Source organism: Notamacropus eugenii, chromosome 3 (assembly GCF_028372415.1).
Source record: "Notamacropus eugenii isolate mMacEug1 chromosome 3, mMacEug1.pri_v2, whole genome shotgun sequence".
Taxonomy (NCBI): Eukaryota; Metazoa; Chordata; class Mammalia; order Diprotodontia; family Macropodidae; genus Notamacropus; species Notamacropus eugenii.
This window is the reverse complement of record NC_092874.1, coordinates 249705846-249820043: the sequence shown is the minus strand read 5'-3', so window position 1 is coordinate 249820043 and position 114198 is coordinate 249705846. Positions and strand designations below refer to the sequence as shown.

The following is a 114198-nucleotide window of genomic DNA, read 5'->3' as shown; positions in this document are numbered from 1 at the left end:
ACCACAAAAATTAAACAGACTTACATTCTACTGGTACTAAAATGGGCTCTGGTAGTACGCAAAGACCTGGTGTATACTAGGTGTAATGACAATTGGAAGAGGTGGCATGAACTCCATGAACTTTTACATTCTGTGCCCTCAGAGGAACACCAAGATTTCTGAAAAACTAACATACAGAAATCAATTTTATCAAAAAAAACCCCAAAAACTCCACAGAGCAAAACATTACTTCAGTGACACACTCGATAGTGTCCGATTTTATACTCAATGATGTAAGAGATATATGAACATTTTAGCATTCAAATAAAATTATATGAAAAAATGGAAATGCAAAGATTGCTAGTGTCAAAAATAGAATTTATGAAGTAAACTAAAGAAATTTGGCTTATATTTAACCTGGAGAACCTCATTTCCTAGAAGTATTAAAAATAGGTACTAAATAGAGGTACTAAAAATACTAAAAAATAAATTCTTATCTTTCTAGCATGTATTAGTAATCTTGCCTAGATGAAGTTAATTATCACTAGGTGAAAATTGTCCCAATTACCAGTCTGTAATACTTAGCTTCCTCACTCAGTCAATAAACATGTATTAAATTCCTACTATATCCCATGCTCAATCCACTAAAGTACCTTATCTTACATAGAGTATTTAACAAATTTAAGGGCTAGCTAAAATGCAGCATATTTTTTAAAATGAATATTTATTGCTGGTAAATATGCATAATAATAAAAGGAATTTAGACTAGCATCACCTAGCTTTGTTTGCACTCAGTCAGGGACTTGGGGTGGAGGGGAGGGAGGTTGGGAAGAGTAGTGGGTTAGAGTCCCTCCAAATTGGATTCAGTAATCAGGGATTGTGAATAACAAGGAATTTTCTAACTTCAAGTCAGATAATTTCCTGAGACCAAGGATACAGAGTCAGCACTGAATCAAGAGTCGAAAGAATAGCCTTAAACTTATAAAGCCTGGGATATTGTTGGCTTTTGTTAGTTGCCTGACTGGATGTGAACACTCGTAGCCATGACCATGCACTAATATGGTTTTAGCCTGTCCTTGTCAAGGAAAGATTTTCTAGCCACTGTTACCTAGTAGACAGGAGGAGAGCAGTAGATAGAGTCCTGAAAACAGAAACCAAGAAGATTGCAAGAGGGAGCAGCTTAGCAACCACATAACCAGAAGAGATGCCCACGCTCCAATAAACAGCAGAGATAGTGATGCCCAGTAAAGAGCGGAAGCAGAATGTTTAGTAGAAGCAGAGACAGAGCTGGCAGCTCTGAAGTGTTAGAGGTATGAACTCCACCAGCCATGTATAGCCCCTGGCTATCTATCTCCCTATATGTGTGTCTTCCATGCATGTTTCCTTCCCACTTTTTTCATGACTCTTTTCTCTCTATTTGTGGGTCCAATTTGGATGTATTCTAGTCACATCTTTTCTGTGTGTATATCCTGGCTGGACAGTAAAATGGAAATTCATCAGTAGAGGTTTATATGTTACAAATGGGTGCTAACACACACTTGTATAGTCCCTGGGGTAGTTTTTCTGGGGTTAGTAGGAACAGGGGAGGTGGGGTCAGATGTTTTACTTTAGAGTTTCTCTTACTTCTTGTTGGGCATGCTCACAGAACAGTATCTCCACAAATTAATCATGTTTTGCAAATGTAGAGGCAAATAAAAATTAAGCTCAATTCTTTATTTCACAGTGACTTCAATTAATTCCAATTTTAATGTTAATCTTTTGAAGAGCTAGGGATAAAATCATCTATTCAACTTTTCTATCTTCTGTTTCTTTCCTCCCTTTTCCTTGCCCTCCTCCAACCAGTTCCCTTTGATGTACTCTGTTTCTCCACTTAAATACCTATGGGCATATCTTACTGCTGTTACCAGTTTGATCCACATGGTGGATTCTTTACTAACTGACCTATTTCAAGCTTTGTTCAAAAGTTTTATTTACATAAGGGAAGGGAAAAGCATCTTTCATCTTAAAATTTCTTAAGAAGGACAACAATAGAAACTAGTGCTATGAACTAAATGACAAATGTGCTCAATTAAAGAAACTGTCTTCCTTAGAAAGGAAAAATGAGTAGGAAAAAGCTCTAGTTGGCAGCACCCTGGCACAACTCTCACACTCAGAAAACACTCAGAAAATTCCTATTAGTTGACCCCTGGAGGAACTGATTCATTAGTAGTTATGATTACCTTAACAAATTTAAACAAACTTTTTCTTCAAAGCCAATTCCCAGAAATAACATATCAATTTATTCTTCAGTGAAGTTTGTTCACTAAAAATTATCAGCAATTTTTTTACGAGTCACTAGTTTAATAAATGTGCATTCATAATTTTCTGTTGTGTATCTAATGTTTGTTATTAACCTTTTGCTATAAAATATTCAGGTTTTAAATCTGCACAGTAAGGACTTGTTTCACTTGTTTACAGATGACTGTCTGGACGATCTTAATAGCCATTCTTCTATGTTTTAACTCATGTCTAGTGTATGACACAGTAGGTTTGATTCTAAATCCACATTATCATGCTCAATGTATAAAGTAAGCAATCTAAAAGGTGCTGTAATTTTTTTTCTTGCTATCAAGGCACCATTTAGCATTCTTAGCATAAGCAAGTAATGCCCAGGAATGACATCTTTCCCAATACAACCTAACAACTACCGGTGATCTGGGTTTCTGCAGGATTGTGCTAATACACTCTAATTTCTAACAACTAATTTTTGTCCCTCAAATAATGCATCTTTCGTTGGAGTTTCATAGCAAAAATGGGAAGCAGTGTGATCCAATGGAATCAGAGGAGGCAAGTCCAAACCCTATAGATAGGCGGTGACCTAGTGCAAATCACTTAACCTAGGTTGTGGCTTATCTTTAAATTAAGGGAGTTGGACTAGAGAGCGCCTTCCAGTTGTCAATCAGGATTTTATTATCAAAACAAGACGTAGGCAATTTAGATAACTTTCTAGTTATATTACACGAATCTTTCACTTTAAAAAATTACTGCTCATGAATCCTAATTGGAATACAGTAGAATCCTCTTGTCATACTCTCTTCCTTCGCGTAACAAATGAAAAAAAAATGAAGAAAAAAGGTGAGATATTCCAGGTTACCTAGGATGATTAGGCTAGCTGATCAAATTGCTTATAACTTCAACATTCTTACTCAGGAACTGTCTTCTCCCTTTTTGTTTCCAAAGTGCTTTAGCACTGGGAGAGTCTGGGAGAGTCATTTATTAAATGCTTATTGACTGCATGGGTGCTAAATAGCACAAAGAAAACAGTAGGTTAACTGTAGACAGAAAAAAAGTTTGCTTTCTTCCCATTTTAGGTACAACACGTTGAAGATCACAGTATTATCCTTTTTGAAGTTTACAGGAAATTTAGAATAATGACCTCCCTCTAATTCTAATATGGACTTCACAGTTGTGTCCTGAGGATTAATTTTCTACAAAATGCTTTAGATAAATGCCAGGTTTAACAGGGATCACCTTTTCTAAAAATCCTGTTCAAGGTTTTGGCAGCTAGTCATTTTTTGTTTTCCTGACATGTTTTGCTTAGTTCTGATTTTTGTTATTTAGGATCACCCTTACACATTTTTACATTTGTCTTCAATCCATGTTGACTAAGCTATTTAAAACAAGAAAAATTTGTCATGTCACTATGGGACAAATCCCCAGACCTTTTGCTCTTAAGAGTGAAAAATTTTAAGACATGAAATACCTAACAATTATTAAACTATTAACATAGAGATCCTAGAAATGAAAAGTACCCTAGCCACTCAAGAGAACATATTTAGAACTTAAAAAGTCAAAGGAACTAGATAGTTCCATGAGCAAAACTAATAACCTACTTCAGCTCTCTAGGATTATTTCTCATAAGTATTTAGCCTTAATTGTAGCAGCCTTTCAGCAGACTATTTCATAATACTAAAAACTCTATTGATTTGACTGGGAATATCTTCTAATCCTCCATATCTATATGGTGTGTTGAGGCTTTCAAAGGCTTTTCACAAGCATCATCTCATTGCAATGTCACTATAACCTAGTCAGGCAATCAAGAAAGTTGTTATTCTTATTTCCTGATGAGGAGAGTGGGGGTCAGATGAACAAAAAGCCTATAGATACATATTTGGCTGGTAAACGGGTCAGGACTGAAACAGAAGCTAGATTTTCTCACTTCTAATCCAGAGTTCTTTTCATTTTGCCACTCAGACCCCCTTAAGCATATGCCTATATATCACAATTTTAGTTGAAAACTGGAATTACTGACCATTCCAAAAAATAACTCAGAATCCACCTGAATTTTGTTTTGTCTATGCAATTCAAGATGACAAAATATTTACTCTCCACTTTCCTTTTTGCTGTGTTTGATGCAGTCTTGGTCAGAGCCTACTAAACAACTTTAATAACACTTTTATATGAAAAAAGACAGCACATTTAGTCAAAATGTGTTTTAACCAAAAAAGTTCATATTTTTTAAAGTGTCATTAATTTTACAAAAGTTCAATTTGCAAAGGGATAAAAATCAAATTAAGTGGTAAATGGCGTAGGAAATTCTCCACCCACCCAACCCCTCCCTACCACCCTTTTCTCCAAAAAAAGCTAACATTCAGGCAGGAAGAACAAGAAGGGCATCATGATGTTCTAGTAATTTCCTGGATAACAGGAAATGAAAGACTGGAGATGTTGAGCTTTGGATCAGTTTGTTTTTTCTCTGAATAGGCTTATTCATTATTAACTGATAAAAGATAACACACATGGAATATTAAAAGCTAAAATATCATAGTTCCACTGTGATGATTTTCAACATCTATTCAACTAGAATAGAAAGTTTACTCAGCTTCCCCAACTTCCTGAAATAATCTATCTTCTTGCTCATTTCAGTACTATGTTAAAAACTTTTTCTTTTATACACTGTGAACTTCAGGTTCAACAATATGCCTTGAAGGGCCAGATAATAATCTTCTTCATATTCAATATCACTGCCTGTTCTGGACCTGGTGATGAAGAAATTTTTATGTTATGATGGGGTAGATTTCTTTCTCACTCCCACAATTCATTCAAAAGACTGTTTCAAGCATACAAAAGCTAAAATATACTGAAGTCCAGCTTGGACCCTTTTTCTCCCCATACTAACAAGAAACTTCCCCTTAAGTGTGATTTAATTGAAAACACTAAATCAACTTCAGGTTTATTTCATAATATGTACAGTAGTTAACAAATTACAATACAGTGAATCAGTTATGTTACTTCCACATAACTTTAAAAAGTCATGCAGTACATAGTGTGGTATAAACAAACAACCTTTGTCATATACAAAAAAAAAATGCATTATTATGAGAAATGTGATTACTATCTTTGTGATTTTACATATATTTTAAGGTTTTCCCCCAGGAGTCCTTCATAAAAATTTAAAGAGTTTACTAATCAGTTAATGCATTATTAGGAAAGAATAAACATTATTAGTAAAGTAAGATTACTAGCAATTAATTTTAAAATTACATGAGGAACAGGATTAAATGTATTTTCATGAAATAAATCTTTAGTTAAGAAAATAGTTTTGAAAAAAGAGCTCATACGGAAGGTATGCATTAATTCTGTCAAATTAGTTTGTACAAATCAAAAGTCAAATTTATTATGTTGAATAATGAAAATATGCCTATCCTCTTAATACTCATAAATAAGTGCTCATATATGTAGTATTTATATGCACAAGTGAAGAGATGTTAACATGTAAAAATATACTGTTCCTCCACTTACAGGAAAAACACAGATGTGGACATCAAATTGAATTTTAAAATGTCCAATTCAAATCTACATTCAATCAGCACAAATACTTAAGCAGAGTATTTTTTGTAAACAGTTGAGAAACAAATTCTTTTTTTGTCTGTTTGGTTTTTTTTAGTCAAATAATCTCTACTGGGAAACAAGCTACTTTTCAACTTGGCCGCAGGCTTCAATTTTAATTCCATCAAATTCAAAAACCACCAAGACTTCTAGGTAAACAAAGTGAATGCTTTTAAAAGTGCATAATTTCCAACTCATCCACTTTAAATATTATGCAATTCCAGTTCATCAGCAAGAAAAGAAAATGCACTTGGCTATAAAAATATTAAGGAATGTTATTGAAAAGAAAAGGCTATTTGGTAGAAGTAACTACAAAAATAATTAGTTTAAATCTTTGTAAAGCTTTAATGCAAGAACATCACAGTACACTTTCTTTCCAAAAACCTTAAAGCATAATCAACTCCAAATTATAAATATCCACCTTTCAAGTACTTGAAAAAGAATCGCAGCAAAGTGTCTCTTAAAAAATTAAGTAAAGAAGACTGATCATGCAGGTGTTAATCTGCTGACATTCTGTGACATCCCTAACTGCCTCGTGTTGTCATCTCTGGTTCCATTGGTAGTAATTAAAGGCAAGGAGCTATTCTGAAATGCAGGTGTAGAACAACTAATCACACCAACATTTTCATCTTCCCCAGTGTCTGAATCTGGTGTTGTGACTTCACTGTTATGGAGTCCCAAAATTTCAGAGACTGCTTGAGGCAATTCCTAGGAAGAAAAAAAAAAGTAAAGAAAGTTAATAGTTGTGGAGAACAAGAAAATCGTTAACAGTATTTTTTGGTAATGATTAAAAAAGCATATTTTGTTCAAAGCTACTTTAGCAGGCTGTTTTATTTATGTATGAAAATTAGCGTTTAGATCCTTGAAGAAACAAAAGTGTGACAAAGTAAGAATTCTCATAAGATATACTCTAGGCAAAAATACAACACAGAATAATGATTTGGTCTGAATTCAACCTGCTGAGCATTAATTTTGCTTTTTAAGGAAAAAAAAGTAATTTTACTTTGTAAAATGGATTAAAAGTCCAATTAGTAAAACTCAAATGAAGAACCAAAATACTATTCATTTAATTATTTCCAATCATTACCCCTATTTCTCACTACTGCAAACTTAACAGAATGTCCTATTCTGCATTTACTAATTCAATTGGATAATTTGTCAAGGCTTAGTTAAATTTTGTCACCTCTCAGATCCTCTTAAATGTTTTTTAGTAATGTTTGCTACATTGTCTTAGTATGTGCTATACTTCTTAACTGGCAAAGGTTTTCAATTAAGAGATAATCCATAATAGTAGCCAAAAAGCTAGCCAGTGCTTTCCTTGGCAGTCCTAAAACTATCATTTATTTATTTTGTCTCAAGTAAGGAATAACTCTTCTCGCTGCACATCTCAAATTCTTTCATTTCTTAAAATTACTATGGCATACCTTGCATTTGGTCATCTGTATACAAATTGCTTCTGCCTTGCATAGTACATCTTCCACATCAATTTTCATGGACAACTCATTGATATGCTAAAAATGCATTCAAAAAATAAAATTACAATAATAAAATTACAAAAATTAGACATATCATAATAAGCTACCCTAAAAATGTTATCAGTTCTACTACAACGGCGGTAAAATTCTTACTACCCAAAGTATTCAATTTATACAAATATTTTTTCACCAAAATGCTTAAACTTGTTTATCCTAAAGAATAGCATTTAAGTTACGGAATAAGTTCAGTAACTTAACGCATAACCTATAAGAAAAGGAAGCTGCTCTCTCATTTAGATAAATTTTGTGTTTTTTGTTAGACATAATTTTCGCTTTGATTATCCAAGAAAAAAATGATTAGTACATATTTGTTGCATTCTCTCACCTGAGTCTAGAACTTCAGCAATGATTCAAATGCAGGTTAAATTCTTAAAAATAAAATATTTTTGAAATGAAAAAAAGCATATAGGTAAACACTAAAAAGTAATTACTTCTTATCACTATTCTGCTTTGTAAACAAATATTCCATGGAGCCCAAAACTTCACATGGGTCACTTTCACTTGCATTCCTTATATCAATCATTATTAAAGTACCTCCTTTGTCCAAGGCAATCCTTTAGGCTCTAGGAATTTCATTCAAAAACCACAATGATCAAGTAGTTTATAATGCTCTACATTTCACTGGAGGAATACAACATGCACAGAGAAGTACATACAAAAAAAAAAAAACCCAAAAAAACTGCGGAGCCAGAGGGCAATAATAAATAAGAAAAGATTTCATGAAGGAGCTGACAGCTAAAGGTAAGCCTCAGAGAATTCTGAGAGGTGAAGCTGCAGAAGAATCAGAGTCTGGGGAAGACTTAGGTTGAGTTTATTTGAAAAGCACAAAGGGCAAAGGAGTATGTCAGAATGTTAATTCAATGGTCCAGTTTGGTGGGGTGTACAGCACAGGTGAAGGGGAACAGCATGAAACCTTTTAGACACAGACAAGGTATCTTTGATTTTGCTTGACTATGCATATTTGTCACAAAGGTCTTTTTTTTTCTTTTCGATGGGAGTAAGAGTGGGAAAGAAAATAAATGCTTGGTTAATTGGAAAAAAGAGAACAGCATGAAATGAGGCTTAAGATAGATTCTAAAGAATTTTACTATCAGGCTGCAGAAATTCTATACAGGGTGCTCCAAAAATCTCAGCGCATTTTAAGCTATTAAAGTTTAAGCTGAAATGTTCTATATCATCCTCAAGCCAAATAAAGAAGTACAAAAGGTTTCTGAGCAGGTGAGTAACATGGTTAGAGATATTCTTTAGAAGCAAAGTATCAGCTGCTACCCCTCCTGTGAATGACTGAGAAAGAATGAAAGCACAGGTCATGGTAACTGGGGCTGCTGAACTAGGAAGCTGGAACGCTGGAGAAGACATCAATGCGAATATTAAAATCCCACAAAAATAAATGTAAGGATTGAGAGATTCCTTGAAAAAGGAGGATGAGAAACTAGCAACAATGCTAAAGGGGATGGGCAGCACAGTATCTTCTTGTAAAGCTTGAAAGCCCCACTACTCCAAGGGCTCCACCACAGCTTCCCTGCTCTGCTGACTTCTCTGCTCTACTACAGGGGTGCAGGGTGTCACCTCTATAGGTGCAAGAAGCCGCTCCAAGATCACCTATCTCTAAATGATTTTCAAGTTCCTTTATACAACTCTAAAATTCAGTCATTGTGAGAAGTCAGCCATAGGACAAAGCTGAAAACTCCTTGTAGTGAAGGATTCTTGAGACCCTACCACCACTACACACCTGGCAGTCATCTATAGCTCTGAGGAAGGAAGGAAGGATTGAAGATTTTGTGAGTTTTGCAGTCAGGTCCCTATTGCTAATGAACTCTGGGTAAAGATATATGTAAACAGTTACATGCAAGTGCAAATGAAAGGTCTTCCTTTCTTTGTAGCACCAGAAGCAAAGGCATTCAAGTCAGGCTCTTCCATCAGGTGATAGAGGAGATGGAAAAAAATTCTTGTCTACTGTTTCTGCTGGGGAAACCAATGAGACTATCTCTGATGATGAGATCACAACTGTCAGCTCCATTCATGTTTTGTATAAGACATATTTGGGGAAATGAATGTGGTCTAAATTTGAACCAGTGGGTATATGATATTACTATAATTCGAAACCATTCAAGAAATTTATTTATACTCCACTGCAAAAATGTTCCGTAAGTCAATGCCACCAAAATGAAACAAAGAAAAGTCTACTAAATACTAAAAGTCAAGAACGTGTTGTTCTTAGGAAACTATCACATACCTTAAGTATTTCATTAAAACCATAATGCTTTTCCATGATTTGCTGCTTTTCAGATTCTAGAATAGCACAGCAAAGAAGGAGATGGAAATTCTGACAAGGTAATTCAGTCCACATTACCTATAAAAATAACAGAAATTATTAAATTATTCCTAAAATTTCTAAGATACATTTCTAAAGTTTTGATTCCTGGAGAGACAATGCTATTCTATCTACAAAACTGACATTCTTTAAAAATTTCAAAAGACCTCTGGGGATGGCCAAACCAAAGCTTTAAGGGTTCTTTTACAAGACTTCTTTTGACTCCTCAAATTCTTGATTTTAATTATTTCTCCTATACACGACAGGCTAAGTCTTAGAAATGTAAATTTAATTATCATAGTTTTATAATGCTGCAGAGAAATTTAAAAATCCACCCCATGCAACTAAACAAGAGGCAGCATGTTGGGTGAACAGTGCTGACTCTGAGGTCAAGGACAAACAATGACTGTGAGATCCTGGGCACTTCATGAAACCTCTTAGTACCCCAGGCAGCTCTCTAAGAGCATAAATTACAAAAGAAGTTAATAATCCACACCAAAGTATATTATATTCAGAGGGAGAGGTGATAAAAGGTGAAACACACCTTAATTGGTATGTTTGAATGGCACCTCCACTGGAATATGGACAAACAATTCTTAAGTCCAGTTCAGTAGTCTAACCTTTAAAAAGCTATTTTCTAGAGTGATACAATGACTATGTATTTTAATTAAATATGACTATTTCTTTTAATCAAACATATAACTATTAGAGCTAGGTGGATTGATAGAATGTAGTAGTAGAGTGCTGGGCCTGGAATCAGGAAAGCCTGAGTTCAAATCTGGCTTTAGACACTTACTGTGTGACCCTGGGAAATTCACAACTTCCATTTGCCTCAGTTTCCTCAACTGTAAAATGAGGATAATAATAGCACCCAGGGTTGTTGTGAGGATTAAATGAGATAATAATCATAAAGCATCCAGCACAGTGCCTGACACTCTATAAATGCTAGATAGTATTATTAAAATTATTCACATCACTGCTATTCCTCCCTGCTAAGCCTAGCCCCTCAACTTATACTCTGGCCTCCAGGCTCTCCCACCTTTTTGGGGGGCACAGCTCTGTAATTATTCCTTCTCTCTCACCTTTAAATTCACTCTTTCTACTGTACTTTGTCCCCCACAAACATGCTCAAGCCTTCCCAACCGTTTAAAAGAAAAACTAACAAAAAATTTTTTAACCCTGCCATCTGCTCAAGCTATCAGGTCCCTCCTACCTTCACTAGTTTTACACTGAGTCGAGAAACATTCAAAGTAAATTCCATTTTAAAGTTTAATTATAATGCAATTAACCTCAAAAATATCACTTAAATTATTCTAGTTAGCTAAGGCAGATTTAGTACCTATTACTAATATGTGGTGCTTCCTTTGAATTAATAAGCCTTAATCTTTTTTTAATGAAGTAAAACTGATAAATCATGAAAAACAACTGATAAACATGAAAAATAATACCAGTTACAAAATATATCAAATCTATTTCTGAAGTTCATTCTAGAATACAAAACAATCTGAAAACTGCATAAAGCAATAAAAATCTTCTCAATCTCACCATGGCCCTCCTCTCCTAGTAAGGCACAAGGACCACTAGGAAAGAGTACTTATGAAGAGTATCTGGTACAAATAATTGGCATCATCACGATGGTATAGGGTTATTAAGTAGATAGGCTTACTATTCTCACAATGGACTTATTAATTTTCCCACTTTTTGTTGAAGATATCCTCTATGCTTCTTTTTGGTTTGCTTCTATACTTAAAGATAACTTGACATTATGCCATTTGTTCAGTGTAAAAAGATGAATGCAAAAAACTTTAATCCTCTGGATTTTAAAATCTTCCTTTAAAATATATATCAATCCAGTATACTTTAAAATATATTTTAATCCAGACATCACTGGGTATCTCCTGCGCACAGCTGAACAAGCAGCCACCTTGACTTAGAGTGTCACTGCTATCCCATGAGCTCATCTGTTTAAGAGCCTCCAAGGACTCTGGAACACAAAGTACTCGGGTCTATGCCAAGATTTGTTAAACTTCTTGGGATGAAGCCCTCCCAAGGCACTTGTTCATAGCTTGAGCAGCTCCTGATCAGAAGAGATGGTTCCAGGGTATGCCTGACACTACCTTCCCCTCCCTCCAGTCTCTGATGGATTTTGGATGTACACCCAGGGACTCCAAAACATCTTGGATGACTCTGAGCCTCATACTTCCATGGGCAGATTAGTGATGTAGAAGGAAAGACTGCAAATGTAAAACCTTAACATTCAAAAACACCAGAAAATTCCAGTTGCACTCTACAAAACAAAGTTTGTTTCTCTGGATAATAGAACTGAAGGGTCAGTAAGTAAAATACAGTTTGTTACCTCCCATAATCGAAGAATATCTAGAAAGCTAAATTCCCTTTTGAATCTAATTAGAAGCCAACGGAAACAAAAATAGAGGTATCCTGAGTCTTGAGATTCTAAAAAGAAAGGAAAAAACAGTTATTTTAAAAACAAAAAGCATGCAGTTGTGGCATATATGACACTATAACACATTACAGTGCTCTCTATGAAACTTTTGACATATTTAGTCTAGGCCATTAAAAGAGTAGTGTACTTAAACATGTATTAGTAGTTATCAAACAATGAAAACTCATAGGCTAAATTAGAAAAGGGAAAAAATCAGTTTAGGGTTAGAATTCGATTCAGAGAATCGATTCGATCCATGTACATACATATGAATGTACCTGTGTGTGAATGCAAACATATGTATACACACACATATATAAACACATTTCATTCAGTGAATCACTATTTTTTTCCAGACTACAATTATAAAAAGATGATTCCATTCCAATCAATCATTTTCCAAAGACATCTGTAAAACTGTTAGAGCCTTTTTTTCTTAAGAGCTCCTTAAATTTTTTTTTTTTGTTAACAACCTACTAAAATTAGGAAATAGTTTTGACTCACATAACATACCTAAGTAACTGCAAAATCCACTATCCAGCAAGCGAAGTAAGGTACTTAGCTGAATTAACTGTGTCTTCATGCCTTGCATCTGTTCTTCAAAATTCTGATGCTTTAAAAGGAAAGAATTATTATGACTCCATGGAGGACATAAATACTTTATACCATCCAGATAATCACATATTACAAAAGTGCCATTTATAAATTCAAACATGGGCTTATCATTGTTCTGTTGATATGTGGAATAAATATTTAATTCTAAAATAAAGCCTAATAGATGAAAAAAATTTGGTTTGTCTTGGCAAGGCAAATTTTTTTTTATTCTCTTCCAGAATAAAATTCAGAGACATCATCTCTGAAGTGAATAATTCATACACTTTCCATCTAGAACAAGAAATTTAGTGGTAAAATGTCATGTAACTAAACATAGAAACATTAAGGCAAACAAATAGTTGCCAAATTATTTCCCTTCATTCTATATTTCAAATTATAAAATGAAATCAACACCTAACTAGGTACTTCTCATTAAATTAATGCAAATGATCAGTTGCTTAGGTGCATTCCTTAGATTTTAACAATTCCTTAGATCCTTTGAAAAATACTGTAATAAGCTTTCATGATAAAAAACCGATGTACATAATAGTAGAATTAAGTTTCACCATATGTTAGCATTTAGAAAAGGAACAGGTTTAGAAAAGAAACAAGCCCAGTGGGATCATTTAGAATAAGATAAGCCCATTCTCCAAAACACAAATGGTCAAAGGATATGAACAGTTAGTTTTCAAAAGAAGAAATGCAAGTTAGCAACATCATATGAAAAAAGGCTCCAAATCACTAATAATACAAGAAACACAAATTAAAACACCTCTGAGATTATATCTCACATACACATCACAGTGGTAAAAATGACGAAAGATGACAATGTCAGTTGTTGGAAGGACTATGGGAAGACAAGCACACTGCTGCTCTGCAGAGTTATGCACTAGTTCAGACATTCCAGAAAGAAATTGGGACAAAAGGAAAGGTTTCAAAGAAACCTGGGGAAATTGGAATGAACTGATACTGAGTGAAGTAAAACAGGACCCTGGAGAGCAATTTGTACCATAAATATCAATACAATGCCAAATCAAGATGCCAGAGGGACCAATGATGAAACATGAGACAGACTCAAGGTACAGAATTTGAGGTACAGAAGGTACAGAAAACAGGTTTGTTTCCTAAGACATACATTTTTGGACACAGGCAATATGAGGTTTGGGTTTGTTTTTGTTTTTTAAACTATGCTACAAGGACTTTCCTTTTTTGTTTTTCCAATAGGAAAATTAGGGGGAGGAGAGAGGAAGCAAAGGGCAGGGTAGTGATAGGGTTGTAGGAAGGAAGGAAGAGAGAGGAAGAGAGAAGGAGAGAAGGGGAGAGAGAGGGAGGGGAGGGAAGGGGAGGGGAGGGGAGGGGAGGGAAGGGAAGGGAAGGGAAGGGAAGGGAAGGGAAGGGAAGGGAAGGGAAGGGAAGGGAAGGGAAGGGAAGGGAAGGGAAGGGAAGGGAAGGGAAGGGAAGGCAAAGGAAGGCAAAGGAAGGCAAGGGAAGGGAAGGCAAGGGAAGGCAAGGGAAGGCAAGGGAAGGGAAGGGAAGGGAAGGGAAGGGAAGGGAAGGGAAGGGAAAGAGTCATTGAAGCATTTTTAAAATGCATACAAGGAAGGCCAAAAAGAATCAGAGAAGCAGAAAAGCTTTGAAAGTTACATGGGAAATTTTATTACAAGTGCTCATTTTATTCAGTATTGATAAATGAATTTTAAAAAATTTTAAAGCAAACAATACCAGCCTTCAAATAACTTAAAAGTATATTATTTCTTGCCCAGGAGAAACAAAAGTTAAATGTACCCAAGTCTAATAGTAAAATAGCATTTTAAAAGTTTAATAAATTGTGGGTTATGTTTACTTGGGAAGTGGAGACCAGATAAATCAACAGACAGAAGAGCTGGATGACAGAAGGAAAAGAAGCAGAGAAACAGGAAAAATGGAAAGGAAACAAACTATAAAGAATAGCAGTAAGGTGAAAAATGTGGGAAATGTTGCTTGCTCTAGGCTGCAGGTAAATATTTCTCCCCTCAAAATGAATTTTTTAAAAATAGTTCAGTAAGCTATTTTCATGTACCACCCAACCCATAACATATGGAACATGATGAGATGTGAGGTCTGTCAAAAAGAGCAAAAAAAGGAGCAAGGATCTATTTGCACAAAAATTATAGGAGCTCTTTTTATGATGGCAAAGAACTGGAAATTGAGATGATGTCCACCAAGTGGGGAATGGCTGAACAAGTTGTGATATGTGACTGTGATGGAATACCCTTGTACTGTAAGTAATGACAAGCAAGATGGTTCCTGAAAAACCTGGGAAGACTTATATGAACATATGTGAAGTGAGCACAACCAGGAGATCTCTGTACCTAGTAACAGCAATACTGTAGAATGATTAACTGTGAATGACTTAGCTATTCTCAGCAATACAATGATCCATGAAATTCCAAAGGATTCAAGATGAAAAATGCTATCCACCTCCAAAGAAAGAACTGACAGAGCCTTGAATCCAGATCAAAGCACACTATTTTTCACTTTCTGCATTTTTTGTGGAGTTTTTTTTTCTTTTGGGTCTATGTCTTCTTTTACAATATGACTAACATGGTAGTATGTTTTACATGACTGAACATGTATGAATTATAATAAATTACTTACTGTCTTAGGGAGAGGAGGAAGGGAAGGGAGGGTAAAAATTCTGAACTCCAAAGTTTTAAAAATGAATATTAAAAATTGTCTGCACATATAACTGGGGGGAAAATTAAGTATTATTAAAACATGAAAAGAAAATTTGAGACTGTTTTGAGAGAACGGTTGAAACCTCCCTAGGAGTACTTCTATTTCATCAAATACAGTCACAAGAAGAAAAGCATGAAAGCAAAAATACATGCAATTTTTGTGGGATCTAAACAAACCTACCTGTATCCCTGCTTCTCACTTGTTACTTTTCTTCATATCATGCCTTCCTCTTCAAACATCTCCCCTAGCATCCTCCTCTTCCTCTTTAGTCAGGTCATTAGACTTTCAATTCTGTCATCATCTATTTTTGGTTCTCTTGTTACTTATCTGCATTAAGCTCTCATCTTTTCCCTCAGAAGCCACTATTGTAGATGACTTTCTATTTCCTTGTTAATATTCTGACTATATTACTCTGGGTACTTTAGACTGTTTCAAAAAGTTTTAGTTGAAGACAGGCATAATGTCCTATATATACTAATAATTATACATTTCTGAGAAAATATCAATGAATTACAAAGAAAGGGGTGTGATTAAACAAGTAAAATGCGAGAGGAAAAAATTAGAAAGGTTGAAGAATTTTTATAATGACAAAGCCCAAGGTCATACCCTATTCAGGAGTAGCAAGACTATTGCTCAGTGTGTGATTAAGCCTTGTCTTAAATAGATAAAAAGATATAGATCAACTATACTACATGAGAAAAATTAATTTGATCAATATGCTAAAAAGGCCCTAAATTCTGATCTTTCTGCTACCTACATTGCTAAAGATACTCTTTTTTCTGTTAAAGAAAATAATGTCAACATTCTCAAGTCTTGAGGGACCACTAAAGGAGAAAAAAAAAACCGACTGAAAGAAATTTATATAAATATTTCCTCAAGCAATCTAAAACCACAAATTAAAGAGAACTACAGAAGGAAAATTTTATCGTTAAAGTTACATTTTGTAGGTCCAAAAGTAAAGGAAATCTATTTCTTACCATTTGATCCATGTAAGATACAAAGCACCAAAAAGCATCCACTTCATTCTCCATCACATACAAAAGAGGAGAAAGCAAGTCACTCATTCCTTGGACATATCCTGCAAGAAAAAAAGGGGAAGAAGAAAGTAATATATCACAAACTTAAGTTAATATGTTCCCAAATTTTAATGCTGGTAAATATGAATATACTTTAACAATGACAAAATTTCAAAACCCTTGCATGCTCTTACAGACACATATGAGTGCCATGCATTGTTTCAATGAAAGTTGATTAAACACCTACTATGTAAGAGGCAGAGAAAGAGCAAAGCATAGTGAATAAAAGGCTGAACCTGGAATCAGGAAAAGCTGGGTTCAAGGACTATGTCTAACATACACTAAATGTATGACCATGAGCAAGTTCTTAAAACTCTCCCTGTTTCAGGCAACTCTATTAGACTCTGTTATAGATGACTCACTCATCTGTAGTGTGAGAAGGCATTTACACACCAGGCAATCTCAGCAATGACTAAACGACAAACACAGACCAAAAAAACTGAGAAAGCTGCTTGAAATTCCGTTAAATCAGGTACAGTCATTTAAAATGTTATCCCAAATACAACTAATTCAATACTCTTCTCAAACAGCTAAATTTAAAGGTAGCTTCGGTCAACATTTCAGAAAACCACATGGATACACATTTTATCACCTACAACCTTCTTAGGTAACCAAAAAAGGTAGTATCTTAGTAAATTTCTAAAATATTATGCTTTTCTACTCTATGAAGTCAACAGTATTACAAGAAAATCCTCCAAAATTATCAAAAGAGGAGCCAGAAGCAACTTAAAGAACCAATTATCTCCCTCTCATGATTTGGCAAAATGTTATTGCTGTAGCACTTCCATGTATGCACTCACATTATCAAGGAGCACTATAAAAACTATTTCTCTACAATGATGACATTTTTAAAAAGGAGTAACATACTGAAAAATGTTTATGAAAAATATAATAATAGCTTTCGATATTATCTCATTCCTCTAAGAGACTGTATGATCCTTAGAAAGAGACCATCTTATCTAAATACTCTAGATTCTAGCTTAGTTCTCAGCCCACAGGAAATGACTGTCTGTTGTACTATAGTTTTATACCACATGTTTTGTTATTTATCTTTGTTGTTAAGTCATTTCAATGTCTGTCTCTTCATGACATGGGGTTTTCCTGGCAAAGACATTGGAGTGCTTTGCCATTTCCTTTTCCAGGTCATTTTATTGATGAGAAAACTGATGCAAAAAGGGGCAACCTGCCCACGATCACTGCTTGTGATCATCTTCTGAGTCCATATTTGAACTCAGGGAGATGAGTCTTTCTGACTCCAGGCCAGATGCATTATCTATCGTGCCACCTAGCTGGGCACCACAGTCCTCCCCACCCATGCTAATTTTAAAATATCTGCATTTTCAAGGAAGGAAAGGAATACAAAGACCTGAGGACGTAGGGAAGTCCCAATAAGGATGCTCCTTCTATCATTTCATATCTATACCTATTCAATAATTTAGTCTCAAAAGAGTTGCCTAGAACATGGAAAAGTTAAATGACTAGTCCAGAACTAGCCAGTCTGTGACAAAAGAATGAATGAATCAAGATCTTGATGAAGCCAAGGCTAGCACTCTATCAACTGTACCATGTTGCCCCTCTCCAACGCATTCTTCACAGAGCTGCCAAAATAATATTCTTAAAAACACAGATCTGATATTCAATAAACTCCAGCAGTTCCTTATTACCTACAGTCATATGCAAAGTCCTATTTGTCATTTAAAATCCTTTTCATCTTGGCTCTAACCTAAACCTCTTGGGCTTATTATAAATTGTTCCCTTTTATCAACTCTGTGGTCCAGTTACCTGTTGTTGTCCCTCAAACAACATCTGATACCTTCATTACCCTATCCTTCACCCTTAGAAAGCACTCTTTCCTAGTTTACTTCAAGGCTGTGTTCAAATATTACCTCCTATAAGAAATCTTATTTTATCTCCTACAATGATTATATTCATGCTCCATGAAGTTGCCTTCTACTCTATATTTACTTACATATGTGCATGTTACATCCCTAGATCAAAAATATGTTTCTTGAAGACAGGGACTTTCACTTTTGTCTTTCTTTTGTCCCTCATGGTGCTCTGTGTTTACAAAGTGGTTAATAAATGCTTGCTAACTGATTGGAATATCAAGCAGAGTTAGGTTACTACACAGGTCCATACAATGGGTTAAATTTACCTAAAAGCCATAAAATAATTTATTGGTAAATCAGGAACCCCCGAATAAGGAAACTCCCTCCACCAATAAAAGGTCATACCTTCTGTGCAATTTATAGTCCTAGATTCTAGTCTAGAGTACAAAGAGTTTGAGTCACTAGTTCGTGGTCACACTAGAACATTTTAAACATATTCACATACACACACACACACACACACACACACACACACACTCACTCACTTACATTCTTAGGAAAAGGGCAGAAATTAGCCTTATTTATTGGGTAAAGAAATAACAGGTATTCCATTCCATTAATAATTTACCCAATTATTTTTGGAACTTCTAAAGTAATCATATAATTGTACTCACTAATCTTTTTCAAAAAGCAACTGCTTTTTATTACACAAATTACCTTTCTGAAAAGCTAATTTTCACTGAATGTAAGAGGAACAGCAAAATAGCAGATCTAAAAGTTAATGCATACAAAATTACATACTCCTTTTTAGAAATCTATTTTCTATTTTTCTTCCCTCAAGAAATTAGTCTTCAACCTTCTTTATCTTTCCTCTTAATAATCCAGGAAGTATAAGCAACAATATTTCTAATCCAATTTCTCTATTACTGGATCAATTTACATGTCTTTTCTCCAAATTCTTATTCTACTTCACCTTCTTCTCCTCCTGCTATGGAGGCTACTCACAATCCTGTCACAATTGCCATATTTGCTATGAATTCCACACTACAGGCTGCACGGAGCTGGAGGAGTGCACAACACACAGGCTGTACCAGCACGGACCCCGCCAAAGCTGAGCAGGAAACCCCAGGCTTCCTGTGGATTCTCAAACATATCAGCCCAGGACAGGAGTCCAGTGGAAGTGAGCGAGAGAAAACCGCAGAACCCTAGGTAACTGCAGCAGCCACTCCTCAGACTATAAGCCCACAGATCAAATGTCTGTAACTTACCTACTTGAACTTCCAGGAGCAAAGATGGCAGAGTGATCGGTAAATACTATCCCCTTCCCTTTGTTGACCTTGAAAAACCCAGGGAATACTTCCCCAGAAAAAATCCTAGAATAGTGGGATCAACCAAAGGGTTAAACAGTCTCTTAGCCCAAGACACTAGGAAAATCGCAAAAGGAGGTCCCTGTTGCTGTGGCTGAAGGGCACCAGTACAAAACTGAAGCTGGCCCAAAAAGGCCCACCTCAGTGAACTGGCAGGAGATCTTGAGCCCCAGAGAGTTAGAGGCCACAATCACCAATACCAGGACCCTAGGAGTGCCTGAGCACAGCCAGGGGAATTGGGAAGACACTAGTGCAGATGGGTTTCAACAACCGCTGAGCTTGCCTATGCTCTAGCTCAGGGGACTAGGCCTCCTGTAGACAGACCAACCCTCCCCCGACACTTAACACAGCTATCTCTAGGGTAACTCCAGGGAAACTCAGAAAGATTTCACCTGGCCTCTGCTTTCTCACATCAGCCAGCTCAGCACCAGGTAAGCTGCAGCATTTTAGCTTCTAGCTGAAAGAACCAGAGGCTACAACACACAAAGCCTCACGTTTTAGGCACAAGAACTGTGGGACAGAGCCCCTTGTGCCCCAGATGCAGAGATCTGTTTTGAAAGTCAGCAAAAGAGTAATTAACATGAGTAAGAAGAAAACGCCACAGACTCTTTCTATGGGGACAAGGACCAAAACAAGGACCAAAAAGGTCAGCACTGAGATTGTACTCCCATCTGAAACTTCAGAAGGGAATATGAACTGGACTCCAGCCCAAAGAGCATTCTTGGAAGATTTCAAGAAGGATTTTAAAAGCCAAATTAGAGAAGCAGAAGAAAAACTGGCCAATGATTTTTAAAATATGAAAAAAGAAATCATGGAAGAATTTAAAAGGAAAATTGGACTAATGGAAAAGGAAGTACAAAAACTAACTGGAGAAAGTAACTCCTTAAAAGGAACAATTGGGCAAATGGAAAAGGAAATGCAAAAGTTACCTGAAGAAAACAATCTATTAAAAATTAGAATTGGCAAGTAGAAGCTAATGACTCTATAAGACATCAAGAATCGGTCAAACAGAATCTAAAGAACGAAAAAACACAAGAAAATGTAAAATATTTCATTGCAAAAACAATCGGCCTGGAAAACAGATTCAGGAGAAAAAAAAAATCTAAGAATTATTGGTCTAGGGGAGAGGAGCCAAGATGGCGGAGTAGTAAGATACACATATGCTAGCTCTGAACCGACAGCCCATAAAATACCTGTAAAGAAGAACTCCCAACAAATTCTGGAGCAGCAGAAGCCACACAACAACGGAGCAGAGGAGATTCCTGTTCCAGAGAGACCTGAAAACCTGACGCAAAAAGTCCGTCAAGCACCAGACCTGGAGCAGAGCCCAGCCCTGCCTTGGCCATGCAGCACCAAGAGGAGCAGATCCCAGCAGGCTTCAGGGATGGAATCTCCAGTGGCCGGGAAGGTCCTTCCAGGCATGGGCACTAAAGATTAGTGAGAGAGTCTTTTTGGCTGGCCGAGAGGGGAGTGGGGTGTCTCCATAACTCAGGCCCCCTCAGGAGGCAGTGGGGGAGGCCACAGCGGACAGGAGCTCCCAAAGCAGGCAGGAGCTCTCAGATCCATTGTTTAAGGTCTCTGCATAAACCCCCTGAGGGAACTGAGCCCGTGAGGCGGCCCTGCCCCAACCTGAGCACCTGAACTTAATCTCACACTGAATAGCAGCCCCACCCCCACCCAAACCCCTGAGGCTGGGAAGCAGCATTTGAATCTCAGACCCTAAGAGCTGGCTGCAAGGATCTGGAGGCAAAGTGGGTGTGGAGACCTCACTCAGAAATCAAATCACTGGCTGGGAAAATGCCCAGAAAAGGGAAAAAAAATAAGACTATAGAAGGTTACTTTCTTGGTGAACAGATATTTCCTCCCTTCCTTTCTGATGAGGAAGAACAATGCTTACCATCAGGGAAAGACACAGAAATCAAGGCTTCTGTACCCCAGCCCACCCAATGGGCTCAGGCCATGGAAGAGCTCAAAAAGCATTTTGAAAATCAAGTTAGAGAGGTGGAGGAAAAACTGGGAAGAGAAATGAGAGAGATGAAAGAAAAGCATGAAAAGCAGGTCAACAGCTTGCTAAAGGAGACCCAAAAAAATGCTGAAGAAAATAACACCTTGAAAACTAGCCTAACTCAATTGGCAAAAGAGGTTCAAAAAGCCAATGAGGAGAAGAATGCTTTCAAAAGCAGAATTAGCCAAATGGAAAAGGAGATTCAAAAGCTCACTGAAGAAAATAGTTCTTTCAAAACTAGAATGGCACATATGGAGGCTAAGGACTTTGTGAGAAACCATGATATCACAGAACAAAGAGAGAAGAATGGAAAAATGGAAGATAATGTGAAATATCTCATTGGAAAAACAACTGACCTGGAAAATAGATTCAGGAGAGACCATTTAAAAATTTTGGGACTACCTGAAAGCCATGATCAAAAGAAGAGCCTAAACATCATCTTCCATGAAATTATCAAGGAAAACTGCCCTGAGATTCTAGAACCAGAGGGCAAAATAAATATTCAAGGAATCCACAGAACACCGCCTGAAAGAGATCCAAAAAGAGAAACTCCTAGGAACGTTGTGGCCAAATTCCAGAATTCCCAGGTCAAGGAGAAAATATTGCAAGCAGCTAGAAAGAAACAATTCAAGTATTGTGGAAATACAATTAGGATAACACAAGATCTAGCAGCCGCTACATTAAGGGATCGAAGGGCATGGAATAGGATATTCCAGAAGTCAAAGGAACTAGGACTAAAACCAAGAATCACCTACCCAGCAAAACTGAGTATAATACTTCAGGGTAAAAATTGGTCTTTCAATGAAATAAGAGGATTTTCAAATATTCTTGATGAAAAGACCAGAGCTGAAAAGAAAATTTGACTTTCAAACACAAGAATGAAGAGAAGCATGAAAAGGTGAACAGCAAAGAGAAGTCATAAGGGACTTACTAAAGTTGAACTGTTTACATTCCTACATGGAAAGACAATATTTGTAACTCTTGAAACTTTTCAGTACCTGGGTACTGGGTGGGATTACACACACACACATGCACACGCACACGCACACACGCATAGAGACAGAATGCATAGAGTGAATTGAAGAGGATGGGATCATATCTTAAAAAAATGAAATCAAGCAATGACAGAGAAATATATTGGGAGGAGAAAGGGAGAAATGGAATGGGGCAAATTATCTCTCACAAAAGAGGCAAGCAAAAGACTTATTAGTGGAGGGATAAAGAGAGGAGGTGAGAGAAAAACAAGAAGCTTACTCTCATCACATTCCACTAAAGGAAGGAATAAAATGCACACTCATTTTCGTATGAAAACCTATCTTATAATACAGGAAAGCGGGGGATAAGGGGATAGCAGGGTGGGGGGGATGATGGAAGGGAGGGCAATGGGAGGAGGGAGCAATTTGAAGTCAACACTCTTGGGGAGGGACAGGATCAAAAGAGAGAATAGAAGCAATGGGGGGCAGGATAGGATGGAGGGAAATATAGCTAGTCTTACACAACACGACTATTATGGAAGTCATTTGCAAAACTACACAGATATGACCTATATTGAATTGCTTGCCTTCCAAAGGGAATGGGTGGGGAGGGAGGGAGGAAGAGAAGTTGGAACTCAAAGTTTTAGGAACAACTGTCGAGTACTGTTCTTGCTACTAGGAAATAAGAAATACAGGTAAAGGGGTATAGAAAGTTATCTGGCCCTACACGACAAAAGAGAAGATGGGGACAAGGGAAGGGAGGGATGATAGAAGAGAGGGCAGATTGGTGATAGGGACAATTAGAATGCTTGGTACTTTGGGGTGCGGGGAGGGGACAAATGGGGAGACAATTTGGAACCCAAAATTTTGTGAAAATGACTGTTAAAAGTTAAATAAATTAAAATAGAGAGAGAGAGAGAGAGAGAGAGAGAGAGAGAGAGAGAGAGAGAGAGAGAGAGAGAGAGAGAGAAAAGAATTATTGGTCTAGCAGAAAGCCATGAAGAAAAAAAGGAACCTGGACAATATCTTCAAAGAAATCATCTAGGCAAACTGTCCAGAGGTCCTAGATTCAGAGGGCAAAATGTTCATTGAAAAAATCTACCGCTCACCTCCCCATAGGGATCCCAAACTGAAAACACCAAGGAATATCGTTGCCAAATTCCAGAAATATCAAGTGAAGGAGAACGTACTGCAGGCAGCCAGAAAGAAACAATTCAAATATTGAGGAGCTACAGTCAAGATCACACAGGTCCTTGCAGCTTCTCCATTAAAAGACTGGAGGGATTGGAATATGATATTATGTAAGGCAAAGGAGCTGGGGCTACAACCAAGGATCAATTACCCAGCAAAACTGAGCATAGTATTTCAGGCAAGGAGATGGACATTAAATGAAATGAGATTTCCAGACCTTCCTGATGAAAAGGCCAAAGCAACAGAAAATTCGATCTTCAAACACAAGTCTCAAAAGGGACATAAAAAAGGTAAATGGAAAAAAAAACTTGTTATTCAAAATGAGCAAACTGTTTACAACCCTACAAGGGAAGATGATACTTGTTAATCTTGAGAATTGTATATCTATTATGATATTTAAAAGGGATATACACAGATAGAGGGAGTGGATATAAATTAAATGATGTGATGATAAAAATGAGATTTAAGTGTGTGAAGGGACTGGAACAAGAGATGTGAAAAGGAAGAGGCAGAAAAAGGTAAATTATATCATGGGAAGAGGCACAAAAAGGTATTATAGTAGAGGGAAAGAGGGCAGGAAGAGGAGCATTGTTTGAGATTTACTCTCATCTGATTTGGTTCAAGGAGGAACAACAAACTGAGCTAAGTACAGAAATCTAACTAGCTCTATAGGCAGTAGGAGGGGAAAGGGGAAAGAAAAGGGAGGGGAGGCAAAAAAGGGAGGGAAGATGTAGTAAGGAAAAGGGGGAGTAAAAGAGAGGCGGGCTGAAAGAAGTGAGGGAAGACTGAGGGAGGCAGTGGTCAAAAATTAAAACCTTACTGTGAAGGAGAAGGGAGAACTAAAAGCATAAACGGGGGAAAGAGGATGAAGGGAAACACACAGATAGTAATCATATCTATGAATGTGAATGGGATGAATTCTCCCATATTTCTTCAAGGTCACAGAAATGGAAGAGCTAGATCAAACCTAGGTGTTCAAGCTCCATATCCAGTATTTCTCTGTTTATACTTCATAGCCCACCTCCATGGTCAACAGTTACCTTATTGCAGTTGAACTGTTAATTTTCACTTACCTTTTAACTTAGGACCTGGAACTATTGAGAAAATCAAGTTACTAAAATGAGATGGAGAGTTGAATGTCGCTATTACCATTTCATGACTTATGCTTTGTTGTATTTTGTCTTTACCTATAAAGAAGAAATAGACAGCTAAACTATACTAGTGGGAGACCTCAACCTCCCCCTCTCTGAACTTGATAAATCTAACCTCAAAATAAACAAGAAAGAAGTTAAGGAGGTGAATAAGATAGATATGATAGGTCTCTGGAGAAAACTTAATGAGAATAGAAAGGAATATACCTTTTCCTCAGCAGTAGATGGTACATATACAAAAATTGACCATGTACTAGGGAATTCCACACTAGAACAGCATAACTGGGAGGCATTTTACACAAATTTGTCAACACAAAATAAAGTCACTAGTTCTCAAAACAGACAAAACCCTAGTCTTAGAATTTTTGTTTCCATCAAGTAATGCCTCCATCTTCCTTTGTAATTTCCTTTTTTTAAACTTTGAATTCCCTTGAGTTCCTGAAATCAAACTTAAATATTATTAAAAAGACTTGGTAATCAGGAACTTTTACTAATAAGAAAAAAAATTCATTCTGGGTCAGTACACTATTAGCACCTTCTTTTATATTACTGTTTGATTTTTGCATTTTTATTAATATTAAATTCTTAGAAGAGTGAAGTTACAGTCTGAATTGGGTTATTAAGTAAATTCTGGACCTTGGCCAAGTCATATCCTCCATAAACTTTAGGTTTGTCAACAACTGTAAAAGAAGGAGTTTGACAAGAAGGTCCAAGGTCCCTTATAAGTTCTATTCTCATTGTTCAAGAAATTATTTCTCACTTTGAGAGTTACAAAGATTTCAAGTTTATCATTCACTCCAATCCTTTGTGTTTGGGATAGGTAAAGACAAAATACAACAGCATAAGGTATGAAATGGTAATAGCGACATTCAACCCTCCATCTCATTTTAGTAACTTGATTTTCTCAATAGTTCCAGGTCCTAAGTTAAAAGGTAAGTGAAAATTAACAGTTCAACTGCAATAAGGTAACTGTTGACCATGGAGGTGGGCTATGAAATATAAACAGAGAAATACTGGATATGGAGCTTGAACACCTAGGGTTTGATCTAGCTCTTCCATTTCTGTGACCTTGAGCAAGTTACTTAACTCTTCTAAGCTTCAGTTTCCCCATTTCTGAAATGAGGAGAATGGACTAGGTGATTTCTAAGATCCTACATTATAACCCTATTAATGAGGGTGCCTAAGGATATATATCTTAATTGCCTTGGGACCAGAAATGAAGTGTCAAGCGATTGAGCATTCTCTGCTTCATAGTACCATTAGTTATGCTTCAGGGACAACTAAATCCAGATCCCTAAACACTCAGAATGGTTCTAGTTGATCTTAGGGTTTGTCTCAAATTATGAAAAGTTTGAAAGAAAAGTGACAGAAGATTAGCACTATGTTTAACCATGTAAAGAGTTTATTTCCAAATCTGAAGGACAGGGCTATTATTATTACTGTTATTGACAATATCATTGACAATATCATCAATATAATAGCTTTATAATTCTACTGAGAATTGTTAGAACAAAGAATATGACTGATTATTCCTGTATGCTCCCAGATTTCTTATATTTTACTGGCCAGGAGAATAAAACATAATACTGACAATAACAGTGATTTTAGCAATAGGTTGTATTACTTCTGACCTACAATATTACTGATACCTGAACCAGATTTTTGAATATACATGGTTTGATTTGCATGAGAGATGACAACATGAAACAAAGATAAGATGAAAAGGGAAAATCATGGCATTACAGAACAGGAAGACCTATCTAAATCTGTCTAGCTGACAGAAATTACTCTTTTACCACTGAATGATTTACTTGTATACTGAGGAGTATACCTTATATAACTTACTTATATACCTATTTATTTAATCAATATTGATTAAGTTAACTTCACTTACACAAGCAAAGAAAAGCTCCTCTAATCATGATCAGCTTAGCAAATGTAAGCTAATCCATGTATGCAAAGTTAACAAACTTTCCTAATCAAAATGACCACAATAATTGGGAATGGCGCAAGATGAAGGATAAGGATTAAAGTCTAAACTGACTGATTGTCCCCAAGGTCCTTCTCCCACTCAGTCTCTATGAATCTGCTCATCAACAACAATCAGATATAAGGCAGAGACCCAGAGACCTGGGGCCTGGATGTAGGTACACATCACACTGTATGTGCCTGAGCTTGTGCCTGTGGGAATGGGGAGTCCCATACTTACACAACTGGGAGTACTGCCTGATTTGTAGCACTTATGCTCCTTCTTGGTAATTTATCCACATTCACCTCAAGTCACCCTAAGGATGAATTCATTTATAAATTCCTGGAAGGAAGTTATGTTTAACTTCTGACTGCAGACCTCTAAAAATAAAGTACTCATTGGCTCCCACGGTAGTGTATTTCTGGACAACTCATAAGTATCAGAAATTTTCCTTAATTTGCAGGAAGCCCATTTCTCTGTAACTTTAATCAACTGCTCCAACTTTTGTTCTCTGGGGGAATAGAAGAACAATTCAAATCCCTTTTCCAAGTGACAACTATTTAGATACTAAAAAGCAGCTACAATCCTTGCATATCCAATCCAATCAACCCAAGGCAAACTGAAAGAACGTTATTTTTTTCTGATAATGCCACTAGTGTCACCTCAAGTGTTTATCTGGTCTTCATATTAACTTGATATTTATATTACTCTGACAACTGAGGTGCTGGCTGAACAGAGAAACCTAGTATTTTTTAGAAGAGAAAACAATGATAGAGCAAAAAGCAGTAGTATAATCAAAGTGGTGTGTGTATTCGTCTTTCTTTGTCAAAGAAGACTATGCCATCAGAGAAATGATGACATGACTTGCACTTGACTTTGGTCTGAGTGAGGGAGGGCTGTGCAGGTCACCAGCCTCACTTCTCCTCCAGAGCCATCTGAATCCAGTGACCAGATATTCATCAGGATGACTGGAGATGACCCAGGATAAGGCATTTGGGGTTAAGTGACTTGCCCAAGGTCACACAGCTAGTGAGTGTCAAGTCTCTGAGGTGAGATTTGAAGTCAGGTCCTCCTGACTCCTACACTGGTGCTCTATCCACTACACCACCTAGCTGCCCAACCAAAGTGGTACAGCATTATCAAATGTGTGAATGGAGAATTTGGGAGGCAAATCACACCTTGGTTGCTTGGTCCCTGGGTTCTTGGTTGGAAGGGAAACTATCTTTTTAGTAGTAGATAAGTGTCCAAAGCTTGGAAGAAAGATTCATTCTACTAGCTCCCATGTTTTCAAGCCCCTGACTGTATCACTATCAGAAATCCAGTAACAGGCATTTATTAAGTACTTAATAAGTACAATGCACTGTGTATTTTACTCTAGAGATTATAAAAAGTTACTTCTTTCTAGTAAGTACCCACATGATGTCACTGATCCTCTTCAAGAACAAAGGACCAACAAGATCCCCCATGATAATAGGGTGATCCAACATATAAGCAGATTAAGTATGTTCATGATTACTTGATAAGGTAAAGAACACTAACAACTAGGAAAACAGAAAAAGTTTTACCATAAAAGTGGCACATGAATGGATTCTTAAAGGAAACCAGAGTTTAGAACATATAAATGTGGAGAGGACTGCTGAGGAACCTTACATTTGGTCTAATGCCTTCAGTTCACAGATGAGGAAACAGAAAGCATAACTAATCCTGCCCACATTACATGGTTAGATAGTTAACAAAATTGGATCCAGAACAATTCTCTGAGTTTTTCGGTACATCATGCTGCTAACTCAATGTCAAATTTGGACTTAGAGGAATAACAAAAAGTGAAAAGAAAGATCAAAGCTCCTTGTAGCAAGACCTTTTCACGTTTGTCTTTGCCTGGCACCTTAGGTAACTATCTTGCTTAACAGCAAACACTTATGAAATGTTGGATTAAATTAGAAAAGTCAGATGCCTGGTTCAACAGGACATGGTAGCAGTGAGCTGTTATGTTAATCCTAACGTTGGATAGTAACATCTTTGTACAGTGAAACATAGGTTAGATGGAACCTAAGTTAGATGGAACCCTGGTACAAGAGTTACCCTTGGCTACCTGGGTCTTCCATAAAGCTGAGGATTCATGTCTTTTAAGCTTATTTTCTACCTTAAACATTTTCAACAAACAGCTTTATAAAATGTCTTGCACACTGCCCTGCCTTCCTTAAACAATATACGTGGAACATAATTTAACTTTTTCTTGGTTATGATCACTAAAAAATATCAATTTTGTACTATTTGGTAATTTAGTAACACCCCTGAATCTCTATCAAAGTACAGACAGCTCTCACTTTATATAAAGTGAACCATAAAGTGACTGCTATGATGCAATGCAATGCAAATTTGCCCAAAAACTGTTACGAGAAGGGAGGCAGGGAGGAGAACAACACATTGCTTAAGAAGGGGCCCATAATAGGGGCCAGGAGGAACACACATGGGGGCCTGGCTGGAACTGAAAGGAAAGATGTGCAAAGGGGCAGACCCATGGGGGCAGACACAGACAAGAGAGAACAGGTGACACACTGGTGCCAGGGGCAGACATTCAGTACCTGAGCTCAAATGAACAGAAGACAGACACAGGGGGCCAGACAGAGCAGGGAAAGATCTCCTCTCTCTGTATAGGAGGTCCCAAACCTCCTCCCCACCCTCCCCCATCCAGATCCTGCAGCAGCAGCAGCCATGGTCTCACTTGAAGGGTTTTCATTTGAAGGGTTTGGGGGGGGGGGAGGTACAGAGCACCCAGCCAAGGAGCAGGAGTGAAGAGAGAGAGCACAATACTGTAAAGTTAATATAGCTGTTTTTTTGGAATGCAGATTTCCTTCAGAATTCTTTACATAAAATTGAGTTTGTATAATGCAAATTCATATAAAATGAGGAGTGTCTATATTCTATTTAGGAAGGGGCTGTGTGACCCTGAAATAAATGGTTAAGACTGCTATGCTGCCTTTCTGAGACCACTTGTGTCTTCACTTGAAGTCAGTTGTCACTTCTTGCTGCTTTCAGTATGCCCACTCTCTTCCCTACTGTCTACCAAGTTCAAACTACATAACCAGGCAGTTAAACTGGCCCTCCAGCATCACCATACCTTTGTGGCCTCATTTTAAATTACTCTCCTCCTTGTGATATCTGTTCCAGAAAAGCCCTGTACATGCCTCATGCTTCCATTCCTTTGCTTTCTTACAATCTTGTGAATACCTGCAACTGTCCATGGAAGCTATGATAAAACTTATATATAAAATTATTTTCAAGTAAATTAGATCTAAATAACGCCCCCGCAAAGAGAATCATTTCACTAGACCATATTTTTCCTACTGTAAAACATTACCATAAAAATGTTTCAACTGCAAATGCAGTTATTAAGGTTTCCTAAGAAAAAGATTTAGAGACTCCTCAGTTGTGAAAGATATCTTTAAAAGTTATTACAGATTAAAAAAATTTCTGAAGAGTTAGTTGTAAACTTGAAGCTTTCATGTAGGACCACTGATATACTTTTAATGCACACTGTGAAGAAAGTAGTACAATTAATCTTGCTTTTCTGATGAGTTTTAGTGTATTTTATTTTATACCTGATGTCCTTTAGAAGTATGTCATGGGCTGTAGGGGCAAGAATAAATGTATAAATTCCTTTTAATTAAAGAAAGATTAAGGTTGATTAAATTAGCATTCAATAACACTTCAGATTCTACAGTAGTGCTGACTGATACACATATTAATAAGCACGAATGTAGGCTCTGAAGTATTTCATCAAAATTATTTTCATAGAAAATTAGCATGTGGAATAAAAAGTTGGGGGAGGTGGGGAGCCGACTCTCAACATGCCTAATGTACTCCCTCTTAAAATGAGCAGAATTTTGAAAGGCACATCTCGTAACAAAAGGAAGAGAAGACAAGAGTTTTGGGGATCACAAAGCCCTTTCCAGGTACTCTGTCACTCACAACAAGCCTGGGAGGTCAGCACAGCAGATATGAAGACACTGAAGCTCAGTAAGATTAACGAACTTGCCCAAGATCACCCAAATAGAATCAGAGCAGGAGTTGAACCTTGGGCCTCATGACTCAAAAGTTTAGAATTTTATCCAGTAAAATCCTAATTTTTATATTAGTGGAGTGAAATTAAGAAACATCTTAATTTGGGCATCATAATGCAATGTGTTGTTACAAGGAAACTTTCCAGATAGCTAAAATAGTAAAAATGTGTTTCTATTTAATGTTTGGATGGAAATCTTCCTGGTACATTATTTCCCTGCCTCCTTAAACAGAGGGAACCTACATCACAAAAAGACCCAGAGTCAAGTTTCAAAAAATATGAAACGTAACTTAGGTTCCTACTAAAAACCACAAATGAGCAAAAGATTCAATTGACAACAGTTCTCCTTTTGTCCTTCAAGCAACATTCACTTGCCACAAAAATGGTCACGATGGTTCCAGAGAAGTGTATACAGTCATAGGTCTGATCAGAAAGTAAAACAAGCCAAGGTAAACCTCATCTGCTTGTCACTGAGGCTTCAATATTCTAGGTACATGAGTGAATGTGCTTGTAAAATTGGACAAAGTACAAAAAAATGTGACTAGAATGATTTTTAAACTATAACCTGCATTTCTCACTTATCAGTTGGCAGATTTAAACTCACTTCCCCTAAGAAGCCTGCCCTAACTCTACTCCATTTTCTTCTCGCCTTTATTCTTCATCTCTTGACATTTGCAGTCATTATATTAATCACATAGCATTTAGTGTCATAAAGTAACTCCGAAAAGGCAGTTCACCTGCATGTTTACCTCCCTAACTAAATTCTATACTCTTCAACAGCAGAGACCTTGGTTTCTATTTCTTCAGTGGCTTCCATCCCAAATCCGCACAGCAGGTGCTATGGTGCTATACCCACAGCAGGAGATAAGGGTCTGCACCAGGTCAGTTCAAAAGCCAAACTAAGAGAGTTAGGAGCAACAGTCGCACACACTCCTTGCTATGGATTACCCAGAGGATTCTCAGGACTATCAACATTTCTTAATCTCCCAGCTTTCACCAACACCACCACAGCTGCAGAACTCTCTCTCTTCCCTCCCTACACCACCCCTCCCCAAACCACACCTTAGTCTCAAAGCTTTGGAAAACAAAAAAAGGAACTCTTCTCATACAAAGTTTGAGGGACCTTTTTCTCAGGGGTACATGGCACATAAACAAAAACTGACCATGTTCTAGGCATAAAAACCTCACAATCCAGTGCAGAAAGGCAGAGATAATCAATGTATCCTTCTCAGATCATAATGCAATAAAAATTATATGTATAACAGGCCATGGAAAGATAAACCAAAAATTAATTGGAAACTAAGTAATCTAATCCTAAAGAAGGAGTGGGTTAAACAACAAATCACAGAAACAATCAACAACTTCATTCAAGAGAATGACAATAATGAGAAAACCTACCAAATCTTATGGGATATTGCAAAAGCAGTTCTTAGGGGAAGTTTTATATCTTTGAATGCCTACATGAATAAAATAGAGAAAAGGGGGATCAATGACTTGGGTATGCAGCTGAAAAAGCTAGAAAAAGAACAAATTGAAAATCCCCACATAAATACCAAATTAGAAATTCTGAAAACCAAAGGAGAGATTAATAAAATTGGAATTAAGAAAACTATTGAACAAATAACGTTCATAAAACAATGGTTTTATGAAAAAACTAGTAAAATTGATAAACCTTTGATCAATTTGATTAAAAAAAAGAAAAAAGAAAATCAAATTACCACATCAAAAATCAAAGGGGTGAACTCACCTCCAATGAGGAGGAAATTAAAACAATAATTAGAAATTACTTTGTCCAACTTTATGCCCACAAATTCAACAACCTAAATGAGATGGATGATCATTTTAAAAAATATAAATTGCCCAGATTAACAGAAGAGGAAGTTGAATACTTAAACAACCCCATCTCAGAAAAAGAAATTGAACAAACCATCAAAGAACTCCCTAGGAAAAAATCTCCAGAGACAGATGGATTTACAAGTGAATTCTATCAAACGTTTAAAGAACAGTTAATTCCGATACTATATAGACTATTTTTGAAAATTGGGGAAGAAGGAGTCCTCCCAAATTTTTTTTTATGATACCAATATGGTTTTGATACCTAAACCAAGAAAAGGCAAAACAGAGAAAGAAAATTATAGACCAATCTCTCTAATGAATATAGATGTAAAAATTTTAAATAAGATTTTAGCATAACAAATACAACATCTTATCACGAGAATAATACATTATGATCAAGTAAGATTCATACCAGGAATGCAGGGCTGGTTCAATATTAGGAAAACTATTAGCATTATCGATCCTATCAATAACAAAACTAACAGAAACCACATGATTATCTCAAATAGATGCACAAAAAGCTTTTGACAAAATACAACACCCATTCCTATTAAAAACACTGGAGAACATAGGTATAAAGAGAACTTTTCATAAAGTAATAAGCAGCATCTTATTCTAAATAAATCTAAATCTAAAATCTCTAGCAAGCATTATATGCAATGGAGATAAGCTAGATGCATTTCCAATAAGATCAGGGGTGAAGCAAGGATGTCCATTATCACCACTATTATTCAATATGGTACTGGAAATGTTAGCTGTAGAAATTAGACAAGATAAAGAAATTGAAGGAACTAGAACAGGCAAAGAAGAAACTAAGTAATCACTCTTTGCAGATGATATGATGATATACTTAGAGAATCCCAGACATTCAAGTAAAAAACTACTTGAAATAATAAACAACTTTGGCAAAGCTGCAGGTTACAAAATAAACCCACAAAAATCTTCTGTATTCCTATATATTTAAGTAACAAAGTCCAATAGCAAGAGATAGAAAGAGAAATTCCATTTAATAGGGCAGACACTATAAAATACTTGGGAGTTTACCTGCCAAAACAAACCCCGGGATTACATGAACACCATTATAAGACACTTTTCATACAAATAAAATCAGACCTAAGTAAGTGGAAAACATCAGCTGCTCATGGGTAGGCCAAGCCAATATAATAAAAATGACAATTCTACCTATATTAATTTACTTACTTAGTGCCATACTAATTAAACTATCAGATAATTATTTTCTAGAGCTGGATAAAATAATACCAAAATTTATCTGTTAGAACAAAAAGTCCAGACTATCAAAGGGACTAATGAAAAGAAATGCTAGGGAAGGTAGCCTGGCGTTACCAGATCTCAAACTGTATTATAAAGCAGTAGTTATCAAAACTACTTGGTACTGGCTAAGAAAGAGAAGGGTAAGACAAGTGGAATAGGCTAGGTACTCAAGACACAGTAGGCAAAGAATATAGCAATCTACTGTTTAATAAAACCAAGGACCCCAGCTTCTGGGATAAGAACTCACTGTTTGACAAAAACTGCTAGGAAAACTGGATAACAGTGTGGCAGAAACTAGGCATAAACCAATGCCTGACACCGTACACAAGAATAAAGTCCAAATGGGTACACGATCTAGGTATAAAGAGTAATACTATAGACAAATTGGAGGAGCAAGGAATAGTGTATTTATCAGATTTATGGAGAAGGGAAGAATTTTTCACTAAAGAAGAGATAGAAAGCATTATGAAGTGCAATGGTTAATTTTGATTACATTAAACTGAAAAGTTTTTGCACAACCAAACCTAATGCAACCAAAATTCTGAGGGATGTAGTATATTGGGAAAGAATTTTTACAGCTAATGTCAGGGATAAAGGCCTCATTTCTAGAATACATAGAGAACTGAGTCAAATGTACAAGAATACAAGACATTCCCCAATTGATAAATGGTCAAAGGATATGGACAGACAATTTTCAGAGGAAAAAATTAAAGATATCTATAATCTTATGAAAAAATGCTATAAATCACTTTTGATTAGAGAGATGCAAATCAAAACAACTCTGAGGTACCACATCACACCTATCAGATTGGAAAACATGACAGAACAGGAAAATGATAAATGCTAGAGAGGATGTGGGAGAGTTGGAACACTAATTCATTGTTGGTGGAGCTGTGAGCTCATCCAATCATTCTGGAGAGCAATTTGGAACTATGCCCAAAGGGCTACAAAAATGTGCATACTCTTTGACCCAGCAATATCGCTTCTAGGACTGTATCCCCAAGAGATCATAAAAATGGGAAAGGATCCCACATGTACAAAAATATTTATAGCAGCACTCTTTGTGGTGGCCAAGAACTGGAAATCAAGGGGATGCCCATCAATTGGGGAATGGCTGAATAAATTATGGTATGTGAATGTAATGGAATACTATTGAGCTATAAGAAATGATGAACAAGAAGACTTCAGAGAGGCCTGGAAAGACTTATATATGATCTGATACTGAGTGAAAGGAGCAGAACCAGGAGAACTTTGTGCACAGCAACGACTTTTTCTGGTAGAGTTGGAACTTCATAGCAATGCAAGGACTTAAAAAAAAACAAAAATTCCCAATAGTCTTCTAAGGCAAAATGCCCTCCACACCCAGAGAAAGAACTATGGAAGTCAATTGCAGAATGTAGATCATTTTTTTGTGCGTGTATTATGTTTTGGTTTGTTATATGATTTCTCCCATTTATTTTAGTTCTTCTACACAGCATGACTATAGTGAAAATGTGTTTAATAGGAATGTATGTGTAGATCCTATATAGAATTGTATGCCATCTCAGGGAGGGAGGGGAGAGGTGTAGAGTAGGTAGGGGGAAAAAAATCAAAGTTATATGGTAGTGACTGTAGAATACTAAAAATAAATAGAATTAATTAAAAAAAAAGATATATGTGGTAAAGGAAACTTTTACCATGAACAAGGCAGTCTCTTAGACATTCACTATACAAAGAAGGGTACTTTTCTTATTTAGCCAATTTTTAAGTCTGAATAAAGGACATTTTGCTATTATCAAGAAAAAAACAAAAAAGTTTGAAGGCACTAATAACAGCAGCTCAACAAATTATGAACTAAACAACAGACTTCGTTAATCTTAAGTACAAGAAATGATTCATTATCTCAAAAGTTATATCTCAACAGGTTATAATCTTTTTAATCAGCAAATAAGTGTATTAACATACCCACCAAGAACCATCTCAATGAACAATGCTTCTACACTAACATCTTTAATGCTTGAGTCATTTTTCAGTAATATCTGACTCTTCATGACCCTATTTGAGGTTTTCTTGGCAAACATACTGGAGTGGTTAGACATTTCTTTCTCCAACTCACTTTACATATGAGGAAACTGAGGCAAAGAGGGTTAAGTGACTTGCCCATGGGGTCACACAATGAGTGTCTGAGACTGGATCTGAATTGCCAAAGATGAGTTTTCCTGACTCCAGACTCAGGATTCTATTTGCCACCAACTTTAATGCAAACATATCCAAATACAAGTATATATAGCTCATAGTGCTTTCATTTATAAAAATGCTCTCCTTAACAGCAATTCTGCACAAATACTATTATTCCTATTTTAGAGAAAAGGAAACTAAGGATCAGAGAGGCCAGATGATTTGACCAAGACCAAACAGCTAAGCATCACGGCCAGGACTTGAGATCAAGTCCTTTGACCTGAAGCTCAATAACCTGTACATTAACCATGATGCTGTGAAACTCTAATGTAATATTAGTCTTCATATGTATTATTCCTATGGAACTATCTCCTTGAACATCACAAACAATCTGTATTCAAGTCACATTACTCCCTCATTGTCAAAGCTATAATTTAATAGCCAACTATAGTTACTTCACAATAACATACCAACCCCCAGCAGCTGTTACATGAGGTAGCCACTTCTGGTCCCCATTCTGGTATAAGAGTCTTTAGAAAACTTTAAGCTCTGTCCTGACAGGTGCCACTCACTTAGAATGCATGGTAGGCCACATGCCTATTCTAGGAATAACTGCCACAAGGTCTCTCTAGTTTTTCCAATCCCACTTGAGTACTACATAGGGAAATGTCAACAGTGCCTTAGTTTAGGTCTCATTAAGCAGGGATGGAAAAATATAATAGCTCTCGGAGACCATATTTCTTCAAAGATCTATTTTACTGAAGAAGAAAATGCTTTTTATATCAAACATTAGGAAAGGGATGGGACCTATGATTTCACTGACATAGCAAACTCCCCACTGAGGAAGTTCCAGCTATCAATGCGTACTTTATCTTCAACTTCTAGTCTCAGAAAATTTCCTAAAGTACTGAGATGTTAAGTGGCTCAAGGTCATACAGTCTATATATGTTACAGGCAAGACTTAAACCCAGGTCTTCCTGGCTTCAAGGCCATTTTCAATCCATTACACCACAGTGCCTCTCCATCAACTGTTAAGTTACTCAGACCACTAAAGACATAAGATATAAAAATGAAGCTGAGAATATTTGAATTTGAATTACTAGGCCAATTTAAAATATTTTCTAGGAGGCTAGGCCCAACCCGTACCATTTTATTAAAGTATATTGGAAGGAATAGTGAATCTATAGTAGTCAGGAGATACAGTTAGGGATGCTTTGCTTCAACCAAATAAATCATAACTTTAAGGAAGGAGAGGTCTGTGTAGTTACAGCCTACCTCTTAAAAGGAGGAAACAATCTGCCGAATGTAAGATTATGGCTTGCTTGAGTTATTTTGAGGGGATTTCACTGGCCTTTCTACCTAAAAGGGCTATGTACTACTTGGAAGAAATTTTCCAGAAAGGGGTTTGAGAAAGCAAAGATTATAAACTGAGGGGTCTGACAGAGCATTTTAATTGATCATTCCCTTCAAGAAGTGAGAATATGGGGAGGACTACCTAGGACAAGTAGGAATGGAAAAAAAGAGAATAGGAAGCAACTTAATCAACTAGGCCTTGGGGTCAAATGGTCTAGGGAAATTATGGGGACGTTTGGGATATCTAATATATAGGGTTTAACACCCTGAGGCCTGAATCTGATTCATCATCTTTCCCATTTCATAGATGAATCTCCCTAATGACTTCTCTCAGCTAAAAACCTTGCCATTTAGCTTACTTTAAAGTTTTTAAAAATTAAGGCTATTCAACATGAGCTCCCTTTTTCCCCATTCTCTTTATCTCAACAGCCCTTAACATCACCTACTCTCTCTTGCTTTCCCCACATCTCTGACAAAAAAAATGGCCTCTCTCTCTGACAAGGCCAATCCTTCTACATGTGTGCTTAATCCCAACCCACTCCCCCTTCTCCACCCCTCCTCTTTCAAATCAGCAATCTCTTCCTTTCAACTGGTTTTTTTCCTCACTGCTTTCAATCATGTCCAAATTTTCCCCATTATTAAAAGAAAAAATCCACCTCTTTCCCATTTACTGAGAGTACTCCCCAAACGCTCTGGGTCCCTTTTTTCTTCTCCCTCCATACTGTCATCAGTTTCCAAGGATTTAAGCACATCTCTACATATATGATTTCCAGTTCTATAAACCCAGCCCTGGGGCAGCTAGGTGGTGCAGTGGATAGAGCACCAGTGCAGGAGTTCAAATTCAGACCTGAGTTCAAATCTCACCTCAGACACTTGACACTCACTAGCTGTGTGACCTTAGGCAAGTCACTTAACCCCAAATGCCTTATCCTGGGTCATCTCCAGTCATCCTGATGAATATCTGGTTACTGGATTCAGATGGCTCTGGAGGAGAAGTGAGGCTGGTGACCTGCACAGCCCTCCCTCACTCAAAACAAAGTCTAGTGCAAGTCACGTCATTATTTCTCTGATGGCATGGTCTTCTTTGGCAACGAAGGACAAACACACAAATCCAGCCCTATTCTCTCCCTCAAGATTCAGTCCTGGAGCAACAATTTTTTATTGTACTTTTCAAACCTAATATCCCAGAGATATCTTAAATTCAACATGTCTAGAATTTAACTCATTTTCTTCTCTCTAAAACCCTCCTCTCTCCCAAACTTCTCTATTTCTATTGAAAGCAATATCATACTTCCAGTGACTCTCTGATTTGTAATCCTAGCATCATCTCCAACTCTGCAGTTTCCCTCACCCTACATATTTAGCTGACAAATTTTACCAATTCTAATTTCACACCTTCTCTTGCATCTAAAGCCTTCTCTCCACTCACACAGGTTGCCCACCTTAGCTTACATCTTCTAACCACCTCTTGAATTATTACAAGAGCTTCCAAGTCAGTTTCCCTGCCTCAAGTCACTCACCACTCCAATCAACCTAAACAATGCAACCAAAGTAACTTTAAGTGTAAATCTGACCATGTGATTTCCCTCCTCAACCAACTCCAGTGGCTTCCTACTGCCTTTAGGATAAAAAGATAAACTCCTCTGGTTAGCTTTAAAAGCACTTTACAATCTAGCACCAACCTACCTTTGCAAACTGGTTAAATATTATATATCCCTATCCAGCACTCCATAATGCAGCTAAACTGGCCTTCTTCCTGTTCCTCACTCACCACACCCTACTTTCCATCTCTATGCTTTGTAACTGAGTGTCTCTCATGCTTGGAATTCACTCTCTTTACCTCACAGAGGCTGTCTTTTCCTTTAATATATCACTTTAAAATGTCACCATATTCTGCATGGTGGCCATAAACTGATAGCACTTCCCTCACAACCTACTTTGCACTTAACTATTTTATATATTTGTATTTGCTAACTTTACATTTATGCTGCATATATTTTTATGTTTTGGTTATCTTCCCTGTGAGAGTATGACACTGACAGTAGGAACTGTTCATTTTTTGCACTTGTATCCTTAGGACTTAGCAGAATACCTAGCACAGACAAGATATTTAATAAATACGTGTTGACTGACTGATTATATGGCAAGCTGGGCAGATTTCAGCTTGCCCTCTTTTTTTTTTTCTCCAGCTTGCCCTCTTTAAGACCTTGAGAGTCAAACTATCAGAAAGAGATTTTTGAATGGAAGAGAAAAGATTTAAAAGTCCTCACAAAAGAAATTCTAAATTAGCTGAGGCACAGAAACGCGTACTATTTGACAAATTATGATTGAGGATGCCTGAAATGGGGATGAAAGATTCTAGAGAAATGTAAATACAGTTGTTACCTAACCTGACAAATAACCTTGCCATTTTCTGGGAAACAACATATATCAGAATACAGGAAGACAGGACTAAATGTTATAAATCAAAATCATCCAGGCTCTAAAAATATCAGGTATATAAAGGATTAGTAACAATAACAGGCACTAGCGATCAGCAAGAACTTTAAAGATGCAAAAAATCTTTTTAGAAGGGAATTTAAGAGCACTTACCCAAATCAAAATCATACATACAATAGGTCATCAAAATGTCATGAAGTAAAATCAATCCTGGATTATCTTTGCCTTCATAAAACTTGTTTGTTCGGTCTGTTCTCTTAACGTCTTTTTCTGAAAAGAAAAAAAAAGTCACAGTAATGTAAATGCTTCTCAGAACCAATTATATTAAGTTCAAATCTTAAAAACTGCAACATTTTTCCTTATTATTGATTTTGCATTGTTTCCAAGTTTTAAAATATAGAATAATGAAATCATCAAATGTCATTTTAAATGCTTTGAAGTAGCTTTACACAAAGTAAAATACAAAAAGCTTCTTTAAAATGAGATGATTTACTTGAGAATAGATTTTCCTTTTTGTTCATTTTCTACATACATCCGTAGAAATTTTTTAATTAAATGGTAGAAAAAGTTTTCAGTAAATTAAAAGCAACACTGAAGAATATTTATTTACTTAGAAATAAAATATGTGATATTTAAAATAAGCAATGAAAACTACTATGCAATCAAGTTTAATCAAAAGGATTTTGTTTCATTCATAATTACTTGGTTTTGAAAAATATTATGAACTTCTCATTTGTCATGGCCCATCATCATTTATTTCAAGTCGTTTATTTATTCTCAGGCATCAGCATTCAATCAAAAATTTATTACAGATTTTTACTGTGCTAAAATAAAAAATAAATTGTAAGTTCTCTCCAAAAATTATTCTATGGCTTTAAAAAGATATTATGATATAGTACAATTGGATGTCTGTCTTCTGAAGTTATATAACCATTTCCCTATTTTAATTCAATACTAAATCATCACTACAAAGGAATTTGGAGAAATTCCAAATTATAAACTTATTACTCTGTAATCAATTCAATTTGAGTATATCTCTGTCTTCCAACCTTACCCCCTCAAATATATGTGAATTGAAAAAAATTTATACTATACTGAGGGAGGGTTGACTTTTTACCAATCAGTAATCAACCAAAATCAATAAGAAAACACTGATTTAGATATATTCTGGATCAGGTTGTTAGGTGTTGTTTTTGTTTTTATTTTTAACATTCCCCCTCTTCAACATTTTGTTTCTAATACAGTAATGTTCTCAAAGAAGTAAATTTACACCTCTAAAATGGGCAAGCAAAGTAGGATCTTTTGCTGTTTTTGTTTTACTAAAAGTGCCTCTGATTAAATAATGTGACTGAGGAGGATCTTTCCCACTCATTGATGGGTCTGGGAAGATTTGTAGGAAAGCCCACACCTTTTGTTAATGAGGCACTGGTTCTCAAGGGACATGATGCCCTCTGGCTCTAAAAAATGTATAAATACTCTGAGGATGAGGTTTTACTTTGGCGCTTAGTTTCTGGAAGAAGGTTTGTGTGACAGATGAGACTCTGCAAAGCTGCTAAGAAGGCCTCCAGCTTTGAAAATTCAGATGTTACTGCTTCCCTCTCTGATAACTATGGTTAGAAAGTTGCTGTCTGTTGAATTGTGATGTATTGCTTACTATCAGACAATCTGGAAGTACTGTCTGCTGATTTTAGATTTCTCTGTATTTTTTCTGAAGTTCAGGGCACTGACTTTTTCCCCTGAACTAATTGAATGATATATGTGCTTGATTAAAGTGATTGTTAACCCCTCAAAAGTTGCCTTTCCTTTCAGAGAAGCAGATCAAAGAACCTGCGATAGCAGGCCACCCCCCTCCCCCCCCGGGTACCTCAGGGTGCTGTTACAAATGGTAAGAAACTTTCCATTATATGTGTGTATGTGTGTGTATGTGCATGCATGCGTGCATATGTGTATGTGTGTATGTGTGTGTATGTGCATGCATGCATGCGTGTGTGTGTGTGTGTGTGTGAACCAGTCAACAAAAATAATGAATTATAAACTTAATAGCAGTTTTTTGGTCTATGTCAAACTGCCCATCTTCAACTGATAACTGATAATCCTACATCCAAAGAAAATTTTGGTAGCCAGAAAGTACTCTGTTGACCAACCTACTGGATGTCCCGTAGACATCTTAAACTCAATGTGTCCAAAAGTGACTTTGTTATCTTTTCCCAAAAAAACCATCCCAACTTCAAACCTTCTCAATCATTGTCAAAGGTACCACCATCTTCCTAGATACCTAGTGTATACATAGGCTCACAACCCAGATGTCATCCTCAAATACTCACTCTCTCTCTCTCTCACCCCCCATATCCAATCTGTTGTCAAGGCCTACGGATTCTACCTTACCAACATCCCTTATGTATATCCCTGTCTTTCCTCTGACAATGTCACCAACCTGGTGCAGGCCTTCATCTCTTCTTCCTGCCATACCAGACCATCCTCTCTTTAGCCCTCAAAGTGATTTTCCCTAAAGCAAAAATCCAACCATCTCACTCCCCCCATTCACTAAACTACAGTGGCTCCTATAACCTCCAGGATCAAATTTACAATCCTCAGTCTGGCATTCAAAGCCTTTGATAATCATCCCACCCAGACCTTCCCAATCTTCTTCCACTTCACACCCCTTCAACCCTTAATGTACTCTGATCCAGTGACACTGGTCACCTAGCTATTCCTTAAACAAGACACATCATTCTCCTGATCCCAGCATTTTCACTGGCTATCCCTCACTCAAAGAATGCTCTCCCCTCTTGCCTCTACATCTCCATACCTCCCTTTCCTAGCATCCTTCAGTTCCTAGCAAAAATCCCACCTTCTGAAAGAAGCCTTTCACAATCTTTCTCAATTCTAGTAGCATCTCTCTGCTGCCTATTTCCTATTTATTTTCCATATATCTTATTTGTACAGAGTTGTTTGCATGCTGTCTCCTCCATTGGATTGTGAGCTCCTCAAAGGCAGGGATTGTCTTTTGTCTTTCTTTATACACCCAATGCTTAGTACAGTGCCTGGCGCACAGCAGGCTCTTAATATATGTTTAATGACTGATAGTGGATTTGTAATATATCCATTAGAGCTAAGGAACTGCATGTCTGCCTATCCAGTACAACTTTATCCGTACACACCTTTAAACGTGCCACAGAAGGGCCTACACCAAATGTGCTGGAGGGCCTTTCTCAAACTCTCCAGACATCTCAGGGATGAAGCAAGAAGGCTATCTATCTCTTGGATTTTTAATTATAATTAGTCCATTTTTTCCTAATTGCAGGTTTCTTATAAAAGTTTTATAAAAAATAAAACCTCTTTACAATTAAAATTTATGAAAGTGATCTATGCCCAATACCTCAAAATCCAATGTCTCTGCAACCTCTTCCAAAATGGTATCAGCCTCCAAATACTGTACTGAAGGTGCTCTAAAAATACCAACAGAGTGGTATTTTTTGGTCTCTTGACAATGATGACAACCACTCTCTATTTCTGGATACTCTCTCTCTTCCCTTGGCTTTAAAGATCACTCTCTCACTCTCCTACCTCTCCTAATGCTCCTTTTCTCCACATTTTCCTACTTTTCTTACTGTTCCTTCCTTATAGTGTCTACTCTCACTGAGTTCTCAATTTCTTCCCAAATCTAACATGAATATTTTCAAGAGTCTGGTCTTAGACCTCTTCTCTCTACATAGTTTCTCCTTTAGCAATATCCCTCCAAAGGCTTTAAATACTACCTCTATGTGGATGATACCCAGATCTCTATTTCCTGTCTTGACCTATCTTTTGAATTCAAAAGATTTGTTTCCAGCTCTCTACAAGGCATCTCCATTTAAATAGCACATCAGCACCTCTAATTCAACAAGTCCAAAACTGAGTTACAAACTGGACTCAATTCTTCCTTCGCATAACTTGATTATTCACTCAGTCACCAAAATTGTGGTAACCTTGTTATATCTTGATTCTTCCCTTTTCAAATTTAATAATTAACATGCCCTGGCAGTTTCATCTTTGTAATATCCCCTGCATCTAATCCATCCTCTCCCTAGTTCCACGGCCACCACAACAGCAGGCCTCCATTTTTCACCTCCAGACATTATAATAATAACCTAGCAGAACTTCTTGCCTCAATTGCCCATACTCCAAAATTTATACAATTGCCAGGATAACCTCAGTAGAGGCATAAAAATCTGGTCTTATGGGCTTAAGAACTTTCAGTGACTACTTATTACCCAGCAGCTAGGTGGCAAAATGGATAAAGCACCAGCCTGGAGTCAGAAAGACTCCTCTTCTTGAGTTCAAATACAGCCTCAGACACTTATTAGCCATGTGACTCTGGGCAAGTCACTTAACCCTGTTTGCCTCAGTTTCCTCATCTGTAAAATGATCTGGAGAAGTAAATGGCTAACCACTACAGTATCTTTGCCAAGAAAACCCCAAAAGGGGTCACAGAGTCAAACACAACTGATTAAACAATACCAACAACTTCTCCACCAAGTAAAGTATTTAATTCTGCTTGGCAAGTAAAGCCCTCCATAACCTAATACCACACTCCAGCCTTGCAAGTATTAGACCCTACCAAGTTTTCTACACTACAGCCAAAATGAACAAATTTCCCCCATCTACCTATTCCCAACAAGCACTTTAACAGGCAAAACCCCTCTGACTTTGCTCAGATTGCTTTCTTCTCTATCACTGGAAATGTCTACTGCCTTTTCTTTATCTGGTGAATCTTTACCCATTAAAAGTTAACGTTCAATTCAAATGCCACCTCCTCAAACCCAGACCAGTCCATCTTGCCACAAACTACTTCTCTGCCTCCACCTCCACAACTATTGTATCTTCTGTAGCACTCCACACACTCTTTCCCCCTTTAAAGTTCCGTTTTACATGTTCTCTTCCTCCACTAAAATATAAGATTCTTGAGGGCAGGGATTGTCTTTCTTTTCACTGTATTTTTATTCCCATAACAGTGCAGTGCTTGATATTTAATGAGTGCTAAATAAATGCTTTATGTGTCTATCTAAGGAAGAATGTGGGTAATTATAAGTGTGAAATCATAAAATAAAACCAACAGAGCTTCCATTGTAGTCTGGGGTACTGTCTGTACTTAAAAGCAACTGAATTTTTTAAAAAATAGGCATCTTAATTAAACTTTTAAATAATTCAGCGTAGCATTACCATAATAAACATCAAATAGATTTTACTGTTTTATCTTTTCTATTAATAAAAGGAATTTAATCATTTACTTTCCTATAATAGTCTAAAGGTATCACGGGTCAATGAATAAGAGAACTGGTTTCAAAGTAAGGAAGACTTGGTTTCAAGTTTCATACTTGCCTGATATAGACTGAGTAACCCTAGAAAAGCCACAAGTTCTCAGTACTCTTGGCAACTTATATATATTATACCATATTAAGCACTAATGACAACGAATAAAAGACAAAAAAACTGTGCTTGCCCTCAAGCAGCTCACATTCTAATGAAAAAAAAAACATGCAAAAACAACTACATAAATACAAGATATATACAATGTAAATGAAAGATTATCTCAAAGGGAAAGTATTAGCTCTAGGAGGGAAACTAGAAAAGGTAGAAGGTAACATTTTAGCTGAGTCTAAAAGGAAGTCAGGTGATCTGGGAGGAAGAAATGAAGAAGGAAAGCATTCTAGACACCACGGAAGGTGGAGCTGGGGGGATGTAAACCAGTGAAAAGGCACAGAGTTGGGAGATGGAGTGGAGCGTCATGTTCAAGGAAAAGCAAGAAGGCCAGTGTCATTGATCATATAGTATGTGAAGGGGAATAAATATTTGATCCTGGAGCTAACAGGAATTTATTTAGTAGGGGGCAGTCATGGTCAGACCTGTGTTCTCTGGCACTCGAATGAAGAACGGCAGAGAGAGACCAACTAGAAAGCTACTGCAATAGTCCAGACATGAGGTGAGAAGTCTTATACCAATCTGGCAACTGAGTGAATGGAGAAAAAGGGACACATGCAAGAGATGCTGGGAAGGCAGAAATGACAAAACTTGGCAACAGATCAAATACATAGAGTGAGAGTCCTGGAACCTGATACTGAGTCTGCACATCTGAGCGCCTGGGAGGATGTTGGTGCTGCCCTCAACAGTAACAGGAAATTCAGAAGAGGGTTGGGTTTGGGGGGAAAGGTAATTGAGTTATATTTTGGACATGATGAACTTCAGACGTCTACAGGATATCTAGTTTGAGACATCCAATAAGCAGTCTGATGATGTGAGATTGGAGGTCAAAGGAAGTTAGAGCTGGCTAAGAAGATCTGCGAACCATTCACTTACAGATAACTGAAACTATGGGAGCTGATGAGATCACCAAGTGAAATAGTAAAGAGGGAGAAGAGAAGTTGGCCAAAAACAGAACTTACTGTGGCTGGTAAACATGATCTGGATGAAGATACAGCAAAGAAGACTGAAAAGAAGGAGCCAAGCAGGAGAACCAAGACAGGGCAATGCCAGAGAGAAAAAAGTATAGGAGAAGAAGGTAATCAACAGTGTCAAAGGCTACAAGAAGTCAAGAAAGATAAAGAACTGAGATAAGGCCAGCAGACTGCAACTGAGAGATCATTGTTAACTGCTGAGGAAAACAGTTTGAGTTGAATGTTGAGGTTAGAAGTCAGACTCTAGAGTTAGAAGAGGGAGAAGTGGAGGCACCAAGTCAGATGGCTTTCTAAAGTTTAGTAGGAAAGACACAGGGACAGAAAAGGGACAGAAAACATAGGATGACCACAAGCCAGCATAAGAGAGTATCTTTTTAAGGATGGAAGACACATGAATGCCTTGGTAGGCAGCCAGGGGGAAAACACTAAAAAGGGAGAAATTAAAGATTAATGACAGAAAGAGGACAACAGAAGAGGCAATCTACTAGAAAAGACAGAATGAAATGAGATCACATGTGTACGTAGAGGGGTTTGCCTTGGCAAGGAGAAGGGCCACAACTTTCTATGAAACAAAGGTAGAGCAGATAGTGGAGGGAAATATTTGAATGATATGAAATAAGAAAAGGGTAAAAGGAAGGAATATTCAACAAATGTCCTCAAATTTTTGGGTGAAGTAAGAGACCTCAGCTAAGATAGGGAAATGAGGTGCCATGAGAAGTTGGAGGAATGAAAGGCCAGAACAAACTTCTCGATTTCCATTGGGAATTATGCTATAAAAGTGAAAAACTGCTCTTACACTTTAACCCAGTAATTCCAGCACTACATATATACCCCACAGAAGTCAAACAGAAAAAAAACAATCTAACGTATATCATAACAGCGACATTCTTTGCAGAAACAAAGAAATGAGAACAAAATCAGTGTCCAAGAAAAATCTATAGCATATAAACGTAAAAGGAACTTTACCGTAGAGTAAGAAATAACAAACACAAACAACTTATACAACGATTTATATATTTATAACAGTGTAAGAAAATAATAACTTCAAAAGACTTAAGAACTCTGCTCAATGTAATAACTAAGCACAATGTCACTAGTACTAATTTGTTTTGCTTGACTATGTTTACATGTTACAAAGATGGATGGGTTAGTCTTTTTATTTCTGTTGTTATTGTTGTTTAATATGGTGAGATTTAGGAATGGAAAGAGCAAGAGATAGTCAATGATAGTGATGCCCCACCAAAAAAAGATAAAGAAAAAAAGTCATTGAATCATTTGGAGATTCAGATAAGTAGGAGAGTTCTGAAGGATATTAAAAGGAAGTCAAACTCAGAATAATGGAACAAATAAATGAAGGTTCCAGCAAGCAGAAAATTGAACATAACTACTTTCTCCTGGCAAAGAGGCAAGAGACTACTAAGGTAGAATATTGGATATACTATCAGATATGGTCTCTGTATCTGATATTTATGCTTACCTTTTTTGTCTTGTTTTTTGGGGGTTTTTTTTTTTTTTTGCTGATACAGGGGAGGGTTTAGTAGGAAGATGGAGAATTTGGGAATGACTGGTTTAAAGACAAGAAAACAGCAATAAAATGTATTTTTAAAAGTAGAAATGTGCAATGTTTTAGAAGCCTTCCTATCACAAACAGTGAAACATTTTACATTTAAGTACATAAAGGGGTGAGTTTCAATTATGTAGCAAGTTCACTTAATCAACCACAGGATGAAGAACCACACAATGAAATCTGCATGCAACGCATCCTCCATCTTTTCAGTTTTTCATTTCTATTTTCTGACCTACAACTCCAAGTTCCAAAATGTGAAGCATAAAAGTTATTTCTCTAGCCTTTTAAAAATATTTTAAGTTAACCACCTCCTTCCCCATCATTGGCATTTCCAAATTCATAAAGGAAAATTACCTATAAGGTTCCTATAATCCCTCAGTCTTGAGTTTCTTTTCTCTTGCTCCTCACTGACAGACTTCCACTGCAATTTCATCCGGAAGTATTCATCACTGAAGAAGAAAATAATTTTATCAAGAGAAACTTTTTACGCAGTCTATTTTTATAATTTGAGAACTCTTAATTTTTCTACAAAAACAAATCAAGGTATAAAGGAATTATCAAAAGTATTTAAGATGCTTAGGGGACACAATTTCATAATAATGCCATCATGATGAAATCCTTTAAGTTATCATCATCAGACTGAAAATAATAACTCAAATTTATATAGTATTTTATGGTTTACAAAGTGATTTTCTCACAACTCTGTAAGGTAGATGGTATAAGTAGTGATGTCCCCATCATACCGATGAGGAAACTAAGTAAAGTTACTTGTTCACAGTTACACAATAATAAAGTATCTAAAACAGGATTTGAACCCAGATCTATCCACTCCAAATCTCTCACTTCTTCCAGTACATCAATTAATCAATAAATGAACAATTTTTAATTGCTTCTAAGCCGGGTGCTAGATTAAAGACTTGCAAAAAAAAACTTCATATAGGCAACAGGAATCTAGTCAGAATAAAAAATATTTACATCATTTCTTGAAATTCAACCTACTAAATAATACTGTGATCATAAAATACACTAGTCATTTAGGTTTCTAAAGCAATTATAAAGAAAAACACTTATAATAAAAAGTTATCTTTAGCATATCAGGAATTTTGGCAGCATGATAAAGCAGAAATAACACTGAATTTGAAGTGAAGTTTTTGATGTTCAAATCTCAGTTTACTACTTTATGACCTTGGGCAAAACATTTAACTTCTGTGGCCTCAGTTTTCCCAGCTAATTCCAATGATCTTTGAGACACTGGCAAAATATATAAAATAGTAATGAAATCTTATACTATTTAATTACAGTGATATCCTTGGCAGAAAATACATATGAACCACTGTCACAAAGAACAATTTTGAAATCCCTAAGTAGAAAATTTGATCTGAAGAAAATCTGAATTATGCCTACTTATATCTTATTCTCTATCAATAAACGTAATGCAAAACTATAAACTCTTAATTCTTTCATTGTAGAAGGGAAAAAACAGTAAATGAACTGCATTTTTCTAATTTTATTATTTAATGAATGTTAATCTTGTTCAAGATATCTGTAAAAGCCTCCTAAGACAACCAATATGATGATGAACAGACTATTTTAACTAATATAGGGCAGTTCTCAAAAGGCTACTAAATTTTTGAAGCATTTTGAATCAATAATCCACATGTATAACTTCTTAACAATTCTCAAGAATTTCCTCTCACAAAACTATGAAATAAGTAGCATAAGAATTATCACCTCCATTTTGAGAAAACTGAACACAGAATCTATTGTCATACAACTTGGCAGTGCAGAGGACAAAATTTGAAACTAAATCTCCAAGATCCAAGTCCAATGCTCTTTCCAAATGATATCAGACATGAGAATAATGTTTTTCCCAATCCCCAAAGCAATCCTAAAGTTCTCTTACAGTTCACAATGTCATAATGATGATGCATCTGATGACGATTAACACTTATGCCCGATGTATCACATATTAACAGAACTCTTAACTGTGTTTCCATTTTTTAAGAAAAATTTTCACATGTCAATTACCTGAAATATCCCATATCTTACCGTTATATCTATGTTCATTTATATGGATGAGTTACTACTCATTTTTTAAATAAAATACTTAATTAAATTCAACAAATATTTATTAAATGCCTACTAAGTATGGCACACTGTGCTAAATACTTACGTTTTTAATTTTTGCAAATGAATTCTTTCTTCCTTAGTACTATCCCAAGGAAAATATCCTAGAAGGAATTTCCATGCTTGTTTTCTCAACACATAACTGAGTCCCTGAAGTAAGTGCATATTAAATAAATTAGTAATAATGAAAGACTGATTGTAGAACCTGCTCCTAACCTATGACATAGTAAGGTTAAATATATACGGAATTTACATTAAAAGGTGTCAATTCAATGAATATTATATTTTCCTTACATCCCTCTGAAACACTTGAATTTCTCAGGAGCTAGATGGCATGAGCTTGAGGTCCATGACTAATAAGTAGATTATAAAGACCAATCGGGTTGGTACAATGGTTGATATAATGATACCAGATACTGTCACTCTGCCACACCCATAGGCCATGGAAATCTACAGAGACAAGGAATGCTTTCCCCCTAACTTCCCAGTAACTCCTCCCTCTGACTCCCAAGGAGCTCAACAGATTTCAGCATCAGCACCCCATTTCATCAGGAAAGCTTGGGGCTTCAGGGAAATAAAATATCTCTTCCCTTGAATAACCTATGATATAACAGTTAAATTACCCCTCTGAATATCATTTGCTTCATGCTATCTACATTTAAGATTCTTCCTTCTGAATCCATGTTCTTAGACCACTCATCCAGGGACACAGGATCTCTCCTCTGAACTACAGGTCGTTCTCCTAAATCAATCTAAAAAGGAAAGGTAAGTTACAAACTTTACACCATTATTCGATGACAGGCAATTACCTCTTAATACAAAAAAATGAAATAACAGTATGTGTTGGACATTATAAGTATCCTCACTTTTTAAAATGTTCTTCCACTTATTTTCTCATTTCATAAACTCATTTAGTAAGCAACATCTTAACTACCTAGTATAGTTGGCATCAAACACGTTTTCCCTCCACTAAAAAACACATAAATGTTGGGTACTAAGGAAAAAAAAAACACACACACAGAATCTCAAATTTAGAGCTATAAAGAATATGAGAAACACCCAGACACCAGGAGCCCTTAAACTCCCCCCACCTTTTTTTCGTCATGGCAGTCTGGTGAAGCCTATGGAATCCTCAGAATAACATTCCAAATAAAATAAGCTATGTAAAAAAACTAAAGCAACCAAATGTATTGAAATTGTTATTTAAAAAGTTCACAGACCCATGGCTATAACCCCTGATCTAATCCAACTTGCTCCTTTTATTAACTGAAGAAATTAAGGCCTAGGGAGACGAAATGGTTTTTTGCAGGGTATCACACACAGGTAGTTAGACAAAAGAGCTAGATGCTTTAACTCCAAGACCAAACTCTCTGAAAAAATCTCACATGGAAGCAACTTATAAAGTATGCAACAAACTATTCAATCTAGTGCACTACATTACTTTTTTTTTAATTTGGTTATAAAGTTATTTTATGAATCATCACCTAGAATATATTTTTACCATTAAAAGATGTCATTTTTAAGTAAATGATCCATGACCCATTAAGCAACATTAATAATTTTATACTGTACTTGGTTTAGGAGATGTGAATAATTTATAACTAATCAAATTTGTAAATTAATCCATTTTTGCAGTATAACTTAAATATCTGAAATGTTTTATATGTATTCAAATTCAGAACTTGTCAAGAACCAAAGACTTCTCTGAGCACCTATAAGAGTGTATCACAATTCAGGACTTAAAGCCAGTTTTGAGTGAAAACAAGTGAAAACAAAAGCTCTGTTTAGTGGGGGGAAAGAGCAAAATGAGAATAAATTAAGTCCACAATCAATTAACTTAGAAAACATTTGTTACTTTTAGGCCCAGGTTCTGTAAGTAGAAATGGAACTAGTTTATTGGGCAGAGGTTACCTCCTCCAAAGTTACAAAGCACCATGGCGATATATAGCCCATCAATAATGAGAAGGAACTCAAAGGAAAAAAGCTGGTCAAGTTAAAATCTAAAGGGACTGATAACAGAAAAGTGCATTATAAGTAAGGAATGCTAAACAATGAGGAATGGAAGGCTCAAGGGAAAGGAGCAGACGATAGTGATATACCACTATAGTCAAATTAACCTTCTAGCTTTTATATTTTCAGTACAAGATAATTTTTTTTTCTTTTTGATCAGTAAGATAGAAGTTGTATATACAAATATTTCCACTCACTCTGGTGATGACTTCAAATCCTGGTTCTTCTTGTTGGTTTATTTTTAAACCTGGAATAGCATCGCTAAGAAAATCTGCCATTTCTGAAGGGGGTCGCTGATGAGCTGAAGGATCATTGCCCCTCAAACTATCAAAAATGTAGTTTGTGACTTTGGAAAATCCTACAAGAGTTGCTGTATATGGGTCCTTTTTGATTTTCTACAGAACAGGAAAACAAACATAACTTTAGTAGTACTGTACCAAATAGTAAACAAATAGACATTAATAGGACAGTCAAGCAGAATAAGAGAGGAGAATCAAATTAAAACAAAAAAGATTTTCTAAGATTTTTCTCTACAAGATTCTACTGTTTCCTGGGAAGAAAAATTTGAATTTCTCTATGCTAACCTTTTAATTGAATAAAAAAATCAAAGAAAAGTGATTCTTTCATAAGCATCAACTTGCTGCTACTGATTCATGCAAAAGAACAAATGATATGTGGGTCTCATTCAGTTCCCATACAACAAAAATGTATATAGTCCTTAATTTCCAATGGTGAATGGCCCATGACAACTTTCTTTTGTCTAGTAGACCTGCCTTCACAAAAAAAAATATATTTCTTGGAGCATGGTATACCTTATTACAATCTTACAAAAATCTATTTAACATGTATCTAAAAACTGTAACTGCTTTAAGCAATATTAACTCTGCTTGTAAATAAGTTAAATTATTTGATACTCTAGAACAACAAAAGACAAAACTAATTTATGAGTTAACTCTATGGATAGTAAACCAAAATTCCAATCATTTCAAGTTGAAAATTAATCATTAGTGAAAATAAGGATCTAACTCATAGAAATCAGCAAGTACAACAAAAAAGCATAAAGTAATTTCACATCAGAAAGTATTTGGATATTTTGGGGGAAATATAATTAAGCAGATAAACAGACTAAATCATTTGGTATCCCAACACTCTCAAAGTTTACACAGTTCCAAAATAACTGATGAGTCAATGACAAAGAAATCAATCCAACAAGGTTTTTATATGAACTAACTTTTTAATTAGTTCATATGAACTAACCCAATACCTTCTACTAAGCTGAATGATGCTAAATTTATTCAATACTAATAGAAAACTACTCATTTGCATTGTCAGAATTATGGTCATGAGGAAAAAATATCACTGCCCTAACTAATATTTGCTAAAGACCAAGAAAAAACAAGTTACCAACAACCCTGAGAATTTCTTACTCTAAAAATTCAAAGTGTATGACTTGTGATTATAAAATGGCTGACTCTGTGACTCACAAACAAAGTCAGCTTCCTTTAATTATAGACACAGGTTAAATAATATTCGGGAAAAGGAGGGTAATAGGGTTGGAGGATCTTTGAAGACAGAAAGATTAGCCCTACAGGTACCTAAAAAACATACTTGAATTAAGCCATAGGCTGGTTCATCAAGGAGATTTTCAAAGGACTGTGAAAGACCCTTATTCTGACAGTTCACAAGAAGAGTCCTTTTATCCTGTGGAGATCTGTAATAAAATGAAGACTGTATTTTTAATTTATAGAAAAAGTGACAAAATGAAGTAACTACTGAATTTTTAAATAATGTATGCATTAGCATTTGTAGAAGAAGAATCTCCAATCTACTAAATAGCATTAATCTAATAACAACCTTAAGGTTACAAAGCAATTTCCTCACAAAAATCCTGAGATCAGTACTATAATTACGCATCCCTATTTTACAGATGAAGACACTGCATTCAAAGAGGTTACACACCAATCAGTGCCAGAAATCAAACCCAAATCTCCTGATTCAAAGTGAAAACACTGTCCCCATTTCACCATGCTTCCTCGCTAATCTAATACTAAGAAATATGCAATGACATTTGCTGTAAGGGTTGAGTTTTCCTTTTTTTCTTTTTCCCTCCAATAGGGAGAAGGAAGTGAGGGGGAGAGAAAATAAAGTGTGTTGATTAAAAAATAAAATTCTTAAAAACAAGTACATAATCGTCAACTATAACTAGTTTTAAAACTTCAAGACACACAGAATTGTTATGTACTTAAAGGAAATGAAATCTAGAAGTTACCTACACAACAATGAAATCACAGGTCCTATTCCTAGTTTTTTTCAATTAATCTTTTAAAAGTTTATAATCTGTGCTATTATAAATAACACATAAATAACATGAGCAAGACTGACTACTGTTGTCAAATAAAAGTACATAGAAAAAATCAGTTAAATACGAAAGGTGGTAACGTTCATACTAAAAAGCTGTTAGGGTTCTAATTACAATTATGAGTTAGTCTAGATGGACTTCCAACTCTCAAATTCTGTGATTCTACTCCCTTATTCCCAATTACAAATAAAAAATTTATGTACATACACATAAGAATGTAAAATATACAGTTTTTAATACTTGCTCAAGTTCTGGTGGCAATTCTTTGCACAAATTTCTCTTATAACTAGACTACATATAAGTCCATTAAGAATATCAACAGCTGACTAAATAATCAAGCATTTTTCATGCCCAAATTAATAAAAATTTTATTTTTTTCCAACCTCTAAAGTTTTTAACTCAGGAAGGTGATTGAAATAAAGCCCTCACTTTTAGGTCTTTAAAACAAAAATTTAATTTGTTTCACTGGTACCTATCATATCTACTTTGTTATAAATATCTGAGATAAGAACTTTAATAACAGTTATCTCTTTTCAATTCTAACATAACAGGATGCAACAGTAATGCTAGGGGATATGAAATTCAAAATAGGATCTTGCTCAGAGACAGAGAATATATACAGTTCTCATACTTCCCAGGAAAGCAACAGAAGGAACAAAGGTTAAGTCTTTCAGTAATGTAAACAGAATACCCTAAAGATATTGCTACAGTTTCTCTGGACACCTATTTGGTTGATGTTTAATGTCTGGACTTAATGATGGAACTTTACAGGTCATTTACTCAAAATGTAAACTTTTAAAAGGCAACAAAAGAAAAAAAGAAAACAGCAACATTTAAGCATAGTATTTTCAGTAACAAAAAGATTTAGTATTTATTCCATCTTCATCAAGAATATTTTTTAAATTACTTCTAAAAAGTTAAAACTAAAAAAGAAGTCATGAGGCTTTAAATTTTAGAATGGAAAAGCAACAAATACATGAGTATTTCTCTACCCAGAGACTTGACTTTTCTTTTTACCCCCAGCACTTAGCACAGTGCCAGACACAGAGTAAGCACTTAATGCATGCTTGTTGAGTGGCTGACAATACCCAGAAGTAGCAAGAGAAAAGAAAACAAAAAACCCTCTCTGGCAGAGAAGCAGTATCCCTGAGCATCCAGCCACAGAGTCAACAAAAGTCTAAAACATAAAAATTACAACTAAGTAACTGTGATTTAGTCAGTCTATCAAGCAGCAGGAAAGATCCACCTATACATGAGTATGCAAAGAAGGTAAATTCACAGATGGAAAAAACATGTCCAGACAGCAGTTTCTGGAGGGAAAAAGAAGAAAACTGGAGGGTTTTAGTAGCCCATAAGTACAATTTGAGTCAACAGGATCATCTGAAGCTGTATTAACAGAAATACAGCAAAAAGAAACAAGGAGATAACAGGCCTGCTATACTTTGCCATAGTGCCATATGTGCCATATACCACATCTGGGTTCAATTCTAAACACCACACTTTAGGAAGGACACCCATAAGCTGAACAGAGGAGAGCCAAGAGGATAGTGGAGAGCTTCAAGTTCATGACACAGGATGATCATTTGAAAGATCTGGGGATATTTAACTTTGGGGAACATGATTGGTCCTAGAGAAACAAGGAACAATAAGGTAGATGCTGCAAAGAAGTTAATTCCCATTTGATATAAAAAAAACTTCTTAAAGTGAGAGCTATCCAAAAGAGTAATAAGGGGCTGCTTTGGGAAGTGGTGGATTTCTCTTCACCGGAAGTCTTCAAGTAATGGCAGGATGACCCTTTGTTTTTACAGCTGCTTTTTACCTAAGTGACTGCTGAGGTCTCCTTCAATTCTGAAATGCTGTGGTTTAAAAAGAAATGAAATGACAGCAATCAGATGCAGCAGTAAGCAACAGGCACCCCAGGCACAAAAAAAAGCAGCACACCAGAGTTTGGGGAGTTAGTCAGTCATGGAAAAGAAGAAGGTTTTACTAGTTCCTAAGGCACATCAAACCCTTGTACTGCTCTCCTGTGTGCAAAGGGTAAAACTATTTAGTTCTCAATGGCCCCAAAGAAGGTAAATGTATCAATGTTAAAATTCAACAAACATTAAATAATAGATGGACAGTTACAGAGCTTATTCTGAAGAGGTTGCTTTCTTGTAGTATTTATTATTTTCTTTTCATACCTATCAATGTTATGTATTAATTCAGGGACAGCTAGGTGGTGCAGTGGATAAAGCACCAGTGCAGGAGTCAGGAGGACCTGAGTTCAAATCTCACCTCAGACACTTGACACTCACTAGCTGTGTGACCTTGGGCAAGTCACTTAACCCCAACTGCCTCATCCTGGGTCATCTCCAGTCATCCTGATGAATATCTGGTCACTGGATTCAGATGGCTCTGGAGGAGAAGTGAGGCTGGTGACCTGCCCAGCCTTCCCTCACTCAAAACAAAGTCAAGTGCAAGTCATGTCATCATTTCTCTGATGGCAAGGTCTTCTTCAATAACGAAGGATGAACACACACGTATTAATTCAGTCAATAATTCTAAGTAGGAAACATTTTTACAGAAGAATTTCAAGAAAGTTAATATGCAGTACAAATACTATACATAATTTTTAAGCCCATCATAACAGTACATTGCTTGTACTTAGAATTCTGAGCACTGGCCCTGGAATCAGGAAGACCTAACTAAGTTCAAATCCAGCCTCAGGCACTTGACACTTACTAGCTGTGTGACCTTGGGCAAGTCACCTAACCCCAAATGCTTTTCCTTACCTCCCTCCCCCCAAAAAAGAATTCTGTTCAAGAATTCTCAAAGGACAATTTTGAGAAAAGTATGGCCTACTAATATGTCCAGAGAAGGTTCATCTTTTCGTGAAGCAGTTAGAAGTTTTGGAGCAAGTTATTCCCATAATACCCTAGCACAAATTATTAAACTACTGCTTCACACCCCATGGACAAATTCAAGATATGCAGCACATGAAGTCTGGCATAAGTTGCTAAGAAAATGCCTAAGTTAATTTTTTTCAGTGAGATATAAATTATAGATAATATTCTGAATGGTGCTGACAAAACAAAGCACATAACTGATAATAAGAATATAATTTTCTGGAGGGTAAAAAAAATACCTGGGAGACAGCTATTTCAGACTTTCTCTGATCCACTAATTAAAGTTTGCAGAAAAGAGTCCATGTTACCCTCCCCAAGGTTACCCAGGTACACGTTTCACTCCACCTTCATAAGATGGAAGTAAGTGACCAAAAATGGTAATACCAAGGGCCTTTTCAATAAAGCAAGTTCAAGGACCAATTCCTTTTCCAATTATATAACACATAAAAAAATTTTAGATATTATAATACCGTTAGTCATCAAGAAAAGATCAAATCATGTGTGTACATAGTGTGTGTACACACACACACACACACACACACACACACACTTCCTCTAAGAAGGCAGAAAATGTTCTATTTTATGGCTTCATATAAACAAATTATTAAAATATTAAAAATTAAAACACTCAAAGATAATGTCCAGCTATTCAGAAAACCTGAAAAATAAAGGTTATTCACTCTCCAAGGGAAACTATAGTTTCACTATCATATAGCAGTCTTAAAATTTAAATTCTGGATTTCCAAACTATCTTAAGGAAAAAAATTCAACAAATGACAAATACCAAAGTAAATTCTGCATTACATTAAGTTATTGTCTGTAGCATACAATCAAGTAATCAACAAGCATTTATTAAGTGACTACTATGCACCAGATGCTGAGTTTGTCACTGGTGATATAAGCAGAAAAAAATAAAACAATCTCTACTTAGAAGGAATTTATGTCCTAAAATATAATGTATTACCTTGTTCTTGATTAAAAACTGTCTTACCCTAGAAGAAATCTCAGACACCATCTCACTCCTTTTACTAATGAGAAAACTAAGACCCTGGAAGGGGAGCAGATTTGCCCAGTTTACAGAGCAAGGCTCTGCCGCTCAGGTGTTACCCCAGGTCTTCTGATTCCCAAATCTGTGTTCTTGCTACTAGATCACATTGCTATGTGACTACAGAAAAGTCAAGTACCCTCTTAAAGAGTTTCATTCCTCATCTATAAAATGGGAATCGTAATAATTTCATTACCTAACACATAGGGATTGTGAAAAAGTGCTTTGTAAACCCTTAAAGTACTATGCAAAAGTGGATTATTTAAAAACTAAAATATCATCTCTTATCTCTATACCAAAGACCCTAAAGTATTTTTTAAAATTTGAGTTATTAAAATGGTTACTTCTCTTAAATATCTTTACATCTCCTAAGGTATGATTATAAACATCAGAAAGCAATTTTAGTTATTTTGGCACCTTTTTCCACCAATGACATAAAGGGAAAACAACAAATAAATATTACCCATTAATAATAATGGCTAATTATTTATGCTAATATTTACGTAGGCAGCTAAGAGGTACAGTGGATAAGAGTACTAGGCCCGGAGTCAGGAAGACGTGAGTTCAAATCCAGCCTCAGACACTTACTAGTTGTATGATTCTGGGCAAGTCATTTAACCTTGCTTGCCTCGGTTTCCTCATCTGTCAAATGAGCTGGAGAAGGAAATGGCAAACCACTCCAGTATCTTTGCCAAGAAAACCCCAAAAGGAGTCACGAAGAGTCAGACACGACTGAAAATGACTAAACAACAATGATATTTAAGCAGCAATTAGTTTACAAAGTGTTTTACATATTGTCATTTGAGCCCAATAACAATCCTGAAAGTTGTATTCCAGGTTATTATAAATTAAGAAACTGAGACTCAGAGAAGTTATATGAACTGCCTGTGGTCATACAGCTAACAAGTGTTGGAGAAAGGATTGAATGCAAATTTTCCTAATTTCGAGTCTAACATACCCACTATGATATGCTGCCTCTCTCTGAAAGCATTCCATGCTTTTTGGGGGGAAAAGAGGGCAAGGAGAAGGCAGGTAAGGGTGTGGTAAGGACTTGGATCTGTGATTTTATACATGCAAGAAATTACCAATGTAGACTTCCTCCTCTGAACCAAATCAACAAATTACCAGTAGCTTTGTTGTCTTAAATAGCAGTCAGGCCCATGGTCACATCATGACTATTTGCATCAAACGCAGAGTTTGTTCCAACCTTCCTGTCTCCAAGGACAGATCTCTAGCCACCTTGCACACATTGCCTCTAGTGTTTTTGAGACCAGACACAGGGATCTTCTAGTATAAAAAACATATACGATAAAACTCCTACCAGGCCAGGTTAGCAACTGTTCAACTTAAAATTAGAGTTGCTAAGGGTGCTAAGAGGTATTAAGTGACTTGTCCAGGGTCAGTTAGCTATGAGGAATCAAACTGAACTTAACTCAGGTCTTCCTGGCTCCTATGATGCTTCTCTCTCTGCTACCCCTTTTCTACTTCTGCTAAACTGAAGAAACTAAAGACATAAATGGGTTAATAAATAAGAAATAACAATTTTCCCTCATTAGGTCTCCCATACTTATCTAATTCAGTGCCTACCTAACATTAAATCTCCTGTTCATCCTAATTATTTTATGTCTTAAATTAGTGATAAAGAGTTCTTACTGACAAGGAATAGAAGAGTGCAGTAGAAAGGATACTGGAGAGGGAAAAAACCTGAGTTTGAATCCCCCCTCTACAATTTGCTAGCTTTTTGAGAGTCATCAAATTCTTCTAACCTTATTTCTTTGTTTATAAAATGAATAATAACTGTACTAGCCACACTATCGCAATATTTTAAGGATCAAATGAAATAATATTTGAAAACCACAATACTACATATCAATTATTAATTCCCATGTCTAGACTAGACCTAGATTATACCAGTACTTCTTGGCTCTCTAGTCTTCTTCCTCATCCCATCTAGTTACAAGCTCAAGCCTCACTACATTCATGAATTCTAACTCAAAGGTACTGACAACATGTGACTTCTCTGCCACTAACAATAATGGGCAGTCAGTGGTTATGGTAAGAGTAATCTCAGACTCTGATGGTAAACAATATTAGAGAAAGGTGCCATACACAGTCCAGGGTACTAACAGATTATCTAAATTATTTCTAAATTTCTAAAGACAAGGTTCTACTACAAGAATTAATAGGTTATTTCTCACATTAGAAACTTTGGTATTCTATTCCACTTATAAAAATGAGTTTAAGATGTCATATTTAATAAAAAAATATAATAAATGATAGTAAATTCAATAAGCCATAGCACTGAAGTTTAGTCACAGTAAACAGTGTTATTCTTTTAAAATATTTTCTTTTAACATCATTAAATTAATAAGCATAAAAATACAAACAACATACTGAAGATATGATTAGTGACTAACATCAAGGTCACAGGGGAAAAGAATACAACAGTGCTTAGGCAACACAGACTTCAGATAATAAAAACTGAGAATACTTCAGGCTATAATTATTACAAGAGCCCAATTTGAAAAGATATAAAATAATGTAATACTTACTCACACAATACCACATATTTTTCAAGAGATTCAATCAGTAGTTTGCTATCTCCATGATGAAAATGAAGAGCAGGGAGAACGACGTCATCCTTTAGACAGAATACCAAATAAGACCAGCCCATACCCTCTTTGTTTTGCTTGATTGACTTCAGGTCTGTCAAACTGAACAGGAATGACCATTTGCTTTTCCCATTCGTATGACTTGGAGCATCTTAAAAACAAAAAATCATGCCATAATATTTTGTTCACCTTTTTAAAAAAGGTATTAATCAACCACCTCATGACTGCCTGATAAAAATTTTCTGCATCTTTTTGCATTATAACAAGAACCTTTATGCTTTCCCACCTGTGGTGAACAGTGCAGGATAGTCACTCATGTCAATTTTTATAATGATTGCTCCAGGACTAAAACATTCAAAATTTATTCTTCCTTGTTTCAAATTACTTCCTCTTCTCTTCACATTCTACAAAATCATCCATAAGCTAGGGTAATATTTGTACATCTGTTGCTGGCACATTGGTAAATCATTAGGTCCTCACATGGAATTAAGATTCCTTAGTCCCTCGAGAGTAACCACACTGAATAATAAGTTAGTATTACACACACACACACACACACACACACACACACACACACACACACACACACACACACACAATGTGAAGATACATATACACAGAGGAGTGATAAAGGGTATAGGCATGCAAATGACTGAACCTGGGCTGGGTTCTAGTACATGCTCCACCATTAATTAACTACATGACTCTGGGAAAGTCACAATCTCTCTGGCCTCAGTATCCTTTATCTGGAAAGCAGAGGAGTTTGATCATAAAAGCCTTTACAACTCTAAAATTATTATTTTATCATAAAACATGACACTACTCCCTCACCTCATGTACATGTGTATTACTAAATGGAAAGGTCTGAGATACACTTAAGTAGGACAAAAATTACAACACAGATATGTATATACAGAGCTTTAAATATTCATTAATACAGAAGTACTAGGAAATGTATTTATTTACATTCTAATTTTGATTTGGTTGTGAGATAACTTGCTATATTAAAATTCTTTTAGATCACTGTGATTTTATAAAAATTTTGAGAAATTACAGATGAAAAAAAGCATTTAAGTACTTACTTACTATGTGCCAACCATTGTGCTAAATGCTAGAGATACAAAAAGAAAGGCAAGACAGTCCTGTTCTCAAGGAGCTTACATACTGGCATTCACATATGTTGGTGGTGGTAACATATAAGAGAGTTCAGCTGAAGGGCCTGTGGAAAGGCCCTGAAATCCTAATGGCGTGGTAACAAAAAGAATGGAATGGTCCAGCTGTCCTCAGGGTGAATCAAAGTTCAGACAGTAATGCCAGGTATGATATGGAAAGGCCCATGTATAAAGGAGACCTTAAGATGTAAATGTCAGGGCAGATAAGGCTTAGGGCAGTAAGGCTTAGAACTCTTCTATTGTAACAGAATTTCAAGATGAGTTGGTGGCTTCCTGCTCATCAAAGTGGTATGAGTAGACATAAGCAAAAGGTAGAAGAAGGGTGTCAATGTAGAGGGGGAAGAAGAAAGCATTGGAGAGACAGTTGGGGGAAAAGTGTATTTAGTACAAATACTCTTTCAGGCTCTTTATTCATTCCCTCTCAAACTTTTCATAACATTATAGTGATACTAAAAAAGTTACCCAATTAGTAACTTTCAGAATAAAATTATCAACAGGATATAAATTAAAGAATTTTCGGATAGTTTCCTACTTGCAAAGTAATATTGAGTTTCATCTAGGAAATGAAAAACGTGCAACTGACGTAAAAAGAATCTGATATTCAAAAATATCTCCTACCAGTGTGTGAAACAATAAATTGAGACCCCAACCCAAAACAAGGGAAACAGATGCATAAATGTTACCCGGACAGAATAATTTCCTAACAGTTTGTTTGGTTTAGAAATATCCCCATACACATACACCAAAACAAGCACTCAATTGAGTCCTTAAGAAGCACCCACACACTGTGCCAGGCTTAAAGGAAAGTCTTCTCCTTACTCTTAATAGATGAATACAACTAAAAAAACAACCTCATATTACTTCATATAAATAAACTTATTTATTATTCCAATATCTCAATAATTTCAATAGATTAAATACTGACTAAAAAAGAAAAATCATGCTATTCAAGTTAAAAAACCAAATGGTACTTGTTTTAAGGCTGTTGTCTTGGTCTAGACTCTAAAACTGATATTCATTTTATGTGAATAAAAGTCTCCATTTTATTAATTATGTTAAAAGTAAGAAAGATCTGCCAGAATCTGCTTACCCTGACAATGCTTAGCAGGGCTCTAGGTCATTTCCATTTCACAATGAAGCACAAGATGACTTTGGCAGAGGTTTACATACTTGTTATATTTTAACTTTTATCTGTGTTTCTCTACTATTCCTAAACTAAAGCTAAGCCCTCTGTACCCTTCATATTATTCTTTTTCGCAGACTCCAGAACTTTGTTTCAACACTCATTCCTTCAATCTCACAAGTCTTCACACTCCCTCTCCACTGCTACATTCCCATCTGCCTAACAACATACTCGGGTCTCTCCAATTCTACAGAATCCTTCCCTTGGCCCCTGTAGCCAAGTTGTTTTTCCATCAATCCCCTCCATTTCCATTTGTCCATACCTCTCTATTCACACAATCACCCTAATGCAGGGCCCCATGACCACAGACTTAAGGTTATGGCTCTTACCTACTCTCTACTCCAACAGAGCCTTTATACCAAGGTCAAAATAATCTTCCTTCGTGAATATATCTGGTCTTGTCATTTTCGTGCTCAAAAATTCTCTTGATCTCCTTAATACCTAGCAAGGTTTAACTCCTTTGTCTGGCTTTCACAGCTCTTCACAAACTGGTACCAACCTACTTTTGCAGTCTCACTTAATACTACTGTCCTCCAATCAATCAAAAAGCAACCACTGAACACCAACCAAACTGGGACTATTCTGTTTCCCAAATACACCCTTCACCTACCTTATTTCTGTCCCTTTGTTCATGTTATCCTCTATATCTATAATAACTTTCCCATGAAGCCTTCCTTGTTTTCTCTGACTGGTAGTGCTCTCCCCTCTTAGACTTCATGTAGTGCGTTACTTTGCATTTATGACATATCATAGATGTTAAGGGTCATCTAGTCTACCCCTCTTGCTCTGCATAGGAGAAAACTCAGGTGCAGTTAGTTTAAGTGATTTGCCCAGAGTGACAGAGGTTTAATTTCAACACAGGTCCTTTCTATTTTTGTTATCTGCATATGTGATAACTACCTACTAAACTGTATATACTATGAGATTAGAAACTACAACTTACCTAACTCTGTTAACTTCCTCAACACCTAACACAGTGCTCACAGTGGGAACTTCAACAAATGTTTCTTGAATTTACCAACCAAACTGAATGAACCAACGGGTACCAATCCTGAGAAAATTAGAAATGCTAAATGCCATGGATTCTATGGTTAAGATAAAAAAAATCCTGTAGAGTCAGGATAATATCCATAAATATTCTCATGCACAAATGTAGTAGACACACTGTAAAATTCCCATAATTTCCATCAAACCAGAGAGAGTTCAGCCAATAGCAACCTCCAGAAAGACCAACATGTCACCAAATTATGACTTCCTCACACTGACTTAACTAGCCTAATTTCCAAGTCCATAATCTAAGTTGTAGATACATAGGTAACAATTTCACATAATTTTGTTTGAAAAGTATTTATAATAGAACACAGGACATAAAAAAGGAAATCCACCTATCCTCTCCCAATGAGCTAATATCACTACTTCTTTATAAGTGAAAGTGTGAAACTACCTGAGGGAAAAAGTTAACAAAAACTGAAAATCTAAACAACTAAGATTCAGTTTTCAAAGATAATCAGTGATGTCAAAATTACAAAAAAGAAGCTCAAATAATGAATAATGCTTTTAAACTCATAAATCATCAAAAGGATATTCATTCTAACTAAAGAAACAAGGCTAAATTGGAAACAGATTGTTTCATAACCAGGAAATGTGAAGGGTTTACTTCATGTTTGAACAACATAATTATAAGTGGGCTTATTTCCCTAGTTAATGGGAAAAAGGCAGATGATGTAATATAGGAAAAAAATGCTTCTTGTTACATTTCATTACATTAAATTAGGAGGGAAAGGAGAACAGGAGAAACAGTTAAGTACTAGCATAGCACAAGGTCAAAAGAAAAATAAATCTGTAACCTAGCACACTAACAACAACTGGAAGGACAAAAAAGAAAACTGACAGTACTCTCAAGATCACAATTTTTCTTGCTTTTCCTATGAAGAGAACCTGAAAAAAAGTAATTACTGTTCTTTTCCCTTTGCTGCTATTATAGAAACAATGGTAATTACAGGCAATGTACTTAATACGTCACCAGGTCTATGTGACATTCTGAAGAACTGCCATGGGAAATAAAATAGTTTCATGTGTATCATCAAAGAAAATTAAGATGAAGGGGAAAAAAAAACAGATCTTTACTCTTAGCAATAATATATTTTTTTATGTGAAAAAGAATAAGTTTAGTATTATCAACCCTGGACCCAACCTACCATTTAGTTATTTTTATAAAGGGTCTCAACCTTTATTAAATGCAGAATAAAGGTCACTCCTACTGTATGTACTACTGCAATACTTAAATGGTATTTTCCCAAATTATACATCTAATAAAAAAACTGTAGCCTAATTGTATTCACCTCAAATCTATTTCAAATTATTTCCTTCTTTTCCTAAGTTGAGAAATACAGAATAATGATTAATGGCTGCCTTATTTTAAACCATCTCTCTACCTTTGTTTTTAGTCTCTCACAAGGTCTATCAAAAATAGTCAACATTTTAAAACACTACTTAATTGCATCCATATAACTAATTCCTACAATCTGGTCCAGAAGGACCTTTATTACCTCATGGATCACATACCAAAATCCTACCAAACTCTGTTATCTTTTCCCAGGATTCCAAAGTTCTATTTGATAGTCTCCTCCTGCATTTGGGATAGAATACTGTAAAAGACTATAAATAAGAGCTGCAGAATCACAGATAATATTCCTGATTTCTCTAAACAAGAGCTTGACTATCACCCAAGCGCTCCAAATTCTTGCTTAATTACAGAAAACTTTTTCATCAGAAATAGTTTTGTCTGCAGTATGACTAACAAATTTGATTTCACAATCCATGTAAAAAAAATCCTACTAATTTCTTAATATTTACCAAATGTATATGCACAAATATAGAAAGACTATCTCAGTTAGGATCTAATCAGCTTGTTCATGATCTGAATAATGAAATAGGAAAAAAACATAAAATCTTAACTGCTGCCTTAAAAATAATATTGATAAGAAAAAAGTACTATACCTTTTAAAGGCCCAGACAGAGACTGGAGCTTGGAATTCAAATCCAGCCCTAGATGTTTACTAGTTATGTAACCCTAGGAAGTCACTTAACCTTGTCTGCCTCAGTTTCCTCATTTGTCAAATAAGTTGGAGAAGGAAAGGACAAACCACATTATCTTCGCCAAGAAAACCTCAAATGGGTTCACAGAGTCAGACACAACTGAAATGACTGAACAACAACTTAAGTTTTAAAAAAAAACCACAACACTTAACTCATTCTTTTAAAACTAAGGGTCTTCATAGTATAAACTGCTGACTAATACACTGGACAGCTTTGCTGAATTGTTCTCCACAACTCCCCTCCCTCCAATTTTTTTATTGCTACAAAGGAAGATTATATTTAAAGAATGAAGGTAAAATGTTATATTTTTTAAAAATCAAAAAGATATAGTATCATAAATTTAGAGGTATCAGATAAAAGAGCTATCAGAGTCCATCTAGGTCAATACCCTCAATTTTAAAGCTAAAAAAACTAAAGCCAGAGAAAGGGAAAGTGACTTTCCCAGGGTCATAGAGCTAAAGTAAATCAAGGTGAACCCAATTCTTACTGACTCTGAGTCCAGCATTCTACGCCATCTTACCTCAAAATGTCATTAAAAATTTTATACATAAATGGGAGGGGAAGATGTGTGAGGGTTGTTCAAGGATAATGACCTAGCCAACCAGTAAGGTCCTTTCTAACTCTGAGATTCTTTGGCTTTGCGAATTTTAGAAAAAAAGATTCTAACTGTGCTTTGTCAGATCATAAATACACACTATACAATTTGTTCTAAGACAAAAATGTTAGATTACTAGTTTACTAGTTTTATTTTAATTTTGTTTAGTTTGTAAGAAAACTTATTTCACACTTAATAGCAGATAAGAGAGGTACAGCAAAAAATACGGTGACACTACAATATACTATAGATATTATGTACTTCTAAACTTAGAGAATGTTCTCTTGTCCTGCAATAGTACCTTCCATTCTCCCCCAGTATGTTAACTAATGCAACAAAGCTACGGGATAATTATAATGCTACTTTTATTCTAATGGATTTTTAAAAGTAAAACAAATGAGACCCTAAAAAATGAAAATTTGTATTGTAAATTATGATACATTTCTAAAATCTGATACAGACAAATTTCTATCACTGTAGTCCTGGTTGGGGAACTAATATAAGCACCTAACCCACCCTTCTGCCTAAGGAACATATTCATTCTTTTAATTTCTAAATAAAGAGTATTAAAGTATATGTATCTGGAAATAAGTTTTGAATACCTCCATTAGTATGTGGTTTCTTTTTAAATGAAACTGTGTTGACCATGTCCCACTCTGCTTCATAACTACTGAGATGTTCCGATCCCCGACGAACTCTTTCTTTGGGGGTCTGAGTCCACTCCACAACTGAACTGGAATCCTAAAATGATTTAGAAATATTTTTACCAGAGCTTAATTTGAATCCATAAAACCTATTAACACAAGAAATAATAACTATTATTATTAAAATTCACATAGAGCTTTATGATTATAAAGAATTCCTTTATATGTTTTATTTTATTTGCTCTTCAAATCAAACCAGTAGAGTGGGAAGTCCAAAATATTTTTCTCAGTTTTACAGATGAAGAAATTGAGGTTCAGAAAGGGAAGGTGACAATCAAAGTTGCAACCAGTTAGTGGCAAAGTGGGATCAAATTCAGGTCTTCTAACTCAATTCTAGACTTTTTTCTACAACACCATGATGCCTCTTTCCATACACACGAGAGTTCTGTGAAGTTTAGAAATTTAAAGGTGTGAAATAAAGACTTCATTTTGTCTTCTTTGTTTTTCAAGTACGAAAATTAAAACGAAACAGAGGACTAAAAGATCCATCGACCAATCCAAAAATCACAGGGGCTCCCAGGCCAATATTCTGTCCTCTATCTTACCTGAAGACATCAGACACAAAATCAAATAATTAAATGTATATGCATTTTCCAATAAAGAAAATCAGTACCAAACATTTACAATACAAATCAATCATAAATGAAGATCCTTCCCTTCAAAATGAGGAATGGAGCATACTACCAAACCAAGGGCCAGACCAGAGGATTGGATTTGGAGTCAAAGGACTTAAATCCAAATCATGATGATGATTCATACTACCTGGGTGACTGTGGGTAAGTCATTTACTATACAAGTCTCAGTTTCCTCAACTGCAAAATGAGGAGAGTAGAATAGCTGATCTCTACAATTACTTCCAGCTCTAAATACTATAATCCTTCATCATAACCTGCATTTCAGAGTAGAATCTTCCCTCAATTTCTCTCACAAATATTCCTATAGCATCTTCTTCAGTGGTTCTTTTACAAACCTGTTCCTCTAAGAGCAGGAGCTGTCTAACTCTCCATTCTTTGTTTCTTGATTTTCTTACTATATAAAATAGTCCAATTTCAATCAAGGCCATGAAGCACTGGATTTGGAGACTAAAGACCTGACTTTGAGTCCTCAATTCTGACACTTATTAGCCACATAACTCAGGTTAAGTAACTTAACCTATGCCTCAGTTTTCTCATGTATAAGAGAGTGGTAAGAAATACATGTACTACCTGACCTGATATAAAATGCCTTGAAAACTGTTAAATCACTACACACATGAGTTATTAAGATTACTCTGGAACTTACAGATCTACTCTTATAATACGTCTCACATTCAACACTCCACCAACTCAAATTACGGTAAAGAAATACTTATTTTCCCAGTGTTTTTAGTACAGTAAAATGTGATCATCTTTTATCCTAAGTCAAACCCAGACTTCATATTTTTCTTCAGCACTTTTCCTTGTCCCTAAATAAGGTACATCAAAAATAAGCTGCCAGATCCTCTTCAATGCAGTATCACCACATTCATATTCAATTCTTACTTGAACTATTTTTAAGTTTTCAAGGGAATCTCTATCTCTTGCCTCAACCTTTCAAATTACTTTCACATTACTTATTGTTATTTCTGTTTCTCAGTCTCTTTTTAAAGCTCAATAACAGATTAACACCCTGTATAGTCTGCCATTCACACTGTGCTCCAAAAACTCTGCACATGGGTATCCTAAATTACCTTACTTCTTCCTATGTTCCTTGTCACCTAGCTTGCCATTTCAACTTAAGTAGATCTACTCAAGCTTTTTATTCTGTTGTTTATTCTGTATCATATATAGAATGCATCAATATATGTACCTTAAGAATCGCTGGAACTTGTCTTTTACCCCCACTGCTGCACTCTTAAAATGCCTGGATCTGCCCTGAAGCTGAACCATCTTTTTTGTGATGTTTCCCTCAATTAGAGTGTGAATTCTTTGACAGCAGGGACTGTCTTGCTTTTCCTATTTGTATTCCCAGCGCTTATTATAATATCTAGCATACTGGTACATGGCATACGCTCAATAAATGCTGTTATTCATTCTTTCATTCGACTTCAACTGTAAACTCCCTATAGGGCCTATGAAATCTTCTACTTGAACAGTCCTTAGCACAATACTAAATAGCACTCAGAGATACTACAGAAATATAACATGCAGAAAACAAGGAAAGTTTTAACTTACAGAAATATTTGAGTCCCTTCTACGTGCATGTCACTGTGCTAGGTTCTGATTCAAACCCATTAGAGTCCTCCCATGGAAATGCAATGATTTTTGATGACAATGAAAGCAGTAATTTAAAAGAAATGAAAAGGGGAAGTTAAGAATAAGTGAGAAACAAGGACATGGGGAAAAGGGAAAGAAGAGAAAAAATACAATAAAAGTAAAGGAAAAACAAGGAAGTGAAAAATGTTAAATATAAATAAGGTACAGTGGAACTGAATTAGGGAAAAAAAAGCAAAGCTTTAACGAAAATTATGAAAAGATGTACAATTAATGAATAAGAATGGGAAAAGATGGCAAATTACATTACAGGCTGAATACAAAAGATCTAAAAAGAAGCTGAAAATAAGAAGCAAATATGTAACAAACTAGATAATAAGAAAATAAGAATCCATTTTTTCTCTTATGCAATTTTTCTTAAATACCTTTCCAGCATAAAGAATACTAGAAGAATCTAACGTATCATCCAATGGCCTCCAGTCAACGATTACATCAGCATCCTGCAAAACATAAGTTACATACTATTAACATGTTACATAGTTCATTCTCTACAGAATTGTAACTTATTAACGGCTCTAACCAAATACTGTAACGTTCATTAGGACTGAAGAAAAATTTTAAGTTTAAGAAATGTTTTAAACAAAATCTTTGAAACTGCCTACTTTTAATTATGAAAAATTTTATAGTTTTATATTAAATAATAGTTGTTGGAAGAAACTTTGCCTTTTTCATTGAAAAAGTAAAATGAAATTTGCCAGTTTGAAAATAAATGCAATAGGAGACGTTGACCCAATTTTAAAACATAAACACAAGCCACTAATTGAACCTTTGGAAAAGTTAGTCTTTTCATTGTCTGACATTCTACTAGCTTGTCAAACTATCTGACTTCAAAGACCATCTCCATTTTAAATTCAAGACTGTTCAAACACAAGATCTACAGGGATACTATGGTACCTAAGAATAATAAGAATAATTTATTCTTAAGCAGGCATTGTGCTCTGAGTTCTACTACTATGGAGAGTCTCAGACCAATGGGCTTTGGGATTTGGATTATATTTGGATTATATACATCAGTTAACTTCACTTGCCAGTACCATTTGTAACATTTGGCAAAAATTTTCCAGTATTTTTATGGAGGCTAACCATAACAAACTTTCATGAAATGCAGTTTTTTATTATACCTTTTCTAGGACACGCAATATTCCTGAAATCAAACTGTCTTGATCATTGATCTTTCCACAAGATGAATGAATAAATACACCTTCCTGCTCATATACAATCTGAAATTTAAAAATAAAAAAAATATTTATTTTTTATTTATATCACAATATTTCAAAAATAAACATATAAGAAGTATTCTTATTAATTATCTGCGTAAAAAGATTATGCTCATTATAAAGTTTAATATTTAAAACCCATCTTAAAGCCTGGATGTTAACAGAGTAACAATAACAATAACAATAATAAAATTCTTATAAATGCTACATTGAGCACCCACCAGCGCTTCTATATGACCAGGTTTTTACTGCATGAGCAGCAAATCTCAAGATATGAAACCGTTTGAGGACACATGATAAAATTTGCATACATCAAGGCATTTGAGGCTATGGCTAGGTGCTGACTTGCACTAGTAAAGCATCTACACCTGAGGGATCATAAATCTGTCACAATATCAAAATAAAAATTAAGGATTTTCTGTTAAGATATCGACTGAATGGAGGCAAACAGCCTAGCTCTCAGATACATACTCCAACAAAAACCTTAAAATAGCACTAGACTTTTTAAAATCTATAGGAGATTATTTCATTCGTGATGGAACTTCACAAAAAGAATACTAAAAGCCCATAGGCAATAAAAAAGGGGGATGTCACCAAAAAACAATGCCAGTACAGGCAAACAAGATGGAAGTCACTTAAGATAACCTCCAAAGGACCAGAAACATACTGCAACCAGCAGGACTGAGAGTTCTCATAAGAAAGTTCAATGGTGTTTGGAAACCTTGGAAGTCAAAGCAAAGGCAGGGGAAGAGAGGTTGGGAAAAAGGAAGCAAGCAAGGCAGAGGTTTGCTGTGAATTCCAAGGGCCAGAGGTCTTTAGCATGATATCCCAAGAAGATTCTGTGCTCTGAACTTCAGAGAACCAGTAGGGCCTAACACTCACCAGTGTTCATAACCTAGGCACATCTTGGGTGGATGGAGGTCAGCACAGCAATCTAAAAGACCCTAGTATAGACCAAACAAGGTCAACCACCCAATCCAAAAGCACAAAAGGGAGCAAAGCCTAGCCCTATCACAAATTCAGAAAATAAGGTTGAAGAGTAAATAGAAGACATTGAACAACTTTAAGACGTGACTTTCAGAACAACTACCAGCGGAGATTCAAAGGGGGAAAAAAAATGCATTTTCCATAGGGACTACATGAATACCCAGAAGAAGGAAGTAAAAGATAAAAAATTAAATAAAAAATCTGAAGGAAAGAATAACAACATTAAAAAGTTTAAATTAGAAAATGGTAAACCAAACTCCCTTAACAAATGAGAATAAACCAAAAAAGAAATTAATTCCTCCAAAAGAGAACAAGAAGTATATAACAAAATCACAAGGTTAAAAATTTGAGGAAAATGTAAAACATCTATTATCAAAGACAACTGACCCAGAAAAAAGGTCAAGAACAGTAATTCAAGAATTATCAGACTAGCTGAATGAAAAACATTGTACCCATCCAAAAAAAGGCGACACTTTATTTCAAAAAGCCGACACTTTACTTCAAAAAGCCATAAAACTGCCCACAACTATTAAAACCAAAAGGCAAAAGAAATATGGAAAGAATCCACCAATCGATCCCAAAAGAAACCAAAAAAGGAAAAGTCCCTGGAATGTCACAGCCAAGCATTCAGAAAGGAGCAATTTAAGAACCAAATAACCATAGTCAGGATCGCAAAAGATCTGGAAGCTTCTACAACAAACAACAGGAGATGTTACAAAAGTCAAGGAATAAGCTTACAACTAAAAATAGTTTGCCCTGTAAAACTGAGTATAATCATACAGGGGAAGAAATAAAGGACTTTCAAAGCATTCATGATGAAAAGACCAGAGGAGAGTAGAAATTCTGAAGGGCCAGATAAAAGATGAACTGCTCTGACTTTTAAAGTTCTAAGTCTCAACCTGGCCCCAATTTATCTTTTTTCAACCTTACCATACACAGTCTTCTCCAAACAAGTTTTAAAATCTAGCTAAATGGGTCTTCTCTCTGTTCATCATTCACATCACTTCATCAGTCATCTTTTGCCTGTTCACTGGTCCTCCTCCCCCATACCTGGAATGCACTCTCTTCCTTAGCTTCACTTCACAGAGTACCTCACTTCCCTTAAGATGCAGCTCAGCAATTTAGAACTATGCCCAAAGGGCTACAAAAATGTACATCCCCTTTGACCTAGCACTACTGTTTCTAGGACTGTACCCCCAAGAGATCATAAAAAATGGGAAAGGGTCCCACATGTACAAAAATATTTATAGCAGTTTTCTTTGTGGTGGTCAAAAACTGGAAATCAAGGGGATGCCCATCAACTGGGGAACGGCTGAATAAACTGTAGTATATGAATGCAATGGAATACTATTGTGCTATAAGAAATGATGAGCAGGAAGACTTCATAGAGGCCTGGAAAGACTTATATGAACTGATGCTGAGCGTAAAGAGCAGAACCAGGAGAACTTTATACATAGCAACAACCACAGTGTATGAAGATTTTTTTCTGGTGGACTTAGAACTTCATTGCAATGCAAGGACTTTAAAAATTCCCAATGGTCCCTTAAGGCAAAATGCCTTCCACAGCCAGAGAAAGAGCTATGGAATTTGATCACAGAATTTAGCAAATCATTTTCTTTTCTTCTGTATTATGTTTTGGTTTGTTTCATGGTATCTCCCATTCATTTTAATTTTTCTACGTAACATGACTAAGATGAAAATGTATTTAACAGGAATGTATATGTAGAACCTATATAAAACTGTATGCCATCTCAGGGAGGGAGGGGGCAGGGAGAAGGAAAAAAAAAATCTAAGTTACATGGAAGATCATGATTGTAGAACACTGAAAACATAAAATAATTTTAAAAAAAAAGACGCAGCTTATGCATTGTCTTCTATATGAAGTCTTTTCCTGATCCCCCAAATGCTAGAGCACTTAAGGTTCTTTCTCTTTCCCAAATTACCATATTTATAACTGCTTTGTAATGTATGTGTAAACAAAGACATACATATATATTATGTTGTTCACTCACTTCAGTTGTGTCCAACTTTTCATGGCCCCATCTGGGGTTTTCTTGGCAGACATAGTGGAATGGTGTGCCATTTCCTTCTCCAGCTCACTTTACAGATGAGGAAACTGAGGCAAACAGGATTAAATGACTTCCCCAGGATCATACAATAAAATTTTTGATGTTTGAGGACAGATGTGAATTCAGGTCTTTCTGTCTCCAGGACTGGCTCTCTATCTACTGCACCACCTAATTGCCCCTATATATTTTATATGTGCTACATACTTATATATGTACTTGTCACCCTTTAGAACATAAACTCACTGCAAGTAGCGATTATTTCATTCTCTGGACTTGTATCCCCTGGGAATAGCATAGTGCCTGGGATACTGAAGGCATTTAATACTTGCTTGAATGAAATATAATAAAGCTATGCAAAGAGGACATGAGTGTTCATACATAATAGAAACCTCCAGAACTGGAAGGGTACCTGAAAGGCCATTTTGCCCAAAAATGCTCTCATCTTACAGTTAAGGAAACTACAAAACTACTGAAAGCAAATGGTAGAAAAGAATAAAGAATGACCTAGGCTCCAAAGAAAAGATATGAATGGATACTTTCTCCCTCTCCCTGGGTAGAAATAGAATCTACAAAATCTGGAATACTGTATATACCAACAAGTTTTTTTCAATGGATTTTGGTGATTTTTTTTTTTAATTATTTGGTTTAAGAAACAGATCTCGGGGGGGGGGGGGGGGGGGGAGCCAAAATGGCAGAGTAGAAAGACACACATACTCTAGATCTTCCCTCACAGCCCATAAAATACCTGTAAAGAAAGTCTGTCAACAAATTCTAGAGCAGCAGAAGCCACAGAACAGAGTGGAGGAGATTTCCAGCCCAGGGTGACCTGGAAGGTTGAAGGGAAAGGTCTGTCACACTGCATGCGGAGTGCAGAGCAGCCCAGCCTTGGCCACATAGCACTGGGAGGAGCAGGCATCAGGGAAGAATCCCCAGCAGCAACGCAGATCCCTCAACCCATAGGTGCCAAAGGTCAGTGAGAGGGTTTTTTCAGCTGGCCAAGAAGGGAGTAGGGTCTCCTCACAGCTCTGGCCCCAGGCGGCGGCAGCAGCAGAAGCTGCAGAGGGTGGTGATGGCAGCAACCACTATCCATTGTGGGAAGCCTCATCTTAAAGCCCCTGGGGGAAATGAGCAGCTGATCTTAATCTCACACTGAGTGGCAGCCCTACCCCCACCTAAAGCCCCTGGGGGAATTGAGCAGCTGATCTGAATCTCAGCTCCCAGTGCTAGCATGGTGGAACTGAAGGTGAGGTGTTTGTGGAGAGGAAATTCTACTACTCGCAGATTCTGGACACAAAAGTTTTCTGGTTGCTCCCACACCAATATGCAGGCTTGATTGGGCCACCTTGAGGAACTGAGATCTTGCAGGTCCCCACAGTACACCCTACTCTTGACAAAGAACCCAAAAGTCAAGTAACTGATTGGGAAAATGCCCAAAAAAGGGGAAAAAAATAAGACTATAAAAGGTTACTTTCTTGGTGAACAGGTATCTTCTCCCATCCTCTCGGATGAGGAAAAACAATGCTTACCATCAGGAAAAGACATAAAAGTCAAGGCCTCTGTATCCCAAACATCCAAAATAAATATTCAATAGTCTCAGGACATGGAAGAGCTCAAAAAAGATTTTGAAAATCAAGTAAGAGAGGTGGAGGAAAAATTGGGAAAAGAAATGAGAGAGATGCATGAAAATCATGAAAAGAGTCAACAGCTTACTAAAAGAGACCCAAAAAAAAGCTGAAGAAAACACCACCTTTAAAAATAGGCTAACTCAATTGGCAAAAGAGGTTCAAAAAAGCAAATGAGGAGAAGAATGCTTTAAAAAGCAGAATTAGTCAAATGGAAGAGGAAGTTCAAAAGTTCACTGAAGAAAATACTTCTTTAAAAATTAGAATAGAACAGATGGAAGTTAATGACTCTATGACAAACCAAAAAATCACAAAACAAAACCAAAAGAATGAAAAAATGTTAGATAATATGAAATATCTCATTGGAAAAAACTGACCTGGAAAATGGATTCAGGAGAGAGAATTTAAAAATTATGGGACTACCTGAAAGCCATGATCAAAAAAAGAGCCTAGACATCATCTTTCATGAAATTATCAAGGAAAACTGCCCTGAGATTCTGGAACCTGAGGGCAAAATAAATATTGAAAGAATCCACCAATCACCTCCTGAAAGAGATCCAAAAAGAGAAACTCCTAGGAATATTGTGGCCAAATTCCAGAGTTCCCAGGTCAAGGAGAAAATATTGCAAGCAGCTGGAAAGAAACAATTCAAGTATTGTGGAAAGACAGTCAGGATAACACAAGCTCTAGCAGCTTCTACATTAAAGGATCAAAGGGCTTGGCATATGATATTCCAGAAGTCAAAGAAACTAGGATTAAAACCAAGAATCACCTACCCAGCAAAACTGAGTATAATACTTCAGGAGGGAAAAAGATCTTTCAATGAAATCGAGGACTTTCAAGTATTCTTGATGAAAAGACCAGAGCTGAAAAGAAAATTTGACTTTCAAACACAAGAATCAAGAGAAGCATGAAAAGGTAAACAGGAAAGAGAAATCATAAGGGACTTACTAAAGTTGGACTGTTTACGTTCCTACATGGAAAGACAATATTTGTACTCTGGAAACTTTTCTCAGTATCTGGGTAGTTGGTGGGATTATACACATACACATACACATATATATACACACACACACACACACACACACACACACACACACACACACACACACAGGACAGGGTGAGATGAATAGGAAGGGATCATATCTAAAAAAATAAAATTAAAGGGTGAGAGAGGAATATATTGGGAGGAGAAAGGGAGTAATGGAATGGGGCAAATTATCACTCATAAAAGAGGCAAGAGAAAGCCTTTTCAATGGAGGGGAAAAGGGGGGAGGTGAGAGGGAAAAAGTGACACTTACCCCCATCTCATTTGGCTCAAGGAAGGAATAAAATGCACACTCAATTAGGTATGAAAACCAATCTTACAATACAGGAAAGTAGGGGAGAAGGGGATAAGCAGGGTGAGGGGGATGATGGAAGGGAGGGCAAATGGGAGGGAGCAATTAGAAGTAAACACTCTTGAGGAGGGACAAGGTCAAAAGAGAGAACAGAAGAAACAGAGGGCAGGATAGGATGGAGAGAAATATAGTTAGTTTTACACAACATGACTATTACGGAAGTCATTTGCAAAATTACACATATATAGCCTATATTGAATTGCTTGCCTTCTCAGTGGGGATGGGTAGGGAGGGAGTGAGGAAGACAAGTTAGAACTCAAAGTTTTAGGAACAAATGTTGAGTATTGTTCTTGCATACAACTGAGAAATAAGAAATACAGGTAATGGGTATTGAAATTTATCTTGCCCTACAGGTCAAAAGAGAAGATGGGGATAAGGGAAGGGAGGGATGTTAGAAGGGAAGGCAAATTGGTGGTAGGGGTAATCAGAATGCTTAGCATTTTTGGGGTGGGGGAGAGATGGGGAGAAAATTTGGAACTCAAAATTTTGTGGAAATGAATGTTGAAAACATGTTTAAATAAATTTAAAATTAAAAAAAAGAAAGAAAACAGATCTCAGAGGAAAGGGAAAGAGGAAAAAGGAAACAGTGAAATCTAGGTGACATAAAAACCAGGTTTCCGTAATTGTTTTTAAAAGAAGAGTCACCAGTCAATGAACTAGTTATTAGATACTGTGATGAGCACTGGAGAGACAAAAGCAAAAACAGTTCCTGACCTCATGGAGTTGACATTCTAATATCTAAAGACAACATATAAATAACTAGGTATATACAATATATAAAGAGGGTAGACAAAAAGCAGTCTGAGTGTGGAAGGAAGGCATCAAGAGGCTAGGGGGACTTAAAAAAAAGGTCTCCTGCAAAAGGAAAGACATGAGCTGTCTTGAAAAAAAGCCAGGGAAACCAAGCAACAGGGGTGATGGTGCAAACTATGAGGTACAGCCAGTACAAAGGCATGAAACTAGGAAATGGAGAATCCTGTTTGAGGTTCTACAAGTAGCACAGTGTAACTGGATTGTACTACATGTGGAAGGGGAGTTATGAAGAGATTAAAATTCTAAACGGAGTTTATATTTGATCCAGGAAACAACAGGGAACTGTTAATAAACTGGAGTTTATTAAGTAGAGGTGTAGGAATGGGGGGTTACATGATCAGAAGCCATTGCAAAGCTACTCAAGGAGAACTTTTCTATCTTATTTACTCTGCTCTCAGATAAACATAGCACTTGGTCAAGGCCAATTCTCCTATAAGCACACCTGATCCAAACCCCTCCAGATTGGAGAAACGGTTTCCACTATCATCCTCCCTCTTATCTGCAATCTCTCCCTATTTCTTGGTTTCTTCCTTATTGCCTACAAACATGCCCATATCTCCTCCATCCTTATATAAAGATGTAATCAAAATCACCCTACCCCCACTCCACTTCAGCCTGATACCTTAACTAGGTGAGAACACATCTCAAATTAATCAATCAAAAGACCTTAATTATCCTGGGTTCTTAATCTGGGATCCGTAACTTTAACTTTTTGGTACCTGAATTTCAATAAAATTGGTTTGTTTGTAATCCTATGTGTTTTATTTTATGCATTTTAAAACCTTATTCTGGGAAGGAGTATGTAGTCTTCACCAGACTGCCAAAGGGGTCCACTGCACAAAAAAAGGTTAAGAATTTCATCTTGCAAAAAGTCTTTTAAAACCATCTGATGAAGTGAAATGACACCAGACGAGATCTGTTCCAACTGGTTGGGGAATTTGATTATACCCTCTAGGTCCTATATAAAAACAATGAGTTAGCTAGAATGGGAGAACTTTTTCTAGAAACTGGATTGTGTGTTTTCTATCAGATCCCTGAAGAAGAATCACATTTGGGGGAGGCAGGATCCAGTTTCAGCCTTGGTCAGTTCTCCTTTTTCTTGAGCAGAGAAAGACCCTCCCACTCTGAAGGGTCCAGGGAATGTTAGACTTCTCATCTTCTCACCTCCAAGCTGTGCTTGTCCTGGATGGTGTCCCCAAATGAACTGGAAGCAGAGCCTGCATTGGGAGGCATGGAGAAACTTGTACTCAAAAGTTCTGCAAGGAACCTAGCAACAAAACTACACAAGGCCTAAGATGAACTTCTTGACGACCCTTGAGGAAGAAAAGGACTTCAAGCAAACAGCCTGAGTTACCCCTATGCCAACATGTTCTCTAAGTCTGAGCTTAGATTCTGTCTGTACTCATGGGAAGAGTATGGAATAGAAATCTGAAGGGATGTTTTATACCAAGTATTCTTACTGTACCACCTTAATAGATATCATTCTAAAAGTTACTCAAGAATCAATGACTAAATAATTCTTAATTATCTTGGAGCACACCAGCAGCAGCTCAACTCAGTGGAATTAATAAAGCACTCAACTCCTCTTAACCTCTAAGATACCGCTAAAATTACAAGGCAGAGATGTAGCCAAGCTCTTGGGACTTTACTCCTCTGTGAGAGTGGCAGTTGGAAAAAGGATTCTTGAAGTTCATACAGGCTAAAATCAATAACAATAACATTAATCATCATGATCACGATGATGACAACAATGATTATGATGATGAGGATGATATTATTACATAAGCACAATCATTTAGTGCTTTAAGATTTCAAAGTCCTTTCTTACCAATAAATATGACCTCACTTTATCCTCAACAAACCTGGGGAGTAGGTAATACTATCCTTATTTTGCAGATGAAGAAGCTCACAAAGTATCTGGTCCTAGATTTGAGTTCAGGTCTTCCTGAACCCAGATTCAGCATTCTATCTACTGTGCCACCTAGATGCCTTCTTCAAAAAATCATTTCATCCTACATCCCCAGCCAGCTTACTATATTTCTCCACTTCTTCCTGATAACCTCCTTGAGAAAGCTGTTTATATTAAGTCAAGCTGGTCTCAATGTCTTCTCTGCTCCTTATCTTCTAAAACCCTCTATAATCTGGCTTCCAACCTCATTATTCAACTGAAGCTGCCCTCCCCAAACTTACCAGTGATCAATTAATTGACAAATCTAATGACCCTTTCTCAAGTCTACTAGACCCTCACATTTGATCCTATTGATTACTTTCTCCTCTCTTGGTTTCAGGAACATGATCTCTCCTGGTTCTCTTCCTACCTCCTTAATCTCCTTTTCTAACTCTTTACCCACGTCATGCCCCAAAGAGCTGTCCTGATCCCTCTTCTCTTAACAGTCTATACCAAACCTGCACAACTTGTAAACTTTTTCAGACAGACTGACTGTTGATTGCCTCAGAGTCACAGGACAAACAAGAAAGTACACAGTGGCAACCAAAATCCTTTGGCAGCCACAAGCAGCTTGTGTGCTGTTTGTTGTGTAGGTCTGATCTATACTATCTCACTTGGTGATATCAAAGCTGCTATTCATTCAAATACATTCTGTAGCTGATTCTCAGATCTATTATTCTCTACTGACCTAACTTGCATCTCCAACTGCCTACTAGACATCTCAAACTAGACATCCCATAGACATCTTAAACTCATTATATCCAAATTGAACCTATCAGCTTTCCAAAAAAACCCCTCCTTTTCTTAACTTCCTTATTACTGTCAAGAGCACCAACCCAGTCACATTCAGTCTTACAACCTCAATGTCATCTTCAGCTCCTAACGCTTTTCTCACCACCACCTCCATCCAATCTGTTGCCAAATCCTGTCTATTCTATCTCTTCAATATCTCTACTATACTCCCTTCTCTCATCTGACACTGCTACCACCTTGGTGCCCTTGTCACCTTACACCTAGACTACTGCAATAGCCTATAGTTGGCCTCCTGGACTCCAAGATGTCTCAAGTCTCTACCACTCCAGTGTATCATCCATCTAGCTAGTTAGCTAAGTGATCTTTGTAACAAAGCAATTCATATCCCTACTGAATAAACTCTAGTGATTCCTTATTACCTCTAGCATGAAATATAAAAAGCTCTGGCTTCTAAAACTCTTCACTACCTGACTCTCCTCATTAGTTTTCCAATCTTTTTACACCATCCACCTAAGTCTACAATTCAGTAACTCTGGCCTCCTTTCTTATTCCTATAATACACCCTCTATCTCCAGATTCTGACCAATTTCACTAGCCCTCTCACAAGCCTGGAATTCTCACTCTCAAAACCTTAAGTTTCCAAACCTTAAGTTAGTGTCATCCTGAATTCCTTACTTTCACACCACATATCTAATGATTGCTAAATCCTGTCTTTCGTACCTTCAAGAAGTGGAGCAAGCGCATCCAACCATTCTGGAGAGCAATTTGGAACTATGCCCAAAGGGCTACAAAAATGTACATCCCCTTTGACCCAGCAATATCGCTTCTAGGATTGTATCCCCAAGAGATCATAAAAATGGGAAAGGGTCCCACATGTACAAAAATATTTACAGCAGCTCTCTTTGTGGTGGCCAAGAACTGGAAATAAAGGGGATGCCCATTAAATGGGGAATGACTGAAACAAGTTGTGGTATATGAATGTAATGGAATACTATTGTGCTATAAGAAATGATGAAAAGGAAGACTTCAGTGAGGCCTAGAAAGACTTATATAAACTGATACTGAGTGAAAGGAGCAGAACCAGGAGAACTTTGTACACAGCAACAACCACACAGTGCGAGGAACTTCTCTGGTAGACTTAGTCCTTCATAGCAATGCAAAGACCTAAAAATTTCCCAATGGACTTTTGAGGCAAAATGCCTTCCACATTCACCGAAAGAACTATGAAACTGGATCACAGAATGAAGCAGACCATTTTCTCTTGTGTTATGTTTTGTGTTGTTTTCATGTTTCTCCCATGCATTTTAATTCTTCTACGCAACATGACTAAGAAGAAGGTGTATTTAATAAGAATGTGTGTGTAGAACCTATATAAGACTGCATGCCATCTGGAGGAGGGAGGGGACATGGAGGGGGAGAAAATCCAGGATATATAGAAGTGATTGTAGAAAACTGAAAACAAATTAATTAATTTTAAAAATATATACCACAGTTATGGTAGGAGAAAGATCTACCATCATCCCCTGAAGTATGAGCTAGTTCTTTTCCTTAAAAGACAGTAAAAATGTCCTTGAGATTTGAATGGCTCAAGGAACTAAGGCTCAGACCATAGACTGGGCTTTCTGGTCACATAAATACCAAAAATATGGAGGAGTTTGAGGAAGGCCCTGAAGCTTCACAGGAGAACCACTATAGGAAACACACCCCCTGCAGGAAGCTGCATTTAGTTTAAGGCAACCCCATATCCTCAACTAAATATGCTTTGCCTGGCCTATTTAAGTAAACCTTTCTATTAACTGCTAGGTAGACAAGTGTTTCATTTCTTTCCAATCTCAACCTGAGATACTTGCTCTGGCCTACTCTCCCAATACAACACTCAAGGCTATTATTATTTCTTTTTCTCCTGCCATGACTGCTCCATCTTCTTTTCTGGTCATATACATCCCTAATAACATTTTTTTCAAACACACAAGACATCACCAGTAATAAGATGCAACATACACATATAGCTACAATGAGTGTTTCGCCCTCTGTATCATAAGCAATTTAAATTCCTCTATAACTATGAGCCTAGTAAGGAAGTATATGTCCAGTCTAAATTCTCATAGGCTTATCACCAGAAGGGCAACCACAATGTAAGTTCTCTGAGCCAAAGCAACTCACAAAAATAACTGCTGACAGAAAGAGGCCCAATATACATGAAATAGTTATAGCAGAACTTTTTATAGTACAAAGACATGGAATCAAAGTGATGTCTGCTGGTGGGAGAAAGTCTAAAGTTGTTTCAGTACATTAATTTAATGGCATATAATTTGTAATGTAAGAAATAAATGAATGTAAATACAGGGAAGCATGGGAAAACAAAAACTGGTGTAACGTGAATTAACAGGAAAATAATACGTACGATTGCAACAAAGGTAATTTTTCTAAAAATTGAAAGTGAACATTATATAATAACGTAAGCTTTGTTCTCAATAAGAGAGATGAATGAGACACACCTCCCTCCCTTCTTCGCAGTTATGGGAACACTATGGATGTGGGGCATTGTATATATTGTTAGGCCAAATGTACTGGTTAGTTCTTCTGGACTATTTTTTTCTTCTTTCTTTTTTTTATTTCATATTATGAAGGATGGCTCCCTGTCATAAAGAAAAGGAAGGGACATATCAGGAAGTGAGAGGATGTGAAAACAAAGGTATAAATAAAAATGTTTAAGAGTCTACTGAGTCCAGGGTATCACATTTCTGAATCAATAGAAGTACCTGTACTGATGAAATCAGTGTTCAACTGTATCATTAAATAGATAGGAGAAAGTTGATGGAAGAAAGAAATTAGTATGAAGGGTTTTTTTTAAGAGCCCTGAAACACCAGAATAAAAACTTGAGAACCATTTCAAGATCCTCTAATTTAGCCAGGAGGTTAAGGCAAGCATCCAGTTTAATATAAATGGAAGGTATTTTCCAATAAGAAAGTCTATAAAGAAATTTCTTGCTTTACAATCAACTGTAAAAAGTGCAAAGTCTCTTAAGTTTCTCCATGCTCTGCATCTGAAAGCACTTTCAGTGTCAAATGGATGTGCCGTTAGCACAACTGCAATGTGCAAAACAAATCCTAAGAGGTTTGAATGAGTTGAATGCCATGGATGGTTTTCCCAGGTTTCTGCCTTGACGCATTTTCATCTCCTCCACTTTCTAGATTCTACTTCACTAGCACTTTTTCTCCATTCCCCCATCCAACTCCAAGAATTACAAAGGCACTTGAAGTTTTTTTGTTGCTCTTGTTTTATTTTTCCTGTCATCTGTCCCTGGATAGGTGGGGACTTACTCTCCAAAGGAAGAGGGAAGAGAAACCCCACAATCAAAATACCACTATCATAAATGTAACTCCTTCTTCCTCTCACTTAGCAAGAACAAGAGGATGTAGGAGACAAGAGGGAGGAAGATGGCTCCTTCTACGCGTCATTTTTTTTCCTCCACTCCAAACCAGTGCTCCTCAGTCTGACCAATTCTTTTACATACCACTGAATTCAGCACCCCTGCACTCTAAGTCTCTATTTACAAGCTCAGGTCAATTTTTACAACATGAATTATGGCCACCCCAGAAAGTGTCTCACATTTATAACATTTTTTCCCCAGGAAAGTAATCAATTAATGTTAGTTAGGTGAAAAATATGCCTACACTTTAAAAACACAATACAGAGCAAAAAAATCATGTTGCCTCCCTAAACAATACACTCTTTGTAAATACTTGTTTTCTTGAAAATATAAAGTTACATTGAACATAGCAGTAAAGACTCCTCTAAAATACTCCCAAAATTAATGTGTCTAAACTTCTTTCATTATAAGTATGCATCAGGTTTTGAAAGACAAGGAATGAAAACACTAAAATATAAAACAAACCTAACAAGTTTATAAGTAAATCACTGGCTCAAATCTCTCTGCAAACATGAACACACAAGAATCTGCATTCCTGAACTTTACAAGTCAATAAGGACCAAGCAGTAATACATAATTTGATACTAAAAAAATGTTTTGGTATGTAAAAGGAATAGCAAAATAAGGAAAAGAGTATCCAAAAAAATCCCTTTTTTTTTTAAAAAAATGACCATTAGCTAAAAGAAGATCTTAGCTAACTAGCATCTAGACTTCTTGAACAGTTCCAAACCCAAGAGCAATACTGCTCTTGTCTCCAGGATTTACAGCTACAATGAAAATAAAAGAAAAATGTAAAAATACTAAGGATGTGCTATGATTTGGTTAGTGATACAAAACAGTCAACCTTTTTACTAAAAAAAAAAAAATGAGAAGTGATAGGAGAGACAAGAAGAAAATTAAACAAACTACAATACATGAATACAGAGAAAAATGAAACATACAAACTGATGCAGGAAAAAATATACATAATGTTTACAATAATGTAAAAATGAAAAGAACAAAGAAAATGAAACGCTGTATCATTATAACGATTTAGCTTGGTCCTTAAGAACAAAGGAAAAAATTCACCTCCCTTCCTTTTTTTTTAAACAAAACAAAGTAGCTAAAGCCATAGAATACTGTATATATTGTCAGGCCCAGTGAACATACTGGTTGGTTTACTGAACTGCTGTTTATGTCTTTTTTCTTCTTTGTTACAAAGGATGGTGGTAAAAGGGAGATAGAGAAGAATATATTCATAAGTAAAGGTGAAATTAAAAAAAGGCATCAGTAAAATTTGTATAAATAAATAAATAAAAGCACAGAGAAGAGCAAAGAGAATTGTGAATCAAAAAAGAGGCAAAGTAAAAGTGAACGTTTACTTGCTTCAAGCAGAGTGGCAAAGTACAGATGCTAAATGAAAAGTGTCAAACACAAGATATCTTTGCATGGAATAGGAAAATTCAGTTATCTGTAATTGTCATTACCCACCTAAGGACAGTTGGGTGTCAAGTATAAGATGAACTAACCAATACAGTTACTAGCCTGGGAAGACAGTCATTGTAAAAGCTGAGTTATAGAACCATACAATCCCACAGTGAGAAGGGAGCCTCAGAGATCATCAATACTTAACTCAGAGTAAATCTACATCATCACCACCAGGCTTCACCTTAAAACAAAGAACTACTTTCAAAACACAGCCTTTACATTTTTGACAACTCTAAATGTTAGTGAATTTTCCAAATTTTTTTTCAAAATTCCAAGTGTTCCAAATTTTCCAATATTTTTCAAGTAACGGTAAATGGCAATGGCAATGGAACACTTCAAATCTATGTCAGTGAGATTCATAATTATTTGGAAGAGACCAATATAACCATCCACGCTGACAAAACAAATTGAATGAAAAATATATTCTCCCCCTTCCCGATTATTACAGTCCAACTAGAAAAAAGCAGATTTTGCCCACCACTGGGGAAGAGGACAAAGGAAAGAGGGGAGAGAGTCAGTCAGTCATAGTAGATAGAAAGGTGGACTCAAAATGACAAAGACCTGTTTTAAGGTCCTCCAAGACTAAATTGCAAAACAACTGCCTCTCTACAGTGGCAAACAGAAATTTCCTCACTAGGAACTCTACACACTAATAAAATCAATTAACTGAACCCAGTATTAAGTAGCATATCAAGCTATATCACATATTATAAAATATTTGATGCTTTAAATGATCCTAAGCTATTAATTGCTTCCAAAGTCTAGTCTTTAACACCAATTTGACTCAAAAAAAACCCCATTACTTTCATAAGGTTAGGAGGATTATTAGAGTAATAAAAATTGCAGGTACCCCAACAGGTAAAAACAAAGATCCATTTCTGGTGACTAAGGGAGAAAAAACAGTAACTGGATTACCACAGCACCAATGTACTGCAAGGCTTCATTAAAAGAGAGAAAATTAATGGGAGGATATCAAATGGAGAATTTAGAATCCAAGTATCTCAGAACCAAAAGAGACCTCAGAGGGCATCTAGTCCAAATCATACCCAAATATTAATAAGACTCATACAGGACTAAAAAGTTTGAAGGTACTGGCATCTGCATCAATGGAAGGAGTTCTCATACCTAATGAGATCACAGAACTAATCATAAGAATCATAGTACTAGAAGATACTTTAGAAATTAGGCTCCCCTTTTCAAGTAGACTGCTTTTAAAGCAAAATATTCCTCAAACCCCAATAATACAATAGTACTTGCACTATTCAAAGCAACTGAGAAAATAAATTATGACAAAAGGCTACTAAAATTTAAAGTGAATTTCTACTATGAATTCAGAAATTTTAAGTGAATTTGAACCTTAATTCCTTCATCTATTATCTATATGCATTTGAAAAATATGAATATAAGCAAAATAGACTTATTCAATCTACTGAAAGCATGTTTATTATATAAGATGGCTGAAGCATATATAAAGGCATGGACCACTTGCAATAATCTTATTACCCCAATCCTCAGGGTAGGAAGATACTTCTTAGAGAGATGAATAACAAAACTTGCACTAACTCAAAAGCAAACTATTAGGATGAAAAGAGTTGTAAAAAGCACATGTTACTAACTAGATTCAGTAAAAAATGCTTGGTATCATTTGTTTAGAAAAGTTTAGAAAAATGAAACATTTCTGCACTGTGTATTGCCATTATTCCTTCAAAGGAATTAAAACCTATTGGCTGGATATTATCTGAAGGTTGTACAGGCAGCTATGCCCTTGTAACATGGAAGGGATAAACTTTTTTTAAGGGGGGAAAAAAGTTCAGCCAGGACTAGAACCATATCTGACTCCCATTCTAAGGTACTATCCTACCTCCTACCTTCATCCCCTAGCAATGTCAAGGGTTTAACAATACAAAAAACTGCAGTGCTTTACTATATTTACAGATTGTTACAATGAGTTAAAATGCAATGCAATAAAGGAAGGAAGAGGCTGGCATAGAAAGGAACTAAAAATATATAAAGCTTTCTGAGCATGTGGAGTTTACCTAGATGCATTCTAAGCATCTGTTTTGTGTATCTAACTCATGATCATGTTATACAACTGTTAGTATGGCTATAACTTGGCCAAATTCTTATCATAAACACTATTAAAATCAAATCTTCATGTAAGAAAAAGTGCCAGCAAATGACCTATTTAATACATCAAAAGTAAAGTATAACAAAATAATCTGGACAGTGGTTTGGAGCTTAGTATAATGGGAATTAACTTCAGTTGGTCCCCTTCATAACTGTGATCTACCAAAATCACAGGGCTCCTGTGAGAAAAGTGTTTCATAAAAAAACTATGGAAATATGAATATAGTTATTGTTCCCTGTCAGGCTGTCAGACTGATTTTTCCAATTCGTTAAAGAATACACTAATGTAGAGAGTGGTTGGATTTCCTTTCGGTTCTTACTGTTAACAGGATCAACGATCTGGAACTGGAAAGAGACTAGTGGCTATCTGATCTAATCCTCCTTCATTTCATAAATAAAATGATGGACAAAAGAAATATCCAAGTATTATTCTCTCAAAATTAAGAGCCTTAAGGAATCTCACAGTCCAATCCATATATGACCAAAAATTCCTTGTACAGCATACCAAACAAGTGGTCATCAAACTTCCAAAAAGGGAAAACTCACTTCTGCTTCCAAGCAGCCCATTCTATTTTTGGATAGCTCTCACTGTAAAGATTTTTTTCCTTACACTGTACCTAAATATGACTTTCTAAAAATAATCTCTTTCCACTGAAATGCATTCCATCATTCTTTTGTAAATGCTATAAGAAATTTAAAATTATGTAAGCTTTTCTTTCCTTTTTCACATGCTCGATTCTCCAGAATGCAAACTCCATGAACCATGGTACTCCCTTGCCTACCAAAAAATAAGAAACAGAGTTCAAAGAAATTTTAAGTAAGCCATCACCATCAGGTGCACTAGGTAAATGGCAATTAATACGACTTCCTCTCATTCACTCCCTTTTCTACCCCACTTAAAATTCACAAAAGTTTCCACTTTTTTAACCTCACTCCACTGACACATTATTTCCAAACCGACACTGACCTTCAACATCATGACCAAGGCAAAACAACCTTATTTATTTAAATTTCTGTAGTGATTGGTTTTTAGTCACTAAAATATTCTCCTAGGCTCTGTCAATAACAAAGATACGAACCATACAGACAATTCCCTGCCTGCTCAGGACCCAAGTGAACATTTTTGGATTGTAGATGAAACCTTTCTTGATCCCAACTACTAGTGCCCTCCCTTCCAAACAACCTTGTATTTAACTAACCTGCATTCATTAACATTTTTTGCTATATGTACTTATATATGCATTTCTCATCTCTCCCTTTAGAATGCAAACTCCTTGAAAGTTGTTTCTCCCATTAAACTGTGAGATCCTTGAGAGCAAGAACTGTTTTTTTCCCTATCTTTGCATCCCTAGGCATAGCAGTACCTGGGAAACAGACTGATCTGAGAGTTCGGACTGTTTCGTTCTTTTTAGTCAGAGTCTAAGAAACAGGAGTCCAAAACTGATACTGAATGGATGAAGATTAGTTCTCTCCTAATTTCTCAGCGGAGAATGATCTGATATTTGGACAGTCTTGTCCTCTTCCCCAGGGGTTTGGAAAGACTGTATATCAGGCCTGCAAAAACTGTGGGCCTCTGGCGGCTGGCCAAAGGATTGCCAGGCAGCCTGAGAAAGATGTAGAGGAAAACATATTCTACATTTTTCCCCAGGGCACTCCAAAATCCTTTGGCAGGCCACAGGTTGTGAGGGCCTGCTCTCTGTCACTGAATATTCCCTAGTCATAAAAGGGCTGAAAACTCCTGCAGAAGTCCAAACAAGGGGAGAGGAATATTCATAAAATGAAGCTTTAATGTATAAACACTTAAAACTAGTCATCGGTACTTTGCAATGTACTAACAGATATCTTCCTTTTTTCAAAGTGCTTTACTTACCGCCACTTTAAGGATTTATGTAGTACTTTATGGACTGAACAAAGCTTTCTTCCCAACAACCTGCTTAAGCAGCCAGTGTAAATTATTAGCCCCATTTTACAGATTAGGAAACAGATCTGGGAGTTTTATTGCTTTGCTAATGGCCATATGTGTCCTGCCAGAGAGAAAATTCAAACCCAGTGTCCTGACTCTTTTATTATCCCCATTTACAGGTGATAAAAATGGCACACAGAATGGAGATACCTCAGAGCCATGGTTACAGAGATCTCAATTTTCTAGATTCCGAGTCTTTACACTAAATTACAAAAGCCCCCACGTGGTTGAGAGTATTGCTATAAGGACAAACAACTTTAAATCACTTATTTGTCTTTCATTCTTTAAGAGCCCAATGTCATCACAGGTGGTGTCTGACTTATTCATGAACAGTATGTCAGGCCGAGCTTAGCAAAGTCATCATCCTTACTTTCTCCTCCAGAAAGTCAAGAAGACTTGGGATGGCCCAGGATACAAGTGAGTGGCCTTGGCCTTTCTAATTTAAGTCTTTCCCAGGGCTGTTTGTCTGAGTCAACTCTCATTTGATGACTAAAAGTCAGGTAAGAACTGAGACAAAAAATGGTCTAGTGTGCCATCATCACAAAAGTATCAATCTGGGAGGGAAAGACCCTCAGATTTTCTGACCTAATAGAAAACCATTGCCATTTACACTCATTTAAGCCAGCAAAACTAAACAATGAGCCAGAGAGGCTTGGGCTAGGGCCTATTGCTAGCCACTTTAAAGTCAGAGTGATTTGGGTTTAAAGCTTTACTCAAGTAGCTCCATTTGAAACAGAAATTAATCACTGCTAAAGTCTCTTTTTCCAGAGCTATATTTCAAGAAATCATAAATGAAAACTGAGAAATCTACACAGGACAAAAAATAAATCGTTCGCCTTCTGAAAACAAAAAAATAATAGTTTGGTTTTTTTTAATCTTGCTGCCGAAACTCAAAATCTTACAAAATATGACACCAAAAATTATATTCCGATGCACAAAGCACCCCCGTGCCAGGAAAGCGATGGCATCTTCCAGTAGGCATGTGTCTAGTGAAGAAAGGGAAGAAAGCCAGAGAACCAAAGATAAAGCATGTTCCTCTCTCCACCTGACATGTCAACAGGCATTTATTTATTAAGTAAAGGTAATCACAGACTTATTACCCAAGGAGACAATCTCAAGATGTTAAATTAGACACGTGTCTTTGGACTCGGCCTCCATGGGAACTAACAGCATATGTGTGACAAGGGTTTGGGTGTCTTCGGGGGTGGGGACCTAAAATGATTGACTGAAAGAAAAATTTAGGTAACCCACAACAAAATACTGTCCCAGAGGGGCTGAGGGGAAGGGCACCTTACTGAACACTGAGGACCGTACGTACTGACCCCAATTCCCGGGGTGTCGGACTGCCCCGCACACAGCGGGCCTGCGGCCTCCCTCGGTCAGCCCTCCCCAAAGCTGACCCCTGACCCAGAGGCCCCCCGGCCGCCCCACCGAGCACTGGGCCGAAGGAGGGACAAGAAGCCCAGCCGAGGAGGCAGCACGAGGAAGCGCAGCGAGGATCCGAGCGGAGGCTCACGGGACGGACTCAAAGCAGTCGCAGTCACAGCCCCAGACGACCCCCGCCCCCATCACCGGACACACCCCCTGGGCAAGGAGGGGAGGGGAGAGGGTGGCTCGGCCGCGGGGGATCACGGGAAGAGAAGGGACCCGACGGGCAACCCGCGAAAGAGAGAAAGGGGGAAGCCGGGCCCCGGAGGTTCATGGGAAGGGAAGGGAAGGAAGGGAAGGGGCTGGAAGCTCTACTAGCTAAAGAGAAGGGGCGCCCCAAGCGCAGAGGTTCACGGGCGAAGTTCTACACGCTCAAAGGAGGAGGGGGTGTAGGGAAAAACAGCTCGGCCGCGGAGGCCCACGGGAAGGGAAGGGGATGGGGCCGACGCAGGTACGGAAGCGGGGGGAGGGGGCAGCTGTCACCGCCACGTCCTCTTTCCCCTAAGTCCCGCCACCGGCTGGCCGGGCCAGGATTCGGAAGGGGGAGGGGAGGAAGGAAGAGCCTCCCGCCTCAGTCCAGCGAGGGGGGAGGGGAGGGCGTCCCCTCCCGCCGCCCCCTGGAGAAAATAAGAGGTGCCTTGGAGCCCCAGGGCCGTTATTTACCTTCCCGCTCCCGACACCCGCCGCCGCGGCCGCCATTTGTCCGCGCGTGCTTGTGATGACGTAGCAGCCTCTCACGTGCTTTGCTCCGACACACCACAACATCCGCCGAAACTAAGGGCGGAGGCGTGGGGGAGGGGCATAGAGAAGAGAACGATCTGCGCGTGCGTACTGGAGCTCTGTGGGGGAAGTAACCGTTCTCGCTTGGGGCGTGATTTGATTGGTCCTGGTGGATCGGGAGCCAGTATTAGGGGCCGTGTCAGTTTCCACACATCTCTCGCTTCAAATCCTTTTTCTCTACTTAACTGATTATCATCCTACTTCAAAAATCAATCAGTCCAACAAGATTTTTTAAAAAAACACTAAAGCTAAACAATCTTTAAATATTTATTAAGCGCTTCGCTACGTGCTGGGAACATAACTGCAAAAATGAAACCGTCCAGTGCTTACCTTAATGAGTGCCTTGCGTAGAGTAGACGTTTAATAAATGCTTGTGGACTTCCCTTCGAGTGTGGGAGAAAGAATGACAAAGCATTTAGGAAGTCTTTATGTTCAAAGGTACGTACTAAGGGCTGAGGATACAAGTAGAGAAGACAATCCCTGCTCTAGGGACCTGTGTTCTAATGGGGGACATAACACTTAGGAGAGGTTTCGTTTGTAAGCTGCTATATCCAGCAAAATTTATCATCATGACTGGTCCCCAGAAATAACTTAATTTCACCATTAGGAACCCCCCCCCAATTCTCAAGGAGGTTACGGACTAATAGGGGGAAATAACATTTATGGAAGATTTCAGCGGCAAGGGAGAAGGAAATGTCCCATGGTCGTTAAAGTGCAGAGGTGACACCTCTGATTTAATTTCCAGTGATTTGGTTCTGATGTGGAGCCATTGCTATTCCAAAGACTAGTCCAACTGGGGGTCCTGATCTGTCTCCATCAGAGTTCTCAGGGAGATGGTGGACCTGCAACTTCTGGATGAAGGAACTCCAGCAACGCACATCAGTTCCTTGGCAGCAACTGGTACAATGGAAATAATATGGGATGGGAGAATTGGAAGGGTTCAAATCCTGGCCCAGCTGTTTGTTAGCTGTGTGATCCTGAGTAATCCATTTAAACGTCTTTGAACCTCAGTTTCCTCAACTATGAAGTGAGGGGCACTAGACTGGGTGACCTCTGAGGTCTGTTCAAGCTCTAAAGCTACGATCCTAAATTTGTAATATTTGAAAGTTGTCTGGGACACGTGGAGAGGCAGAATGATTGCCCAGGGTCATACAGCCATCCTGTATCAGAGATGGGATGTGAAGCTTCAAGGCCAGCTGTTATACCATGCTACGTCTCAAATAAATTTTTGAGCTAGACCTTAGAAAATCCACCTCTGTTCTCTTACAAATGAAGAAACTGAGGCTCCAAGAAGTTAAATTCAGACTCTTATCACCTCTTTTCAGGATCAATGCAGTAGCATCCTAATATGTTTCCCTGCCTCTTCTCTTTCCCTACCTCAGCTTATCCTCCACATCACTACTAAAATGATTTTCTTTAATGCAAAGGTCAGACCATGTTACTCTCCTCTTCAAGGAACTGCCTCTTGTTTTGTCAAATATAAACTTCTGTTTAAAATTTAAAACCCTTCACGATGTGGATTCCAACCTACCTTTCTAGGTTTCTCTATATGATTTCCATGATCTATCTTCACGATCTATTACCCACTGAACCACATTCACATAAGCTCTTCCCTATTTATGGAATGTTGTCTCTTCTGGCTCTGCTCCTTAGAATTCCTAATGGCTTTCAAAGCTCAGTTCACAAGTGCCTCCTCTGGCATTGAGGCCTTCCCTGATGCCACCCCCCCTCCAACTGCCAGTTACTCCCCCTAAAATTAACTTGTATGTATTTGCATAGTTCAGATGTGTGTGTGTGTGCATATATATATACATATACATAAATATGCACATATAGATGGGTAGAGCTAGAGATATCACACTAGGTGCTCTGAAATGTACAAAAATGAACAAGAAGAGATGGTCTCCACCCTCAAGGACCTTACAATCTAATAGGAGATCTAAGTACAAAAATAAATATAAGACAATATGTGATAAGTACCATTTGAGTTAAAGAAACTAAATGCAGGAGTATAGAGAGTAGAAACACTTCTGACTGGGTGGCAATGTAATAGGAGGCTTTTTAGTTTAGCCTAGAAAGTCTGATAGGATTTCTAGATGCAAAGACTGGCCAAGACACATTCCAGACTGAGGAAATAGACTTCCTCTCTTATTCCTCAGAGTATCAGTCACAAACCTTTTGCTTACTCCACCCATCACACTTAAAGCACATGACTTGGCCTCTGGCTTGAGTAGGAAGATTGAGGCCATCTGTGCCAGTCTGATAAGACCAGCTGAGTGCTGTATTATTTCTGTCAAACCCAGCAAAACTTTTTCTCAAGTATTCATGTTTGAACCAAGAAAGGAATTCACACTCACTATTTGGTCAATCAAGCATATATTTTGACAAGGATACTCAATACAAACTTGGGCATTCTGCCCATAGTCACCTGTGGCTCTTAGATTCCCCAAACCCTGGGGTAACTTACTGTCTACTTCAGATGGGAACCAGCCAGCTTCCATGAAGTGGCACAATATTCAATTCAGAGTAAATAACTAGGCAGGGTTTTTAGCCCCAGGAACATCAGTGTCACAAGTCTAGGTATTACCAAGACTACCAGGCTTCTTCTTTGAACTTGGTCCGGTTCAAGGAAAGGTGATATGGTGAGCTAATACAAGTCTGACTACATCACTTTCCTGCTAAAGAATCTTCAGGGATTCTCTGTTGTCTCTGGGATAAAATACAAACACCTTTGTCATTAAAAGCCTTCACAGTCAGCTCGTCTCTCTTTCCATGTTTAATTCCTATTATTCCTACTCACCCACCCTCCATCTTCACACATAATATATTCTTTGACTTTGTAAGGAATGTATACTTCAGACCTAGACTGTTCCCGGTCCAAAGAAGAATCCCAAACTCCATGGAAGGCTCAGTTCCAATCCCTTGTTCTCCAAGAGGCCTCTCTTGGTCCCCCACCCCCACTGTGGGTGCTACTCCTTTCCCATACTACCAAAGACTCCATAGTCATTGTTTGTTGTTGTTGTTTGTTTTTTGGAGGCAATCCAGGGTTAAGTGACTTTCCCAGGGTCATACAGATAGTAAGTGTCTGAAGCTGCATTTGTACTCAAGTCCTTCTGACTCCAGGGCTAGTGTTCTACCCACTGCACCACCTAGCTGCCCCCATGGTCACTTGGTACTTATGTTCTATGTGCGTTTCTTCCAACAACATGTTTTCCCCAATAGAAAGCAAACTGCTTCAGGGAAAGGACTATTTTGTCTTTAACTTTGTTATCCCCAGCACCTAACACGTTGCTTGGCACATAGAAGGGCAGATCAGAGCTTGTTGAATTGAATTGTATATCTTTTCTAGAACTAGGAGAAAACAAGATCCTGTAGGTCCTAGTGCAGTGTTAGCACATTTAAACTTTAGCACTGTTTAAGCTTTAACTGCGTAAAAATGCAGTAAGATTTTGGGAATACCTCATAGATCCCTGAACCAGTATACATTTAATATTATATCTTATTCCTAAGCAAAAGTATTTTAGGGAGTTTCAAAAATGGGAACCAGGTCATATAATTCTCCAGTAAGGTCACCCAGATAAGATTATGGTTTTGCAGTCACGTTACACACAAATTAGTTATGGAATGAAACACACATGGGGAGAAAGATAGGCATTACATTAGTCATCATGTGCCTCAGAGTGAGGGTCTTATCTGGAACAGATGAGGGAAGCAAACACAAGAAAGGAGCATTTCCAGGAAATGGCTAGGTTGGTGCCTATATGCGGGGGCATGACCAAGCAGTCAGGATATGAAAGTATTCTGTCAAAAGTTGCAAAGGTCTATAAGCAGCCATGTGGCACAGTGGATAAAGCAATGGACCTGGTGTCAGGAAGATCTGAATGCAAAACCCACCTCAGAGACTTAATAGCTATGTGACCGTGCAAAGGTGATTCACTGCCTCAGTTTCCCCAACTATAAAATTGGAATAATAATAGCACCTACCTTATTGGGTTGTTGTGATGATCAAATGAGATAATATTTTTTAAGTGCTTAAAGGCACAGCGCCTAGCACATAGTAGGTGCTTCTTTCTTTTCTTCCTGTATTGGCCAGGATCGCTAGACAATGACATGATCCAATAGGAGCTCCTCGATTCCCTTGTCCGTACCTCAGAACTTCTCAACAGCATCAGCTATCCTCACCTTCCCTTCTTTCTCTAAGAAAGAATTGTTTTTACTCCTTGCTAAAACTAACGGTTTTAATCTATCTCCATGGTTGCGTACTGTCCTGCTTCCTTCAGATTTTTGCTCCAGCATCCACCCTTTCTCTCTCATGCATCTTCCATCTCTTCTCTGGCTTCAGGTTTCTCCAATCCCTAATCCTGAAGAAATCTTTTCTTGACCCTTCTAGCCCTTTCAAATATGCCATTTCTTCTTTTTCCTCCTGTTGCTTGTCATATTTCTTTAAAAAGTTGTTTTGTGACATAAATCAGAAGTAAGAAAATAATCTATACACAGACCGCAACAATACATATAGAATAACAATCACAAAATAATCAAAAATTAATGATACGAATTGCAGAAAGCAAACTTGGCCCCAAAGAAGGGATATGAGAAATCGTCTTTGCAAACACAACTAGTCCATGGGATGGGATATTGCATGTATTGTCAGATTTTTTTTTCAATGTTTTGATCAGTTTTGCTGGATTTCCCCCCATTTTTTTAATGTCTTTGTCATAATGCATGGCTTTCTGGGAGGTAAAAGGGAAGGGATAGAGGGAAAAAGTAAGACAAAGTTAAAAAACAAACCTTATCAAGTTGATTAGGTTATTTGTTCATACACTGTCAAGGAGCTGTTATCTCAGAATGAATGGTCATAGCTTTTACACAAACATAGGAGGAAAATTAGGAAGAAATAATGACATCAGAAGGAAGAAATGATTTAGAGAGAAAGATGACAAACTCTGTCTTTGATATATTGAGAATACCAGTGAGAAACCTCTGAAGTATAGTCAGGACTGAAAATAAACAATTGAAAGGGTTCTACATAAAAGTGACAGCTGAAACCTTGAAGCGAATGGGATTGCTTAAGCGAAGAGTGTAGAAAAACAGCAGCATACAATTGGAACACTCACATTAAGAAATTGAGAATGGGGAACTCATAAAACAATAGCAAAGTATCTCTGAAGCTGAGGGGGGAGAATTTACACAAACTTGGAGAGTGGTCAAGAGGGTGAAAAATTGCCAAAATGATGAGGACTTACAAGATGGTCATTGGATTTGGCAGTTGGGTCACTTAGGGCAGTTTCTGACAGGAGCTTGATTGCAAGGTGTGCTTGGAATACCTCTTTGACGTGAGCTGGCCTGGTTTTTTAAGGGAACTGGTAGCACATTTGGCTTCCTTATTGCTCTAAACATAAAAAGCTTGGTCCTGGGGAAGTTGATGTCTGTCATAGGTTTGATCAGAACTCTGTTTGCTTTTGGGGATTGCCTTCCTGACCTAACTTGACCATATTTTTGTGGTGGCAGAGGAGAGTAATATATATCTTTTTTTAACTTTAAAGCTGTGTTCTTTTCATCTCTTATCAGTAAAGCTATTTTTATTGTATTTTATGTTCCATGAGTGTCTAGTTGCAAAAGTATATTAAAAACTCCTTTTAGTTTTTCTAGAAATTTTAAGGAATAGTATTTCTCTAGCCTAAAACCCTTTCCAGACATTTCCTTTTAAGATAGAAGTAGAACAAAAGCTAAGGTATTTCTTAGAGAAATGGCTTGACGATGATAACCAAACTTAACTCTCCTCTAGATAAGATCATTGTCTCCTGTCCCTTGGTCTACCTAAGGTCAGTGCCCTTTTTTGTGTTACAACTTAAGACATTGATCTCTTTCTGGGCTTTAAGAGGAGAGGGCCAGGTAGGAACGAAATGGTTTTTATTCTGGGATATTACTCTATTTTAACATATTGTGATCTTTTTCTAGTTCAAGATTCCTATAAATGGTACCTTAAATCCTCTTGGGATAGAACCATATCAAAAGCCATGAAGTACAATGTCAGTTTGGACATCTTGTTCTCCAAGCTAGAAATGGCTTAGATATTAGATTTGTGCAAAGTTAGCCACTGAGGCAGATTTTAGTCTGAGGGACCCCCATGTTTAGCCTGCAACAGAGAGAGGTTCATTCAGGACCAATCCCATCTCCTCATCACTAAACCCATCTCTTCATTGAAATTGTACCAATCAGAATTGTCTTACCTTTATAAGGAAAGTGTTTTACTTCAGCCTATAAAAAGCCTGTTATGGCGGAGCCAAGATGGCAGAGTAGAAAGACGCACATACACATAGCTCTGAACCCACAACCTATAGAACATCTGTAAAAAGTAACTCACAGCAAATTCTGGAGCAGCAGAGGCCACAGAACAGTGGAGCGAAGGAGATTTTTGTTCCAGAGGGACCTGCAAACCTCTCGCAAAAGGTCCGTCACACTGTGGATGCGGAGCCCAGCCCAGCCCTGCCACGGCCCCGGCACCAAGAGGAGCAGTTCCGAGTGGGCTTCAGGGACAGGATCTCCAGCGGCCGCGCGGGTCCCTCTACCCACAGGTGACGGGGGTCAGTGAGAAGGTCTCTTTGGTGGGTCGAGAGGGGAGTGGAGTGCCCCCATAACTCAGGCCCCCTCGGGAGGCAACAGCGGAGGCGGGAGCAGACCGAGGCTCCCCAAACAGGCAGGAGCCTGGATCCATTGTTGAAGGTCTCTGCATAAACCCCCTGAGGGAACTGAGCCCGTGAGGCGGCCCTGCCCCCACCTGAGCACCTGAACTTAATCTCACACTGAATAGCAGCCCTGCCCCCGCCCAAAGCCCTGAGGCTGGGAAGCAGCATTTGAGTCTCAGACCCCAAGCACTGGCTGGGAGGATCAGGAGGCGAGGTGGGTGTGAGGAGAATATTCAGAAGTCAAGTCACTGGCTGGGAAAATGCCCAGAAAAGGGAAAAAAACCAAGACTATAGAGGGTTACTTTCTTGGTGAACAGGTTTCTCCTCCCCTCCTTTCTGATGAGGAAGAGCGGTGCTCACCATCAGGGAAAGACACGGAAGTTAGCACTTCTGTATCCCAGCCCTCTCAATGGGATCAGACCTGGGAAAAGCTCAAAAAGGGCTCAGAAAATTTTGAAAATTATGTTAGAGGACTGGAAGAAAAACTGGAAAGAGCAATCAAAGACATGCAAGCAAAGTATGAACAACAGATCAGCACCCTGCTAAAGGAGACCCAAAAAAATGCTGAAGAAAATAACACCCTGAAAAATAGGCTAACTCAATTGGCAAAGGAGGTTCAAGAAGCCAATGAGGAGAAGAATGCTTTCAAAAGCTAAATTAGCCAAATGGAAAAGGAGATTCAAAAGCTCACTGAAGAAAATAGTTCTTTCAAAATTAGAATGGAACAGATGGAGGCTAATGACTTTATGAGAAACCAAGAAATCACAAAACAAAACCAAAAGAATGAAAAAATGGAAGATAATGTGAAATAGCTCATTGGAAAAACAACTGACCTGGAAAATAGATCCAGGAGAGACAATTTAAAAACTATGGGACTACCTGAAAGTCATGATCAAAAAAAGGGCCTAGACATCATCTTTCATGAAATTATCAAGGAAAACTGCCCTGAGATTCTAGAACCAGAGGGCAAAATAAATATTCAAGGAATCCACAGAACACCGCCTGAAAGAGATCCAAAAAGAGAAACTCCTAGGAACATTGTGGCCAAATTCCAGAATTCCCAGGTCAAGGAGAAAATATTGCAAGCAGCTAGAAAGAAACAATTCAAGTATTGTGGAAATACAATCAGGATAACACAAGATCTAGCAGCTTATACATTAAGGGATCGAAGGGCATGGAATAGGATATTCCAGAAGTCAAAGGAACTAGGACTAAAACCAAGAATCACCTACCCAGCAAAACTGAGTATAATACTTCAGGGGAAAAACTGGTCTTTCAATGAAATAGAGGACTTTCAAGCATTCTTGATGAAAAGACCAGAGCTGAAAAGAAAATCTGACTTTCAAACACAAGAATGAAGAGAAGCATGAAAAGGTGAACAGCAAAGAGAAGTCATAAGGGACTTACTAAAGTTGAACTGTTTACATTGCTACATGGAAAGACAATATTTGTAACTCTTGAAACTTTTCAGTATCTGGGTACTGGGTGGGATTACACACACACATGCACACGCACACGCACACACGCATAGAGACAGAATGCACAGAGTGAATTGAAGAGGATGGGATCATATCTTAAAAAAATGAAATCAAGCAGTGAGGGAGAAATGGAATAGGGCAAATTATCTCTCACAAAAGAGGCAAGCAAAAGACTTATTAGTGGAGAGATAAAGAGGGGAGGTGAGAGAAAAACATGAAGTTTACTCTCATCACATTCCACTAAAGGAAGGAATAAAATGCACACTCATTTTCGTATGAAAACCTATCTTACAATACAGGAAAGTGGGGGATGAGGGGATAAGCTGGGTGGGGGGATGATAGAAGGGAGGGCATGGGGAGGAGGGAGCAATATGAGGTTGACACTCATGGGGAGGGACAGGATCAAAAGAGAATAGAAGTAATGGGGGACAGGATAAGATGGAGGGAAATAGAGTTAGTCTTATACAACACAACTATTATGGAAGTCATTTGCAAAACTACACAGATTTGGCCTATATTGAATTGCTTGCCTTCCAAAGGGAAGGGGTGGGGAGGGAGGGAGGTAAAGAAGTTGGAACTCAAAGTTTTAGGAACAACTGTCGAGTAATGTTCTTGCCACTAGGAAATAAGAAATACAGGTAAAGGGGTATAGAAAGTTATCTGGCCCTACAGGACAAAAGAGAAGATGGAGACAAGGGCAGAGAGGGATGATAGAAGAGAGAGCAGATTGGTCATAGGGGCAATTAGAATGCTTGGTGTGGGGGGGGTGGGAGGGGACAAAAGGGGAGAAAATTTGGAACCCAAAATTTTGTTAAAATGAATGTTAAAAGTTAAATAAATTTAAAAAAAAAAAAAGCCTGTTACGTGCCAGGCACTGTACTAGGTGCTTATGATACAAAGACTAAAGTCAAACAGTCCCTATTTTCAGGAAGCATACACTTCCTGAAGTGTATATACATATTCCCCCATGTACATGGGGGAGACACCATGTACATAAATAAATAGGTTCACGCAAAATAAGTAGATGGTGATTTAAGGGGTAAAGGCATGAACAACCAAGAGGATCAGGTAAGAAGCACTTGAGCTGAATCTCTTTTTTTTTTTTGAGGGAGTAAGGCAGTTGGGGTTAGGTGATTTGCCCAAGGTCACACAGCTAAGTGTCAAGCATCTGAGGCTGGATTTGAACTCAGCTCCTCCTGACTCTAGGGCCAGTGGTCTACTCACTGTGCCATCTAGCTGCCCCTTAAGCTGAATCTTGAAGGAAACTTTAAGAGATAGAAAGGAGCAAGGAGGGAAATCCAAGCATGAAGTACAGCCATAGCAAAGGCACTGAGAAAGGAGATGGGGTAGCTGGACCACAGAGTAAGAAAAGAGTGATGTTCAAGAAGGCAACTGGACAAGCATTTATTATGCCTGTACTATGTGCCAGAGGAGGTAGCTAGGTGGTTCAGTAGATAGAGTGCTGAATCTGGAGTTAGGATGATCTAAGTTCAAGTCCAGTCTCAGACTGTGTGACCCTGGGCAAGTCATTTAACTTCTGTTTGCCTTAATCCACTGGATAAGGAAATGGCAGACCACTCCAGTGTCTTTGCCAAGAAAACCCCATGGACAGCATCAATTTGCTGTGGTCCCTGAACAACAACAACACACCAGACCATGCTAGAGGCTAGGAATTAAAAGATTTTTGAAAAGAAACCCAATCCTTACCTTCAACAAGGAGTTTCTCTTGATTTTCCCCTCTCGTGCTAAATCTCCAAAGCCTAGCTCACTAGCTGAGTTGTCAGCTACCTCTGACTGCTTAACTAAAAGAAAAGGAAAGGCATGCTTACATCATTGTTCTACACCTCACTCACTAGACATACTTTGAATGATTGTTTCTTTTGAAATTGTCCAGCCTCACTTTCTACTGGACAGGAAAAAAAGATCCCCTTCCTCTCTAATGAAATGAAAAGAGACTGAGTGAAGGTTTACAGAGTATTTTAGCATTATATGAAGTTTTTTCTATTTGCTGCATACATTAATTATCATAATAACTGGCGTTGTAAAGGAGCTTTCAGGTTTGTAAAGCATTTAACATAAAGTATGTCATTTGGGCCTCATAACAGCTCCACAAGCTGGTATGGGCATTATTACCACCAATTATTTTACCACTAGGGACATTATTATTTTTCCCGTTTTCCTGAGACAAGGTTAATGACTGGCCTGAGGATACGCAGCCAGTAAATATTAGCGCATGGATTGGATCCCATATCTTCCTAACTCTAAGTTTGGTACTTTACACTAAGCTGTCTCACTTCATAAAATGCATATGAACAAGGGATGCAGCTTTGTTTACTTATATACCTCAAGTGAAAAATATTTGTGCCATATTTACACAAACTTTTAGTTAGTCCAAATATAAAATTTAACAGCCACTTAATTCTCTCAAATTTAACATAAAGTCATTTAATTCCCCCAAAGCCTAACAACAAATAATTAGCATTGTATATTGAATCTGACATAAAGTTATTTAGCGTTATCTCAAAAGTGGCAAATTCTATAGGTCTTTCTGTTGTTTCTTAGGTTTTTACAATAAAAGAATCATAAATCTAGAGGTGGAAAGGACATTAGAGGCCATCTAGTCTAACCCTTAGATGTTAATATATTTATGTTAAAAATGTTTAAATATTAATATATTTAAATATATTAATATATTTTGTTATTGTCATTGATCTTTTAGGAGTTGTGTTATACATACATTTTCTCAGAAGTGTTGTTAGGCAAATTATAGTGGGGCTTTTTATTTTGGAGATGAAATTAACTTTAGAAATAATCTAGTAATACCTAAACCCCTTCATTTTATAGAGAAGAAATTGAGGTCTAGATTTGTCTGATTAATCAGTCAGCAAAGTATTTAATTAAGCACTTTACCAAGTACCAGGCACCACTGACCTAGGTTCTTTGAATACAAAGAAAAAGCAAAAACAGTACCTGCCAGATTACATCCTAATGAGGAGACAAGTTATGTATATATACGAGTAAGTTGTATATGTATGTGTTAGAGATACACTTGACACACGAAAAGGTATCAAGGGAAATTTATTAAAATGGAGTTCAGAGGAGGGAGGGATTTCTAGTTCCTTCCCTTGAAGGAAAGGGTAGTTGTTTGCAGCATGGCCACAGGAAAGGCTACAGCACATACTGAACTTTGAATCTCCTGGGCCACTGTCCCCTGACCATGTGACTTTACATTCTCCTCTCTGTTAGGCTTTCCCTCAAACAGCTCACCAGGCCTGCCCAGTAGTTTCTGACCTGTTTTACCTAACCATCCTAGGTCATGACTGTGGAAATAGAACTTCCTTGTTTCTCACATGTGTAAGTAGATACAGTGCATATATCCTAGGCAACTAAGTGGCCTGATGGATAGAGTGACCAACTCGGAGTTAGAAAGACCTGCATTTAAATCTCACCTCATTTAGTAGTTGTGTGACCCTGGGTAGGTCACTTAACCTTGTTTGCCACAGTTCCTCTTCTGCTAAAATGAGCTGGAGAAGGATATGGCAAACCACTCCATTAGCTTTGCCAAGAGAGCCTTAAGTTGCATTGTTGCTATTTGGGGTGCTGGGAACCCCAAAATGCTAGGATACAGGGGTCAATCTCAAAAGAATTCAACCACTAAAGCCTTCAATCAGAATAGCAAGGTTTTATTATAACACCAGGTAGGCAGGCAAGATTCCTAATAAATCTTCGATTTTGATGAAGATGGGACTGATACTTATATACAAAAAAATACTGTGAGAAGATCCGGGTAGGATTAAAGAGTGGTAAATAGCCTGGGGTGGTCTAGGGGCAACAGAGTGTCTGGATGGCGTAAAGGAGTAGCAGGTAGCCTGGGATGGGCCAAATGCAGACAACAAAGTTAAGTGTTCTGGGCTGGGTTGGAGAGCCACAGTGAAAGGGCAGTTAAAGGATTGTTGAGTATCTGGGTAGACTGGGATGGGCCAGATGCCCCAGGCAAAATACCAGGATGGGAAAGTTCATGGTCTTACACCAGTGTGGGAAAATTCAGGGGCTTTTAGGGATCCAGGTCCCAAAGACATGGTCTTTTCCTTTTAGGGTCCAAGTCCCATAATTCCATCATTCCCCCTCAAACAAATGGGGTCCAAAATCTTTTGGGGTAAGGAGTGAAGGTCTTGGCATCTAAAACTGCTTCCTGCTGGCAAGGACCTTAGAGCTATCCCTGCCTCTCTGGGTCCCACTCAAGGAGTCGGATTTTGGAACCTAGCTGATGCCAGGTCCAGTAGGCTAGAGAGACCTTGGACTCAGTTGGAAGTTGGTACATAGCCTGAGCAGTCATCTGGAAGTCCTGGACCCTGGAGGAGATAAATCTGGCAATAAGGTTAAACAAACAAGGACCAAACAGGTATAAAAGTAATATTGAGGGGAATAAGTATGGGGATTAGTAGAGAAAGGAGCCAAGATTTCCAGGAAGAAGATGATTTGGGGCCACTAAGGTTATTATTATTATATCCAATTAGCCTTTTCCAAAATACATTCAGTACAGTCAGTATGTTTATCTCTCCAGAGTTGTTGATGTACATACAACAAGAGATGTTTGCTAAAGCATATAGACTCCCACTACAGGCAAGCAGGTAGTCTAGGACTATTCCATTATCTAGAACCACCCTTACTAGGGAATAGGAAAGATTGCTAGATTTCTCGGAGATTATAAACTGTCTCATTTGCCAATTGTGAATGGTTTCTGTAAAGTTAGAAAGAATGAGTTCATGTTGTAGGTGAACATACCAATGCATAAAATTCTCTGCTCCCTTTTTAAGGAACCAGAGGACATTTCCCCAGAATCCATACTTTGCCCTTTTCAAGGCAGAGGTCCTGGGTTGTGTGGCATTGAAAAATGGAAGGGGGGGAGGTGCTAAAAATCCAAAGGTGCACACTCCAAAGTCCTTGTAAGGTGTGAAGAATTGGGTGGCCAGGATAGTAGTTCTTGATAGTGGAGTTTTTTGCTGTCAGATATCCCTTTTCCAGATTGTTCCATAGGCATGTAGAACATGGAAAGCATATTTTGAGTCAGTAAAAACATTTACTCTTTTATTTTTCCCTAGTTCTAGGACTCTGTTGAATTCTGCCTTCAGAGGTCCAAGGGGCAGGGGTTTGGTCTCTATGGTATGATAAAGACTGAGTACTTATAGTGCCAATAAGATATTCATAGAGCCTACAGTGGTCATGAATATCCCAGTACAATTTTGAATTACAAAATACAACAGACTCTTCATATGGAAGACAAAACCAAAACATTTATTCAGTCACCAGAAAGCTATATCCCAACAACAGAAAGCTATATCCCAACAACAGAAAGCCAAATCCATCATAGTAACCAAAATCTATGCACAACAGCAATACAGAGGACATCACCAGCCCCAAGTCTTTCCTCTATTAGGCTTCTCACAAACCAGCTACATTAAACAAATCACAGACTCCCTTAAACAAATTGCCCTTCTCACACTCACAGACAGCTGTCTGCTTGCCTGCATCCTTCAGTTCTGACTGCTCTCTCACTAGTTTCCTCTCAGCTCTGCTCTAGATCTGCCTCTTCCTGTTCCACCCTTCCACCCTTTCAGCAAACTCTTTCTACCACAGGCTTCACTCAAACTCACATGACTTAGGCTTCCATGTGACTTAAGTAGGTCACATGGGCCTGTTAATGACTAGGAAAGAGCTTCCCATTTAAATTACTTTTACACTACTGCATACTCAGCTGTCTTACCCCTTGTTCAGTAATGCTAGAATCACTTATGGTTTGAAACCACTCTGGTTTGAGGTTCTGGAAAGGAGAATCTTTGAGATCAGATAGGCTGACATAAATGCGGTCCAAGTTCCCCTCACAATCATGCACCAGGGCATCTGAGTGGCCACTGTCTGGGAGGAGGGTTGCTGAGTTGAGAATTAGGTCAGGGGTATCTAAGAGCAAGGCTTGATATTTGGTGAACCTGCCTCTAGCCAGCCACTGATGACCTTTTACTTCCAGGATATTCTGATCTCTGTGGGAAGTTGGACTAGTGTAAATTTAGAGGCTTCCTCAATTAGAATGACTGTAGCAGCCACTGCCTAGAGGCATGAAGGTCATCCAGAAGCCACAAAGATTAATTTATTTTGAGAAACGGGCATGTGGCCTGGGGTCAGGTCCTATGGAATGAGTTAGGAATCCCAAAGCTTATCCTCTCCTTTCATCGACATACTGAGTGAAAAATTTGTCCAGATTGGGTAGAGCTAATGCTAGAGTGAAGGTCAGTTTAGTTTTCAGAGTCTCAAAAGCTTTAGCTTGGTTGGGGACCCCACTCTAGAGGGAATGAGTCAGGCCCTTGAAGAGAGTCACAAAGGGACTTAGTAATAAGACCAAAATTAGGGATCCAGAGTCTACCAAATCCAGCCATGCCTAGAAAATAGCGAAGTTGTTTTTTAAGAGGCTGGGACAGGAATAGGAAGGATAGCCCTTTTCCTATCCGAGGTTAAGGAGTGAGAGGTGGGCATTAGTTCATGGTCCATGTACTTTATAGTTTGACATGCTATTTGGACTTTCTTTAAAGAGATCCTATATCCTCAAGTGGCCAAGAAATTATGAGCTCCTGTGGCAGCAGCCAAAGAAGCCTGGATGGAGCTACAAATGAGAATATCATCCACATACTGAATTAAGCAACTATCTATTAGATCCAGGTCCCTTCAATCTTTTCCCAAGGCCCAACCAAATATATGGGGGCTATCCCGAAAACCTTGGAACAAGACTGTCCATGTTAGCTGACATGGATTTGATTTCCCAGGGGGTATATATTCGAAGGTAAAAATAAATTGAGTCTGTATGAAGAAGTATACAGAAAAAGGCATCTTTGAGAACCAGGGTGGATACCTCTACAGATCTGAGTGAGTATAGAGTATGGGTTAGGGACTCTGCAATTTGGGGATCCAGATCCCAAGGCATAGTCTTTTCCTTTTAGGGGTCCATGTTCCATAATCCCATCAGTCACAAAGAGTAGGACATGACTAAAACAACTGAACAAGCATATATATATATATATATTCCATAAGATACAGAGTAGCAGAAAGGGCTGATGTAGTAAAGCTATTTGCTACTGAGCAGGGAGAAGGGCTTGTGACTTCTAGTTCAATGCTCTTTAGTTGCACTATAACTAATCCGCACTATAATTAACAATACTTTGAATTCCTTTGGCGTTTATGTCTAGACCATTTATTTGGTCCTTATATGCTATCTTGGATTGTTAGTGATTTTCTCATATACATTTTGTCCTGAATTCCCCAGCTTCCTTCAAACCTTAGCTAAAACCCCATCTTTTGCAAAGAAACCTTTCCCAGGCCCCTTTAGTACCTTTTGTTCAGTCATGTCTGACTCTTCATGATCTCATTTGGGGTTTTCTTGGAAAAGACACTGGAGTGGTTTGCCATTTCCTTCTCCAGCTTATTTTACAGATGAGGAAACTGAGGTAAACAGTTAAGTGACACAGCTAGTAGTATCTGAGGCTGGATTTTGTAAGAAATGAGCCAAACTTCTGTTTCCACAAGAAAGTATGTAATATACCAGAAGTCTTGTATTTGCTGGGGAAGGCAGGAAAACAAACGAATTAGAAAGTCTTGGGAATGTTGATTAACACTTCACTTGACAGGGATGTGGGCACTACTTATCAGCATATCTAAAGGTAAACAACTCCTTCCCTGTACTTCAGATAAAATCCACCCCTCCAAAGGTTGGAGGAGAATTTCATTCCACAACACTGTTTTGAGTGCTAGAACTCTTCTTATATTAATGGAGAAGGAAACTTAAACATCCTGGGTTCTGCCTCTTTTCAATTAAGGGAATTCCTTTAAAAGAATTTATGACATGTCATTCTATAAAGAAAATGAGGAATGTGGCAGCAGTGTAAACCCACATGGGGGTGTGGTTTAGGTTCCCTGAAGTGCCCAGCCAATGGGGGGCAAGCGGGAAATTCGAATTGGAAACAGTGCATAAAAAGGCTAGCATTTGTCTCAACAAGCTTACTCAACAAGTTCTGTTAGAGAACTACCCATTCATTCAGAAGAAGGAATGTAAAATAAATATAATGAGAACTTTCCTGGCTTCACATTGGGCATTATTCTTTCTAGAGTGAGCATGCTTCTCACAACTTGAACTCAGTTCATCCTGACTCCAGGCTGTCCTTTCAATAACATAGCTACCTTCCTCAAAAAACTCTTACTTGATCCCCCAATAGCTATCTTATCCTGTAGCTTTCCTCCCTGTCCTGAATAAATTCCTTGAGAAAGGTTTCTACATTTTGTGCCTCAATTTCCTCTCCTCTCACTATCTTTTTTTTAATTAAATTTATTTTTTTCAATCAGCAAAAATCTACATTCTCACCCTCCTTCCTCCATTGAGAAAGAAAGAAAAACAAAACCTCTGTTACAAACAAGTCAGTTTTCAATTCTTTCTTGCCTTTAGAAGAGCTATAAATAGCTTTGTATATCCTTATTTGGTTTATTTTGCTTAGAACTAATCCCTCCCTTTCTCTTCTATTTTTCTATTGAGTGAAATGTATTTCTGTACTCAACTTTGTGTTTGCGTGCATATATGTGTATTCTTAAGACCTTTGACCAAATTTCTCACTGTCTTCTATATCCTCTGTAATCCGAATTCATCATTCAATGTCTTCCCCAAACTTACCAATGCTTTAATTACCAAATCTAAAGCTCTTTTCTCAATCCTCATCTTTCTTGACCTCCCTACAGTATTTGCCACTGTGGATCACCTTTTCCTCCTGAATACTCTCTCCTCTCTTGATTTCAGGACACTGCTCTCTTCTGGTTCTCTTCTTACCTTCTCAGTCTCTTTTGCTGGCTCTTCATCCACCTTTAAAAAGTTCAAGAGACATTTCTGGGTAATTAATCATTTTATTAATGATGTTAACATATTACCAATAAAATGGGTTAGGGACGCTCTTAAATGCCAAAGACAATTCATGGTGGTGGACTGACAGTTGGTCTTAGAAGAGTGAGTATGCCTGAGAGTTTCAATCAACTGTGAATGGTTAACAATTAATGAGAGGGAATGAATATTACAAGAGAGGTGGATCTATTCTAATAAAGGGCTGAGGGGATATAACTGATCATGTCATTTACTTCCAAATCATACCCAGCCTTGGGGAAATCTAGACAAAGGCTCTATATCCCCAACCTGGCCTGAATAGAACACTTTGGCCTGGGAGTTTCACTTTAAATTAAATTCATTGTAGGGTTGGGTGAGGTAGCAATTTCTAATGATATGTTCCCAAAGTGGGTGATATCACCCTATTGAGTGCACTGATCCCAGGGCAGTAGTAGCCTAGAGTGCAGTTGTGGGGAGGGCATTGAATAAAAATAAGGGAGTGGTGGAAGCATAAGGAAAGGAGAGAAGATAAGAAAATTTCAAAAAACCTTTTGTACATGATTCATCTGTTGTGTAACAGACTTACAGTCCTAGTGATTACATTATTTTTCAAATAAACACACAAAATACAAGTTATAACTGATCATTTGGTGCATGAAAAATAGTTTAGCTTTTAAAAACCAAAGTGAATGCCTAGCACTCAAAGTTTACTTAAAGTGTGTCCCAAAAGTTTTGGTGCAGTCTTTTAAAAGCTTTAACTGCACCAAGACTTTTGGGATACCTTGTTCCTGAAGGGCTCCCAGGGTCAGCTGGGAACCTGACCACTATTTATAACATCAGTCCAGTATCCTTTCCATTGTACTACATTGCTTCCTTCAAACTTATTTTTAAAAATCAAAGAGATAGACCCCAATTTATGAAATGATTCAGGGTTTTTAAGTTCATTTGTAAGTCGATGGTTTAAAATCAAAATTATTTTCCCATAAAAAGCAATGTTACTTGAACAAAAGTACTAATTATACTCTACTTTCACATTCCAGTTCATATTCCCTTCTGAAGTTTCAGATGGGAGTACAGTCTCAATGCAGACCTCTTTGATATTTGTGTTTTGGTCCTTGTCCCCATAGAAAGATTCTATGATCTTTTCTTTTCTGCTTTGCTTCTTACTCATGATGATCATTCTTTTCCTGCCTTATAAAGTAGATCTCTACTTCTGGGTCACAAGGGGCTGTGTCCCACAGTTCTCGTGCCTTGAAATTGAGGCTTTGTCTGTTGTGGCCTGTGGTTCTTTCAGGTAGAAGCTAAAATGCTGCAGCTCACCTGGTGTTGAGCTGGCTGATGTGAGAAAGCAGAGGCCAGGTGAAGTCTTTCTGTGTTTCCCTGGAGTTACTCTGGAGCTAGATACATTAAGTGTGGGGGAGGGGTGGTCTGTCACAGGAGTTCTCTTCTGCTGAACTAGAGCATAGGCAAGCTCAGTGGTTGCTGAACCTGCCTGTGCTAGTGTCTTTCTGATTCCCCTGGGGTGCTGAGGCACGCCTGAGGTCCTGGACTTGATGGTTGCAGGCTCTATCCCCCTAGGGTTCATATCTCCTTCTGGTTTGCTGAGGTGGGGTTGTCTGAGACAGCTCTGGTCCTGCATTGGAACCCTTCAGCCACAGCAAGAGGGAGCCTCCCTTTGCTATTTCCCTAGACTCACAGGCTAAAAGACTGTTTGCCCCTTCAGTTGATCCCACTGCTCCAGGATTTTTCCTGGGGAAATATTTTATGGTCCTTCAAGGTGAACAAGGGAAGGAGGGGAGCATTTACCAATCACTCTGCCATCTTGGCTCCTGGAAGTTCAAGTAGGTGACTTACAGACATTTGATCTACAGATTGATAGTCTCAGGAGCAGCTGCTGTAGATTCCTGGGGCTCTGGGCTCTCACTTGCTCAGTTGTGTGTCAAACTCTAACCAAGCCACAGGAAAACCTCTCCCATTCTGGCTCTAGACTTCAATAAAATCCTTACCCCTTTTCCCTTTGTTCCTACAGTAAGAGAGGATTTCTTCTCTTCCTCTCCTTTTTGTCCTGTGAGTAGAAAGGATTTATTTTCTACTCCCCACCCTATACAATTACCACGGTGGACACTCCTATGTAAGGGGCATTTCTACTTTTAATATTAGTATTTTATGGACATCTTGTTTTATTTTTCATCCTCATACTGAGAATACATGCATTTAGAAATAATGCTAAAGTTCTCTAGACCACTGGTTATTCATGACTTGCTTCCATTTTCTTCAAATACATACATATATATACGTATATACATATATATATGTATGTGTATGTATATACACATACATATATATATGTATGTGTATGTATATGTATATATGTATATATACATAATGATTTTTGTAAAACAAGATCTATAGAACCTCAAAAAATTTTCACATTTTAATTGTGAGAAAGCCCCCATTCTCTCATTATTAGAAATTCTCCCCCCCCCCAGAGTGCTAGGCATTCACTTTCAGTTTTTCAGGGGGATTTTTAAAAGCTAAATTATTTTTCCCTGTACTCAATGCAGAGAAAAGCAACCTTTGTTTCAAAAAATATACAACAGCATGAACAACAAATTGTAGAGATCATATAGCATATCTGTGCAATTTTCCTTTTATTCTCTATGCTGATGTTTTTCATTGAAAACAAAAATAGCTGTTTCAAGTCCTTCATTAAAATCAAATCATGGAAATTATAGCTGGTCCTATATAATCATTCCTTCCAAAGTTTGACAGGATACATTTCCCTGCAAAACTATTTAACAAAAACAGTATATCAACTTCACCTGTGTAACAATATAAGCACAATTAATTAGAAACTTCCACCATACTTTTAGTCAGTGTTAACCTTAGTGTACCAGGCAAGAACTTGTATTTCTGATTTAAGCTTTGCAGATTATATTCAGAACCAATCCTATAAATCTTCTGTGCCATTGTTTCTTTAAGAAAAAACTAAAATACTATAATACTTGATGATTTCATCAAGATGAAGAATTCCTAGCACGTAGTTCCTAGCATTGCTCCACCAGTGCAGATCAACAAATTCTTCTGTAATGTATAGTCTTAGAGAGTTATTTAGGGCTTTGAGAATCTAAGTGATTTGCCCACTGTCACACAGCTAATATGACTCAAAGGTAGAATTTGAGCTGAAGTCTTTCTGACTATATGCTCCACCTTGCTACTTTTCGGTGAAATCACAGGACAGGGAACTTGGTAACTAATCACAGGACATTCCCAAACTTGATAAGTATATTTGTATATCCCACTGAGAATCAAAGGAATTAAATGGATAATTTTAAGCCTCCAAAATTCACATTGTTGTGGACATATTAGTTGTGTTCTCGTTTCCCCTCCCCAGACTTAAATATTTTGATGAATCTGTTGTTATCCCAATAATAGTACAGATCACACCTCATACACCTCTTCTCATTGGTTTTGGTTCTTGTCCATATCCTTCCACAAATTTTTTACCCAGGTTTCCACTTGACTTGAGAGGACCATTCCACTAGATCATGGGGTACTGTAAGGCTATCAGTAGAACATGCTGACTATGTTAGTTGTTCCTTGCTCTCAAAAAATGACCAACCCATCATTTTTTCAGTCATACATCTTTCTGATGAAATCACAAAACATAATTGTGCCATCATCATGCCTATACATGTTCACTGGGAATGCATTATAGCACTTATGCCCAGTGTATTTCTCCATTGTCCTCTGGATGTTAACTTTCAACTATTTGTAGACTTTGGTGTTTCACCACTTTTAGTCCTACAATATCAATGGAAGCATACTGTTGCTAAAAAGAGGGGCTCTTGTGTGTCGCCAAGGCAATATTCACAGCACTGGTGGTAACTATGAATATGCTGGCATAGTTCTGAGTCGCAAAGTATAACCGACTCTCCATGTAGAAGTCAGAAAAAAAAACATTTATTCAGAGTCCAGAAAGTCAGATCCCCAAATCAGAAGGCCAGATCTGTCATAGTAACCAAGAAGTCAACACACATTAGCATTGCAAGGAATAAAGGCATTTCCAAGCCTTCCTCACCCACCCTGCAGGGCCTTCTCACAAACAAACACTCAGGAGTCTAGCTGTGCCTGCTTGCTTGTGTCCTTCCCAGCTCTGACTGGCCTCACCAACTTCTTCTCAGCTCTGCTCCACCCTTCCTATTCTACCCATTCAGCAAGCTCCTCCCACCACATGTAACTTAGGCTTCCATGTGATTTAAGCAGGTTACATGGTCCTGTCAATGAATGGGAAAGATCTACCTATTTAAATTACCATTACACCTTGTTTCAGAGTTTATAAAAGCTATGGACAATTACCTAAAGGCAATCTAGCCTCTTCTTTTTCAGTTCTGTACGCTGCTCACTGTCTAGCCATTCTGACTGTCTAAGGTAAATGAGCTGACCTATATCATCTGGAAGGTCCCTTCCAACTCTAAATATATGATCCTTTTTATCAACTCTGTAGATTGCTTACCCAACTGTAGATCTTAGTTTAGACCAGGGATTCTTAACATTTTGTGTACCATGAACCCCCATGGCAGCCTGATGAAACCTGTAGACTACTTCTCAGAATAATGTTATTTTTTTCAGAACTGAAGGAAATGCTAACTTTTTTCAGATGTTAGTGAAGATGAAGATGTAACTTTTTCCCCTACAAGTCCATGGACTTCGTGAATCTACCCACAGACCCCTTAAATGCCCCTGGTCTAAACAATAGATATCTTTTGTCCTTATCATCTACTTCCTCTCCATATATAACACATAGTCATGTGCCCATGAATATACTTTTACGGATAGGTTCTCTGTCTGTTTCAATTCAAATGCTGAGAGGTTGAGGGCCAAAATGTTTCAGTAATT

The 114198-nt window shown here is 37.4% G+C and overlaps 1 protein-coding gene across 3 annotated transcripts; it reads right to left on the bottom strand.

Moving 5' to 3' along the window:
• Nucleotides 1–5179: 5179 nt before the first annotated feature.
• On the bottom strand, nucleotides 5180–112914 carry TBC1D15 (TBC1 domain family member 15). Of its 3 annotated transcripts, XM_072655391.1 has the most exons (19): nucleotides 112747–112914; nucleotides 109184–109284; nucleotides 102099–102193; nucleotides 71341–71439; nucleotides 70585–70659; nucleotides 67827–67965; nucleotides 61116–61326; nucleotides 53880–53982; nucleotides 52469–52666; nucleotides 50885–51013; nucleotides 50308–50411; nucleotides 48489–48583; nucleotides 40287–40403; nucleotides 16429–16529; nucleotides 12653–12752; nucleotides 12053–12150; nucleotides 9619–9735; nucleotides 7272–7358; nucleotides 5180–6555 (listed from the first exon to the last, which is right to left on the bottom strand). In XM_072655391.1, exons 6-19 carry the CDS (start codon nucleotides 67870–67872, stop codon nucleotides 6334–6336), a joined length of 1728 nt encoding a protein of 575 aa, XP_072511492.1. In that variant the 5' UTR covers nucleotides 67873–67965; nucleotides 70585–70659; nucleotides 71341–71439; nucleotides 102099–102193; nucleotides 109184–109284; nucleotides 112747–112914; the 3' UTR covers nucleotides 5180–6333. The 3 variants fall into 3 exon arrangements, with proteins under 3 accessions (XP_072511492.1, XP_072511491.1, XP_072511493.1); XM_072655390.1 differs by lacking the exons at nucleotides 102099–102193; nucleotides 109184–109284; nucleotides 112747–112914 and adding an exon at nucleotides 92111–92224; XM_072655392.1 differs by lacking the exons at nucleotides 102099–102193; nucleotides 109184–109284; nucleotides 112747–112914 and adding an exon at nucleotides 91342–91586.
• Nucleotides 112915–114198: the final 1284 nt, after the last annotated feature.

Bases quoted from the DNA above. Each gene is read 5' to 3' on its own strand.
- TBC1D15 (XM_072655390.1), bottom strand. From the start codon at position 92,212: ATGTTGTGGTGTGTCGGAGCAAAGCACGTGAGAGGCTGCTACGTCATC. The intron at 71,440-92,110 runs GTAAATAACGGC...TTTAAATTTCAG, and splicing joins CGGGTGTCGGGAGCGGGAAG to ATTGTATATGAGCAGGAAGG. The intron at 12,753-16,428 runs GTAAGAAATAGA...TTCCTTTTAAAG, and splicing joins TATCTTACATGGATCAAATG to CATCAGAATTTTGAAGAACA.